At 38.7% G+C, this 121,896-nt stretch overlaps 6 protein-coding genes, 1 long non-coding RNA gene and 3 pseudogenes across 10 annotated transcripts in view; 4 read left to right on the top strand and 6 right to left on the bottom strand.

Annotated features, from left to right (window-relative positions):
- Positions 1-6,462: 6,462 nt before the first annotated feature.
- On the top strand, positions 6,463-9,304 carry LOC116264279 (pyrophosphate-energized vacuolar membrane proton pump-like; annotated as a pseudogene).
- LOC116263750 (actin-depolymerizing factor 2-like) lies at positions 9,063-11,192 on the top strand (annotated as a pseudogene).
- A 2,002-nt stretch (positions 11,193-13,194) lies between these two features.
- On the bottom strand, positions 13,195-19,033 carry LOC116264754 (uncharacterized). Its single transcript, XM_031645130.2, has 17 exons — positions 18,871-19,033; positions 18,419-18,537; positions 18,163-18,271; positions 17,479-17,543; positions 17,260-17,298; positions 16,995-17,091; positions 16,809-16,905; positions 16,674-16,724; positions 16,500-16,563; positions 16,338-16,414; positions 16,103-16,184; positions 15,669-15,748; positions 15,344-15,428; positions 15,183-15,251; positions 14,847-14,914; positions 14,721-14,769; positions 13,195-14,583 (listed from the first exon to the last, which is right to left on the bottom strand). The coding sequence occupies exons 1-17, from the start codon at positions 18,953-18,955 to the stop codon at positions 14,389-14,391; spliced, it is 1,431 nt and encodes a 476-aa protein (XP_031500990.1). The 5' UTR covers positions 18,956-19,033; the 3' UTR covers positions 13,195-14,388.
- An 8,521-nt stretch (positions 19,034-27,554) lies between these two features.
- On the top strand, positions 27,555-29,429 carry LOC116264278 (uncharacterized). Its single transcript, XM_031644413.1, has 2 exons — positions 27,555-28,547; positions 28,920-29,429. The coding sequence occupies exons 1-2, from the start codon at positions 27,555-27,557 to the stop codon at positions 29,427-29,429; spliced, it is 1,503 nt and encodes a 500-aa protein (XP_031500273.1).
- A 5,206-nt stretch (positions 29,430-34,635) lies between these two features.
- Positions 34,636-44,843, bottom strand: LOC116264277 (probable aspartic proteinase GIP2). Its single transcript, XM_031644412.2, is given in 4 exon segments — positions 34,636-35,295; positions 35,298-35,385; positions 35,388-35,923; positions 43,284-44,843. Coding segments are annotated over 4 exon segments (2,418 nt in total). The 5' UTR covers positions 44,611-44,843; the 3' UTR covers positions 34,636-34,828.
- Positions 44,844-46,500: 1,657 nt separating this feature from the next.
- LOC116264398 (putative clathrin assembly protein At5g57200) lies at positions 46,501-53,475 on the bottom strand. Its single transcript, XM_031644590.2, has 15 exons — positions 53,254-53,475; positions 52,986-53,055; positions 52,645-52,742; positions 52,255-52,393; positions 52,023-52,150; positions 51,745-51,837; positions 51,567-51,617; positions 50,885-50,950; positions 50,731-50,796; positions 50,504-50,584; positions 49,555-49,635; positions 47,931-48,104; positions 47,783-47,858; positions 47,542-47,666; positions 46,501-47,073 (listed from the first exon to the last, which is right to left on the bottom strand). The coding sequence occupies exons 1-15, from the start codon at positions 53,341-53,343 to the stop codon at positions 46,753-46,755; spliced, it is 1,659 nt and encodes a 552-aa protein (XP_031500450.1). The 5' UTR covers positions 53,344-53,475; the 3' UTR covers positions 46,501-46,752.
- A 3,935-nt stretch (positions 53,476-57,410) lies between these two features.
- Positions 57,411-61,587, bottom strand: LOC116264786 (protein CHLOROPLAST IMPORT APPARATUS 2-like). Of its 4 annotated transcripts, none has more exons than XM_031645173.2 (3): positions 59,921-61,586; positions 58,903-59,088; positions 57,411-57,995 (listed from the first exon to the last, which is right to left on the bottom strand). In XM_031645173.2, the coding sequence occupies exons 1-3, from the start codon at positions 61,304-61,306 to the stop codon at positions 57,852-57,854; spliced, it is 1,716 nt and encodes a 571-aa protein (XP_031501033.1). In that variant the 5' UTR covers positions 61,307-61,586; the 3' UTR covers positions 57,411-57,851. The 4 variants fall into 4 exon arrangements, 2 of the variants coding, with proteins under 2 accessions (XP_031501033.1, XP_031501034.1); XM_031645174.2 differs by having other exon boundaries at positions 57,411-57,985; XR_004174922.2 differs by having other exon boundaries at positions 57,847-57,985; positions 58,903-59,083.
- Positions 61,588-94,873: 33,286 nt separating this feature from the next.
- LOC116264276 (uncharacterized) lies at positions 94,874-96,326 on the bottom strand (annotated as a pseudogene).
- A 17,392-nt stretch (positions 96,327-113,718) lies between these two features.
- Positions 113,719-117,445, bottom strand: LOC116264842 (uncharacterized). Its single transcript, XR_004174932.2, has 3 exons — positions 117,066-117,445; positions 116,898-116,954; positions 113,719-114,033 (listed from the first exon to the last, which is right to left on the bottom strand). It is a non-coding gene; the product is annotated as an uncharacterized LOC116264842 (long non-coding RNA).
- A 3,925-nt stretch (positions 117,446-121,370) lies between these two features.
- The window catches only part of LOC116263735 (laccase-14-like), a 5,282-nt gene continuing 4,756 nt past the window's right edge, over positions 121,371-121,896 (top strand). The window contains exon 1 of the mRNA XM_031643485.2: positions 121,371-121,530. Coding sequence (XP_031499345.1) covers positions 121,426-121,530 — 105 coding nt within the window. The 5' untranslated portion in view covers positions 121,371-121,425. The remainder of the gene's footprint in view (positions 121,531-121,896) is intronic.

The raw sequence follows: 121,896 nt of genomic DNA, 5'->3' as shown, positions 1-121,896 counted from the left end.
TCCATGTTACCCTTGACTTATCATCAATAAATGTCACACAATATCGAAATCCAGATATAGAATCGAGCGGAGCGGGACCCCACACGTCAGAATGAACAAGATCAAACTACGATCGACAACATTATTAAAAGGCAAACGAGTAGACTTTGCGAATTCACAAGTATCACAAGATTTTGTAGAAATAAATAACTGAGGGAATAATGTTCAAACAATTTTATGAGAAGCGTGGCCTAATCTAGAATGCCACAAACCAAATTGTTCAGTAGAGGAAGCAAAAGTTTTAGAATCTAAAAAATATAAGCCACCGCCTTGAACGCTTCTACCAATCACCTTCTTTGATTCCTTGTCCTCAAAAACAACATCCTTAGCCGAGAAAATTGTAATGCAATTATGAGCATGAGTAATCTTGCTTACAGATAGAAGACTAGTAAAAAGATTAGGAACATGAAGAACTTCATAGTCCTTTCTATCACAAAGCAATTTCATGCGACTTGAGCCAACAACCCACCTTGCTGAGCCATCAGCAGTAAAAACATGTTTAAAATTTTTAAATTTTTTTAAGATGGTTGGCTGGTTGGTCATGTGTTCACTGGCACCGGAGTCCACTACCCAATTTATGATAGGAGAATGTAAAGAGAAAGCAAAAGATGTACCTGAATCGTCAGTGTTGACTGCATCAGAGATTGGTTGAGGTGATACCAAATTTGTCTTTGTCATTTGAGAAAAAAAATTTATCATCTCTTCTTTAGTGACAAAGTGGGTTGTCGTGTCCTCTTTGTTTGGCTTTTGAGAAACTCCTTTGTCATGTGGAAGCTTGCCAACGAGGCTCCAACATTTGCCTCGTGTGTGGCGAAGTTTATGACAATAAGTGCACTTGAAGCGAGATCGATTTTTAAGCCGATCATGAGATGTAGACCCAGTCGATGATTTGTTTCTTGATGGACCTTGCCCTTTAGAAAGATATGTAACTTTGTCTAGATGCTCAATAGGTTTGTCATTGAATATAATAGGGTTGGAAATCATCAATTTTCTACGAGTTTCCTCACGTTGGATCATAGCACAAACAGAATTAAATGATGGAAGGGGGGTCGTCATAAGAACTTGGCTACAAAGATGTTCATAATCTTGACTAAGCCCACCAAGAAGTTTAAAAATTTTGTCTTTTTCATGACGTTGATGTTGGATCTTGAGATCAACAGGGGGCGGTCAATACATAAGCATTTAATCAAACATCCCTCGAAGAGTAACCACATACACATTAAATGGTTTATCTTGACGTATAAACCTAGTGATTTCATTTTGCAATTTATAGATACGGGTGGTGTTGTTTTGCTCACCGTAGACTTCTTTAACGGCATCCCACATTTCTTTGACTGTTTCCATGAACATAAACCCCTTACTGATTTGAGACTCCATGAAATTGTATAACCAAGACATAACCATATCGTTTTCTGCATACTTAGGATCGATAGGTTTAGGTTCAGGTGATATAGCCGACTTTTCCTTTACCACTTAAAAAGAGCTTTGCTGCCTTGAAAACCAGCTGATGTAGTCCATGTCTAAAAAAAGAGTTGTTGTGATCTTAAGCGGCTGATTTTCTTGGATGATTACTCTGGCTGGATCCACCGTCATATGATTTGATGGGAAGGAAGGCGGATGCGCTTCTGTGTTGAAAACAAAGATGAAATGCCCCTTGCTTCTTGGATAAAAGAACGACTGGCCCACGTCTTCAATGTCCAGTGAGGTCGCGTGCTTCAGATCTGCGGTGTGATGAGCAAGGAAAAAAGAAAGGTCGCTTGCTTCCCTCTTCTCTGAAATTTCTTGGCTTTCCCTTTCTGCAAAGGCAAGCAGGACGAAGGAAGGAGCACGAGATCTTTGTTTTCTTTTGGTGTCTGCTGTCCGTATCCACCCGAGCAGGTGGAGTAGAGGTTAACAAGAAAAAATGCAGACGGTGCTGTGACTAGCGATGCTAAAAAATCAGCAATGCTCGCAGAAATTTATAAAATCACCAAGAACTCCAATCGCTATGAAAAATGGTCAGATGATAACCAAGATGCTGAGGAATAATCGCCCCAAATATCAGCTCTAGATCTGTCTCCAGTCAAAAACGCGTGAGGAGAGAAGTTGCGCCTGATTTCCTCTTCCAATAATTGCAGTCGGTGGTTCTCCAGGCCACCGGTCCTCTGATTTCTGGCAGAACACCTTTCACAGACTGGAAAAGACGAACACTTCGTTTGCTGAAGCAGATGGTAATAGGCGAAGAGGAAAAAAAAACGACGATTTGGGCGTTCGCTGCACCCAATAGGGATTGAGGCGGAAGAGTATAATCCTTGAACGATGGTTGATCCCTTCAGCAGAATTTAGGAATTTCCAAATCTGAGAGGAACTAGTCGATGATTCTCCAAGCCGCTGGTCCTCTGTTTTCGGCAGAACACCTAATCCCCTCAATTCTTCGTTTGGGTCATTGAGTCATCAATTAGAATGCACAATGAACGAACGGGATGATTGAATCAAGAATAGGCCATCGTAACGCTGCTCTGATACCATGTCACCAGAGAACAAAACCAGACCTCTTTTTTTCTTTTCATTTTTTTTTTTTTTTTGGTGGTTCACCTTACAAACATATAATGGAGGGAACGGATGAGACCAACAAAGGAAAGAAGCAACAAAGGAAAAATTGCTCCACAAGAGAAAGGTCTGTCAACTTCCCTCTCGCCGCAGAGTAACCGTTGCGTCAACAAGATTCATAAATTCAAGAAATGGTGGTTTTCTTTTTCCTTGAGGATTTAGCTACGTTGTGTTTCTGGTAACATGTTTGGATACGATTTTCAAGTTTTACTTTTCAAACTCCAAACAAATATCACTTCTATTATTAAGGCTTTTTGGTACCCTGATCTTATCTCTGATTTTTACTCATCATTTCTGATACATGTCAGGAAGCAAACAGTGTTTTTGTGAACGATTCTGCAGCTAATTGTAGTGAAACTTCTTTCGACACAAACAACAAGACAACCACTCGACCAGATGGAAGAAACTCAGAGTGCATGATTTTTGTCTGTATATTCAAATTGTCTTAGAATCGGCGACGATTGGTTACTAAATCATTTGGCATCGGGTGTGGTTGGCGTGTTGACTATTGAACAGGAGAATACGGCTCCTTGATTTTGCCAAATAAGTCAGACAGGTATAAGAGCTAATGAAAAATTTCTTGATGGAACGTAATACTCATTAAGGAAGTTATCAGAAACGGCTTGCAGCCGCATGGGCTACTGGAAGAAAATGAAAAAGCTTTTGGCAGACGTTGACTGGACTTGGTGATGTTTTGCAGGATTTCCTGTAGGTGTAAAGCGATGGGCTCCCAAAACCGCTTATATATGCTCTGTTCATGGCTTCTCTAATCTCTCTCTCTCTCTCTCTCTCTCTCTCTCTCTCTCTCTCTCTCTCTATATATATATATATATATATATATATATATATATATATATATATATATATATATATATATATATATTATATATATATATATATATATATATATATATAGAGAGAGAGAGAGAGAGAGAGAGAGAGAGAGAGAGAGAGAAAGAAGGAGTCTTGATTTTTGCATCCCTTTGAATTGGGTGGCGCTAAGTGTTAAAAAAAGGTAAAGCTGATTTTCTTCACTAATTGGAGGCAGATGTCATTCTCAAGTGCTTCTTCACCAAGAATTTGTTTCCAACAAAATTTTAGTGGAACCCGGCCATTGAATTTTCACGTCTAAAAAACTCACGTACATGAGCGCGTGCACACACACACATCCTACAACCTTGCTTCTTCTTAGTGGTGCAAATGGTTTGGATGCGGATTGCCTGATAGGTTCAGTTCGATTGCTAGTAGGCAGCCCGTTCCTGGTTCGAGTGATATAGATACTCTTCCTTTGTGTTAATGGGGAGAATGCGATGCACAAGGTGAAGTGCAACATGAACCTTAACCTAGCAGTGATGCAGCCTTGAATCTCATGAGCAGTGGGGTGGGGGAAGGGTTTTGACCCGCACTCAAATGCACCCGATTGGGCAACTGCCCACACGGGCCCATATGTGGTTATGCTTATGACTGGCCAGCTTTGCTTCAACCCAGCAACTATAAATCTATGTCACACGGATGCGGCTAAAGAGGCCGCATACCCGTGTCGACTCGCCGACACGGGACTCGGCTAGGACACGGCAAAAAATAAAAAATAAAAATTTAATGTTTTTTTTTTCATTTTATCAATTTTTTGTGATGCATCCAATTATTTCCATGAACAATCCTTTCAAATATTCAGTACTTTTGTGATAAAACACATTTTCTCACAAGATTGTAAGAGTGAACTATTAATTTAATGTTTTTTTTAATTTTATCATTTTTTAGAATATTTAATGTAGTCGTGTCCGCGTATCCGAAAATTTTGAAATTGCCGTATCCGCACCCGTATCGCATCCGCACCCGTGTGACATAGCTATAAATGAAAGCACCTAATAGTAAATTAATGAAGCAGTTTGCAGCAAAATCCTTTTGTTGGTATGATGTTTAGATCTAATTCATAGAGTTTATTGTTAAATTCATTCTTCATTAAATATGAGAAAACCAAGTTTTCGGTCACGCCGGAACCAGGTTTTACAAGAACCTTGGTTTTCATAAAACTCAGTTTTCAGGAAGTGAGCCGATCAGGTGATCTAATTAACCTTCTAGAACAGAAGTCACTGGAAAACTTGATAAATTAGTAGATTTTTTATGTAAGATATTGGAAAACCCGATATAATTTATAGAAAACACAATAAGATCTAGTAGGTGGTAAAAGATAGAGCCTGGAAAGAACGCAATAAACTGGAGTATGTATATATATATATATATATATATATATGAATGATGATCCTTATCTTAAGGAGCTGCTTGAAATCCAATGTTTGCTTTAAGAATGCTTAATGTTGGGTGCTGCCCATATGAATACTGGGTGCTTAAAAAGTTTTCTGCAGGCATGTTTCAGTTTAACAACTTGAAACACGGTTTCATGACATGACCAAACCAAGTTAGGTGAGGTGTCCGTGTGGCACAATCTTCACGGAGATATTTTGAAACTTTAAATTTTATATTTTGATTTAGGTTAACTTGGGTCCAGTTGTATGGAGCAGCCTTACGGGCACAAGTTACTGCCTGATGAACTTAGGTAGATTTGATTGTTAACTATATATTTAGTGTCTCATAAAAAAAAATTATAGTTTGACTTCTGAACCAAACCACCTTACTTGTATCATACAAGACGGAGAACAAAGCTCCGAGGTAGTTTGAGAAATTCAGAAGCAGAATCATGTGCACCAAATCAAAATTGTAGTTTCCATATATAGTTATCTTGGAAATATAAATTCTTCCAGGTAGTGGTGTTGGTTACTAAGACTTGAATCTTTATGCTTTTGTATCCTTGCTATGAAAAATTTACGTTTGTCTTGAGATTTTCTCTGGTTTAAATTTTGAACATATCATTACTTACATAATTAATATTTGATGATTGGACTAATATGGACACATTAATTAATGGAGGAAATTTTTTATTAGAAGACAGATTTTCTTCCTTTAGTCTAAAAAGATCTGTGTTTTTAAGAGTTTTTCCAGGTGAGCCAGAAAAACCTACGGCTCAACTAAAGGCTATTTAATGATACAAAATATAAAAATGACTATCCAACTATAGAGGTAGTATTTCAATTTCCCTCTCTCCCTCTCTCTCTCTCTCTCTAGATATATATATATATATATATATATATATATATATATATATATTACTTGAGAGAAAACTATGGAAGACCAAAAAATTTAGTTATGAGCTGCTAGGTTCACTTCTAAGACTCCAGGGTGAAGCTCGATCAAGGCCTTTGCCTCTCCTAACCAAGGTTCAGTGGGCCTAGACCCGGTTCGCATCACAGGGCAGTAAGAAAAATTTCCTCCCCAATTGTTTTAGTTTTTTCAATGAAATTGTGTAGTTCAAACTTTTAATTTCTTATTCATTTTTCTTGCATATGATAAAGGGAGAAATGTTTTGGCTAGGATCAAGTGCAGTAAGAGAGAAATGCCTTGTCTTTTTATTTTTTATTAGGAACCTATAAAGTTTGTACATTTCAAAATTGCTGTACCAAATGTTAATAAAAAAATTAATGTGCATAATTGAAATAAAAGAAATAAGAACTGATTTGCCTACCAGATGATCTGTTAATTGTTGACCATAGGGAGTAAAATAACTATGGCCACTTTTAACTTTCAACCCTTAACGCATGGTATGTTGGTATGTATAAATAAAAGAGGACAAAATTACAAAATTGTGACGCATGTGGCTTATATTAGAATATTTTAAAAATCTAGGGATTATTCCGTAATGACGTTGCTTACTTTCCCGGCCTTTTGAACCGGGCGCGGGGATTCGCCGCCTCCTTCTTCCTTCCTGCTATGAGGTCAATGGGTTCTGCTCGAGTTGGCGAACTCTTTGCGTATATCTTCATTCCGGTGATTGCGGTTATCGGAATCGTGTTTGCTCTGTACCAATGGTTTCTGGTGTCCCGAATCAGGCTTTCTCTGGACCGCCAACCATCGGAAGGAAGGATTGCAGAGGCGTTGTTGGGACACGAAGAGGAAGAGGGTGTCGAGGCCAACGTGGTCGTGACTAAGTGCTGTGAGATTCAGAATGCCATATCCATATGTATGAGTAATTTAGCGCGCTTTTATGGTTGGGTTCGTGAGGGGCATTACTGTTCATCGTGTCAATGATTTGCAAGTTCTTTGTTTTTATGTCCTTGAATTGGGGTCGGTTTCATGAGCCAATTAGAGGCGGAACTCATATAGTCGATCACACATTTGATATGTTTAAATCACGTGTTTGCGTTGTTTAATTTAATTTTATACATAAATAAAACAAAGCCGTTGTCTTCAACTTTTTTCTAGTTCATGGTCTCTGAATTTCTTATTTTTACTTGCAGTACACTGATTAATCTTTTTCCTTTACTATGCAATGACAACAAGGTTTGGTGATCGCTGCTAGATTTCCAAGGAAATTTTATAGAATTATGCATAAAGCAGGCAAAAGAGTGAACACAAACCTCAGTTTCGTGTTTAGATGCTCTTCTTTAACTCAGAGTCTCAGACCAACTTTTACTTGGTCTCCTGCTAAGTACCATTATAGAGTTCAATCTGGCCACCGTGTTGGTGGTGTATGACACGAAGATAATGATGACCTATTATGCCATATGCTAATTGTATAAGGAATAAGGTACTTGATTTTCCTTTATGCCATGTTCATACATGAAGTCCTTGTGAAGGGTACATCACCAGGATCAACTTTACAGAATCTATTTAGGTGAGATCGTTCCTGTTTCTTGATTGGGATATTAAATGTTTGTTGAAGAGTAAGTTAGTTCTTTTGATCATTATTCCCCTGGTATCTCCATAACTGGTATAATGTGAAGCACTTCTGAGATAGCTTAAATTACCTCTTCCTGTGAGGCTGAGACTGGCTCTTCTCTATTCTCTGCAGGAGCAACGTCCTTCTTGTTCACCCAATACAAGTATCTCGGTGTTTTCATGGTTGTTTTTGGCGCATTTATATTCTTGTTCCTGGGTTCAGTGAAAGGCTTTAGCACACATCCAGAACCGTGTGCTCTATGATGAACAGAAGCTGTGCAAACCTGCACAGGCTGCACTTGCAAATGCTGTATTCAGCACCATTGCATTCCTTCTCGGGGCCTTAACCTCTGTATTTTCTGGTTTTCTTGGCATGAAGATTGCAACATATGCAAATGCAAGAACTACACTAGAAGCAAGAAAGGGGGGTTAACAGAGCTTTTTGTTGTGGCCTTCAGGTCTGGTTCTGTCATGGGTTTCCTGCTTGCTGCCAATGGACTATTGGTACTCTTTGTTGTAATTTATCTGTTTAAATTGTATTACGTGGATGACTGGGAGGGCCTTTATGAAGCAATTACTGGCTATGGCCTTGGTGGTTCTTCAATGGCCCTATTTGGTAGAGTAGGTGGTGGGATATATACTAAAGCTGCAGATGTTGGTGCTGACCTTGTTGGCAAGGTGGAGAAAAATATTCCTGAAGACGATCCGTGTAACCCAGCTGTAAGTTCTTCTGTGGAATTTTTAGTTTTGCGAACCTGTAACTAAACAGAGCTTGATGGTTGATGGAAGCCTGTCAATTTTTGGCATTCTTCTTTAGCTGTAAAAGGTTTCTCAGCTTTTTTGGGTTATGAGTCCACTCCTCTTTTTGCACTTAGTTTTTTATGAAAAGACAGGATCTCTCAGTTTCTGGTTAGCACCCATTTGGTTTCTTATGGAAGCATTTTGTTGCTACACAGCTTCGTTGTGCTTTACGTTACTTTGAGCTGTGGACCTGCATCTAACGGACTTTCTTTGCTATTGATATGCAGGTTATTGCAGACAATGTTAGTCACAATGTTGGAGAGATCGCAGGGATGGGTTCAGATCTGTTTGGCCCTTATGCAGAATCGTCTTGTGCAGCGCTTTTTGCTGCCTCAATATCATCATTTGGTGTTGACCATGACTTGCCACGGTCCTTTCCATTGCTTATCAGTTCTATGGGTATCCTGGTTTGCATGATCCTACAAGGTCATCCCTTTCCCACGCTCTCTGATTTGAAATCAATCTCACGCCGTGCCATTGTTTCTTATATTTATGTTACTTCTTTTGCTGATTTAATGCATATAATTATGTTTGAACTGCCATGTTTTTTTGGCTTCATTTATATTCACCTGTTTCGCTAGTTTCATTTATATTTTGCTGGCTAAAAGTACCCGCTTCCCCGTACTTGTACCAGCACCCATACCGTAGCTATGTGACATGGGTCTACACTTTGCTCTTTGTCTTGATCTCAAAAAGTAACACAAGCAGCATGACTCTCAAGTATTTAGATAGGCACATTTCATAACCAGAACATGTAAACATGATAAACATAAGTTGATCAGTTCTCAACATTAGTAGAGCTTGTGGATCATGAGATTGTGACGTGCAAACATATATATATATAAAGTCAAAAGTCCACAACTACCGTAAAGTAAGAGAAAAACAAGAGCCTGAGAAATATTTTTTTGGAAACATGTTTCCACCGCGAGGTGGCAATATGTTTCCGGTTTTTTTCTTTTCTGCCTGTTAGACTCATCGCGGGTCGGGCTCTGCTCGTCTTCCTCCTTCGCGTCGGGCTCCGCTCGTCTTCATCTTGTCGTCTTCGTCCTCCGCTGTTGCTTCAACCCTCACCGTTGCTTTGCGGTGGCTGAGCGAATCTTAGCGAATGAGTCCTCAAACCCACAGAGAAGTTCCGTTGTTTGGTCCATTGTTGATCTTATCCCTCTTCTTCTTCTTCGCTTGCGCTTCGTCTATCTCTGTCTTTATTTCTATTTCTCTCTCTATCGCTCGCTCGGCTTGGAAGGATGTTGGCAGTGCTTGAGGAATCGGTGGCGAAGAGCCCAGTCTGCACCTGCCTGAAGAACGACAGGGCTCTGATCGACTACCTCGCTTCCAACACAACCAGAAGCGTCGCCATTAATCTCGGCAACTCTGGCTCTCTGGTCTACAGCACCGATCGGCAGAAGCCTCTTCTCCCCAGGTCCGATTTTCTGAGTGGAGCGAATCTCAGACGCTTTTCCCTCTTTGCTTTTTCCGTTTCTTCTTTTTTTAAATGTGATTTACACATGTTTTCGTTTCTGATTAATCGATCGGGGTTTATATGAGATATAGCTTATGAAGTTTTGATGGGAGTGACTGAAGGCTGTCGGGAGGTTGATCTTAGGAATTGCATGGCGATCTGCTCTTAGGGTTTGGTTTGGCTTGTGTTAATGCTTCTTTTTTTTTTTCCTTTTTGGGGTGTGGCTCCTGGCTTTGGCGGGAGGTTGATCAAAAGGGTTTGGTTTTATGCTTTTAATTCCGTCATTTCTGCTTTTTTTTTCTTTTATTTTGATCAGTTCCCTTTTGCCTGGTTATATGGCTCCTGGCTTACATGTTTCGCCGTCGAACATTGTGTATGTTATGGTGCTGCTTAAGGTTGAATAGGAGATTTGTGCGTTTTTTTTTTTTTTTTTTGGTAAGAACCCTCTGTACGGAGATAAAATTGCTTCAACTTTTGCACTTCGCTTGAAATTCAGGCACCTTCTGGTGATTGGATTTTGCACTTCTGTTTATACATATGGTTATGGATAGGTATACCTTTCGGAAACAATACCTGAATCGTGAAGTCGTGATCCCTTAGCATGTATACCTCACATGGGTTTGAACTTTGAGCATAGTCGCCCTGTTTTTACCATTTACAAACATTCGAATTTTTATTTGTTTTTTGAGAATGTCTATGAAAACTTGTTCTTGATTATACTCATTAACTACACTACTTCTTCTTCATAAGCAAACAGAAAGATTCTCAATGTTGAACAATTTTCTTTTTGGCGATGTAGGCCAATGCTGCATCAGGCATGGCAGTCAATGATGACTGCAAACTGAAATTCTTAGAGTTGAAGGCAAAACGGACTTACCGCTTCATAGTTTTCAAGATTGAGGAGAAGCTCAAGCAGGTCATTCTTGAGAAACTTGGGGAGCCAAACCAAAGCTATGAGGATTTCACTGCAAACCTGCCAACAGATGAGTGCTGATATGCTGTTTATGATTTAGCAAGATGCTGTATGCTAGTTCGAAGGACAGGTTCAAGAGAGAACTTGATGGAATCTAGGTTGAACTGCAAGCAACTGACCCTACTGAAATGGGCCTTGATGTTATTAGAGATCGTGCCAATTAGACCTTGTTGCAGTTGTATGTATGAGATCAAGGCTTGAATTTGTGTATATACTGTAAACGCATAGAATTTTATTTTTCTGTGTTTTTTGTCTGTATACAAGTGTCTGGTACTGTTGCTAAATGCTAAGCTTTTAACTTGATTTTTTTTGTTCTAGTTGGTGTTTAAAAGTTATCAGCATTTTAGGTTAACAAGTGTTCTAGAAAAATAGATTGTCTTCCTCTGTTCGCCCGTAACATTGTATTGAGACAATTTCTGACAAATTTGTAGCAGTCCTGAGTTAGCTGACTAATGGCTATGTAGTTTGCTTATTGTCAATATTAATTTGTTGTTGAATTGAGAGAATTTGTCATCATGTGAACATAATGAAAAGGTAGCTTCCAATTTCCTGAGTTTAGTTAGTTGTTACATAATTGTAACTCTTGTTCTTTGTGCAATTTCACAAGCTTTTCATCAAGAGGTATTAGTTGTTGTGCGTGTGAGCTACCGAAGATGCTCCTATTTATTCAGCTGAAGCTGTTTCTTATTTCTATGGTGAATATATTCATCTATGTTTTAACTTGTTTTATCTCCATTTGTTGTAGTGCCACATGCAAATTCTTCTTCCTCACCGTCATCTTCATCTCCATCATTGGGATCAGAATCCATTGAGGGTTATTTATCTATTTGGTGTGGTTATTTATCTAATTGTTGTAAATCTGGAAAAATGTTTCCTTATTATCAAACTAAGAATTAATTTTCTAGAAATCTAGAAATATATTTCTATACCATCAAACTCAGAAATATATTTTTGAAAATATATTTCTCAGTCATCACACACACCAAAATTGAAATCGGAAAGATTTTTCTCATTCATTTTTTTCAAAAAATTTATTTCCAGAAATTTATTTCCAATTCTACATTTCTATGCCATCAAACCGCTCGTAAAGAATCTATTGAATGTGAAGTCACAAAGGAAGGACACCAATGCCAAGACATATAATAAACGAAGGTTTGGCAGAAATATCAGACGACTCCGAAAACAAAAGGAAAAAAAACCAAACTTGCAACAATGAGAGGACCCAGAGTACACGTCCAGTATCCAAATGATGACAAATTGAGAACAAGAATAATTAAAAGCATATGAAGAAGTGTAGCATGAGCTCTTAATTCTAGTGCAAGAACGACACGCACGCACCCCCACTGGCTATCTCCACACACATAGAGCAAGAGAGAGTCAGCCAGTCATGGCAAGAGAGAACGAGAGGGTGGCCATGGACAAAGAGAGATGACCACTTGTGTCCGGTGCTAGACATGGCGTGCGCGAGAGATAGAAATGCAACATTAAAGTGTGTCTCTATTGCAAGAAAGGCAACCGCTCCTAGTTGTGCACATGGATCCTTATCACATCCCACAAAGGAAACCACGGATGAGGATTGGTGTAGAACATTCTTCAAGAATCTGAAGTTTTTCATAAGTCATGATGTGGTAAATTCATTTGAGTTTGATAACTTGCCCTTGTCATTACTTTTTTGCTAAGAAAATTTGTCTAGCACTTCATGAATTTTACAAAGTTGTAGGACATTAATTTAGAGTTGCCTTTGTTGATGAAATTTTGTGTCGCCAAATTATACTTCTATGTTGCTAACTTATATATTTTGAATTTCTAGGTACCTAAAGAGTCATTGATTTTTACAATTATCTCCTTTACAAGTTTTAGCTGCGTCGATTTCCCTGTTTTAGGTGGATAATTTTTCAAATGTATATGTTCATTCAGCTGGTAGTCTTTGAGTATATTTCGTACTCTTTTTCTCGATTATGTGTTGGAAGAGGATCTTGTTCAAGCAGAGGAATTGGCGATCCTATTTTCATGTAGCATTACAAAAAATGCATTTGTGACTTGTTTGAAGAATGCTGCACCTATTACTTATGAAATGATCCTCTTCGTCCCTAATCTTTGTTAACCGATTGATTCCCTCTTGAACCTTCCTCAGACCATACATTGACCTCAAACAATTTACTTAAATTCAATACATGCACTAGTCGCGAAAGTTTGAAGCTTTCACTTATGTTAGACACACAAAAAGGTAAAATCACCATGAGATATGTTTCTGCTGTTCAAGGATTTCCTCCAAGCTAAAAATCTCCACTAACACAAGCGGCATAGCAGGTGCATTTCTGCTTTGTGTACTATGTTAGAAGGCTGTAATGCAAGCACTACATCCGGTATATTAGCTTTAGACCTGAATGACCGGAGATACGTGGCGGGTGATACCCTTCAAGCAACAATTACGCGATTCCAAACTGGTAGAGATTCAAAAAACTACTCACTTTTTCAAGCTTCTGCTGCAGAACATGGTTATCCATACAAGCTTAGCATATAAATGTTCCATGAGACTTCCATCTGTAAAGTGGAATCGTAAGGCATGCTGAATCATAAAACTTTCTATTCCAACTTTGAATCATAAAATGTTGGCTTATACATAACGCCAAAGCATTCATGAAAAAATTTATTTTTGCATTCATCTGAAAACAATTGCTGATTTAAGTAATATGGTCACAAAGCCGGAAAATAGCATCAAGAAAAGCTTCTCCAGGTGGATACAGAAAGTACGGCCAACAGAGAAGGCCATCAACCACTAAGGTGAACTATAAAGACAAGTGCTTTCCAAGAAGGGTGGGCACCCGGCCCGTTTAAAAATAAAAAATAATTTTTAATCATAAAATACATTTTTAAATATAAAATATATTTGTTAATAATAAATATATATTATTAAAATAAAAAAATTAATATATATATATATATATTTTACACTTAAACGGGCTCAGGACTGGCATATGGGGCCCGTAAAATGCTGGCCCAAGCCTGAGCCCAACCGGGCCGGGCCGGCCCACCGGCGGCCCGGCCCGACACCCACCCTTATTTTCAAGTGACTCCGGTAAACAAATAGTTGTTTATAAAATATTTACTTGTATAAATTTATTCTCACAGTTATAGCATGTACGCGTGTATGAAAGAGAGAGCTGACGCTCTCTTAGAGCATTGTGATAGTTTGAGTACTCTACTCTTGTTCAATATCTCCCTCAGTATTTGACATGCCTTCCTGCATCTACAGCCACAGCACGTGAGAATTTTGCGCTTGCATGCGCATATACCCTTTTCTTCACCCTCTGGCACCAAGGAGGTTATCCTCCGCTTGGAACATAACCATCACCTTTTCCTCGTGAAGACTGAACAGAAAATTGTCGAGTTGTAGCCTGTAAAGGAATGCTTGCGGCAGCAAAGGTGAACACTTTTTCACCCTCTGGCACCAAGGAGCTTATCCTCTGGTTGGAACATCCATCACCTTTTACTGGTGAAGACTGAATAGAAAACTTGTCAAGTTGTATCCTGCAAAAGAACGCTTTAGGTGAGCCACTTTCCTCTGAAACTGGACGAATGGCCCAATTTTCAGGAAGCGGCAACAAAATAATCTCTAATGGTCCTCCTTTTCAAGGAGGAAGGTGGGTTCAAAACAGAGGACGGGCTCGTCATATTGTCTTCTGAGGTCTTCTGCAACCGTCTCTTCCATAAAAGATTGAAAAGAGCTCATCTTTACTGTTGCTTCTGGAGTTTACGCCTGAAGGTTGGTAGAGTCAGGTGGAGAGAAATGGGCAGGTGAAGTTTGCGGTGATTCTGTTTGCTCATTTGAGGGGACATCACCACACAGTTGTCCATATTCAAGGCTAGAACATGTAGCATCTGTTCGAGTGACAGAAGCCGAGTTATGATTCAAATAACTGCCAGTCTTACTCCTCCAGATTCGAACCTGTCAATGAAAACTAACATTAGTCTTAGGCCAAGTGGTTCCAGGTTTGTGCCTGTTGACACGATCGACTGGTAAACAATCCTTCGCCAGCAAAGGACCGACCAACCATAACTTCAGGTGCATGCTTGAGCACATACCGTGTAATCATCAGCAGCAGTAGCAATTTTCCCAATCTCCGAGGGACACCTGCACATATGTGTAAATCGAGATTTAGAAGACGTCTATCAACGGGGCATTTTCAACGGACATGGTGAAGCATGTACCAATCTACAGCCGTGACTTCTGCTTCGTGGCCTTCCAGCATCACAGGTGCAGCCTCAGGCTCATCCACCTGAAATTATTTTAGATGTGATTATCCAAGTAGTATTCAAGAGATGCTTGTCGTGTATATTAAGTTATAACAGTAAAACTTAGCGTATTAAAAGATTTATCAAAGAGTATCCTTCAGCATCACTGCCAGTTGCCAAAATGCCAAGAAAAAACTCCAAGCAAATTATGCTTGCTAACACGATCCAGGAACATAGGGAGTTGATATAGCACCCCGGCAGCGCCTGCTAGCAAAGTCACTACTTTAAAAACGTAAGCAGAAGCAAGCCTACCTGCCACACATAGGCATGACCATCTGTGGAACCGCTGAGCAAGTGAGCACCGTCATGACTTATAGCAGACTGCAGTTGCACGATGAAATGCTGAGAATGAAGAATTTAGAAAAGAAATATATTACATATGCTATTCGTGGATGACAACATCCTAAATGTACCTTTACATAGAACGACTCTATCAGGTGGCCTGAAAAAGTTTTTACTGGTCCTTTATCTGGTTGAACCACATTGTACAAGTAAATCCTGTTGCAGTGAACAAGAACGATTAGCGGGTGTAGGAAAATTTGATATTTCACAAAAGTACAGATGCCATATCAGCAAAACTTGAGAAATAACATTGGGGGAACCAAATACGTAAAGCTGAACAGAGGAGCAAAGAAAGCTCTTCTTGCAACGGTGACATCAGCCGATTACTCTCTTGTATGTGTGCTGGGATTTGCAATTACTCGAATGGGAGCATAAAAACCGAGACAAGGCTCCTACCTACTATCCATGCAGGAAGCCGCAAGAGAGCTGCCATCTAGGACTTGAGACAAGCACGTAACTCCATGCGCTCTTTTCTTCTGAAAGCAGAAAAGGAAATTCAAACTTGTCAAGCTATGAATAAAAAAAAGACGTCCAACTTGTCTCAAACATTCATATATATGGCTTTGTACATGAAAAGAATGAGGTCTTGCAGGCAGGAAAACATGCTCAGTCATGAGATAGCACACTGAGAATGTAGGCCACTATAACATGAATTCAAGTGGCTAACCAAGTGCGCTAAATTGTATAGCCTAATTGGCCTCCATGCTTGGAAGTCCTCGTAGGCAACCATCTAATTCCAATGGCTCACTTCAGGCAGAGATAGGTAACCTAGCTTGTCGCAATTCACAAACATGAAACAACACAACCAGAATTGCAAGTTTGAGGCTGACCTTTACGCTATATGTCTCGATATGGGGTTGAGCTTGAGCTGTGTTGGTCTTCAGATTACGAGAATCCCAGAATTTTATGACACTGAAGGAAGACGGGAGGAGGGGAAAATAAGTTAGAGCTGGGTATTGCGATATTTCATATAAAGCTTTACAGAAGTTTCAAATAGAACTCGAGAGCAAGAACAGCTTCATTTCAAGTAAATTCGATGCTTTATAATAGATGAAGTAATCTTGCCTGTCCACAGCCCCTCCGCTAGCGATTGATAATCCATCTTTAAGATAAAGAACCGACGTTATGCTTTTGGATACTGTCTGGAGAAACAAAAAAGAAGCCTCTTCATTCAGGATCACTAATATACTTAAAGGAGAGACATGACACTGACTACACCGTTCGTACCTTGGCTTGCTTGCTAGATTTTCTTGTGGTGCAAGTATTTGGATTATTGAACATGACAGTTGGCCTAAAGCAGACACAATTGTGATGGTAAGCTTATCGATGCCATTGCAAAACTAAAAGACGACCGCACACGGAGAGCAACTGAAAAAAAAAAAAGGAAAATGCTTCCCATACCTTGTATGGTAGTCTTTAGGAGGATGCGCATTGTGGATCACGGCAATTGGCCTGAAAAGGGGGATACACGTTTTAGATGTGCGGAATATCATCACTAAGAAGATGAACGCTAAATGTGTTGATATGGAAATTTACAGCAAACAGGGTTTGCCGAGGACTTTTCTCGAAATTGAGTTACAACGTCTGTCCCAAAGCACAACGCATCCATCTCTTGAACCAGATACCAGAAGGTCTGCATGAATCAATCAATTTTAGAATTAGACTGCCTATCAACGTAACAGTCAGATTTACAAACAAAGAGGATAGATATAAAGGTCCTACCAGGATTCAGTGGGTGCGAGCACAGCGTCTTTATACTGCCCGAATGGCCCCACATTACATCAAGAAGTTGCGTTGTCTCCACATTCCATGCCCTTATCTGACAAAAAGAGAAACAATTTCAGCTACAGAAGATAACTCATCAATTGTTGATCCAAAACCTAGTACCAGTAAACAAACGTGGCTTTAAGACTTTTTGATTTTCAGAGGGAATAATAACTGGACATATTTTTCGTAAACAATAATTTGCCAAAATAATTGGCCATACCGTTTGATCTCCTGAAGCTGTCATGAGCACAGAATCCTCCTGCATGATGTTTTTGGTACACAATAAATCACTGAGCAAACTATCAATTATAGCTAAGCCCAAAGATCCTCAAACTAGTGGCAAGCAAGCACACGAAAATAAATTTATTCGACTTGGCCATGGTTCGAAACGAACACTTGCCATCAGACAACTGATCATAACTATAAGATGCATGCTTACCTTTGCCCAGCAAGTATTGAAAACAGCACTAGAATGAGCCAACCACTCGGACACCTTTGCTTCAACTGCAATTAACCCAAGAGAGAAATCAAAATGTGAACTCCCCCTGTCGGATTTTAGGAGTAACTTCTCATTTAGAATCGTAATTTGGTGCACTCCTCAATAACAGGGCCCTACAGGCAAAGAGAAGATCTCTCAACACTTGCCGATGTGCGCGAGCACTATTCTAATGCTTGTGGTGCGCTATGGATTTAGCGCTGCAAATCTATCCACAATACTACATTTAACAGTAAACACCATCGGGATAAGTAGTCATTGTCAGCAAAATATTTGCAACTTCACTGCTTTCTAAAAAGCTAGCAGAAATAGCAGCAGGCTCCATCTTTCCCTTTGCATATTTCTTTCCTCTCATTTTTCTCCGTACTATAGCCTTAAATTCTACAGACCAGATACCATATTTGCATCATTTGGAGCGTCTTATTCCTCTTAGTACAAATCGACCACCTCCCCCAAGACCTTACTACTAGCTTACATGCTTTCTTGTGATTCCCTACAGCTGGGGCATGACGGCAAAGCATATCCATGGATTTTTAGCATTCTCGACTTCGATTGTCTGTATGACCAATTCCTACCAAACCAAGAAAGAGCAACCAAAAAAAAAAAGAAAAAAATTGTAAGCCGGACCTGGTTGTTCACTGGGAAAGCGGGATGAAGGAAGCGGACGCCGAGTATCATACAAAGCGATGAATCCATCTTCATCAGCCACAGCAAGGAGGTGCCCACTTCTCAGAGTCTGAAACCAATAAGGGGGGGGGGGGTTATATCACAAATTGTGGTGGTGGTCATCCCCACGATATGAAATCCTGAAAAACTTTTGGACCTTCCAAATGGATGAACGATAGGGAAATCTGATAGCACAGAAAATTTAAGGGATTGATACCTTGCCAAAGGAAAGGGCTAGGGGCGGACTGGGCGCATCGTCGTGGTCGATTGCCAATATCCCTGCACCTCTGCCACCAGAATCCGATTCTCCCCCCTGCACATACGGCCTCTTCCGCACTATAACATGGCAACAGAGAAATCACTAACGCATGCAAGCAATCGATACGACATTGTGCAACCTATTTCAAACACGCATCGAAACAGAAACAGATGCAGATAAATGAGTAAAAGTTTGAGAGGGAGAACGGTCACAACACTGATCAGATTCTTCAAACCAAACGCAGAGATCGACTAAACGCAAAGAGACAGACGAGATGAGTAAGCAGAAACAAACTACGGCAGTTCAATTTCGCACTAGAGGAAAAACCATCAACACGCGTTTAAAGAGGGAGAGAGAGAGAGAGAGAGAGAGAGAGAGAGAGAGCAAATGAAAAGACGACGTGGGTGCACCTCTGAAACCATTGATCTCTCTGCTCCTGATCTCGCTGTGAAGGGAACGGGAAGAAGAACAGCAATAACGGTTCGACCACGCCATCCCACTCTCTCAACGTGTGTGTCTCTCTCCAGGCGACGATTGTGAGCGTTGGATTCCTCTGCATTAACGAGGAGAAGAAACAAAAAGTGGGAGACAGAAAATGGAGCGAAAACGCGAACTTTCTTTGTTATCTTCAAAAACTCAAATTGCCTTTCGCGCCAAGCAACGAAAGAAAAGGCGGGAGTCCACATTTCGGTCACTTGCCGCAGCCCGCACGTCTCCCCGCTGAGTCGTCCGGCCCGGCCCAGCCTAGTTCGGACTTAGCCTGGTCGACCAATTCGGCCCGCGCGGCTCGGTTTTGGCGCGTCTCCAACTGAATGGGAAAAGGATCCAGTCCATGCAATTTAATTAACTATATTTTTATAAAATTATATATTTAATTAATATGTATTTTTTTTTATTGTTTAACGGATAAGTTATAAGCTTGAGTAGTAGGGAAGATGCAAATCTATTTTTGTCTTCGCTATATTGTTAGTAGGGAAGATGCAAATCTATTTTTGTCTTCACTATATTGTATGTTTTTAATAGTGATAAAGATCTTTTTCAAATTATTAGTTTCACAAACATATGTCTTTCGTTCAGCACGGTCATTGAATGACATAGAAAAACAGAGTTTGATGCACTTAAGCAGTAAATATTATTTTTCTATGTTTGTGTGTGCCTGTGTGTTTGTTCTTCTCTTCTTCTTCGGTTTCTCAGTTCTTTTTTATCAACTTAGGATCACATGATTCACATCTAAATCCAATTATCGTTCTTTAGATAAACATTTTGTTTTTGTTTTTATTCTAAGTTAAGCAATTATATGTCACGAAAAAAACAGTATAGAAAAGAAACCTGGATCTCGATGAACGTATCACTTGAGGCTTTTTGGAATGGAAGTGAATGAGCACAAATGGGAGACCCTCAAAGACTTCTTCGAGTGAATGAACTGAGAGCAAAAGGAAAAACGGTAGCACGGGAAGGAAGAGAGTGTCTTATTTTTTTATCAAACTTCTACTTGGGTACAGAGCGTTTAATCATTAGGGTGCATATAACTAACTTAGTCGAAACGCTTCTTGTGGAGCTCCCATTGTAAGGATAAAAAGGCTGATATCTGACACGTATATGTAAACGTATGTGTCAATTATTAAAACTTTATATTCATGAGGACAAAAAATAATTACCTGATATTGTATGCATTCAATAGTGATAAAGATCTTTTTTAAATTATTAGTTTCACAAACATATGTCTGACATTCATGATTCAACCTAAACAAAAAATAAAAAGACATATTTCAGAAATGACCAATAGGTAAATAAGGTATATCTTTGTCCAAAATTCTAGAAGAGTACAATAATGTCACTAAAAAGTATTATCTACAAAAAAGAAAAAAACATAAACTTTCGTGAAATTATCTTGAAAGCCTAAGTAGTAGGCAATAGAAAACGAATAGTTGGAGAAATAATCTTCGACATGTATGTATATATTATTCATCAAAGTATTGACTCAGAGGTTGTGCAGCAAAATAGAACACCGAATACAGACAATCGTCCAATAAGTACAATGCATCAGAGAACTTTAGACATTTGCACAGAAAGGATTTGACATAGAATCCATGTTATTGAAATAAAAAGTAAACATTTAAGAACTATTGGACGCATGCTTGGGACTTATTAGAATGGAAGCAGGGAGTGAACGGCAGACCGTGGAAGATTTCAAGTGAAAGTGAACGAAAGGAAGGATGAGAGTTTCTTGATTTTTGATTGAGCTCACGAAAGGGAGAAACATAGCCCTAGAAGGACGAGAATTTCTTAATTTTTGATCGAGCTCACGAAAGGGAGAAACGTAGCCCAAAAAGGATGAGAGTTTCTTGGTTTTTGATCAAGCTCACGAAAGAAAGAAACATAGCACAGAAAGGACGAGAGTTTCTTGATTTTTGATTAAGCTGCTAGTGCAAAACTAACTTTGTCTTACTAACACGTCGGCTATTGGAGTCCGTTGAGTTGAGTTGGCGACTCAGTTTGGTATCAAAATTCTTTAAGGTGGGCACAGCGGCTGAGGACAAATGTGAATACAGCTGTCATTTCTCCTCTAATAAGATCCACTCAATTATGAAGCCACTATATTGTAAATTTGTAATTCTTTCAACTCACGTACATACTTAAATGAATGATGTTGTTGGTCATGGTGCTTGCCGGCATTCATATAATATGGGGCAAAATGGATGGGGGTGTAAGTGAGCCCCATCCCCCTTTATAAGAAAACAAGATTCAAGCAATTGGTAAGAAACCTCACACTTTAACACACCGACGTGTACGTATATATTATTTATCAAAGTATTGACTCGAAATTTGTGCAGCAAAAAAGAACACTAAATCCATACAATTGTCCAATATGTACAATGCATCAGAGAACTTTGGACATCTGCACATAAAGGATTTAACATAGAATCCATGTTATTGAAATAAAAAGTAAACATCTGAGAACTATTGGACGCATGCTTGAGACTTCTTAGAATGAAGCAGGGAGCGAACATGAAACCATGAAAGACTTCGAGTGAAAGTGAACGAAAGGAAGGACGAGAGTTTCTTGATTTTTGATTGAGCTCACAAAAGGGAGAAACGTAGCCCTGGAAGGATGAGAATTTCTTGATTTTTGATCAAGCTCACGAAAGGGAGAAACGTATCCCGGAAAGGACGAGAGTTTCTTGGTTTTTGATCAAGCTCACGAAAGAAAGAAACGTAGCGTGGGAAGGACCAGAGTTTCTTGATTTTTGATCGAGCTGCCAGCATATAACTAACTTCGCCTTACTAACACGTCGGTTATTGGAGTCCGCTGAGTTGAGTTGGTGAGTTGGTGACTTGGTTTGGCATCAAAATTCTTTAAGACAGGGGTAGCGACTGAGGACAAATGTGAATACAGTTGTCATTTCTCTTGTAATAAGATCCACTCAAGTATGAAGCCACTGCATTGTAAATTTGTAATTCTTTCAACTCACATACATACTTGAATGAATGATGTTGTTGGTTATGGTGCTTGCCGACATTCATATAATATGGGGCAAAATGGATGAGGGTATAAATAAGCTTCATCCCCCCTTTATAAGAAAATAAGATTCGAACAATTCGTAAGAATCCTCACACTTTAACACACCAACGTGTACGTATATATTATTTATCAAAGTATTGACTCGGAAGTTGTGTAGCAAAAAAGAAAACTGAATCCAAACAGTCGTCCAACATTTACAATGCATCAAAGAACTCTAGACATCTGCACAGAAAGGATATGACATATAATCCATGTTATTGAAATAAAAAGTAAACATATCATAACTATAAAAAGCAAAAATAAAGGAAAATCATCGCATATTCTTTAAAAAAATGTCAAAGGGTTCCTTATTTTTTGAGTGTTCTAAAAGCATATCAACAAGGGTCTTACCTTCTACCTTGATTCGCCTGCAATATAGATAAAACAAGTTCTTATTTACACAAATAAGGAGGGGGAAGAACACAAAACGGTCGTTCAATGAACGTCGAAATACAGAGTCTGATGCACTGAAACACGTAAATGTTTATTTTTGTGTTTATGTGTGTGTGTGTTTGTTCTTCTCTTCTTCGGTTTTTCAGTTTTTTTTATCAACTTAGGATCGTCGGATTCACATCTAAATCCAATTACCATTTTTTAGATAAGCATTTTGTTTCTATTTTTATTCTAAATTAAGCAATTGCATGTCACGAATAGAACAAAAAAGAGAAGAAACCTTGATAACGATGGACGCATCGTTATAGACTTCTTAGAATGGAAGTGAATGAACACGAACGGGAGATCCTGGCGACTTCTTCAAATGAAGTAACTGAGAGCAAAAGGGAGAAAGGTATCACAGAAAGGAGGAGAGTATCTTATTTTTTGATCAAATTTCCACTTAGGTACGAAGTGTTTAATCGTTAGGGAGCGTATAACTAACTTGGCTGATATGCTTCTTGTGGAGCTCCTAGTATAAAGATAAAAAGGCCGATATTTACAATTAAATGTCTTATATGTATATGCAAACATATATGCAAATTATTAAAACATTATATTTATGAGGACGAAAAATAATTACCTGATATTGTATGCCTTCAGTAGTGACAAAGATCTTTCTTAAATTATTAGTTTCACAAACATATGTATGCCATTCATGACTCAACCGAAACAAAAATAAAATGTCATATTTCAAAAATGGCCTGTAGATAAATAAGGAATATCTTTTTCCAAAATTTTGGAAGATACAATAATATCACTAAAAAGCACTACCTACAAAAAATAAAAAAATATAAATCTTCGCAAAATTATCTTCAAAGCCTAAATAGTAGACAACAGTTAATGAAAAGGTAGATAAGTAACCTTCAACATGTACATATATATTATTTATCAAAATATTGACTGAGACATTGTGTAGTAAAAAAGAACTCTGAATACATACAGTCATCCAACAGGTATAATGCATCAAAGAACTCTGGATATATGCACAAAAAACATAGAATACATGTTACTAAAATAAAAAGTAAATATATAAGAATTATAAAAAGCAAAATTAAGGAAAATCATCACATGTTCTTTAAGAAAATGTCAAAAGGTTTCCTGGTTTTCGAGCATTCTAAAAGCAGATCAACAAAAGACTTAGCTTCTGCCGTGATTCGCCTACAATATTGATAAAACAAGTCGTTATCTACACAAAGAAGAAGGGAGAGGGGAGGGGGGGAGGAGAACATAGCACGATCCTTGAATGAACGTAAAAAAATAGAGCCTGATGCACTGAATCACGTAAATGCTTATTTTTGTGTGCGTGTGGTGTGCGTGTTTGTTCTTCTCTTATTCGGTTTTTTAGTTTCATTTTTATCAACTTAGGATCGCCGGATTTACATCTAAATCCAATTACCATTTTTTGGATAAACATTTTGTTTCTGTTTTTATTCTAAATTAAGCAATTGCATGTCACGAAGAGAACAAGATAGAGAAAAAAACCTAGATCTCAACTTGGATTGGATGTGAATGAGCACGAACGGAAAACCCTGAAAAACTTCTTCGAATGAAGTAAATTGAGAGCAAAATGGTGAAAGGCAGCACGGAAAAGGATGAAAATGTCTTATTTTTTTTATCAAACTCCTGCTTAGGTACGGAGCGTTTAATCGTTAGGAAGCGTATAACTAACTTGGCTGATACGCTTCCCGTGGAACTCTGAATGCAAGGATAAAAGAACTGATATTTACATGTAAATGTCTGACACGTATATGCAAATGTATATGTCAATTATTAAAACATTATATTCATGAGAACGAAAAATAATTACCTGATATTCTATGTCTTCAGTAGTGACAGAGATATTTCTTAAACTATTAGTTTCACAAACATATGTCTGCCATTCAAGACTCAACCTTAACAAAAATAAAATGTCATATTTCAGAAATGGCTAGTAGGTAAATAAAAAATTTCTTTCTCCAAAATTCTAGAAGAGTACAATAATATCACTAAAAAACATTATCTACAAAAAATAAAAAAAATGTAAACATTCCCAGAATTATATTCAAAGCCTAAATAGTAGGCAACAGAAAACGAAAAGATAAAGAAGTGACCTTCGACATGTACGTGTATATTATTTATCAAATTATGGACCCAGAGGTTGTGCAGCAAAAAAGAACACTGAATACAGACAGTCGTCCAACAAGTAAAATGCATCAGAGAACTCTGAACATCTGCACATAAAGGATATGACATAAAATTCATGTTATTGAAATAAAAAGTAATCATCTCAGAATTATAAAAAGTAAAATGAAGGAAAATCATCACATGTTCTTTAAGAAAATGTCAAAGGTTTCTCGTTCTTCGAGTGTTCTAAAAGCATATCAAAAAGGGTCTTAACTTCTGATGTGATTCGTCTGCAATATAGATAAAACAAAACATTATCTAAACAAACAAGAAGGAGGGGGAAGAACACAATATAATCGTTGAATGAACGTAGAAACCAGAGCCTGATGCATTGAAGCACGTAAATGTTCTTTTTGTGTTTGTGTGTGTGTGCATGTTTGTACTTCTCTTCTTCGGTTTTTCAATTTTGTTTATCAACTTCGTCGGATTCACATCTGAATCCAATTACCGTTGTCTGGATAAACATTTTGTTTCTGTTTTTATTTTAAATTAAGCAATTGCATGTCACGAAGAGAACGGGATAAAGAAGAAACCTAGATTTCGATGGAAGCAACGCCTTGAGACTTCTTGGATTTGATGTGAATGAGCACGAGCGATAAACCCTTAAAGACTTCTTCGAGTGAAGTGGACTGAGAGCAAAAGGGAGAAAGGTAGCACGGGAAGGATGAGAGTGTTATTTTTTTATTGAACTACCGCTTAGATACGGAGCGTTTAATCATTATGGAGTGTATAACTAACTTGGCAGAAACACTTCTTGAATTATCTTTGAAGAAAAAAAAACATAAACCTTTGCAAAATTATCTTCAAAGCTTAAGTAGTAGGCAATAGAAAACGAAAAGCTAGAGAAGTGACCTTCGACATGTACGTATATATTATTTATCAAAGTATGGACTCGGAGGTTGTGCAACAAAAAAGAACACTGAATCCAGACAGTTGTACAACATGTACAATGCATTAGAGAACTTTGGATATCTACACATAAAGGATATGACATAGAATCTATGTTACTGAAATAAAAAGTAAACATCTCAGAATTATAAAAAGCAAAATAAAGAAAAATCATCACATGTTCATTATGAAAATGTCTAAAGGTTCCCGTTCTTCGACAATTATAAAAGCATATCAACAAAGGACTTAGCTTTTGTTGTGATTCACCTGCAATATAGATAAAACAAGTCCTTATCTACACCAAAAGGATGAGCAAGAACATAGCATGCTCGTTGAACGAACGTATAACAATAGAGCTTGATGCACTGAATCACGTAAATGCTTATTTTGTTTTTGTGTGCGTGTGTGTGTTTGTTCTTCTCTTATTCGGTTTTTCAGTTCATTTTTATCAACTTAGGATCGCCAGATTCACATCTCAATCCAATTACCATTTTTTGGATAAGCATTTTTGTTTATGTTTTTATTCTAAATTAAGCAATTGCATGTCACGAAGAGAATATGATAGAGAAGAAACCTAAATCTCGATGGACGCATCGCTCGAGACTTCTTGGAATAGAAGTGAATGAGCACAAATGGGAAACAATGAAAGACTTCTTCGAATGAAGTGAACTTGAAGCAAAAGGGAGAAAGGTAGCACGAGAAGGAGAGTGTCTTATTTTTTATTGAACTCATGCTTAGGTACGGGCCGTTTAATTGTTGGGGAGCATATAACTAACTTGACCGAGACACTTCCTATGGAACTCCCAATGTAAGGATAAAAAGACTGATATTTACAAGTAAATGTCTCATACGTATACGCAAACGTATATGTCAATTATTAAAACATTATATTCATGAGGACGAAAAATAATTACCTGATATTGTATGTCTTCAGTAGTGACAGAGATCTTTCTTAAACTATTAATTTCACAAACATATGTCTACCATTAGACTCAACCTTTACAAAAATAAAATGTCATATTTCAGAAATGACCAGTAGGTAAATAAGGAATATATTTCTCCAAAATTTTGGAAGAGTACAATAATATTACTAAAAAGCACTGTCTGCAAAAAAGAAAAAAACATAAACCTTCACGGAATTATCTTCAAAACCTAAGTAGTAGGCAATAGAAAATGAAAAGCTAGAGAAGTGTCATTCGACATGTATGTATATATTCTTCATCAAATTATTGACTCGAAGGTTGTGCAGCAAAAAAGAACACTGATATTTGCAAGTAAATGTTTAACACATCGGTTATTGGAGTCCACTGAGTTGAGTTGGTGGTTCGGTTCGGCATCAAAATTCTTTAAGGCAGGAGCAGCTGTTGATGGCAAATGTGAATACAATGTCATATCAAGTCCTAAAACAATAATCAGTATGTAAAGCATGTTATAAGTAATGTGGATTATTCTTTTTCAAAGAGGTCTCTAGTGATCCGGGAACAAGACCCGGTCTTGCAGTTGGCAACTAATGTGCACCGTGTCAACCCGTATGCGCATGACTTGCCCAACAAGTCGGAGACGTTGGAGAACATGGCAGCAGTTTGATTGTGGGGAGAGCACGTGGTTGGTGGTTAGAGAAAGTGTAGCCCATGAGACCCCGATGGTTGTGGGAGTCCTTGGAGACGTGTGTGATGGGTTGTTGTACACCCAGCTATAAGCCTTGTAGGGAGAGCATATGTAAAAAGGGGAAAAAAAAAGAGAAGAGGAAAAGGAAAAGTTGGCCTCTCCATTTTTGGAAGAGAGAGAAATTTGTGTGTCTTGTGTTTCTTTTTGAGTGAGAGACTAATTCGAGGTCCCATACGGATCAACTGGTATCAGAGCACGGTTCTGTGCATGGTGGGGACCCGATCGACACACGACGCCACTGGTGAGCTGCTGCAAGTTCTCACACGACATCAACGGCGACCACAATCGGACGAGGGTGACATGTCTACGCCCAGAGAAAAAGAAATGACCGTTGGGTTGGTTGCTGCTCTTCAAACCATGCAATCCACCCTTGAAAACATGGCTTTACGGATGGAACAACTTGAGCATGTTCAACAACAAATGGTCAAGATACAAAGGGAGGACACTGATGTAAATCAAGAAGAGGCGAAGGGACCCGAACAACCTCTCCCAAGGGAATGCCCAAGACCATTCAAGGTGGAGGCCAAGATCGACATCCCTGTGTTTGATGGTTCCATTGACGCTGAGAAGTTGGATTCTTGGTTGGCTCAAATGGAAACATATTTTATTCTTTACGAGTTTCCAGGTACGGAACGAGTAGCCTTTGCTAGATTAAAACTCACCAACCATGCATTGGCATGGTGGAATGGTATACTGGCATCTCAAGAAGGACATGGCATCACTTGGGAGGAATTTAAAAGACTCCTGAGGCTGGAGTTCTATCCAATGGGATATTTACAAGATCGTTGGACAAGGTGGTATATGTTACGACAGTACAACATGCAATCGGTACAAGAATATACGGCTGAGTTTCGACGGCTTGCAGTTGCTCTTGGCGTATCGCTCAACACTGAGGAAGCTGTACAAAAATTTGTGGCAGGTCTACACTATTCGATTCGTCAAGAGTTGCAGCTTTTTCGAGTGTTGGATGTCTCGAGCGCCAGTACTACAGCAATGGCTATTGAAGTAAAGAACAGGGGAAGCAATCACAAAAATTTTGCAAAATCCAAACAGAGGACATTGAAAGATGAAAAAAATCGCACTCAGAAGGACTCCAAGTCATCTTCTTCCAAGTTTGATTTCTACTGCAATCATTGCAAAATTTCTGGCCACATCAAAGATAAATGCTGGAAGGTGCATCCAAATTTAAGACCCAAGTGGTTCAGAGATCCAAATAAAGGGAAACAAATTAACACAGTGGTGGCTAGAGAAAATGAGCTTGGCTCAATAGAGCATGCGGACACAACCCTATCCTTGATGGCAAGACTGGACACTGTTATCTCGACCGCAAAGGAGGAACATGCTGAGGAACTTTTCACCATCTCTATCCAGGTGAAAAATGAGGTTATCAGAGCGATCTTCGACACTGGAAGCCAAAAAAGTTTAATCTCGTCAAGTCTAGTGGAACAACTCGGTTCCGCGCCCATATCCCTTGGAATGGATCATAAAGGATGTTGGACAACGAGTGGACTGCTAGTGCAAGGTGAAATTCGCCATCACTTCTCGTTTTATTGATGAAGTCATTTGATATGTTGTTCCACTTGATGTTTGCCAAGTGGTTCTCGGAAGTCCATATCTGTGGCTTCTTGATGGTCACTACCACCGACGAGCACAACACCTACAGACTTGATGACGGCTGGACAAGTTAAAAGAGTGGTGAATGCATGCCAAAGATTTGTCTTATTGCTTGTACGTTTAGTGCAGCCATGTGAAGGAAATGCAATATGCCATCTCATGCATGCACGTGAAAAAGAAGAAGGTATGCTCACAAAATTACTCAACTCTTATACTGATTTGTTTGAAGATCCGCAAGGGCTACCACCACGGCATCTTATCGAGCATGAGATTCAATTGCAGACTGATGCTTCTCTGCCCAACCTTTCCATGTATCGTAATTCAGTACTTGAGAATGAAGAAATTAAAAGACAAGTGGCGGATCTGCTGGAGTGGGGAGTAGTACAGCACAACAGTTCACCTTGTGGATCTCCAGTGGTCTTAGTGCCTAAGAAAGACGGAGGATGGCACATGTGTATTGATTATCGAGCACTCAACAAGATCACCATCAAGGATCGCTACCCGCTTCCTCGCATCGACGACCTGCTGGACCAACTCAAAAATGCTCGATTCTTCACCAAACTTGACTTAGAATCAGGATATCGTCAAGTTTGCATCCGAGAAGAGGACACATGGAAGATGGCATTTAAGACGCGATAAGGACTTTTTGAGTGGAGGGTGATGCTGTTCAGCCTATGCAATGCCCCAGCCACTTTTATGTGTCTTATGAACGACGTTCTATGTCTGTTTTTGGATAAATTTGTATTAGTTTATCTCGATGATATTCTGATATACAGTGAGTCATGGGAAGATCACGAGCAACATATTCATCAAGTTTTTGAGGTATTACGACAGCATCAACTGCGGCTTAATGGGAAAAAATGTGAATTTGCCAAAACCTCCCTCATCTATCTTGGCTTCATAGTCAGTGGTGGAACCCTCCGCATCGATCCAGATAAAGTTGATGTCATTCGTAAGTGGCCGATGCCACGAAATATCACTGAGGTACGCAGCTTTGTCGGTGCTTGTCAATATCTTCAAAAATTTATTAAACATTTTTCAGTATTGGCCGCACCTCTTCATGCCTTGACTAAGGCAAATAGCAAGTTTGAATGGACAGAAAAATGTGAAGCCGCTTTCAATATTTTGAAGCGAAAAATAAGTGAAGCTCCACTCCTTGCGTTGCCAAATTTGCACAAGCCATTTGAATTAGAAACCGATGCTTCAGGTTACGCTATGGGGGCAGTCCTCATGCAAGAACAGCGACCGGTGGCCTACTATTCCAAGCTATTCCAGGGAGCACAACTCAATTATTCAACGTATGATAAGGAACTTCGTGCATTACATCAGGCCATTAAACACTGGTGCTGCTATTTGCTAGGAAAAGAAACAGTGGTGCACACCGACCACCGGCCATTGCAATATCTACAAGCACAGTCCAAACTGCAGCAAGCGCGCCATATGAAATGGATGTCTTACCTCCAACAATTCAATATTGTCATCAAGTACAAGCAAGGGAGTCTAAACAAATTAGCAAAACTGCTTTCTCGACCACCACAGGCATTTGTTTGCTTGACTGGATTCATGCAAGTCCAACCCAACATGCGTGATGATTACATCCATCTATATATGCATGATCCAGATTTCTATGAGCATTACAAAGCTGCAAAAAAAGGTGTAAAGTTTGAATATATCATCAAGCATCACTTGCTGGAAAAGGATGGAAGACTGTGCATCCCACAAGGAGCAGATCGTACCATGTGGTTGAGAGAAGCTCATACTTCTAAGGTGGCTGGACATTTTGGAATCAACAAAACAATTCAAAACTTACAGAGGTATGTCTATTGGCCCAATCTACACCAAGACGTTAGTCGGTTCGTGCGAGGGTGCACACTATGTAGCGTTTCAAAGCCTAGCAACCGTAAGATAGGCTTGTACCAACCTCTGCCGGTACCAACATGTCCGTGGGAAAGTGTATCTATGGATTTTGTGGGTGGTCTACCAACTACTCGACGAGGACATGATTATCTCTACGTGGTCGTGGATCGTTTCTCCAAAATGGTTATTCTCGTTCCATGTAAGAAGACTATAACTGGAGTTCAGACGGCTCACTTATATTTCCATCATGTTTGGGTACACTTTGGGTTGCCCAGCTCTATTATCTCGGATCGTGATAGTCGATTTTTAAGTGCTTTCTAGAAAACGCTGTGGGCACTGATGGATACCAAGCTTCAAATGAGTACTCCTTACCATCCACAAACGGCAAATAGAGGTAGTGAACCGCACCATGGTGCACTTGTTACGAGGGTATAATGCTCAACATCCAAAAACGTGGGATGATAGCTTGTCGTATCTACAGTTTGCCTTCAATAGAGCAATGCATGGGTCGACACAAAAATCACCATTTGAAGCTTGTCTTGGTTTCCTCCCATCTAGTCCATTTGACTTGGAATTCACGATCACAACAAATGAAGCAGCTCAAGATGCTGCACCAGAACCAGCCAAGGCTCGCCACTTCCTTGAACATATTAAAAAAATTCGTCAAGAGGTGGAGCAAAATCTGCAGCGTGCTCAACAATGGTATAAGGCATGCCATGATCAACATCGAGTTCATGGCAATTTTGAAGTGAACGATCTTGTGTGGCTGCATCTTGGAGCTGAACGGCTCAAGGGTAAAGCACAAAAATTAATGCCACTTCATTATGGTCCATTTCGTATAGTCCGAATGGTGGGAGAAAATGCATGCCAACTGGAACTACCCGATTACATGTCCATTTATTCAGTGGTGAACGTCAACAACCTCAGACTTTTCGAGCCATCTATGTTGGATGACGAACAACAAGAGGTCCCGCTGTCAATTGATGATCTTTTGATTGCAAAAGCTACTGTACTCTCATCCGACACCATTCTGGAGGTCAAAACAACAGATACGCGACGAGGGCAACGTATTTTATATCGTATCGGACGAAAAGGTGAACGCCCGCAGACCGCAAAATGGTACAATCGGGAAGTCTGTGAGACCGAATTCCCTCACCTTGAATTTTGACTTCGCAGGAGCTTTGTCCTCTCCTTGTGGGGGGGAACGAATGATCTGGGAACAAGACCTGGTCTTGCAGCTGGCAGATGTGCACCGTGTCAACCCGTATGCGCATGACTTGCCCAACAAGTCGGAGACGTTGGAGAACATGGCAGCAGTTTGGTTGTGGGGAGTGCACGTGCTTGGTGGTTAGAGAAAGTGTAGCCCATGAGACCCCGATGGTTGTGGGAGTCCTTGGAGACGTGTGTGATGGGTGGTTGTACACCCAGCTATAAGCCTTGCAGGGAGAGCACCTGTAAAAAGGGGAAAAAAAAGAGAAGAGGAAAAGGAAAAGTTGGCCTCTCCATTTTTGGAAGAGACAGAAATTTGTGTGTCTTGTGTTTCTTTTTTAGTGAGAGACTGATTCGAGGTCCCATACGGATCATCTAGCCCATTGACCTAATCATACAAGACCAAAGCCAATGGCTGGTAGCTTTGAGGTTCCTTGATGTCAAGTTTGCAGTCATGTATTTTTTAATTGCGCCATGAATTTTTTGGATTTGAATTCAATTTGACCCTACCTATATCTAGAGGTTGGACTGTCGGCCCGCCCCTGAAGAAAATCCTGGCTCCGTCCGCCACTGGATACATTCATTGCTCTTGGTTAGGAGGAAGATTGTTTGTATGTATAGTGGACTCCATTGGGGGCGAGCGAATATGCTTGCTGGTCTATCGTTTGTCAGTATTCTGTTATGGCATGCATAAGTAAATCTATATGTTTCCTTACCATTTATTTATCAAAGGGACCGGCCGACTTATCTGTAAAGATGTCTTCCAGCCAAGCAGCACGTCGTTAAACATTCTAATGGATGCTTGCCGCCCATTCCACCATTATTGATCACATTATACCTCCTACCTTCTTTGTCTATTAAGTTGATTCAATCGCAAACAAATTATATAACGAATATTGGTTATAGATTCATGGAAACTTCTTAAGGTTGCGTTTGATTCTCCATCGATCGTAGATCTAAGAAGATTTGAATCCAAGATAGCTGAAATTGTTTGATTCTCCATGGATCTCAGATTCGAAATTTGTGGATTTCTGCATTCACTTTTAGCGTGGATCTCAAATCCATCAGCGTGGATCTCAAATCCATGATGTAGTGTAAAAATCATGGATTTGAGTTCCTATTTTTGGGGAGGGTTTTTTTTTTCTAAACCATGGATCTAATGATAACCATACGTGGCCAAAAATATTACTAAAGAAGAAGAAAGGAGTCTCACCATGCCTTGCATCAATCTCCATGTATCTCCGCCATTACAACACACAGTGTCATCAAATTATGCAGGCTGCATGTGTCATCAAATTGTGCAGTTGCAGCTAAGCCTGGGCATCAGTCGGCCTCCGGCTGACATCCAAAACCTAGGTCCGAGCCTTAAAAATATTTTTTTAAATAAAAATTATGTAAATATAATTAATTGTAATAAAATATTATATATATATATATATATATATATGGATATTAATAAAAAAAATTAAAAACTCATTATCGAGCCCACCCGAACTTATCGGACCGGCTCAGGTTCCTTTTTTATGGGCCCAGGCCCGAGTCGGGCTAGGTACTGGATACCCGGCCCGGTTGTGCAGGCTTAGGCCTTAGCAAATGCTATGGCAACGATAAGTTAAAACTTATGTTTTGATTCTTCCTCGTAGTTAGGTGTTCACAAAGAATGGATTTGGTGTGGATTATGTGAAATGCGAATTAGAATTGAAGAGACTGAGAAGTAATCCTGTAACTGGATCAATGTTTAGGAATTTGAACTCAATAAAACTCGTATAGACACAAGGGTTTTGCATAGTTGGCCAGTGGTTCATTGGATAATCATTGTTGGTTTCATATTTGTAAATTCATAGGCCATGGGAGCAGGGGCAAAACTAAAAATTTCGTTTGACGGTGTCGATTTATATTTGTCTAAATTTTTTAATTTTACGAGGGTCTTTTTTTTTTTAGTTCTGTGACCAGGTGCAGCTTTTCTTTAGTACCCATGAAAAAAAAGCCCATAAAATAAGAACCTAATTAATAACAAATTGCACTTTGAGTTCTTACTTTAAAATCCACAATGATAAGGTTACAGTGAGTCTGACTTTTTGAGAATTTGTCATTTTTGCATAAGGATGTTCATGGATCAGATTTGGACTGGATATCCACCGACTTCCAAAAAGACAGATATGAAAAAAAAAATATGCCATATCCAATTAAGAAATCAGATCAGATTCAGATCTAAGAAATGACATCTAAAGAATTTCAAATTCAGATTTAGTTTTAAATAAACATGCAATTAGATAACAAACATTAACATGGCCAATTAAATTTTCTTATATCAAATATCCATACATTTTGAAAGTCAACGTCCTTAAAATCATAATGTGGTTCTTGAGTGGTTATGAATAATTCAAAAGTTGAATTAGACTTCCAATGTGAATTTATAAGTTGGATTTGATTGGACTGGAATTTCAAAGTTGGATTCAGATATTGCATATATAGACTTTTCTTCATTTTCATTTGAATTGAATGTGTGAACATTCGATAATGTACAATCGTAACCAAACTGAACCCGATCCATTAATTCTGTGCAAGAAAGAGGCTGATTTGATTTACTGCTTTTGGTACTTGGGATTATGACTGATTGTTAATTAGATATTAATTACTTTACTCTTTCCCAACTTTATTGAAAGTTGGTGATGACTACCGATGTCAAAATTTCATGACAATTTAGCGAATCTTCTCCAAATTTTCACAAGTTTTTCTTAGTAAATCTTTTTAGGAATTTAAACTTCAACGCTTCAACTTAATTAATTCCAAGCCAATTTTCATATCAAACAAACAATCAGGACACGAGGGATTCACCGATCTGGAAAGAGAAAACGAAAGACATTCGGATAAACCAGACAGAACCTGCGGAAGGGGCAAGGCTCAGTTATTTAAAAGATAGCAGAAAGGCACAAGGCGAAAGTTATGGCGGAAAGAGTCATGGCTGCTCTCTAATTAGCAGAGGAGGTGAAATTGAAGTTGGAGCAGGTGGTCTGCCGGAGCAGAAGAGAAGAGCTGAAACCCATCTTTGAGTTCTGCAGATCGAACTGCAGGAGATTGTTCTCCAACTGGTACCCGCCGATGACGATGGTCGTCTCGGGGTTCTCCCCTCCATCGACGAACCCCAAGCACATCACCTCACTCTTCATGAACACCATGGAGTTGGAGTCGAAGACCTTCCACCTTGCCCGAGCCCCCGCGAAAGACAACTCAATCTCCGGTACAACCACTCCCACGCGGGTGCTCCCCACATTTCTGGTGCTGAAGCACGCCCCGAATGGCTTCACCACCGCCACTCTTTTGATGCCCATGGCCGCCGCTTCCCTCGTAAACGCCGCCTCCACTGCCTTGTACACCGAGCTCTCGAGCTTCGTGTAAGCGTTCACCGTGCTGATTTTCGTACCGCCTTTCCCCTGTGTATGTCGAGCAGCGTCGCATTCACGGGAACCACTTTTCCGTTCACTTTAATGGCGGTCATCTTCACGAAGTACTCTACTGATTGCTGCCCCAAGAAATAAAAGACCCGGCGGTGCTAATCGGATTGATCCGGAGCTTTGTGTACGCGACCGGCTCTGACACGTCCACGCCCGGGAGCAAGACGTAGGGACTGTCCCCGAAGAATATGACGACCGGATTAGACGACTCCGACGACAGCAAACAGACGACGAACTTCTTCGTGAAGCGGAACGCAGTCGCCAATTGTGTCGGCGCGGCGACCCCGGTGCGGCCCAGTCCGAGCATGCCGCGGCTGCCAGCAGCAAGGCCGGAGACAAGCTCTGAAGGGGCGCACATGAAAACAAAATGGGGCACGGTGGCCAGCTGCCTGGTGCTCCTGCCGTCTGTGGACCGGAGAACGAGCACGTCGTCGGAAAGGTTGCCGCTCATGGAGAGCCTGGTGAAGGGGAAGCCGCTGCAGGTGCTGTTGCAGCCGGGTCTGCGAGGGTCAAGGCATTCGGTGGCGCAACCAAACTCGCCGGCGGTAGCGCAGGCCGGGGCACCGTAGGGGACGCGGCAAAAGGTGGTGGAAGAGTAGCCGCACGTATAGTCTCATGGTTGGGTAATCAACCTGCGCCTATCAGAAGCAAACCCTAAAACAAATCTCTTTTGCTTCTTCTCTTTCTTCTCAATGTTTGTCACAGGTGTTGCCTATTGACGCTGCTGCTGAGACGTCGCTGGTGAAACGCTACTACAATTTTCCGCTACTGCTTCGATTCTCTGTTTCCATCAGTGGTATCAAAGCCATGGTTCTTACAAGTAAGTTCGTCAACAGAAAACAAAATAGCGTCTCTTGAATGAAAGCATGCTAGAATAAACAGTTCATGCTAGACTAACAATCTATCTTGGATGTATGAAGCATGCTAGTATATATAGATTGCAGTCATGATAGGATTACAACCTACAATTCTCTGTTTCCATCAGTGGTATGATGGAAACAGTAAAGGCGGCTGAGTTCCGACCCTAGCAATGCCTGTGATGCTTACTCTGTCTGCACGGCAAGAGTTCACAATTATGTTAACATGCTTTTTTTTTTTCAAATTGTAACTCTGGAGCATGCTAGAATCTACGAATGGAGCATGCTAGTTAGAAATTTTGCATAAAGTTCCAGAGATATGATATATCATGTTACGCTTTATGCTATGGTTGCTTCTGTTCCCTGTACCCCCAGTCCCAAGGAGACAGAGGACAGAAACAAACACTGACCTAAGCATGTGCAAAGGTTAAGTCACTTTGTAACCGGTCTTTCGAAAACGTAGTCGACCCTCATCGAAGGTCTGGCCAGGGAACACACACAGGAGAAGAAGTTTGTTGTTTTGAAAATACTGGAAATATTAAGAAAGCAGATAGTATTACCTTGAAGTTGTCCTCTGTGATTTGAAGACTGTGCAAATTTTTTTTTTTTAACTGGACTCTCTGAAACTCAACAAATCCTCTGCTACTCTCGAATCTAGCAGACGCGCAAAAGCGCGGATTACCCAAGAACACCTTCACCAATACCCCTGTTCTGTCATCCTTTCCCGTGGAGACCCAAACCCACGACTCCCTTGCTTCTGTCACAGACGGCGTCCCTCTGTCGCCTACTCGCCGACGGAGCAAGGACAAGGTTGGCCCCTTTTTGGATGGTTCGTAAATCGAATCGCCTCTACACCCGTTTTTTCCTCTTCTGTCACTCGCTCCCTCTCGTTTCCCTGATTTCCACCATTCTTTTCCCCCTTCTACCTCTCCTGTTGACGAAGAGCTGAGAGAGAGGGGAGAGTGAGAAGAAGGGAATAAGGAAAGAGACCAGACGCCATCGACCAGTCAAATTGCTATTTCCGGCGGAACCTCCCGACGGGAAAAGAGCAGCGGCGGTGGCGTGGCGGAAGAAATCCAGCGGAGCTCTCTCGAGAGGAAAGAGAAGCTCCCGAGAGGAGAGAGAAGGAAGACGGTGAAATGAGGAAAAAACTTGTTCGGAGGGGTATTTATACACAAAACTTGACAATTACGAAAACAGTCCATATTTTCGTTATTTTTTCAAAAAAACGTCATATTTCCTTAAAATTAAAGTCACAACGCTTTTGCTGAAAACTTTTTTTTTTGGAAAGTTAATTTCAGCAAAAACCAGGAATTTTATACGAAATTACACGGTGTACCCTCCAAGTTCTTAGAAATTATAAAAAGAGGGTTATTAATTTTTGTTTGCAATTTTCTACAAAAAAAAACTGGGATGTGATGTACATTTGCCTATTGGTACTCTTAGTCTAGTTTAGAATTGCAGATAAAGGGTTCTGAATATACATTTGAAAAAAAAATGAAAGAGGAAATTCACATTGTGCTGCTTCCTGACATGCCTTAGAATTTTATTGGGGATTTCTTGACATGATATTCATTGTTTGTTTACTGTTTATTATATTTTACTTGTCATTATAAATTAATTTAGAAATGACTTCAAGAGTGGGAGCCTCTGAACTGGTCAAGACTGAAAAACTCAGTGGAAATAATTTTAATGCATGGAAACGTAGGATCATGTTGGCCTTAACTCTAAAAAAACTGATTTATGTGATCAACAAGCCCTTTTCCACTTTAGGAGACAAGCCTACTGATGAGGAAAAGAAGGAATATGAGGCTTTTGAGAATGATGACTTGATGGCCAAAATCATGTTAACATTCGTGGAAGATGACATGATCAGAGTGTTTGAAGACTGCGCAACAGCCAAAGATATGTTAGAAAGCATTTCATCCAAATTCAACACCACTACTACTATGCATGTTCAATTATTGTTAAAACAGTATCCCTCGTATAAAATGAAGGAATCAGATAGAGTTTTTGACCATATTAACAAAATGTTGGTCATGGTTAAGGACCTAGCAGTAGTGGGAAATGTAATATCTGATAACATGCAAATATGCACCATTCTGAATAGCTTACCACCTTTTTGGGATATGGCTGTCACAGGTTTGAGCCTTCAGTTTGACACTTTGACTCTAGATAAACTCCATATATAATTAGCTATTCAACAAGAATGTTTGACCAAAAGAAAATGCAGAACTTATGAATGTTCAAGAAAAACCAACAAATCTTGCGTCTATAAGGTCTAAAGATTTTAAAAAGAAAAGTGATGGCAAGTTCAAAGGCAATTTTGCAGGAACTCCAAGAACTCAATGAACTGTAGTGAAATGCTGCAAATGTAGGAAGCCTGGACACATCAAGAAGAACTACAAGATAAAATTCCCGAACAAGAAAGACAACAAAAGTCAGAACAACAAAAACAAAGAAAAAGATCATGAGGACTACAATGAAGAAGTCAGTTGTGTTGTGTCAGAGTGCTTGTTTGCAGATGGAAATCTAACCAGTTGGTGGGTCGATTTGGGAGTTACATGTCACATTGCAAAAACAAAAGAAGACATGATTCGTATGGAAAATCTGAGTCCAGGAATGCAAAAAGTTTATATGGGTAACAACTCATACTGTGATGTAATGGAAGTTGGAACATATCGACTGAATGTTGGGGGTATAAACGTCATTCTTACCGAGGTCTTGTTTGTTCCCTTTATGCGGACGAACTTAGTGTCAGTCTCGGCTTTGATTGGAAAATGTTTTGAAGTTTATTTTGTCCCAGGGAAAGTTACAATAGGAAAACATGGGAGGACCATGTTCGATGAAAAATATGTTAAGGAACATGGTATGTTCAAACTCAATGAAATGAATAAATCTTTCCGTTCTGCTTATATTGATTGTGCAATGAATGTGAATACAAATCTATGGCTTTAAAGATTAGGCCATGTAAACATCAATAAGATGAAGACTCTAGCACAACAAAGTATTATATCTGACGTAAATATAAATGATTTCACGAAATGTGAGGCGTGTCTCTATGAAAAGATGGCAAGAAAACTCTTTCCATCTGAAGTAATTCGGGTCACTGATCTATTGGAAATAATCCATACCGACACTTGTCGACTTTTTAGAGTCCAAACACATAGTGACAAGTTATACTTCATAACTTTTATTGATGACTTTTCAAGATTTGGTTATATTTATCTTATTAAATATAAGTCAGAAGCGCTTGAAAAAATCAAGGAATATAAATCTGAAGTCATGAGACAACTTGGGAAAAATATCAAGGTTATAAGGTCTCATTGAGGAGGTGAATATACATCAAATGAATTCTTCGAACACTACAAAGACCTTGGAATTAATAGGCAAAGAACAATGCCTATGACACCGCAGCAGAATGGTGTTGTTGAGAGGTATAACAGAACCCTCTTAAACATGGTGAGATCCATGTTAGCAGGTGCACAATTACCCAAAGTTTTTTGGGGAGAGGTTGTGTTAACAACCATGTATACTATAAATTGAGTGCTCTGCAAGGCAGTCCCAACAACTCCTTATCGGAGATGGACTGATGTGAAACCAGACTTAAGACATCTCAAGAGATGGGGATTTGTAGCACATGTAAAAGTTTTAGATCCAAAACTGGATAAACTGGATAAACTGGATAGCAGATCAGTAAGATGTATATTTATTGGATATCCAAGAGGATCCAAAGGCTACAGACTATATCACTCTACTATGTGGCTTATAGAAAGTAGAGATGTAGAGTTCCTTGAAGAACTCAATAACAAAGATAATAATCCAGTGAAAGATCATAACAATCTACTAGAGGATCTGATTTATTCAGATGATAAGTCTGACAATGAACCGACTGGAGAACAGTCTGGCAATGAACTGACTGTGGATCAGTTTGACAATAAACCAACTGAGCATGAATTGCATGGAGTACAGTCTGGTAATGAACCGACTAAGGATCAGTTTGGTAATGAACCAACTGAGCATGAATTGTCTGAGGAACAGTCTGGTAATGAACCGATTGGGGAACAATTAGGTAATGAACCAATTGATTCCAACACCTTATCAACTCAGACTTTGTTAGGTTGCAAAAGACCTAGAGCTCCACCTTCGTATTTGAGTGATTATTATGTATATCTTGCAGAGGAGCTATGCTGTTTAGTAGATATTGACGAAATGTCTAACAATCTGACATATGACGATGTGATAAACTCGCATGAATCATCAAATTGGATGAACACTATGGATGAGGAAATCGAATCCATAGAAAGGAAAAAAGTTTGGGAATTAGTAGATCTTCCTAAGGATAGAAGACCCATTGGGTGCAAATGGGTGCTAAAGAAAAAATATAAAGCCGACGGAACAGTTGAAAAGTTTAAAGCAAGGTTGGTGGCGAAAGGTTTTTCTCAAAAGGAAGGAATTGATTACATAGAAACTTATTCTCCGGTAGCAAAGTTTACATCAATCAAAATAATTTTGGCTATCGCAGCCTTCTATGACCTGGATGTTCATCAGATGGATGTGAAAACTGCGTTCTTGAACGATGAACTAAAGGAAACCATATATATGACTCAATCGCATAGATATATCGTCAGAGAAAACGAAGACAAAGTGTACAAGCTACATAAATCATTGTATTGATTGAAGCAGTCTCCAAGACAGTGGTATTTTGCTTTTCATAAGGCAATTACAAAGCTTGGATACATAGCAAATCAACTAGACCAGTGAGCATATGTCTGAAAAAGTGGGAGTCTCTTTTGTATCCTATCTTTATATGTCGATGATATTCTGTTGACTGGAAACGATAACAGTATGATATCCAAAACAAAGACTTGGTTGAATGAGAACTTCGAAATGAAGGACATGAGTGAAGCTTCCTACATATTAGGAATAAAGATCACTCGAGATAGAGACTCGAGAATTCTGAATTTGAGCCAAGAACGATATATTGATTATATCTTAAAGAAATTTTGAATGCAGACAAATCAATTGGAATTCCGATAGCTAAAGGAGCAAATCTAAGCAAGAGCGATTGTCCTGGAGAAGAACAACAGAAATTGCATGTTCCTTATGCACAGACTGTTGGTAGTTTAATGTATCTAATCCTTTGTACAAGACCAGACATAAGTTTTTCTATTGGTCTTGTGAGTCATTATTGAAGTAATCCTGGTTGGATTAAAAGAATTTTTCGGTATATAAAAGGAACTAAAGGACTGAAATTGTCTTATCAAGCGAATGAGCTTACTTTAGTTGACTTTACCGATGTAAATTTTGCTGGTTGTAAAGTTGACAGCAAATTTACATCTGGATATGTATTTCTCTTTGGATGTGGAGCAATAGCCTGATTCTGTAAGAAACAATGATGTGTTGCTCAACACACACAAGAAGCAGAATATGTAGCATGTAATGTTGCTACCACATTTGCTGTCTGGATAAATCGGTTCTTGAAAGACTTGAAATTAGATCTTCATCATGAACCAGTTCAACTATATTGTGATAATCAGGCAGCGATATCACTTATGAAAAATGGAGCTGTGAGCTTAAAGAGTAAACATATAATGGTGAAATACCATTATGTCCATGAAATAATTGAGAAAAATGAAATCTCAGTTGAATATATGCCTACCAATGACATGGTAGCAGATCCCCTTACCAAAGGAATATCAGAAGACTTGTTTATTAAGCATGTAGCCCATATGAGGCTGAGATATATTTGAGAGGTTGTGATGGAAAAACCTTTAATGGAAAACCTCGCTACAAACTAAATTCAAGTTATGATGAACAAACCAATTATGGAAAACCTCGTAACTTAGAAACAAAAAACCCATATAAAGTGGAAGCAAATTGATGGTTTCATGGCCAAGTGGGCCCAACCATCAACAATTAGATGAATAGATGCTGGGTTTTATAGACCGCCTCTCAGGATTTCCTAAATCCCAACTACGGTTATGACATGGAGATTTATGGTAAGAATTAAAATGACAAACATTAATATTGTGATTTATTTTCTGTTTTAATTCCGTAACTGTGGAATCTCCTTTGCAATTACAAAGAAAAGGATATGGCTCAGGGCCACTACCCAACACAGTTGGCCTAGAAGGCCTAGAAGACGGCGGAGCCGAGGTCGAGGACGAATTTTTCAGATTTGAGGGGCGTCTTTTGCTGAAGTGTGGTGACATACTGTTGGGCAGCGACGTCTTTTACGACAGGAAGGACAAGAGCCCTTGGTTGGGAGGACGCGGCAGCGGCAAAATTGACGAAGGCTACATGAAAGAAGACAGCAGAAAGAAAAGAGAAAGCAGATGGTGGCCGGAGACGGACGAGCCATGGCGGAAGGTGCTGCTGGTTGGTGCCAGTGATCAATCAACATGAGACCTCGGGGTGATATATTGACGACGATCTAGGAGACAGGGGGCCAGTCCGAACGTGAGCACGCCCTAATCTCTTGACTTGACTTCAGGATTCGAGAAAGGACAGAAGGCGATAGATACAAGAAGAAGAAGGCAAGGACGAAGCACAGGGACTCCGACCGAATCTGCTTATATCGACAATTTAGTATACTTTGCTACAGATATAGTTATTTTTAATTAAAAATAATAACAATTATATTTAATATTATAAATTTTTAAGATGAATGATTGTAAGCAGTATAGATACCGGCGGCGCCATATGGTACGGCCACATCAGCAGATGCGATCATCTTGCATCCGCATGTATTGGTTTCATTTTTTAAATTAAAAAACAATTTTATTTTGGACTGGTTACTTAAAAGGATGTTCTTTTTAAGGGCTTTTGGGCTCCGATAGCATTAATGAACTAAAATATAGACTTGCATGTACATGTTCATTCTTCGATTGAGAGCCGAATCCCTCGCGCAGTCATTTTTTTGGAACAAGCACCGTTTTACTTGATGGCTTGCTTTAACCATCCTTTTGTACAGAGAGACATGAAGGATTCACTCAGAAAGAAAAGAAATTACATGGTCAACAATGTCAGATAAACAGAAAAGAAGAGTCGTCTGAAAGCTGTGGGACGCAAAGCTTGAGCTATGGTGGAAAGAGCAATGGCTGCTCCCTAGCTAGCAGAGGAGGAAGTGAAATTGAAGTTGGAGCAAGTGGTCTGCCAGAACAGAAGAGAAGAGCTGAACCCCATTTTCGAATTCTGTAGATCGAACTGTAGGAGGCTGTTCTCCAACTGGTACCCGCCGATGACGATGGTCGTCCTGGCGTCCTTCCCTCCATCGACGAACCCCAAGCACATCACCGCTTTCTTCACGATCACCATGGAGTTGGCGCCAAAGACCTTCCACCCTGCCGAAGCCCCCGCAAGAGACAGCTCAATCTCCGGCACAGCCACGCCCACGCGTGTGCTTCCCACGTTACTGGTGCTGAAGCACGCTCCGAACGGCTTCACCGCTGCCACTCTCTTGATGCCCATGGCCGCCGCTTCCCTCACAAACGCAGCCTCAACCTCCCTATACACCGAACTCTCGAGCTTTGTGTACGCATCCACCGTGCTGATTTTCGTCCCGCCATTTCCCTTGTGTATGTCGAGCAGTGTCGCGTTCACCGGAACCACGTTTCCGTTCACTTTAATGGAGGTCACTTTCACGAAGTACTCGACGGATCGCTGCCCTGAGAAGTAAGACCCAGCGGTGCTAACTGGATTGATCAGGAGCTTAGTGTAACCGATCGGCTTCGACACGTCCACTCCCGGGAGCAAGACGTACGGACCGTCGCCGAAGAATATGACGCCCGGAGACGACCCCGACGACGACAAACAGAGAGCGAACTTCTTCCTGAAGTGGAACGCAGTCGCCAATTGTGTCGGCGCGACGACCCCGGTGCGGCCCAGTCCGAGCATGCCGCGGCTGCCAGCAGCGAGGCCGGAGACGAGCTCTGAAGGGGCGCACATGAAAACAAAATGGGGCACGGTGGCCAGCCGCCCGGCGCTCCTGCCGTCCGTGGAACGGAGAACGAGCACGTCGTCGGAAAGGTCGCCGCTCATGGAGAGTCTGGTGAAGGGGTTGAAGGGGATGCCGCTGCAAGTGTTGTTGTTACAGCCGGGTTTGCGGGGTCCGAAGCATTCGGTGCAACCAAGCGCGCCAGCAGCAGCGCAGGCCCGGGCGCCGCAGCGGATGGGGCGGAAGGTGGTCGAAGTGTAGTCCGTCTGACAGTCTACCCAAAGGAAGGCGGAGCCGAGGTCGACGACGAATTTTTCAGATTTGAGGGGCCTTTTGTGCTGCAATGTGGTGACGTACTGTTGGCTGGCGCCGTCTTTTACGACGGGAAGGACAAAAGCCCTCGGCCGGCCGGAGGACGCCGCAGCAGCAAGAGCGACGAAGGATACATAGAAGAAGACGGCATAAAAGAGAAAGAAGCGGGTGGCCCTAGACCAACGAGCCATGGCCAAATGCGGTGGTTGGTATTGAGTGGTCAGTCAACAGGACATCTGGAGATGATATGGCGAAGATGATCTTATGGGAGAGAAAGGGGTAAAGGCAGAAACAGGGTGCTGGAAGGCTGGTTGTTGAGGAGGACGAAGGTGGAGGAGATCATCTTCTCATGAGTTGACTTTGAAATCTGTGAAAGAATAAGATGACAAGGATACAACGAGGAGGCAAGAAACGAAGCACGCACACGCAGCACGAAGTTGCATATAGTTTGGCGAACTCGATATATTTATATACTTTGTTATATATTTGGTTGTTTTAAAAAATAAGGCCAACTCTACTTGAACTTTCATAATTTGTTGATGATTATCATAATTAAGTACGTATTATATATTCATCCCGTACTTTTTCAGCAATCCATAAAGGGGATGTATCAGTTGTATTTCGACTTTCTAAACAGTTGACAAAATAAAAATACGAATTACACTTTAAGCAAGGAACACTGCTGTCGTAAATTTGGGCAGGAATTCTTATGAAAATATTTTACATCAAAATTAAATATATGCTATCTTTCTATTAGATCATCCGCCTGTGTTAAGTTGAACCGGCTGATTTGACCGAATTAAATGACATGCCAACCAATCTTTGGGTTCTGATATATAAAATAGTTTTGACTTCCGATTATCTTACATATCTATTATAATAATAATGCGAAGTCAAACTATATATAATATATGTGATATATTCAAAGTCAAAATATTATTTATATAGATTAAGACTTGACCTAAAATCGAAACTATATTTGAACGAAGACATGCTAGAACCTAGACGGCGGATTCCACCATCCAAAACGTATGGATGTGCGAACAATTCCTACAAATTGGACTACATAGACATGTGTAGTTTGATTATCCAAAATCAGATGTTAAGCAAATCATTGACGTCAGGTGTAAACAGGGTTTCATTTCATTGTCATCTATCAAAATCCATACTTTTTTTAACATATGGCTTTCAACAATTCAACTGCATATATATATATATATATATATATATATATATATAGATATATAGAGAGAGAGAGAGATAGAGAGAGAGAGAGAGAGAAAAAAACTTCTCTAAGAACTGAAAGCAGACAATTTGACAAGAAGACAGCCAACTTTTTATGGTATGACAAAAGTGCACTCAAGTTTGAAATTTTGAACTTCTTCCACTTAACCACACAATTTTATGTGTAATTCAGATGGCTGAATGAAAGAAATAGAAATTGAAACCTGTCTTGTTTGCGGCTTCAAAAAGTCGAGGCTGTTACTGTAAAAATTTCCACAGCAAATCACTTAGAGGATAGCGTGATCTCAAAAAGTCCTATTTGACCAGGATCTGTCGTTCAATGGACTTAGGACAACCGGTTCCATGTTTGACTTCAACTTTCTACCTACACGAGAACGTATTACTTACCATTTCAAATAAACCACTGCTCCTCCTCTGCTTACTGTAAGTTTAATCAGAAGATCACCAAGCCGCGTGCTTATGAACTTGGAACGAGTGGCCTACCAAACGGGCAAAATCTTTGAATTGCAATCTATCTTCGTGTTCTTGACAGACCAATTAAGAAATACTATTTCAAGCATGGTCACTCCCTGTGATGGCTTCTAAGCCTCGTCCTAATTGACATGCAAAGTGAGACGGCGGAATCAACTGACAGGCAAGAAGAGAGTAATGGAGAGAGAATTACCTCTCATTTACTTGAGAAAATGTCTCACTTGTGTTTGATGACTTTATCAGCAGCAAATTTGAAGTCATGCACGACACAGTTTCTCCATATATGATTTTCTTGAAGGTTGCACACCTCAGATTATTGTATTGGATGATTGCATCTGTTAGCTTATAAAGCACATGAACAAATTAATCGTGGAAAAAAGAGATATACAACAGGAGAAATGAGCCAAAACTATTACAGTGTAAATAGAGCAATTGGTATAAGATGGATTTATGGTACAGTTGGATTATCCTGGGCAACCAATAAGACTGACATTTCCCTTTCTCATTTATTCCCTTCTCACGACCATTCAAAGAATAATATAATAAAACCATAAATTTACAAGGCAGCCAGGCAACAAATAATAAAATGTAATAAAAGAGAAAAAGAAACCAAAAATCTACAGCAAACTAGAATTCCCATGTGCATATGATGCATTTGAATAACCAATAAATGGATCACCAAAAGGATTGGCAGGCATTCCCTGCTGTGGTGGATTGAAAGAATAAGGACTTTGCATCAGCATCATTTGCTGCTGCTGCTGAGCCATTAAAGCCATCTGCACATTGGGTGGGGGAGCTATTCCCTGCGACATGGCAAAAGGATCACGTGCATCAAACGGGTTAGGCCCAAGACTAACTCCATATGCTGGTTGCTGCTGTTTCCGTGCTTCAGCATCCTCATAAAGGCTATCTAACAAAAGCCTGTCGAACCCACCAGCCTGTTGACAAGCAAATGACATCAGATAAAGTAAGAAGTAGGAGTAGCTAGTATGCATAATTGCCTAAACCTCAAGCATTCGGAGTTGAACATAGGAATAACAAGGATACAGTTATGTCCTCTTGTCCTTCATGCACTCTCATACGCCTCCAAGAAACCACTGACGCTTTTTAAGATGTACAGAGTATTGGGATGGATACTATTTGATGGTAAGCTACTTTCAGCAGCCATTTCTCTATATGGCATATTGTCTTCCAATTAGTCAAATTGAGTTGCTCACAGTGGATCCACTCATTTTGTGGGTGGTGACTTATGTAAACCCCTAAAATAATGGGGTCAAAATGAAGTTCCAGAAATTGCTTTACCATCTGTCTGGAGCTCAGATTGAAATAGTTCATTTGATAATGATGATCATCTATCCCATGTCAGTTCTTGTAAAGTTAAAAACAAAAGGAAAGAGGAAACTGACCATTTTACTTTCAGTCAAGGTGTTAGTGCTACTGGTATCTGTGGTAACTAGCGCTAGTTCCCAGCCTGAAGGATCGGAAGCACTTCCTAAGAATCCATCTGAAGTTGAAGTCATTGTAGCATCACCTGCAATAGTTTCAAAGAAAAAACTTACATACGTATAATATGCACACCTATGAAGCATATGACAATGCTCCAGTTGGTGTTGCCCATGTAATGAAGAGGCTCTAAGGATAGCAAACCAGATGGCACAATCGCAAGAGCCAAAGCATTGCTTTCTTCTATCAGTGATGCTTCAGCGCTAATCTCGTTTAGACCCTGTCAAAGGAAAGGATCAGTTAAGTTGTGAAAAAAATAAGAGACAAAATCTTTGAAGAACCCAATACTTACCAATAAATCGCCGGTATCAGGAACTTGAACTGGTGGAGGAATATCCTCGTTGCTAGTTTGTTGAGCCTCCTGTACTTCAACTATTGGACTTTCCTCAGCTTTTACAGCTGGCTTGGGACTTTCAGGGGTCACGACTTCTGGTTTGTAAGTCAGCAACTTCCTCTCCTGATATTCCTGGCATTAGAAGACATTTGTAATATTAGAATGAAGCACAGAGAAAACCAACACGAAGAGTACAGTTGTGAATGGTATCTCTTGGTCACATAGCACAGAAATTATGATCATTGAGTAAACATCTGAGCCAATAACCATAAGAATTATTATTACTATCATTCTTTCAACATAAAATGTTTGAGTCATTTTCTCATACAAGCTGTCAGTTATCTATCATTTGTGGAGTCAATAGTGTGATTTGGAAGAAGCACGATGTGATACAGATTTACCTAGGTGGGAATGCTTAAAATTTGCAACTAGAATAACGTGACTTATCCTTATCAATGTCTATATATATATAGGAGAATCAAAGCTGCAGCATGCTGGATGTTGCCGGATGGGTAAAAATAAAAAATCTATCATTAAAAGCACCATAAACCATTGCTAAAAATAGCATAAACCATTGCTAATGCCCCAGTAATGACGGTTTCTTAGTGGCAGATTTTTAAGTTTTAGCCATCTAATAACATCCAACAGATTTGAATCCCCTGTATATATATATATATATATATATATATATATATATATATATATATATATATATATATAAAACATTAAATGTCATGCAAAAACTATAGCTAAATTATAAATTCGAAAATGAGATTAAGATGCACACGCACTGATAGAAGCATCATTTTGTGAAAGTAAACACTATGTCCCATCTTCACTCAAAAACTACATCCTCATCTAATCTTGAAATCTCAAATACAAATAAATGGTAAAAAAGTGAAAAACAAAGGATGGTTCAACTAACAATCCGGAGAAAGCAACCAAAAAAAAAAAAGACTGCAACGTGCATATGGGCAGAAGTAGAATGCTTTAATAAGACACCAAGTAGAATGCTTTAATAAGACACCAATGGACACAGGCACATGCATTTTTATGTGCACATAGATGTCAATAGAATTGCTCAGTACCAGGCATGCATTCACATATTTATTCCAAATTCATGTCTAAAATTATGTACATTCATGTGAATGTAAAGCTTAAATTTTCGATTCTCATTTTGCGACCCAGGTACACATCCAAAATGCATCCTTTTCTTGGGGCATTCATCCCTCTGTAATATTTAATCACCACAATCACAATAACAGTTTGTCTTTGCCTTTTTGCATATACTAAAAGTAAAAAAAAAAAAAGGTATAAAAGACCAAAACACCACATTTTCCTCAGACCAACACCAGCTCAGTTACAACAGCATTTGGCATCAGTCCAGACAACCGGAATGGCAATGCAAATAAGGAATAGTATGTAAGTTCAGCGACATCTGGAAACAGCACAATTGCCTGTTCATTGACTTAGTATGGTTCTCCCTTACTAAATTATGGTCATTAAGTACTACAATATTGAGATGTATATGAATGTCAAGGCATCAGGGTAAGCACGTAAGTGTAGATAAAACCATACTGACCAGTTGTTTACTTGAACCGTAGACCGACCTAGGTGCTTCTCTTATATATTCTTCCATTGTCGCAAGAAAAGAAGGTGGTGGCTGGAAAAGTGAGAATTGAAAGAGAAAATAATTAATGTTTATCCTAGGAAGATTCATACATATGCACAACATACTCATAAAAAATACATATTTAGATGTCGGGTTGTATTTAATGCATATGAATGCAGATAAATGTATAAAATGATGCACAATTTCATGAATACAAGCAGATCTAAAACATGTTAACGTGCATCTTTGAAGCAGATGGATTGCCTTTTAAAATTTTCTGCAAGAGTGATTGCATGTTATTCAGTTTGTAATTTTAAAAAGACAACTCACCAAGAAATTTGGAAAATGCTACTTGCTCCTTGGTAAAAGTGAAAATATAAGGAAAACAAGACATCATGCTGCTGATCTATTAGAAGTAGTGAATGCTAAAACAATTAATTCAGAATCGATTTCATGCAATGAGTACTGTTGCAAGTGGGTCCAGAGTATTTGGCTCAAACTTGATCCTGCAGAAACATTTTTTCCTAAGCGTAGAAACGATTGTGAAGAGACAACTTCTTATGGTGCCAATGGCTCACTTCTGATCCAGTTTGAAGAAAATTGAAGAACGTTATATTTTACAGCTCCTTCAAATTTTAATCATTGTCATGACTTTCTGATAGTAAATAAATTAACAAGAGACAAATCTATGATGATATGCCACCAGGAATCAGTATGGTGAAAGTTTATTCACTTGAACAGGTTCCATTGCCCACAAACATGTTGAGCAAGCATTTGCAGTACATCTAACATGATCATCGTTTCATTTTTCTACAATTTTCACCGAATGAGGCACATTCACATTTGGTTGGTTTTTACTTGCTTCTGGCTGAGAAAAATGGAAAATAAATCATATAGGCCAACAAAAAATTAAAAAAACCTGTCTCAAAATTGGAAACTGAAAGTTCCTTGCAAGCTCCAAGCCCTTGCAAAGCTCATAGAAGTCGGAAAGATTCTCAGCCTACGAAAAAGAAAAGCACAATTAGCAGCCTAACTAACAGATCTAGTTCATGCAATTCATGCATAAGCTTTACATTTACATGTGAACAAGCAATTTGAAACACGTGGCTACGGGCTATGAACAGCAAGTGTAAAGGATATACAGACCTGTTGTCCAGCTCTTTTATAAATATCAAGCGCTTTAACAGCCTCATGCCTAGACATCTCAAAGAACTGCAGTCAAGGCAAATAATCAATGTTTTGAAGAAAAAGATACGACCTATGAAAATGACTAGAAAAGGCAAAAGAAAGATAACCATACCACATCAACCAAATTAATGATGCCATCATTGATGGCACAATAGATTTTAAAGCTCTCTTTTAGTACCTGTAACCAGAGAATAAATTCTTAGTGTATACACACACACACACACACACACACACACACACACATTATTGTGAATATAAATGGTTTGAATTCATCAGGTTCAACTGAATTTGGTACAGCAAGATGGAAGATAACATATCCTAACTAATCCTTATTTCTTACTGGAATAATCATAATCGCTTTTAAGTGTTTCTATGCTAAACCAGAAAAGAAAAACCCAATCTCCACTAGAGCAACCTAATCAAGCAGAAGACTACAAAACTTGGGAACACGTGGCTCCCTGTCAAACCCTCAAGCATGTAACTGTTCATTACAAGGTTCTTTAAAGATAAAGCACAACCAAATCAATAAGGCCTACATCGCTCGTCAAAAAATGTGCCTCTTAAACTGTGTAAACCAAGAATGTGTCTGATGTCACCACCAATGCCAGATGATTAACAAATAATGCCTCTCGACACCATGATGGATAGAACACAAATCCATTAGAGGAAAAGTGTAGCAGCAAAATCTGTAGAAGCTGATACACAAGCTACAGTTTTACTTCAACAGAAAGCAAGACCTGTGAAATTGTTTACTTCAAGAAATTGAACAAAGAAGGAGCTTAAGCTTAACATACCAGGGCCAATGCATACTGTATCAGGTAATTGCCAAAAGCAGCTCCTTCAGGCTGGAAAGATTACTGAAAAATTAGAGGCTTGAACAGTAGAATGATAATCAAGATAACAAGAGTTACGTGTGCCAAGAATTTCTGGATTCATCTTATGAATGTGGCACCCATGACACAACTGAGCTACCTGGCAGCCTACAAGGCGGTGAAGTAGCTGCTGTAGAGCAGGCATTTGCTCCAAAAGATGCTCGCTGCTCAAATCCCTTGTTCTGCTATGGTTCTGTTCTTATACATATAGGAGAGAAATCATCATTGTCAGCCTAGACGAGGTTAAACATTGCATGCAGGAACAAGAAAACTGTATTATCTATCTGGGGGGTCTCAGGTTCACAAGCATCAGAAAAAACCCTCAGCTAGAGCATCATAGTAAGAGGGAATAATCATTCGTCTAGTGAATGTGCCTACCTTTGTTGGTCCTGGACCAGATTTTGTTAACCTCTCAGCCTCAATGTCATACTTCAGCACTCTAAAACATTCCAACCTCTCCTCTAGGAAGAGAGCATATGTGCGAACCCAAGCTGAGCAATCCCAAGCTGCAAAAAAAAGTTTAATCCTTATGATTAAGAAGGAAGTGGAGAAACATGAACTGGCTAACATAAACGCACGAGTCATGTAAAATCCAACATGAAAATCTTACCAAGAGGGCTAGAGTCATCCTTAAAATTGGATAGCTGAAGTATGTGCCCCCGTTGTGAATAGTTAAGCAGTTCTTCTCTAAAGGTAGGATCACCTTCTCTGAGTGTTCTATGGATAACTATTAATGTTTTCAAAGCAACCTGTTCCACCACGACGAACTAAAATTCAGGAACAAAAAGAAAAAGTGCGTTTAGCAAGCTTGATAACCACAGGAAAGATCTTCTCAAATACGTAGATGTTAGTGTTTCTTCTGGTTCCGGCAGACGTGCTCGTGCCTAAACTCAACTGCTTGAGGTCATAAGGCCAGGAAGATTCTCTATGTAACAAATGGAAGTAAAAACAAGAAAGATAGCTCAACATAACAAAACATAGAAGAAAAGAAAAAGCATACGGTCCAATTATGGGTCTTGGCTAATCGTCTGGCAAGTGCATGGATACAATATGCGACATCTGCACGTGGCCGAGATATAGAGGTGGCAGCAAATATTTCTGTAGAAGGAAAAGCAATGAAGAGATATCATACGTCACATTGGTGATGGACAGCAACCAACAAGGAATCTAAACATAAAAAAGAAAAAGCGCCTTCGAATTTTCCAAATGGACTAAATTATCGACGTAACATCCAAAGTAAACGAAAAAACAATTCTCAAACAGAACGACAGAGTCAAGTACCCAAATACGTACAAAATTCAATTGAAAATGGTGAGATATAAACAGATAATTAGTACTCACTCCGAACATGGCGTTCTTTCGGCGGGCATTCAACGTGATTCGTTGCCTTGACGATGGCAACGTCCAAATCCTTCAATTTATATTCAAAAGAGACAAAATCAACGAAACAATAGCATAAAATGGAAACCAATGAACCCCATCAATCCAAACAACAAAAAAAAATGACGATTGGTCCATGAAACGCGTCAGAACTGGGATCCTAACAGCGAACAAAATGGTAATCCAAAAATCTATCTATTAAGGAAGAAGGCACCAATGCACCACCCACCTTGAATTCGCTATTGACCTTGGCGAGGCCTACTTTGGTTGAATCCTTGAGCGCTCCATAGGCCTTCCTCCAGCTCTGCAGGGTGCCCATTTCCACCTTCAGAGGAGAGACCCTGTTCTTCCTCTCCGGTGGATTGATGGGCGAGAGAGAGAGAGAGAGAGAAAGAGAGAGAGAGAGAGAGAAGGGGTGCGTAACGGTTCGAGATTCAACCAACGAACTTTCGGTCCATCTTTAGACTTCTCTCTCTCTCTCTCTCTCTCTCTCTATAGAATAGTCCTATTAATCCTTGCATGTTTATTCAAGTGACGAACGATCTGCTTCTAATTAATTATTTTTGGGGCATCCATCGTTAAATTTAGTAAATCTAGATCAAAGAAATATGTGAAGAACTTCTACAGTCCTTTCCCTTCTAAAACACGGCATGCATTACGTCAATATATGCCTTCCCTCAGGCCAAAAGGGTCGATTATTAGAGTCGGCAAATCTAGCATTCAAAGAGAAAATACTATAATTTCATGAATGAAATGTAACGAAATTAATTAAGCCAACTAACTTTATATACAAATCAGTTCAAGTAGGTTGAGACAACTAATTCCTCTACACCACCTCCTCTCCAGGTTCAAAGGCGGCACATATTCCTTTATAAAAAGAATTTTTATATTTTTTTCGAACAAGATTAGGTGAGATGCCTTTTGGTAGAGCTGGTAGAGATGCCCTTGATTGGAAATCTTGGTCATCAAATCTCAATTTCGCAAGAATTCAACTAAACCTTCCCCACAGATTAAGATGTCAATGGATCCAATTCTGATCAGATATCCAACCGGACTACTTCATAAAAGTCGGATTGGAAAAAGTTTTAAGAAACGAGATCACATTCCGAATTTGAAAAATAAAATCCTATCGAATTTGAATTCGCTTTGGGTTTTAAATAAATATCCGCTGGGATTTATTCAGATTCAATTTCGAATAAATGTCCCATATTCAATGTTTTTACATTTTGAAAGTTGGTTGTTAACATATCAACGGATTTGATTATGTAATTAAAAGCCGAATTTGCAAGTATGAAAATAATGTTCTGATTCAATTTTGAATTTAAAAATCAACATTAAGAGTAGATATTTTTCTTCACTCTTACTTGAATCTGAATTGCATATGAATGTGTAAGCATCTGATTTCTCTGATTAATGGAAGGGGATCACCTCAGCCCGTTTTGGGAATGTGTAAGCATCTGATTCACCGATATGGTAAAGGGATATGATAAAGGGTACATCTGATTCAAATCTGACCAATTGACATCCTAAAAATTGGGAGAGATATATGTCTGCCAGTCTACCTTTTTGCCATCTTAGAAGAGGGACAAACTTAAATTTTATTCACTAAAATGCAGAACTTTTCCACAAATCAAACAAAGACAACTTTCTCTTTACATTTTTCATATGTGGATCTTGTGATTCCAATATATACATCCCACGCAGTGGACTAAACAAGGAGAAATTGTCTCTGGGATACATCTGGACGTCAAACAAAGGCATTTCCATGAAACTAGTCGCGGGGCTTGTTTTGTGAAAGCGCCGGTACTGATAGCACCCCCTTCGATATTTAGCAGTTCATCATGCTTCCTACTGGTCTCATTTGAGGACTCAGCCCGATGCCATGATAGCCCCTAGATGGCCCATCTCCCATTCTTGGGGCTGCACAATGAGCGGAGCCAGCTTGAGCTCGACTCAAACTCACTCGTCAAAACTCAATTAAAATTCAAATGTTAAACAAGCTCGATTCAAGTTCAAATGTAGGCTCGAAATGTTAAATGAGTTGATTTCGAGCTGTAAGAACTCCACTCCTTTAAACTCAAGTCGGATCAACTACATAATGAATGTTGAGTTATAATGAGAAAACAATTAAATGAGTAACAACTAAATGAGTTAAGTCAAAAGAAACGAGTTAATGAGCGAGTTCAAGGTCGATGTTATATCCTCTAGTTGAGGTCAACTTGGAGCTCGAGTTTTATAAGTTAAGGTGAGCTCGAGCTGGCCCAACTCAAGCTCATATGCAGCCCTACCCATTCCTTGGGTAGTGTTTGATAGGGGCACTCTTTCCCCATTTTAAGGATGGAATTTTAGGGACAAGTTATCCTCGCCTTCAAACATGCCCTTAAGATAATGACAGTATGGGCATCGTGCAACATCCATAACCAATAATAGTTTAACAGCTTTTCTTTATCGACATTGCTGGTTTCTCACAACTGGGAGCACATGCATTTGTTCTTCATAATTCATTCGTACCAAGATACGTATTTTGGAATTTGGTGCTTCGACATTCCTATATATTTCTCAAAATATGAAAAACCAGCCGTCGATTTTCGTGTTAGAAATGAAGAGATATATAGATAGGAAAAAATCATACTATCATGCGTATTGTTTTTTAAATATTGATTATACAATTCAATATTTTGTGATTAGATTCGGACTGCACATGATATTGTATTAGATTTATCTTCATCCATTGGCTTGATTTGGTTGGTTAAAAGTTAAAACGAGACTTGCACTTTATTGGGTAAAAGAAAGGCCCTTTCTGCCAAGCATCTATGTAGCTTCCAAATTTGTCAGATCTTCATGTCAGACTCAGATCTGGTTCATATCGTCTGGAACAATGTCCATTTCTGGTAACTAGTCAATCGCAGATCTAACTCGCTTATACAGTTAGAGTTGTACTAACGAGTCTATACTTTTTACTATTGGACCAATATTCAATCCGGTCAGGTTAATCCGTGGCAGAGTCAAGATTTTTTGGTTGATGGGCATTTTGAGTCACTAACCCGGGTCTGATCTAGGTAGACCATAACCAGGTATAACTTCACTGCAATGGGATTTTTGTAGGTCTGCCCACACAGCCACACTGTAGCTCCATCACTGTGGTTAACCTGTGCTGCTGGAAAAAGAGTCCGAGTCAATGGTGGGGCCACATATAGGCTGGTGTGGGCAGTTGCTCACACCAACTTCTCAAATTTTGTTCATTTTTACATTAAGATCATTTGATATTTACTTTGTTATACCTGTAAGTACCCCTTGAGGTATAAAAAAACCTATGAATAAGTGCCCCTACAAAAAAATTGTCCAGCTCTACCACTGGTCTAAGTTATTGAGGCTTGACTTGTTTGTTAAATCTAAGCTCGACTAGGCTCAATAGAAGAGAATATCTTATATTTTGATGTCGTGTTATACTTGACGCCCTGTGCTCCTCGGTTGGACGACAATGGGTTGTCAACAAAGAGCTTTTCTTTTCTAGCAAACAGTTTGGCTAATCTCTTGGCTCGACCTTTAGCTGATCTGAGCTCAGAATGGTGTACATGAGCTCGACCCCAAGTTCGAAAGAAGAAGCCATGGCTCATGTTCCCTGTTACTCTTGCTACAGGGTCTTGGGCTGCGTCGGGAGGGGGGGGGGGGGGGGGGGCTTGAGGCGAACAAAGTTCATGATTTACATAGATTTACATAATGAATGAAACAAAACAAAACAAAACTGAGGCTGCTGAGTAGCGTTTCATATGACCCAAACAATTGGCTTTTAACATCTCAAATGAATGAATACAAGGCTGAGGCACAGGCAATGAGGATCAATAAACCTTTTGCTTGGGGCTTTAAAGTTTCAGTTATCCAGACTCTCCTTTTTGGAGAGTCGACTTCCCAACAAAAGAAGGATGAAGAGGGACCAAGCAAAAGCTTTCCACTTTTCTAAAGATTGGAAACACGAGTGGGCGGCCTCTCCCCACTAAACTCAAAAGCCCTTCACTTTACTTTCTACCTCTGAGTTGCTTTTAACTTTTCACGGGGAAAAAAATTCAACGAGGGCTTCCAATTTCTTTACTTGTAAAGCTCCCAAGACATTGGCATACTCTTTTTTTTTTTTTAAATCAAGATGAAAAGAAAGCACATATGAAGGATGGGGCGTGCTAAAATATTAGCCTCAATCTTTAGTTTATCGTTTTTCCATTGCTCCTGGATGTGTTTCATTGAAATGAATTCGTTTTCAGCTCTCTCTCTCTTCATATATATATATATATATATATATATATATATATAGAGAGAGAGAGAGAGAGAGAGAGAGAGAGATCCTTCTCTCAGGTGGAGGAAACAACAGTTCCATCCATGGTCCAACTGAGAGGCAGATAAAAGTGGCTGCATTTGCATACACTACCAAACAAAGCGTATAAAAGTAAGAGTAAGTGTACATGCGGGATGCTTTTTATCGATCAAACAATGTCCACAAAGAGAAAGAGAAAGAGAAGAAAAGAGAAAAAAAGCTTGAGGCCAAGTAATGGCCACCATCCTCATTGTTTGTTGGTTTCAACCTTCCCAACAAAGAAAAAAAAAATCCCAAATGCCAAAAAAAAAAAAAAAAAGAGTCGGCCCACCTGCCCCACATCAATCAGTGTGCAATATTTCCACATCTGAGCGACGTTGTTTTCTCTTTTATTCCCATGGCTTCATCCCTACCGCTAGTCTGATCCCTTTATCTAATTAACCCCCAAAATTCAAAAAGAAAAAAAGAAGAAAAAACAAAAAAAAAACCCCACAAAATACCAAAAATATGGCTCCAGGAAATTAAAGACAATGGGGAAGGAGGAAGGAGCGTCCAGTTGCAGTAGGCCCGTGACTTGCTGACCGGGTCTGGACCCAAGGACCCGTTTTCCCTCTGGTCATGAGTGCAGCAGAGAAGGCCTCCTCACAAACCGACCCTGCAAAAGACTTCACAAACATTAATTTGGCCATACCCTTTCAGAAGAACATTTTGAAATTTTTCAAAGGAACGAGACAAAGCAATTCATTGGTGTCATCGCAAGTGGGACATTTGGATGAGTTACTACATTTATTTTACTGGTGAATGCTTCGGTAAGCTCGGTACGAACCATAACCGGGTCCCTCGGTGCCCACCGGCTTTCTACTTCTCTAAGCGAATATCAAAGGGCTGGGTCTGTATTTGAGCTAACCGGGTGGGCTCGGTCAGCTTCTTTTGGACCAGACCCTTCTAAATATACGTTGGACTGAAACTATTGAGATGTGACAAAGTTTGTGAATGCACATATATACTTTTGCCACCCACGATTTCAGAAGAGCCAATTTTAGGGAATCATGGACTTGGGTATGTCTCATTCGATGCTGAGAACAGGTGGAAGGACTTACAGTAGTACACTCGATGCGAGGACACCAAAGATGCGCAGGAGTAGGTGGCCATGTAAAAGGCATGTCATTTGTTCGATTCGTGTGGGTGCTACTTCCCTACATCATAAAAAGTAGAGACACGACACTCAAGTTGATAATCGTACCATACCCCACCTAGGTGTTCCATGACCTTAAGGGCAGGGTATGGAGCTTGGTGGATTGTTAACCTTTTGCTCACTCGAAAAAGCCAAATTAAGTTACCACAAGAAAAGATAATCCAAAATAGCTCCAGTAAATCTCAGTAGATAGTTTCAAAAAAAAAAGTACACAAAGATTCGAGGTGCTCAAGAGCAGGACCAGAAATTTGGGGTTTGTGATGGTTTTGCTGTTTCCACCGCCAAGAAAAACAGCCACCAATCTAAGTTGGTCTTTAGAGTTTTAGAACAGTGGAGGATGAAGGAACAGAGTTGCAAGGGAAGTGTTCTCTTTTTACCTTCATTCTGGGTCGTTTGTCAGCATTCACTTTCCTGACTTCGTAGCGTATTTTCTTGGAGAAAAGCCTGGTCCTCCTTTTCTCTTTGTACCTCAACACGCTAGCCTCCCTGAGGCCTGCACCATCTTCTCCTACTTGCCTCCACAACCCCATGTCCGGAAACACATCGTATTGCATGAGCCTGGCCTGCCAAAGGTTCCTTCGTCGGTTTAAAAACAACTTATGTATATATATGCACACACACACACATGAGCATGGGTCTACCAACACATATAGACCTGTCCATGACGTGATAACTAAATGGTTAAAGTATTGCATAGTAAATGCCTTTTGAAAAGGATGCTTCCATGTCACAAACTTAGTTCTTGAAGTTTTGCCATCATCATTTAAGTCATGAAAAACAAGACAATAAATGCAGCATTATTCTGAAATGAACAAATTTTGCTTCTACCATTCTGTGCAGATTTGTTAAGAATGCACACAATGGGACACATGTTCGTTGCAGGGCCCAAAGAAGCGCCCCTATTTGCATGAACAGGCCGATGTACTGGATGGGTGTGTAGACGTGCGCGCACACGCACACACACATAAGGGCAGTCTTTATTCAGCATAGATTGTTCATCTTAAACTAAGCAAATCCCACTTCAGATCCAGTTATCTTCATAGATTTATGTGTATTATATCGCATATTCAGGTCAACTATTTTGAACCAAACAGGTCTAGGACTAATTTGGTCTCTCTTTTTCAACAAGCTGCTTTTTCTCCAACTAATGTAACAGTGGGGATAAATCCTTTGCCGGAATTTCCTCCTGTCCTGCCAAAGAGATGGGAATTAGAATTTCCGGCATAAAGGGTGCCGGAAACTCCTAATCGACCAAGCATTGAGTAAAGGAGGGAAATTGAGGAAACCCATTGTTGGCATTCCTGGGTGAGCTTTCAAATGACACAAAATGCGGGAGCAAATGAACAATCCTAAGTATGAAGAAATTAATCTCTAGAAGTACCAAGAACTACGTACAAATGAATCAGGCGATGAGGACGACGGCAAGCATTCTTCAGCCCCCTGGTTCGCGCCGGCGGCAGCATAAGCCGGACCTCGATCCGACCACTCATTCAAAACCTTGTCGTAGTTGAGTTTAAGGCTCAAACCAGATTGAGAATTTTCCTCCTTCTTGACCCACTCGAAGGAGCAGAATGCCATCGAACTCTGCTCCTCCTGAGCCATGATTTTGTCCACCAACCTCAACCTTGGCATGAATTCGAGCACCTCCATGGCCGGAGCCCGGTCACGGTCCCGGCGGAGTGCCCACTGGTCCATCCCTATTGTCGGCAATCCTGTGTTCACTACTGAGCTGTAACTGTAATCCTGTTGATTCGGATTTCGATCGTAATTGTCATCAGATGTTTTACTGCCAAGAATGCTATCGATCCCTTTGTCGACCTCACCATGAAGGAGAGACCCTGCTTCAAATTCCTCATCGAATGGTTCATTACTTTCCCGGGATTCGACGTCATGACTGGGAACTGGGCTGCCGGAAATTACATACTCCTCTTCTGAAAATTCGTCAATCCGGGATTGATTTTCGATGGCGGAGTCACTCTTGTTGTAGCTTCCGGACTGATTCGCGTCACCGGAAACAGGTGGCTGCTGAAATACGTGCTCCGTGTCGTCCATTCCCGATTGGTATCCGGCACCCAAATGAACTCCGTTCTCAGAAACAGAGTGTTCTGTTTCCTTTCCGCATCCAACAGGGGAAGCCAACACTTCCGAGTCCGACAAGTCATCTCTCCGAGACTGGATTTCAATCCCCAATCGGGTTTCGTCATCAGAACCAGAAGGCTCACAGCCTGGCCGGCATCCTTCGCTGTCGCTGGACACCGGCGGACGAAGAACTGAAACCTCCGAATCAGAGAATTCCTCGTTATGGGACCGGATTTCGACGGTGGAATTGGTTTTGTCGTCGATGCACAAAGACCCCGTGGCGGGCAGAAGCCCAGCCTCATGTCCCGAGATGGGCGGCCGGAAAATGAGCACCTGAGTCTCCGCAGACATGAACCTGAGCGGCTCCTCCATTAATTCCGGCGTTTCATCCTCGAAATTCTGCGATTTAGCCCGCTGCGGCGGCCTCTTCAGATTATGACCAGAAAAAACATGTGGGTAGACGGTGGAGAGCAGCGCCGTCGCCTCCGCATAGACCTGGTTCGGCCGCTTCCTCGGCGCCCTCTGCTTCTTGCTGGTGATGGTGAGAGTGGTCGTTGTACTTGCATCTGAGAATGCAGTTGACGACGAGGAAGAAGAAGCAGGCGACCGTATGGACGAAGAAATTGACGGCGATTTCGAGAGAACCGTGCTTTCGAGCCCGTAAGTACGGGTTCCTCCCCCTCTCGGAAAGCAAGACGACATTCGTCAATGCCGAAGAAGCAGAAGGGCAAACCCCTATACCTTAAACCCCCTGAAAAGCTCTCAACCAGAAGCGCTCAACCATAAGAGAGCAAAATAAAGCAAGTAGAGGTGGTGGAAGAAGGTGCTGCAAAATTTGGAAACAGCCGAGGGAAGAAAATGGTGGGATTTTGTTGAATTATTGGAGGGAAGGAGAGGTGAATAAAAGGAGAAAGGATACAGTGTAAGGGACAATAGTGGCTGGGTATTGTGTTGGTCTCTCTGCAGCGGCTGGACCACTGACAGGGCCTCTGGTCTTTTGTGAAAGCTCCATATATAGTCGCTTTCTGCTCTGGAATTCTCGAACTGCCCTTCCCCTCGCCATGAAGTCACCGCAGGTGCCTTGTCCTTCGTGAAAACCTCTGCAGATTTCCGCTTCTGCTCTTCAACCTTCCTTCGAATAACTTTGCTGCCTTCTTCACCATTCCAAGTGGGAAATAAGTTCCTATTTCTCTTCGACTCATACATACTGACTGAATACCTGTTCTTACATTCCTTCTCAAATTTTGATTGCTTCAAATATTAGATTCATGGCATATGATGTGATCAAGCAGAAATCCATATTTCCTGAAATCCATACCTGAATCTTCAACATATGATACATTTAACAACGTTATGTTTTATTTCAAAAAAGCATGATATCACTATGTATTGTTACTTGATTTAATAACACAATATTCTTGCCTCTAAAATGTGTCTCACCTAGTCGGAATATGCCCGACATAAGTGTATAACCACTAGGCTCAGCTCAGTGGGCTCATGCCCATTTGCAGCCACACTCCTTGCACAAAAGGACATTTTGGTCATTGACAAAAAAAACTCACAGGGGCTGCAACTTTGTTCAGGTGTACTACGGTCATTTTACGCAAGCAAACAATTCCCCAACTACCCCAACATCAATTTACCATAATACCCCCAAGCAATAAATGAAATCACATGACAGATGCAACCAAAGACCCCAATGCCAGGGATGTTTTGGAGAACTCGAGGGCCTAAGGAAGAGATGGCAGCCCTCGTAAATTCGTCGTCCTTGAGGGCCAGTTTCTCAAACGACGGGAATGAACTGAGCGGTAGTGCCACGTTGCAGGAAGTTGGTATGGCTAAGTTTGCTTATCTGCTTACGTGGGGACCTCTGATTGGGTGGCCTAGATTTTTTGGGCCTACGTGGCGTGCGCTTTATTGGCTTCACGAGTTCATTTTAAAAAAAATTATATTCAAGTGACGTAATCTATTTTTTTATTCTTAAAAAAAAAAAGGAAACAAAGGAGTTAATGATCGTTTGGTGTTTTCTCGGGCTCCTGTGGGTGTCGTGTGGCAGCGCGGAGTAATACGTTGTGCCTTTTGGAATCAGTCGCTCATGATTAAGGAAAGCCTCGGATAAGGAAAAGGATAAAGCAGGGAGACCCACACGGATCCAAAATAAATAAGTTTTTGATAAAAATTCAGAACAAAAAAAAAACTGAGAAAGTGGTTGTGTTCTTACTTCAGCAGTCTGGCATGCTTGGCTTGATGCGTGCATGCATCGAAAAGCCAGATATTTTAAGTTAATATCTAGATGAACCCTTGGGCTACAGGAAGCATTTTGGTTTTCCATGAATAACTTTTCATAAGTCTTTGTCATTGTTCATAGGAGACAGGTAAAATTATGTACAAAAGTTTAAAACTTCAAAGGAGGATTAAAAAATATGCGGTTAATTTCTCTGCACTAGTTCACTTTAGATCCAGTTCATGAGCGAACAGTCGTCGTGATGTAGCCAACAAAGCTAAGAAGAAGTTCAAGAGTTTATTACTGCTGCCGCTCAACTGCTCCTGTATTTCAGTCTGAGCAACAAATAGTTGGTCTTATCTTCTTCTGTGGGCTTGCATCATTTTCCATGAGAAAACAGCTCAAAATTTTTCTTGTTTTCTATTATTATTTGGCAGAAGATATAAACTCCTAACTCACCCGCATATCATTAATTTCCTGCATCCATTGTTTATAATCCATATGGTTGCCTGCTTTGATGAACCAAGATTAAGCTGGAATGGGTAAATGAAGAAATCGATACCCATTGCTCATCTTTTGGCTTATTAAAAACCCTACTTAACTTTTAACAAGTTTTCTCTGCCAAAATAACAAACCAAGACTTGCACAAGGGCAGACTAATGTCAAAATAAAGCTTACTGAACCTAAATATATATATATATATATATATATATATATATATATATATATATATATATATATATATATATATATATATATATATTAACAGGAGGAGGAAAATCACAGTAGAAATGGAATCAGTGGGGCGGATGAGGGGATGATGGGGGAAATCATATCTTATCCTGTATTGGGGTGAGAAGAGTTGGAGTTGGAGGGAATGATGGCCCCACGCTGTGGATAAAAAAAGAGAGGCCCAGAAGTTCCCCACCTCAAAGGCAGGCTACCGAGAGTCTGAGAGAGAAGAAGAGAAGGAGAAAAGGACATGGTTGTATGTCGATTAATTGTAGCTGTATATATCATACGTTTATTTTGCCCTCCACGATGCATCCCTTCCCGCCACCCCCACTACTTCTTCTTCTTCTTCTTCTTCTTCTAAGAGAAGAAAAGATCTAAGAAGAAAGGAAAAGTGCACTACTGGTTGCTAAGAAAGAGTAAGAGACAGAGGGAATTAGAGTGCTAGATTTTCACGGCCCCCACCATCCTGCCAACGTTATCTCTTCTTTTTCTCCAAAGATTGCCCGACGTTTCATCTTAAAAACTGAAAATTATGAGATAAAAATTAATGAGGAATCGGGCGGGGCACACTCACATGGGCGGGGCTTCCCTTAATAATTTTTCCAGCATTTTCTGCACTGCCGGATTAATATGGCAGTAAGGCTCAGACGTGAGAGACGCTGAAGTTGACGGCCCCCTCTGGCGTGCGCCCATGCACCGTCTCCAACTTCATCCTCCGTATGTGCGTGTAGGAGAGAGAAAGAGAGAGATCTGGGGGACCAGCAGCAGCCATATACGATATCTAACTATCAAACAAACAGCATCTCTCTCTTTCTCTCTCAACATTCATGTGTCTCGACACTCGACTGCAAAAAGGTGGAAAAAGGTGGAGTTGAAAGAGTTTTTCTCCTGGAACTTTAACGGTCTGAAATTCCTAAGTTCTCACTTCAGGTTCAGACTGCTTACTAAGTTCTCACTTCAGGTTCAGACTGCTTAACCGACGAGTAAATGCATTATGTCTAAGATAACCAAATGAAGAGGCGCATTCAAGGGGTTGGAAGTTAGAATCTCATAATTGCTGTCATGTTTTGGTATGTTACTCTTCTAAGTTACAAACACTGTAAATTTTCAGTTAAAGAAAAGTTAAAGAATGTAAAATAGATTTCCTTAAGCACTCAAACGAGCCAATACAACTTTAAAGGTTTTGCGCTGAAAGTTGTTTCCTCTAACTAAATGTTAAAAACATATCGGTGGGCCTCCAAATCTTTTAGATTGTCCATGCATCTATGGATCCCACATATCCATTTAAAATTTAAAATTGGCTATCGGTCCAGTTAGATTTCCTGAAGCTGAACCTGTTTGCATATAATTAATTTCCGTTATGGTCGTCTCTCCATAATTCCTAAGCCCAAGTTAAATATATCAGAAACATCTTAAAATGTAAAACTAAAAAGAAAACCAAAATTTTATGGTCTACTAGCAGGAAATTTTCAATCCTAATTCTTAAAACCTTATAAAATCTTATTTATACTCTATTTTGAATGAACTTTTCCCATTCATAGAAATAAAATTAAACTTATGCAATTCCCTGTGTTGTTGAAATACTGAGAGCTAAATTGGGAAGCATGATTGCGTATATAGTTTTTTTTAAAAAATATGTGAATTAAATAACTATGAAAATTACATGAATTGATTTGCCTTCAATATTATTGATATAGTCTACAAGATGCCTTTCCAATATATATATATATATATATATATATATATATATATATATAGAGAGAGAGAGAGAGAGAGAGAGAGAGAAATAAAGAGAGAGAGAAAGAGAGAGAGAGAGAGAGACACAATCAAATGAAAATATATAACAAAATTTAGAGACAAGAAGTCTCCTAACTACAAGAACAAACGGCAAAAACAAAATAGAAAAATGAAATATAAGAGAGGGAGAGAGAGAGACACATTCTATCATGATTTCTACGTTTCCCAACTGTTTTCTGGATTATCTTATCATTACAATATTGAGCATTCAATAAACACAAAGTTTGAGAAAAAAAAGTGAGTGATTGGTAGATACAAGACCACTTAAGTAAGGGATAGAACCCATACCTATTAAACTCATGTTAAAGGGTGTTTTAAACTAACTGGTTAACCCTAATTTAATATAATTTGCTTTAGTTCAAATCATTTTAGTAAAAATAAAAAGGTTGATCTTTCTCCTAGCAAAATTTTGAAGTGTTGTTCATCCTTTTTTTATTAAAAAAATATTATTGAAATAAAAAATAGCTTATTTAATAAATGTTTCCAACCAAATCACTCTTAAGATCATATGTATAAGGTTAAATTTTCAAAAAGAAATATTTTAATAATTAATTTTAATAGGTGTTATTGTCTGTATCCAAGTAGTCTAGTTTTCACCAACTTCTCTCTCTCTCTCTGTCTCTCTTTCTCTCTCTCTCTCTCTCTCTCTATATATATATATATATATATATATGAGAGAGAAAGAGAGAAGAAAAAGAAGGTGCCATACCTGTTAACAACTTGCCATATAAGGAAGTTTCAAATTAAGCATGGAGGCAACGCTGGCCTGCTTTCAGAAAAGGGATGGAGAAATAAGAGACAAATTAATGGCAACGAAAATCATAAAAAAAAAAAAAGAGGGAGCCACTACAGCTTCATTTTGTGAAAAGATTAACTATAATATATGCAACAACTACAAAGGCCGTACATTTGACATTTACTTCACTGCACTTGATGGTCCCCTCGGCTCCCCACTAGGTACGTACCATTTTAGTTTTACCAAGTTTTCTATAAATTCTTTTAACTTTCTGTTTTAAACCTAGATGAATCATGTCATCCGATCTGAATAATTTGTTTAATAGAAATTAACCTGTTATTAGACGAAAGGATTCAACAATATATATGAGAATTACAACTGATATAATCTGCAGATCTGCATCATTTAATACCTTTCTTTGATGATCAACTTCATGCTGCGACCCATACTTGATATTTTTAGGTCCTTGAATTTGATTAACCTATATTTCCTCTACTTTACTGCTTTTTGCATCCGTTGATGATGTCATATTTTTCACAATCTCTTCCTGATTGTGAGAACTGAAAGACCGATAGGAAAGCTTACTCACAGGTTGTTGGCAGTTTAATGTAATTAATACTTTGCATAAGACCTGACATAAGTTTTCCTACTAGTCTTGTGAGTCATTACCAAAGTAATGGTGATTGACCTTACTAGCAAGCAGTTAAAATAATCTTTCAATATATTAAAGGAATTAAATTGTCCTCCCAAGCTGATGAGCTAACTTTAGTGGGCTATTCCAATGCAGATTTTGCTGTCTGTAACGATGATTGTAAATCCACATCTGGATACATTTTTCTTTTTGGAGGTGGTGCAATAAACTGATCGTATAAGAAACAGGGATGACTCAACAAAGATGATAAACCAGCAACATCCACCGGTTGAGATGGTTGGGCTGCTCTGCCTCTTGTTGGTTTGATTTTGACCTGCCAGTGGCATATCCAACCTGCATATTTTAATCCATGTCGAATTTATTTGTCTATAGTATACTTGAATTTCAAATAAAAGTTGAAGATGTGTGGCGCATAAAAAGAAGGATATGAACAACACTTGAATTTCAATAGAAGTTGATGATATAAGGAACCATATGAAGAATTTAATGGTAAAAAAGAAAGAATCGTGTATGTGGATTAATTTGATAATCATGACATGATAGCATGATTTACAACCAAGGTTGTTAACATAGGTATAACTAATAAGCTGAATAATGCCTTTTCCCCAAAACATCGTTTTGGATGACAAAAAGAACCCAAGAGTCTCATGAAAACATGACAGCAAACACTGTTTTGAAGAAAATGAGTTTTGGAAAACGCAGTTTGGAGATAATCCACACACCCACCCTCAAACCTCATTTTACTTCTCAAACGTCGTCGTTTTGAACGGTGCACTCATGTGCACCCACAGGTTGTGGTTCATTTGGGTTTGAATTCACCCCTTTATCAAATCTACCTATTTGTGTCTTCCAATCGGATTGGGACCAGAATTCAGCTTCCAATTTTGAAACCGAATTTCCACCTACCGGACTTGAGGCCTAACTGTGGTCTTCGATTTTGAATTCAAATTACCTAACCCATGAGCCGAGTCGAAGCTGGACTAGAGTTTAGATCCATTTCTATTACCTGGACCGACTGAATTTTCTAGACCCAGGGTGAGGTAGATCGGTTATTCAAACCTCCCTCCTGTTTACATCCCGAGTTTCTTCAAACAGATCGGGCATCATAGTTTTTCCTTTTTCCATTAAAATGAATATTTACAGAAACTTGGAAAGATGGGTTGGAAAAAGCTATTCAAGGTGGAATTGAAAAGTCTGGGCCTTTTTTTTGTAGAAGGAGAGTAAACTAAATAGGTTAAAAATTCTTCATCAACAGCCTTCTGTAGAGGTGTATGCAAACATTGTCTTTTTGGTAATGTAATCGACCCATTAAGGGTTTTGATTTTTTTGATGTAAATATCCCACTTTTTTTAAAATAACTAAGGATAGTGCCTATCTTTCAGCAGGTTTTCACTTGAAACACAACACTACCCATGTACGAGGATATGCTAACAAACCATGTGTTTCCTGTAATGATCAAGTAATGGTGACAAACACCAAATGAGTAGGATGCATTTAGGCTAAGCATGGTTTGACTCACCACCCGAAGAAATTGGTCACCTGCCAGCTCCCACTCTATCCCTGTTGTGCTAATCCCTTTGGAGATGAGTATGATGTAATTCAGTTCTTCACACACACACACACACATACACTTTTACAACCGCAAAATCATCATACTTAAAACAACTCAAGCAAATGTGGGAACATCCATATATGAACTTGTTCTATTAATAACTTTCATACACAAATATTTTTAGTCAAAGCACAACAACAAATCGTTCCTTTATAAGGAATTGGTTCCTAGTAACAGTTTGCAACCGACTCCTAAATCTTGCTTATTATTCTCTCTCTCTCTCTCTCTCTCTCTTGCCCTTAGCATTCCAATGCAACCCTGCCGAGGTAGGACCCCAATTTTGTTATAATGAAATGAACAGAATCTGTATAGAGATATCCCAAGGATAAAAGAAAGCTGCACAGGCACAACAAGAAACCCTGTCCCACAACAAAGAACTCAAGTTAAAGGTACTCACATAAAATCAACAAGATCAAAATACCCCAAAATGAGCCTAGTTAGTTCTTAAGTGCAGTTGCATGACCGTATCAAAATCAGGTTTACAATTCAGAATGCCAATGTAATCTTTCCTGGTGCTAATCACAGGATAGCACCACAAGAAGTTGGATTGAGAGAGGGTTTTTAAGCGCAGTTGCTGACTTATCAAAATTGAGAGAAGGTTGTCAATTTGTTCAAAGTATGCCCACCTCCTCCCTCTTATTTGGTACCCTTACTGACATTTCAACAAATGCATCAGTAAGTCTTCATCCTTACTAACATTCAACAAATGGGTCAGTAAGTCTTCATCCTTACTGAAATTCAACAAATACATCAGTAAGTATTCATCCTTATTGACATTAAGCAAATACGTCAGTAAAGACTCTGGTGTTAGTGCAGGCCATCCATAGCATGACAATACAAGCAGAGACCACTTAGACCCTTCAATCTCAAGGAGACCAGACAGTGATCATGATTAGTCTTGGAAAAGCAAAACCACAAATTTTTTAAAACGACTACCTTGCCTACATTATAATGTGTTATAGCAATAGTGTAATAACAAATTATAATATAGTGTTATAGTGTGATAACCCTATAACACTATTATAGTAATGTAATGTTATAGTGTCATTACACTTAGTGTTATAGTGTCAAAACATTATAACAGATGTGATAACACTATAGTGTTATAACATTAAATTACTGTAATAGTGTAACACTATAGTGTTATAATATTATAACACTATAGTGTTATAGTGTTATGACACATAGTTATGATATTATATGTGTTATAATATTATAACATTATAGTGTTATAATATTGTGTTATAACAATAGTGTTATGACGCAATAGTATTATAACACTATTGTAATAATACTATATTGTTATGATATTATCACATTACATGTTATAATAGTGTAATACATTACTGTTTTAATAGTATAACATGTTATAACAGTACATGTTATGACACTATTGTTATAAGAGTACAAGTTATAACACTATTGTAATAACACTATAGTGTATACTAACACTACAATATATACATAGTACATGTATTACACTAACAACATATACCGACTTGTATATATTGCATATACATGTTATAACAATATATAATAAGATGTATATATTGTATAAACATGTTTTATCAATATATACTAACATGTATATATTGTAAATACATGTTACATGCTGTTATCATAACATGTTCTTGTAACATGTTAGCGTAATATTATAATATGTCTATACTGTTATTACACTATTATATAACATGTATATGCTGTTACATGTGTAACACTACCATGTAATATTGTTATTGTAACAATATATAATAATATTGTTACAATAACAAGTATATATTGTCATAATAACACATAATAATACGTGTAATAATATATGCTACACTTACATGTATATACCATTAGTGTTGTACATGTTACAATAACACATATATACTGTTATAACACTATTATATTATTGCACGTATAAATATGTATTACACGTGTAATAGTGTTATATAGTGTATAACACTACTATTATAATATATAACACTATAACATATACGTACTATGAAATATACTATATAAGACTATATAACAGTATATTGTTATATATATATATGAAGTAGAGTATATTATATAGTGTTATATAGTATACTATTATAATATAAACATCTCGTATACTATATATATTAGTGCAATTATTCATCGACCAAAATTTTTTTTGTACGGATTTTTTGGGGTAAATGACAGGAACCATGACTACAGGATGAGTCATTGTCATGGTCTGCATGACCATGTCTATGCTCAGTTTCGTTGTCGCTGTCTAGCACAATATGTTCCACAAGATGTACACTTTAACATATAATATACATACTATTGATATTATATGTCATAATATCAATATTATATATATTATGGTTATATTTATAACATATATGTATACGCATATGTTATATAACATATACATATGTGTATAAGTATAAGTACATAATGTTAATATATATATATATATTATATGCATATATAATATGCACATATATTGTATAACATGCAATATAACCTACAACGTATACGTCATATACTATATAGCGTGCAACGTATATGTATATGCCTATGTTGCACGTTATATAGTATATGACATATACACATATAACATATGTCATATATTATACAACGTATAGTATATAACATATGTTACACTTATAACATATACATATATACTATATTATGCATGTACATAATGTGCAATATAACATATATTCACATATAACATATATAACGTATATGTAATGTATTATATTATGTACAATATATTATATAATATGCGTATATATATTATAATATACATATATTACATACATGTATTATACATATATATCATATATATATATTATATCATATTTAGTACATGTAATACACATATATACATAGTGTGTATAATACGTATATACGTAAACTACGTAATATGTATATTTTATATGTTATAACATGCATAGTTGTACCTACGTACACTATATATGTTTATACATGCATATACATATAGATACGTGTCTACAATTATATACACATTTATCCGTATATAAATGTTATAACAACATGATAATATATATATATATATTTCTTCCTGCGGCTGTATAGTAAAAATCTAGATTTGGATAGCGACCTTCTGCTGTATCTGCAAATTCTGGATAAAGTTTTCTGACTTTTTGACATACCTTCCATCTTTGCTCCGGTGTGTCTACTAGCCAGTCTTCCCACTGCCTGCCAGTTGATCTCATCATCTTGCAGAACAGAAGAAAAATTTCAACTGGCCAAACGAGAAATTGAGTTTCTCAGAATCAAGCTCAAAGAAGGGAAAATAACCATGCAAGACCATGTGTTGAACAAAATCGAGCAATTTCTAAATCAGTTCGAAAACAAGCTACAATGCCAAAGGTTCCTTGGATGCTTCAATTACGTCGAGAACTATATTCAAAATTTATCACAAAAAACAAAGGCAATCCACAAGGTAATGATGCATCATGAGCCGTACGAATGGAATAAAGCAGCCACAGAAGCAGTGGTTTCATTAAAAGAAGACTGCCAGTGCTCGAACCCGCCTTTGTCAGGCCATATGTCCTCTCCACAGATGCATCCAATGACACATGGGCAGCCGTTCTGTTAAAGAAAAATAGCAACCAAGAAAAGGTTTGCTTTTATACTAGTGGGCAGTTTAAAACTAATGAAATCAATTATTGGCCTGCAGAGAAGGAAATCCTTGCTGCAATCAGAGGGTTATAAAAGTTTCACCCTTATTTGATTGGCAAAAAATTCATACTGAGAACAGATTCACAAAACCTATCTGTTTTGCTCAAAAGAAAAATCACTATTAGTCCAAAATTACAAAGATTTGCTTGGTGGCACTATTCCTTCTTAGTTGTGGAGTAGCTACATATATCCATCAATTAGTCATTTCTAAAGCAATTTGATTACCTTTTCTTTGGTTCTTCAAGTTGATTATTTTATTGGTGAAGTTACGCTTCTTCCTCTTGGTTGTTGTAGGGAGCATGATCTACGATTTATGGAATTTTCTGCCATTGTATAAATCTGTATTTTTGTTTTTTCATAAAAAAAATCTAAAAGTAACTAGTGGGGAAAGCACCAGTATAAACTGGATTACCATCTAATATATCGGTGACTTAAATTGCCAATTTAGAACGTGGGCAGATCTGTATTTGTTACTTGGCTTACACTAAAAGTTGTAAACAACTTTGGCTTGTTTTCGAGAAACAAAGAGAACATAAGCAATATTGAAAGAGGCATAAGTGCATGTCTTCACAAAAACATGTGCTTTTTCTTGGGCATTTTGTTCAAAGGGAACATGTATATCTGCCCTCTCAAGGTGCAGGAAGTAGTGCCATGGCCAGTAACAACCAATGTTATTGAACTATTGTCACACCCCAACCCTTTTGACCCTCAGATTTTTTTTTTTCTAAACATAAAACATTGAGGTGTGACCACACAACATTTCAAAATGAGATGAGCCAACCAATTCAAACAATGAGGCAAACTTTCATTTATATAACAATTTCAGTTGATACAAAAATTGCATCAATGTATATGACCAAAAATTGCTCCAAACCATACGATTGATGCCTAACAACAACAAGCCATCAATATAACCCAAAACACGACGCGCCGGCACTACAAACGACCCAAAACCTCTCCAGTAAGATGTGAGTGAAGCCATCTGCTCAACCCGCTGCCCCGGGTCTGCCAAAACTAGAAAAAAGAAAAATAACTGAAGGCTTAGCCTTCACAGTATGGTAACAAGCTAGAAAAATCCCTAAACTTTAAGGTAGGGGCTCATGTATGAACTAATCATAAATAACATACAACTCTGCATAACATATCATTCTCATTTTTATCATTTACATTAACTTTAGTGAATTGACAGTTCTTGTGGGTGCAAAACAAAGGCACGTGCACACCGCGGGCGGCCTACAGTCGAGAGACAACCCACGTGGTGGCCCGAATCGATATGGATTCATTCACGCTGTAGCGGTAGAGCACTTATCCATGGATGTATGAATTCCAAGGAGAGATACTCAGCCTTCTCTAGGACACCCAGTTTGGGAAGACAGGAGCCCAACGCTCCAAGCACAACACACAACAGTACCCTACGGCCTTGCACCACTTGCGCTCCGAACATGCGAGACCAGTGGCAAAAACGGGACGTCTCCCAAACACATTGCCACAACCCACTGGCCTCTCATCTCTTATTATTTCTTATTTAACATTATGAAAACACAATCACAAGATGACCAGCTAGCTCATGAGGTTGGTTCACTCCACGAGTGCACCCATACCTCCAAATGCCTCCACACAAGGGCTACATATATAATTAACATTCTTAGCTAGCCGTCATAGCAATACGGATACAACTACCCTGCAATTCCATTCATTTGTATCATGCTCAAGGCAAAACATACAAAACATTACAACATTCACATCACTTATCACATCAATCATATCTTTCAAAACTTAGCCAAACCACAGAGAGTAGTCTCGATCCGTGATTGGCTCGTAGCTGTCCTATGCAGTTATCATTCTAGGATGCTTTCTAATGCACATTTGGGGTCGAGGAGACACTCGACTCGATACCCCACCTCATCTATCCTAAGCAGTTATCAATTCTAGCATGCACATGCCATTAAGTAGTAATTTTCAAAACAAAACTTATCACATGAACATTCAATTCTCATGTATACAATCATTCATTTACATCATGGTCATAGGATCCAATGATCCTTAAAACACACATTCTAGTTGGCCCCAGGCCTGAATTTGCTTGGAATGCCACCATACCTGTCACACATCGCCAAGATATCCAAAATTCCTCAAGCTTCAACCTAGTCACTCAAGGTCTACTGGACGTGTCCGGTGTACCTGCAAATACAATGAAAAGGTAAGTTCTATACTCGTTTCGCTTTACAATTCATACAAGTGCAAAATATAATCATTAAGGCATGTCATCACCTCAAAAGGGTGTCGACCAGTAGTATCGACTCACAAAACCCTCCAATAGGCCACTTTACAATCCTTTGAGGTTGTGACCAGACATCTAAACTAAAGGCTTCGATCAATCCATCACTAACACACTTCTCAAAAGCTTTCTTTAGTTGAGGTGCCTACCCAAATAATACACCCAATTTACATGCTCTTCTCCAACTAACAAAGAAATATGCCCATCAACAATAGTATGAACCGCAAGTTGTAGTAACAGTCCTATATCTTCTCAACCACGTCCAACCTCTACCATGTTTTCCAATAGCTTCAAAAATCAACAACTCATGCTAAAGAGATAGATATACACATGGATTCTTGTTCTTCTCACAAATAGTCATAAACTTCCCCCAAAATAGCAACATCGCTAAAAAGCTATCCAAAACATCAAAACATGAGTCTAGCATGCTTAAACAATAATTATACATGCTCTAATAAATATTACTCAACAATATAAGCTCGATTAGGTCTTGCTCACCCCAATTCAAGAGCCCAAACTACTGCAATGCTTCCGGCAGCCACCTCACGAGTCCAAGTGGTCTCCAAGTAGCTAAAATCCTTCAATGCCGCCACCACCAAGGCCTTCAAGTCGCTGTTATGAGAAGGAAGACCAGTCCCCCAAGCTGAAATCCAATCAAACAATCGTAAATAGGGTGAGATTTAGTGAAAAAGAGGTCAAAAGAAGGGTCTGCCGTTTGAGTAGGACCTCCAGTAGCTACGAGGGAGGAGGCAAAAGTCAAATGAGAGAAAGAGGGCACGAGAGGATGGGAGTGAGGCTGCACACGTGAGGGAGACAGTGAGAGAGGAGAAACCCAGGGTTCGGGTGAGGGAGAGAGACTGCATGAGCAGGAGAGGGGAAACGTGGCAAGAGAGAGAGAACATGGGCAGAGAGGGTTCAAATAGAGAGGAGAGACAGACGGAGAGGGTGAGATGGCGTGAGAGTGGCGGAAGAGGGAGATAGCACGAGAGAGTGAAGGCTGGGCAAGGGGGAGGCCGTGCGAGGGGGAAAGGGTGTGGGCAGAGGGTCGAGAATGCAGCGAAGGAGGGAGAACGAGAAAGAAGAGGAAAGAAGAAAGATGAAAACAAAGAGGGTTCAAGAGGTCTTACCCGAGCATCGCCCTCCACCTCTGTCGTCGCTGCCTGCTTCTCTGTTGCAAGAAATGGTGAGAGATGAGAGAACAAAGAAGAGGGAGGTTCTGCGGAAGGTAAGGGAGAAGAGACGGAGAGGAAGAGAGAGCCAGCGTCGGGCTCCCCTTCACGCTTGGACTTCGGGTCCGGGTCCGGACTCGCTCCAATCCAAACCTGAATTAAAAGAATGTGCGTTACAACTATGGTCATTTTTGGGCTTGGTGAACTACTAAAAGAAATTTATCTAGAAATACTCGGATGGCATTGCCCCTAACAGACTTGTTCAAGAAGGATTGCTCATGAAAATAGATGATCTGCTGTGATGATGCCTTCAATTGGTTGAAGAATGCTTTGGCTGAGGAACTTGTACTCTGACTCTTGATCTCACCTAGCCTTTTAAGATAGAAATAGATGCTTTAGACACAACTCTTGCCGGATTACTTTCGTAAGGTGGTCACCTTGTTTCTTACAAGAGCCAAAAGCTTAGTGACATCAAGCGACATTACTCAGTGCATGAGAAGGAGATGACTGTCGTGATACACTGCCTTCATCTTTGGTGGCATTACCTGTTGGGGAAGTTTAGCATCATTAGGACAAACAAAGTAGCATCAATTACTTCACCTCTTAGAAAAGACTGTCACCCAAGCAACCTAGGTGACAGGACTTTTTAGCCGAGTTCGACTGCACTATTGTGCATCAGACTGACAAGTCGAATGCTATTGTAGATGCATTGAGTCGGGTAGAGTATGTGGTTGTGATTGTCAATGTAACAAGTAATCTTCTGGAACACTTTAAACAGGCCATCTCTGCCAACCTAGTGATGAAATAGATGGTAGAATGTGCATAGGCAAGGACGTGAAAGTGCTTTCAGTTCCAAGATGGAGCCTTATACGCGGATGGGACATAGGCCTATGTCCCAGCTATTGAGGATTTGAGGGGTACCATATAAGAGTTGCATGTCACCAAGTAGGCCAGACATCTAAGGTAGGATAGAACTTATGCTTTGGTTGCCCATTCTTACTTTTAGTTAAGGTTGATGGGTGATGTATGTCACTTTGAGTGTATTTGACTCATGTGCCAGCAGGATAAGGTGGATTGGTAGGAGCAAGCAGGACTATTGAACTCATTGCCCTTGTCGAAATGTCCGTCGCAAAATGTGTCTAGGATTTTATCGCTGGCCTATCGAAGGTGGATGGTACGTCTTCAATTTTGGTGGTGGTTGAAATACCCTTGTGTATGATTTTTGGTTGAAATGGATTGTATGATTTTTAATTTAAATGGATTCAAATAAACTGGCTCAAACTAAGGTTCTAGAATAAAAAGAAATCATAAACCAATATGTACGTGACCTATAACCCTATGTTTCTGCAGAAGAATGTAGCTCAAAAAAAGAAAATAACCATTTGCCCTTATGTGTATTTTTAGAGTTCTAGATGAATTTTCTCGGTCTAATTAAATTAGCCAATGACTAAGTTCTTAAATAGGATCTAGTTAAAATATTGTTAAAAAGTATTCTCGGATTGCTTTAAAAAATCAAAAATAAATTTTCACCAAGTCGAATGCAGCACATTTATAAAGGGAAATTAAAGAAGGCCCTAAAAATCATTTTCTATTTTTAAAATTTTGATAGGTGGAGAAAAGGATACTTGGAAAAGCTACTTACCTATATGGACATGCTGAAAGATTAGAAAAATTCACTTTAATTTTGAAAAATTAAACTCCATAGCAATTAACAAAGTGTAGCAAGTACTAAGAATGAGCTCCACAGCTTTTATAACTGAGTTGAACTCAAAAAAGAATGAATAAATTCAAACTGAACTAAGGAAGTATTGAATTACACATGATAAACATAATTCCAACTTGGTTTCAGATCTCTCTACCAAGTTGAGCTCAAATTTAGCTCAATTCCTCAAAACAAGAGAGAGAAAGCACTCAAAACTAAATTAAACTCAAATTGAAATGAATGAACTCAAACCAAACTAAGGGAAACTTGATTTATACGTGATAATCATGGTTCTAGTTTGCGTTTAGCCAATCTTTTGAGTTAAGCTCAAATTCAGCTCAAGCCCTTGAAAACAGGAAAAAGAAAGATCCAATAGAAATATGAAAGTTAGAATATGATTGAAATTTGGGCAGGGTGACTCAAAATTAGTGAAATCAAAGTTTTTCTCCATTAACATAGGCTTGTTTTGACTTGGTTGAGCTAAATATTGCAGTTTTAAGTTCGAAGAATTGTTTTGAGCTACAAGGGAGCTAGCTTCAGACTAGGATAACCTTAATGAGTTAACTCTAGCAACTGTTGGGGTCATGCAAAATTGAGAAATTACTTAATTGCTCAAATGTTAGACAATTTTCAGAAATTTGATGAAAAATTCCTACTTTATGAGCACAATACTGGGATGTAGGGGTACAAGGGTAATTTTCAGCTTGGATGACCTAGGTGGTCTGGGTTTAGGTGTTCAATGTTGGCGTGAATAGTGATTATTTGGTTTAGAAATGACCCATTGTTCTTGAAATTTGGTCATAGAAAATCCATTTGTAAATTTCATGTTCAAGAATAAAATGGCCATTTGAACTTATGAAAAGTCTAGGTGTTCACACATGTCTTCTCCATATGAGAGTAATGCTTCTCATATTGTACGAATGTCATATTGAAATAGTAGATTATATGCTCTATTTTGCATCTTTCCAAATATTGTGCCAGAAAACCATCGTAGGCTGAATTGTTGACTAGAATGTAAAACAATAATGGTTTTCCCAAAACTAGGGGTTTTAGCATCGGAGGATTGAAAAGGTATTTCTTGATTTTTTTTTAGGGCAGTTAGCATTTAGGTCTTCATTCAAATACAACTCTTTTTCTCAAGAGTTGATCAAGCGATTCACATCTTAGAGCCATGTTCGAGATAAATCTTCTAAATGCTTGAATTTGGCTTCGCAAACTACACAACTATCTCAAATTGGTAGGTGGAAGCATTTTTATGATTGTTTTGCTTTAGCTGGATTCATTTCGATCTCCCTTTTTGTTGACCGTGAACCCTAATAGCTTACCAGATTCTACTCTGAACATGCACTTTTATGGATTCAGTCTGAGTTAATGTTACAAAAATCTATCAAATACTTGAGAAAGAGTGTCGATGTGATTCTCTTTTGTCTTTGACTTGATTAGTCAATTATCAATATAAGTATGTATGATTTTATGTATTTGATCATGGAATTTGGCTGTCATGGCTTGTTGGTAAGTTTCCATGCATTTTTTAAACCGGAAGACATTACTGTGTAGCAAAAGATACCCCAAGGGGTTGTGAAAGATGTTTTGGATTGATCTTGAGCAGGCAACTTAATGTGGTTATATCCAAAATATCCATCTATGAAAGAGAACATTGCATGGCCCGTTGTACTATCAACCAACAAATCAATAGCCGGTAATGGATAATCATCCTTTGCAGTGGCCTTGTTCAGATCTTTGAAATCGATGTAGAGAAGAATTTTACCATTTTTTGTTAGGGACTACTATGATGTTTGATAACCATAAGGGATAGTCAATTGTTCAGACAAATCTAACATTCAAAAGGGTCTTGGAGACCTTCCTTGATTTGCCCGTTCAGCCAAATGGCTAATTTTCTTAGCTTTTCCTCAATTAGTTTTCATTCTGGTTTTAAGGATAAATGATGTTTGACCAATTTGGTATTAAGTCTTAGCATGTCCTCATAGGTCCATGCAAAAGCCTTTTGATGTTTTGTGAAGAACTCGACCAATTTCATTTTTTCTCTATAGAGAGTTTGGTTTCAATTTAAAGTATCCTCAAATTGTCTATTCTGCCAATGTTAATTACCTCGATTGGATCATTAACCAGAACAATGGTTGATCTTATTTTTCTGTTTGAGTGTAATCCAAGCATTTTGTTTCTACGAGTTACAGATTCACTTCTACTAGTAACTTCAATGACTAGTGACTTTAATTATTGATCTTCAGATGCCATCCTCTATGACAAAATAGGATTGTTAGACTTTGATTAAAACATAAATCAAAATAGATTTGCATTGATTACAATTATTATAATTATATATCAATGATATTTCAAAATGTGACACTGGGTCAACAAATGAGTACGATGATTTTTCTTGGAAAAGAAACAAGAGAGGTGAAAGGACTTGAGTGACTAGTTTTAGGCTAACGGTGAACATCCACGCATGGTGGTTCCCATGACAAATGACACCGCCTTGAACTCTTCCTCTTCTGCTCCTTCATTGTTGTGACATTGAACTCTTCAACTGCTGCTCCTTAATTGTTGTGACACCTCAAAGCACAAATGCCTCTTTGTCCTGATATCATAACCAATTCTAGACTTTCATTTGCGTTCTTACCGAGGCCAGTGAATGGTTGATACCCTTGGCATATGAGGAGCTTGAATTTTTTTTATTTCAAAAAACTTGTTTCAATGGAGAATGATCCCCATAAGTTGATTCATATGAAATGGAACTGCTGCCCTTGACCACCCATATTTGTTTGTTTGTTTTACAAAGAGATATCCTGCTGAAATTTTCGAATAGCTCATCCCCTTTGTAGACATGCATGCTAAGACGTATGTAAGTACATGAAGCATTGGATGAGGATGTTGTTCATAACAATTTTCTATGTATGTCATGATTATCTGTATTCCTCTAGCCCAACAGATGCATTGGTGCAGAGTTAATGGAACTCCATTGGCCAAATGGATCCATGGTCGAGTAAATAACACATTAAAAAATGGTTCTATATCGACTACTTGGAATAAAATTTTAAATTTGGTTTATATGATGTCTACTTTCAACTTACCAATGCATACTAGGAAAGGTTGGCCCTATCCATCATATCCATGAATGATAATTGATGTTGAGAATAATCTGACTCTCATATTCCCATTGCTTGTGTCATCTATAATGGACAAATATTCAAACTTTCCCCACCACCGACCAATATATGAGTAATAGTGGTGCCTAGTGTCTTTATTATGATGTGGAGAGCATAATTGTGCATGGCACCCCCATTAGGGAGATCTTTGTTAGTGAAGAATATTGGACTTTTTTGTTCCAGTCTATTTGTCCGCTTATTTCCTCTTTGGGGCTGAAATTTTCAGTTTTCAACTAACTAGAAAAATCAGACTAATTAAAAAGCACTTCTAAGAGTTCTAAGTCGAATACTTCCTCTAACGATAGTGTCTCCACCTTGGGAGTGGAGTTGGTGGAAGACATTTCCTTGGGTCCAGGGGCGAAGGGAAAAAGGGGGGGGGCTGCCTGGAACATGGCCGCACCCTAGGCAATTGAAAAAAAAATTACATTGAAAAAATAAAAACTTTTTGGTTGCACCATGTATTATTTGAATTTAGATTCAGTTTGGCCCCACTTGAATCTAGAGGTTTGACTGTTTGGCCCGCCCCTGAGAAAACATCCTAACTCTGCCCCTGCTTGGGTCTTGCCGCCCCCAATCTTTGTTTGACCAATAGTTCAAAGAAATCCACAAGGGATTCTCTCTTTTCTTTATGGGTCATCATAACCTCATGTTTTGATAGAACTTGGGCAGAAATTTACCTAACCATTGACACTATTTTCTTGTAGTGCTTTGGAAAGAGATTAGTGATTGTCTTTTGTTGTCCTGGAGTTACTTTAATCAACGTTTGGTCCACCGCATCTTAAATTATACTTTCTAGTACAAGTAGTTTTCAATGTCATGACCTGACACTTGGTAAAATTTGTAGAGCTGATTTTTATTTCTACCAATTACAGGAGGAGGGTTGAAAACTTTTGGCAATAACAACATATCTATCTTCTTGTTCCCTGTTCAATTTTAGATAAACTTGCAAAATCTTTTATATTTTTTTGGATCTGGTTCAATAGTTTTTGAAGTTGTGTTGGAACTCGAAGATGATTCATCAACTTTGTTCTTATATGAAGTTGTGGTTCAGATTCCATTACTATTATTCTCTTTATTTGGTTTCTACTTTCCAGCATAAGTTGGATGTTCACTTGGTTAGAAAAGAGGACAAGGAGTTAAGTTTTTTTGAAAAATGAAATGATGATAGATATGTAGTGATGATGGACAAAATATTTGATTTAATATTGCAAATATTAAATGAGACAGCATTGTTTTGATGACTCGATTGATGACAACGTTTTGGGCTGGACTCTAACACCAAACTAACAGTAATAGATGGGTGGATGTCTCTCCATCATTTGGCATAGTCTGGACCTATGGAAGAACCAACAACAAGATAGCTGTGATCAAATGGCCCCCATCATTGTAGGGCTAGGATGTATGTTCTAAACCACTCAGGAGTATCCAGCTCATACTTCACATTGACCTCTTTAGATTTGCTCTTATGAATATGCCTTTGTTGTTGTGAAGACTGACGGAGACAATGTTTGGATGGTATTGCACTATAAAATATGGCCACCGAGGTAGGCAACCCTTTTTGGGTTGTAGGTGTATCTTGACTTGATGATTTTTCTATCAAAGAAATCCTATATAATGCTTCCTTCATCGACATATTTTCTCTTTCGCTGATAATGCTCTACGTTGAGAACCTTCTTGTTAGAATTGTGGAGATGACTTGATTGCGACCACACATGCTTGCATAACAAAGATGGAAGGGTGAAGGCACATCCTTCGACATAGTCTATGTCCCTGATTGAAAATCTGAAAAATTCCTTGCAAAGGGAAGCTAATGTTGCCATCACTATTGTTCGGGAGTGGATTTTGATGTAGGCCTGGGCATCGGGCTGGCTCGGCTTGGCCTGATAAGAGTGGGGCTTGGGCTGGCCTGACACCCAAAACCTGAGCCTAGGCCCAGCCTGATTAAAATAAAAAATATTTTTTTAAATATAGCATATATTTTTAATGATAAAATATATATCATTATTAAAATAAAAATAATATTAAATAACATGCTGGACCGAATGGGGCTCCATCAGGCTGATCCTGTATGTTATCGGGTTGACTCGGGCTGGTTTTTTTCAGGCTGGGCACCGGATACCCAGCACAATGCCCAACCCTACTTTGATGTGCCCCCATTTTCTGAAGAGGTGGACAATTTAGATGTTTATATTCTATCCCTTGTTGTAAAAGAAAATGAGACCGGCCGGGCAAGTCATCATTGAGTTCTTGTACTTGTTCACGGTGTTGCCAAATAGGGTGGTTGGATCAACATAGTAAGAAGGCTCCTTGCTATGACCTTTCTAGCTTAATGTATTGGTGTCCTTCTTATTCTAGAAGCGTAGTGAGTCTCCAAATTACTTTTAGGATCTTGACTTGTTCATTACTAACGAGGAACTAATTCTCAATTGTCCATATAGGATCACTTTCTGGCTCAGCGAGTCTCATAATGTTGAAAAAATCATCCGCGTAATGGCCATTTCACCCCATACAAACCAAAATGTATGGATACAAAAGAATGTCTCAAGTCTTCGTTGCAATATGACTTGGTCATAGTAGCATTTCTGAGTTGGTTTGCTTAGATCTACATGGTTAGTGGATTGTGTGCTTGTGTACTGAGTGGATGCATGCTTTATTAAAGCAATTTAAATGTTCGGGCTTCACTTTTTTATCTCTTCATTCATATTTTACTTGGATTGCATAGTGCTGATGGTTTGTAGAATGTTGGACAGCTTTTAAGCCCTCTCTTGGAATCAAGAGCGCATCTTCATGTAGAGTTCTTGAGCTTGGTTTGATTTTAACCAAGATTTTGGAATTTTGGTTTGAAAATAATTTGTAGAATTTTGAAAATCCTGTGGATTAAGTTGATGAAATCTCATTAATTTATAAAAGTTCTTTTCAGTTTTTGACCTCAAATAGGAATGTTTTTTATTGAAATCTTGCTTAGAAACCACATTTTGTGATTTTTAAAGAATTGCAACACTTGTGCTTTGCCCTTAAATGTTTTTGAAAATTTAATTTGAATACTTGGCTCTATAATTTTGAAATCCATTTGGTTTGATGAGTTTTAAAAATTTGATTTTAGCTTTTAAAGTTGCAATATGGAGGATTCCTAACTAAAATATATTTGATTTTGAATATTCGGATTTCTTGAAGCTGCAACTTGAGAATTCTAGGCATTTTTGGAATGCTCAGAATTTGCTCCCAGATGATTTTCTTTTCTTTTTTTTTGGGCTTGAACATTATATTTGAGATCCGGATTTTGTGGGTTTGAGAAATGAGCCGATCATCCAACACGTTGCATTGGTTCCAGCAGCCTTCTCATTTCTTTTACAACGACCAATTGTTTTTTGAAATATAATTTTGAACATGTTGTTTTGGAAACTTTGCTTTTGCAAAATTGTAGTAATTTCTGAAAATTTCAGAAATAATAAAATTTGACGCAAGCTCGTCTGAATTAGTCGAGTACAAGATGGATTGAACTTCTTGTTTGAGCCAATCCAATCTTGGATTGACTAGAATTAGATGATTTGACATTTTATTGGGCTTACCACGCCACTGGGGCAAGATAATCATCATTTTATCCCCCCCCCCCACACGTGCCACATCATTATAAAATTGAAGATAACATATAAAATTGAAGATAAAATATCTATATTTACACAAATGTGCTGAGTACTTAACAAATGAGCTGAGTATCCTCTCTTGATTTAGGGATTCCCTCACTGTAGTTTCGCACAATTTAGAACTTCTCAGAAATTGGGTTTTTTGGTCCATAGGTGGGTTAATTTAGGAAACATTGTTTTTCTTGTTTCAAAAACGAGTTTTGATTGGGTATTTGCCAAAGTGCATGCATTCATAGATGCTTTTAACATGTACATTTTTATGTACGGCAACCTGGCTGGACATAATTCCTACCTGGTCATAGTTCCTCGCCTTAATAGAATGAGTGAAAATCTCCACCCGATACGTTGTCTCTTCTATCGCACAAGGCAACGAAAATAACACCGCATGGAATACTTACCTTGCTCCGACAAAATGAGGTTGGGTAAACTCACCATTGATCATGACTATTATGTTTGGTTTTAAGTTTGAGGAAATTAGGCTGTTACTGGTTTGGAGGCAGGGGAAGCTACAACTTGCTGGCAGCAAGATTGCAAGTCTAAGCTTAAAGACAACAAAGGAAATTACCAGTTTGTAAGCCAAGGTCAAGCTTTACCAGGTTGGAATGAGAGCGTCTGGGTTGACTGCGACCGGCTTCAATGTGGGTAAGTTCTTATGAGTAGGGCTGTTCAACAAGTTGAGGTAACTCAAGCATGACTAGAACTCGCTTGGTAAACTTGACTCAAACTCAACCACCTAAATGAGTTGAGCTCGAGTTAAGTGGGCTCGGCTCGGTTAAACTTGGTAAAGCTTGAATTTCTATAGAATACATCTTATAAAGTTGTCAAAAAAAGTAAATTGTTCAAATGGTTATACACATGACTGGTATGTGGGAGGTTCTATATTCAAGTCTATATGCCGCATCTTCATTTAAAAAAAAAATAACTTTTTAATGAAATGCTTGGCAGGCTCAAGCCAATCTTCGGTTTGAGCCAAATCAAGCTGAGTTTGAGTTTTAAGAACTCGAGCTGAGTCGAGCTCAAGCTCGAGCTAATGAAATCAAACTTGAGCCGAGTTCAAGTTTCTTTCAAGACACACGAGCTGAGTTTGAGCTAGCTCAACTCGGCTCAAACTCGCTCATGAACCGCCCTAGTTATGAGTAATTGGATTGGAACAGCCGAGCTGACTGTGGGTGAACACGGGTGGAATAGAAAATCATGACTGAACTTAAGATTGTTGGGTCGGGTCCAGCCTCAAGACCCGACCCGGCCCGTCACTTAAGTGACGGGTGGGTGAAAGGGAGGGCACCCGATGGTGCCCTTCTCTCTTACGGCTTTACGCCTCTCTCTCTCGTGGCTTCTCTTTTGGGGAAAAAGAGAAGGGACCTCTTGTGGCTGCATACGGGAGGAGAAGGAGAAGGAGAGGAAGGCAAGGAAGAGAAGAGGAGAAGCAAAGCGCGTGGGTCGATTGGCACGCCAAGAAGAAAGAGGAAAGACAAAGAAGGAAAAATGAAGGGAGTCTTCATTGGGTGATTTCTTTCTTGAATCTTTGGGGCTCTTTCTTTCATTCGCATAAGAGAGTGTTATTGTTCTCTTGAGTTCACTGTTTTTCTTAAAACAGTAGGGATATTGTTGCTCATGTATTTGGCTCCCTTTCTTGATATATAGAAAGTCTCTCTTGCCCGTGGTTTTTTACTCCATTATTGGAGGTTTTTCCACGTAAATTGGTCTCCTATTTTTCTGCATTATTTAGCATATATTTTGACGTATATTGTTGCAATAGTGGTGTTGGAAACTCGTTCTTTTGCTCGCTGCCCTGTGATTTCGTTTTTAGCAGTTTTGTGGTGGATTGCCCTCTTTTATTGTTGTTGAACATTCTTTTGGGGGACACGACTATAACAAAGTGGTATCAGAGATAAATTAGCACCAAGTTAGCACCAGGGTGGTTGTGTGCATTCTTATTAAAGGATGGAGTCGACCCCTACTAGAATGGTCTCTTTAAATGGGAACAATTGGACTATATGGAAAGCAAAAATGAAAGTTTTGCTGTATTGTAAAGACTTATATGCACCCATTGAGAACCAGAAGCCAGCGAATATGACAGATGAAAAATGGAAGTTATTGGATAGGAAAATCATTGGCACTATCAGACAATGGTTAGATGACTGTGTTTTTCATTTGGTATCCGCAGAGACGAGCGCGAAGTCGTTATGGCAGAAGTTGCATGATCTTTACGAGAGGAAAACAGCTGGGAACAAGTCTTTCTTGATTAGGCAATTGGTAAATCTGAAACTTAGAGAGGGAAAACCAGTGTCAGAGCATTTGAATGAAGTGCAGAGCATAATCAATCAGTTGTCAGCCATGAAAATGATATTAGATGATGAGTTACAGGCACTCTTGTTGCTTAGTTCTCTTCCCGACAGTTGGAAGACTTTAGTTGTTTCTTTGAGCAACTCCGCTCCAGATGGTGTGCTTACGATGAAGCATGTAACTAGCAACATTCTAAATGAAGAAACAAGGAGAAAATCTCTTGGTACTAGTAGCTCGCAAATGCTAGTGATGGGAGACAGGGGCAGACAGAAGAACCGTAACAAATGGCATGATAGGTCAAACTCTAGGTCCAAATCAAGACCCAAGATGACAAGTAAATGTTTTCACTGTGGTATTCCAGGGTACAAGAAGATTGATTGCAGGAAATTGAAAGAAGAAAAAGAGCAGAAAAAGAAGACTCAAGAGAATGTGAAGCCAAAAGAGTACACTGCAGTCGCTTCAGATGATGAGGTAGTGTTATTTTTATCTGAAGAAAATGATTGTCTTACAGTTCAGAATGGTGATTCTACATGGATTTTAGATACAGGAGCATCATATCGTGCCACACCATGTACAGAGTTATTCTTATCCTACAAAGCAGGTGATTTTGGAGTAGTTCACATGGGCAACAGTGACACTTCGAAGATTGTTGGGATATGAGATGTTTGCATTCAGACGAGCATATGATGCAAGTTGACTTTGAGAGATGTGAGACATGTTCCAGACTTGAGAATGAATTTAATTTCTGCATGAAGACTAAGTGAAGATGGATATTGTACTTCGTTTAGTCAGACAGGTTGGAAACTTACCAAGGAGGCACTAGTGTTGGCTAGAGGTGACAGATTTGGCTCTTTGTATGGGATGAAGTCTCGAATCAGTAGTGTGGATGTCAATGCAGTTACTGGTGGTACTTCGTCAGATTTGTGGCATAAGAGGTTAGGTCACATGAGTCAAAGAGGAATCGACTTGCTCACCAAGAAGAATTTGTTACCAAAGGCAGATGGTGCACAAATATCACCATGTGATCATTGTTTGGTTGGTAAGTTGCATCGAGTTTCCTTTCAGAAAAAGCGCTCTTCAAAAACTAAACATGTTTTAGATTTAGTTTATTCAGATGTATGTGGACCTATAAATGTGACATCTAAAGGTGGAGCATCTTATTTTGTTACATTTATTGATGATGCATCTAGGAAGGTGTGAGCCTTTACAATGAAAAGCAAAAGTGAAGTAAGTAGTATCTTCATGACTTTTCATGCAGCGGTTGAGCGCGAGACTGGTAAGAAGATGAAGAGACTGCGTATAGATAATGGTGATGAGTACATAACATCTTTTTTATGAAATTATTGTCTAAAGCATGGTATTAGACATGGAAAGACAGTTCCTTATACTCCACAGCATAAAGGAGTTGCAGAAAGGATGAATAGAACAATAATCGAGAGAGTTAGAAGTTTGTTATCTAGCTCTAAGTTGCCTAAGTATTTTTGGGCAGAGGCAATACATACTGCAGTTTATTTAATAAATAGGTCTCCTTCAGTGCCTCTAGATGGAGACATTCCACAGAGAGTTTGGTCAGATGAAGATGTTAAGTATGATCACCTCAGAGTTTTTTGGTTGCAAAGCGTTTATGCATGTACCTAAAGAACATAGGACCAAATTAGATGATAAAGCTATTCCTCTAATATTTCTTGGTTATGCAGATGATGAATTTGGTTACAAGTTATGGGATCCAAAGAATGACAAAATCTACAGGAGTCGTGATGTTGTCTTCAGAGAGGATCAGACTATTGAAGTTGTCATGGGAGACACGAAGTCATATGTGAATACTAGTGGTGTTCATGAGCTAACCTATGCAGAACCTGAAGAACTTTCATCTGAGCATGGTGAGACTGATGAAGATGTAGAGGAAGAGGAAAGAGAGACAGATGAGCAGTATACAGATGGCAGCCCTATGGAGACTCAAATTGATTATGAGCATGAGTTGGAGGGGGAGCTTCCTTTGCATTCAGAGCCAATTGAGGAGCAATTGGGTAGAGGTAAAAGAACACGTATACCATCTACTAGATATTCTACTAATGAATATATTATGTTTACAGATAGTGGAGAGCCAAAATGCTACGCAGAGGTGCTAGATGATGTGCATAAAGATGAATGGATTAAAGCTATGAAGGATGAAATGAATTCTTTATACAAGAATCACACTTTTGATTTGGTAGAGCTACCAAAAGGTAAGAAAGTGTTGCAGAACAAGTGGGTCTACAAGCTTAAAAATGAAGGTCAAGGCAAGTTGAGATACAAAGCTCGGTTAGTGGTGAAAGGTTTCAAGCAGGAAAGAGGTATTGATTTTGATGAAATTTTTTCTCCTGTTGTTAAAATGTCATCTATTAGGGTAATACTTGGTTTGGTGGCTTGTCTAGACTTGGAGTTGGAGCAGTTAGATGTAAAGAAGAAATCTACATGACACAACCAGAAGGTTTTGTGGCTGCCAGGAAGAAACACATGGTTTGTAAGTTGAAGAAGAGCTTGTATGGACTTAAACAAGCACCTAGACAGTGGTACAAGAAATTTGATGCATTTATAATAAATCAAAAGTATCGCAGGTCAGCCGTAGATGATTGTGTCTACATCAGAGAGTTCTCATCAGGTAGCTTCATTATCTTGTTGTTATATGTAGATGACATGCTTATTGTTGGACAGGATTGTCAATTGATTAGCCAATTGAAGATCGATATGGACAAGTTCTTTGATATGAAAGACTTGGGGCTAGCACAACAATTGTTAGGCATGAGGATTGTTCGTGACAGGAAGGCCAAGAAGTTGTGGTTATCACAAGAGAAATACATTGAGAAGGTGCTTAGCAAGTTCAACATGAAAGATGTCAAAACTGTAAGTACAGCTTTAACAACACATTTTAAATTGGGAAATAAGCAATGTCCTTCTTCAGCAGATGAGAAAGAAAGAATGGAGAATGTTCCATATGCCTCCGCAGTAGGGAGTCTCATGTATGCTATGGTTTGCACATGCCCAGACTTGGCTTATGCAGTTGGTGTAGTTAGCAGGTTCTTGTCAAATCCAGGCAAGGAGCGTTGGGCAGCAGTGAAGTGGATCCTAAGGTATCTGAAAAGTACTTCCACTTACTGTTTATGTTTTGGTGAATCTAATCCAGAGATACAAGGATTTGTTGATGCAGACATGGCAGGTGATTTGAACTCTAGGAAGTCTCTTTCTGGTTATGTTTTTACTTTTGCAGGGGGAGCTGTATCATGGCAGTCCAGGTTGCAGAAGTGTGTTGCTCTTTCCACTATAGAGGCAGAATATATTACAGCAACTGAAGCTTGTAAAGAGTTGTTGTGGATGAAAAATTTTCTTCATGATATAGGCCTTAGTCAGAAGACCTATGTGTTGCATTGTGATAGCCAAAGCGCTATACACTTGGTGAAGAATTCAGCGTTCCACTCAAGGACTAAGCACATTGATGTCAGATATCATTGGATTCGTGATATGCTTGAGCAGAAATTGATTCAGTTAGAGAAGATACAGACAGAGAAGAATCCTGCAGATATGATGACGAAGTCTCTACCTAAAGAGAAACATGACGTGTAGAGACCTAGTTGGGATGACTGCCTTTAAGGCAGTGTATTAATTTTGTTTTTTTTGCAGGTATGTTCCCTCTCTTGAGGCTGGAGGGGGAGTTTGTTGGGTCGGGTCCAGCCTCAAGACCCAACCCGGCCCGTCACTTAAGTGACGGGCGGGTGAAAGGGAGGGCACCCGATGGTGCCCTTCTCTCTTACGGCTTTACGCCTCTCTCTCTCGTGGCTTCTCTTTTGGGGAAAAAGAGAAGGGACCTCTTGTGGCTGCATACGGGAGGAGAAGGAGAAGGAGAAGAAGAAGAGGAAGGCAAGGAAGAGAAGAGGAGAAGCAAAGCGCGTGGGTCGATTGGCACGCCAAGAAGAAAGAGGAAAGACAAAGAAGGAAAAATGAAGGGAGTCTTCATTGGGTGATTTCTTTCTTGAATCTTTGGGGCTCTTTCTTTCATTCGCATAAGAGAGTGTTATTGTTCTCTTGACTTCACTGTTTTTCTTAAAACAGTAGGGATATTGTTGCTCATGTATTTGGCTCCCTTTCTTGATATATAGAAAGTCTCTCTTGCCCGTGGTTTTTTACTCCATTATTGGGGGTTTTTCCACGTAAATTGGTCTCCTATTTTTCTGCATTATTTAGCATATATTTTGACGTATATTGCTGCAATAGTGGTGTTGGAAACTCGTTCTTTTGCTCGCTGCCCTGTGATTCCGTTTTTAGCAGTTTTGTGGTGGATTGCCCTCTTTTATTGTTGTTGAGCATTCTTTTGGGGGACACGACTATAACAAAGAAAACAATGCGATTGCCATTCAGAGCCTTGGGACAACAAATGAAATTGTTGTCTTGAGTGGGAGCAAGAGGAGCAGGATTGTTGCAAATTGGAGTTGGCTCAATGGTAGCTACTGTTTCGAGCAGCCTGACTGCCGTAGACTAGGAATAGCTAGTCAGCTATGGCATTAGATGCTACTCAAGTTACCGCTTATAAGGGAGATAAACTTGATTTTGGTTAGTTGGAGGGCAATATAATTGGAATCAACTTGATGGCCATGGGCATTGTTGTAGAATGAATAACTTGTTGATCTGGACTTGGTGACAGTAGCAAGTCAATGATTAGGATTCGTCTAGACTATGGTTTTGACATAATGAACAGTAAAAGAATCAACGAGCTGCCATTCAGAAATGCAAGAAGGCCATTTAGTTGAAGCGAACCTTACTTGGTCCGATCTAGAACAATGACGATGCTGCTATGACCATCGGCGGTTAAGCTGTGGATGAGAAAGAGCCAGGCCGCTGTGATTGTAAGTAGTTAAACTACCGATGGCTAGCAGTGAAGCTGCTAACTAAAATCTGTCAAGCAGCCTAGGCTGCTTCTATAAGTATTTACACTACTGTTTTGAACACTGACATTGCTAGTTCGAATTCAAAGTAGCAAAATTCGAGCAATTTGATAAACTAGGGACTAATTGAAGTAAGTATTGCAATTGGGCAAGTTGACCTTAGCAGAGAAGTGACTGAACCAGGCACAAGTTGTTGCAGGACCGTGGATTAGGAACGGATTTGATTGGAGATAGTTGATGCAGTAAACTAATCGAACTGTAGCCGACGTCTAACCTACTAGCTGAACCAAGGGGCTCTGGAACTGTTATAGGCGAGCTTGGAGTCTGTTGTCCAAGCTGCTGAAACTGAAGAGGCCTGCGCTGATGTAGAAAAGGCTTGTCATGCGGAGCCTGAAGAAGAGCAGCTGATCACCTTAGAAAATCTGCTGGAAATGGGAGTTGCCCTACTGGATCAGGTTGCAGTAGAACAAACAGCTGCTAGGGAAGCTACTGAGATGAAAAGCTCTAACCGATCGAGAGCTAAAGACATCTGACTGCTCAGCTGCTAAAATAAGCTGGACTGCTAAGCATCCAAGTGAAGACGTTAGCTGAAGACGACAATGGCAGGAGTAGGTCGTAGGGAAAACAATAGGGAAGCTTTTAGTGATGCCGGCTGGAAGAGAAGGCGTCAGCTGAACGTCTAAGATGGGGGGAGACCACCCTACATGAGCTCAAGTGCAACTTGCTGAAGACGTCTGAGATAGGTGACCTCCCTTGAGCTGGTCAGTTCTCCATTCATAGAGCTTTAGCTGTGCATTGACAGAGATTGTTTTGGAACTTGGTCCCTTCAGCTTAGGGAGGAAGTGAGATCTATTGAGGGATGGTCTTCCTTTTTTTTTTTATTTAACCGCTTGACTTTAAAGAAAGAAGAGAAGAAGGGAAGGAGGGCACACGAAGAGAAGAAGGGAAGGAGGGCACGCCTTCCCCTCCAATGGATCTTGAAAAAGAGATAAGCCTTAATTGGGCTGACCTACTTCTCAGAATTGAAAATTTCCCAAGAAGAGTTAAAGAAGCACGCACCCTATATGGCTGCTCCGTTGCTTTTTTTTTTTGGAAATATATCAGCGTTAATTCAGCTGATCACTGCTTAAGTTTGATATATTTTTCCTTAATCAAGAAGAGATTTGAAAAAGAAAAGAGCACAACCTTTGGGTGGTTCTTTGTTTAGGTCTTGAAAGATGTTTAGCTCTAATTGAGTTGTTCTATTTTCCAAAATATTTTCTAAAAATAAGTATTGGAGCATGCCAAAACGGGTGGCTCTAACTAAGTTTCTCTTTTCAGATATTAATAACTAACATAGTTAGCATTTAAGCTCCCAACCCATGGAGGGCAGGCCTACTGAAGGCTGTCTCCCCAATTGGCCTTGGAAGTATAATAACTTTGATGAAGCTGATCTACCAAAATCTTTCTACAAGATCTGAACTGAGAGAGAGAGAGGGCACGCCCAAAGGCAGCTCAACTTGAGCTGGTTTTGTTTTCACCTTAAAATAATTTCACAAGAGAATATTTTCTTAAACAGAAGAGGTGCATCCCACCACTTGGGTGGCTCCTTATTTATTTACTTTTTTTAAAGGGGGAGATAAGCTTAATTGAGGTTGATCTCATTCTTTAACTTTAAGTTCTTTTTCAAAACAAAGAAAATTTTGGAAAGAAGAAAAGAACATGCACCATTTAGGAGGCTCTTTAATCAAGAGTTGGAAATGAAGCCAGCCTTAATTAAGCTTATATGCTCTTGTTCAAAATCTTGAGATTCTTCAAAAGAGCATGGAAGTTTATGTAGAGTACGTCCACTTGAGCAACTCTTTGATTTGAAGATATTCCAGCTTTTACGAGCTGTTTTTAGAATTTTCGAAGTTGAAGACTAGCACCTCTTTCTGGAACACATCAACTTTAAAGTAGGCTTTAAAAGTGGAGAGGACCTCACCCCAAGCAAGCTATTCCCAAATTGTTTTGATTCAAATTATTTTCTTATTGATTAGAATTACTTGAGATAATTCTAAGGAAGAAGAAGAAGAGAGAGAGAGAGAGAGAGGCCCAAATAGTTCTCTATAATTGATTTGGTTTCATTTTTTTATTAAAACCAATTTTGGGAAAGAAAATTAATTAAAATTCTCTTTAATCTTAGTTGGATTTTTAATCCCACTAAGGGGAATTTTAAATTTGAAATTTTGTGAATTAGATGACATCAAAAAAAGAATAAATTCTCTTTGAAAATTTGAATTTCATGGGACCTACCTAGCCACACACATGGGGTAGATGAGTCCAGACTTAGTCATCAAGACTTCGACTAGTCTTCAATTTTGACAATTTGTTATTTTTAATTGTATAGATTTTATCAACATCTAGTTTGAATCATGTTTTGGACACTCTTTTTGGCGAGTGAGCGCTAGATTGGTTGAATTTTGTTGAATGAAATTTGATTGCTTAGCAAATCAAATTCTTTCAATTTGCTTGAGTTGGATCTTGTGATTGCATACTCCATATTCTGTAGATCGACTTGGATAACCTTGAATTATGGTTTCCATGATCCGGAATTAATATAGACATTTTAGTCCATAATTCCAGTAGTGGAGAAATTGACTAAGCTAAAATTTTAAATTATCTTAGGTTAGACTCAAACCCAAGTTGAAATTGAATTTTTAGTTCTGAACTTAATTAGCTCCTTGGGTCTGGGATGATGTTTGAACTTTATTTTAATTCTAATTGAATTTGGATTTTAACTCTTTTTTCAAATTCAACAAGAGATTTTGATTTTGGAATTCACAGTTCTAAGCAGGTTGAGGGCTAAAATTATGATTGATTCCTAGACTCGGTCTAGCTAGAACTGGATTAGATGGGGCCTCAAGGTGGGTTACTTCAAATTTTGCTCTAAATACTTCGTAAAATTTTCAGAATTGCCTTTAAGAAATTTGGGGTGTTAACATGAACAATTACAAAACTCAAATAGAGAAGACGAACACCAAAACTAAATTGATATCTAAAAGAAGACAAACCCTAGAAATCTCTAATTTGGACTCAAAATCAGAAAATGATCTAAGACTGATTTTTCTACTAATAATCTAACTAGTGGTCAGATTCATACTCTGAACCACCTAAGAAGACAAAAAAATGCATGATGTTAAGGAAAAGGCTGGAAATGGCAGATGAGAAACAGCCAAGTACAGGTTGGCCACCCAGATGTTGGCAGTAGCCTTGTTTGATATCTTCTTCAATTTTGATCTTCAAAACTGCAAACATCCAATATTCTACTTTCAAAACATGATTTGGGTTGATAAAGAAGCTGCTGAAGCATGCAATCAATCAACCAGAATACAGAAAGTTCAATCTACAACCTACAACAAAGTGAAGAAAATTCTTGGGTAGATGAAGCACAAAGGAGGGCATATGATCTTGCTTATAGATTTCCAGCTTAGCCCAGCTGCAGCAAAACCTCTATGAGTTTCTTTATGACATAACCTCCATCAAATCATAAACTTGTGAACTATGCAACAACATGTAAAGGTTAAGCTAGAATACCAGTAAAAAACTTAGTCACGGCAATAAAGGATTCCAAAATTAATCTTTAGTGCAAGTCCAGCATAAACCCAAGTTTTGATTGAAAAATCAGGAGCTCAGCAGTGAACAGACACTAAACACAATACTGTTATCCCTAAAAGTCCGAAAAACAGGAGTTAAAGACAAAAATACAGTACTTTTCATGAAACACCCGACCAAACAATGGCCAGGTACTTTAAAAGGCAACAGCGATCCTATACTATAACATGTATGACCTCATGAAATATACACAATCTGAAAGTAGAAAAATAGTTGAAACAATTAACCCAAATTCACCTACTTTATATGCAACCCTACAACTAAATGCGTCAACATTCAATTCCTATTAAAAGAGAGGCATTTTTGCTAAGAAATCAAAGAAAAATGGCGTTCTTCTCACCATTGCAATTTTTACTTAGTCCAAACAACAACTTGAAACTTTCCTCCATCCTTCACATGTTGGGGTTTGTTAAGAATGTGGTGGGGTCATCGGAAGATCAAGATACCAAAGTCATGTTGAATATGGGATATTCATAAAGAGAAAACCCAATTTCCATATTTCCTAGAATTTTGATAACATCACTTAAGAAAAGCTATTTACATTGTGTCTCAACAACAAAAACAATTGAAATCTGTGGTTCACGCCAACAAGGACTTTTTATAAGGTACTTAGGCTTGAAGTCACAATAGGTTGGAGTTTGGCTCGAAAGCAATGTTTGGATCCAAGAAAAATTTACCATTTTACTCCTAAAATCTTGAATACATTGTTTTTGCTCTAAATCACCCAATTTTGATAAAATTCAAACAAAATCTCCATGATACTTATTTCAATATAAATGTGGGTTTGAAGAATAAAAGATAGATAAATACGTGAGAAATATGATAAGAACATAATACCGCATTTCATGCATTGTCATTCACAAAGTCAATCAAATATTATAGGTGAGAAACAAACATTGGATTTCCAAAGACATACAAGAAAAACCAACACCAAGGAGAAGTTCACCACCAACAATAAGATATGCTACACAACAGAAGTCACCTTTCCACCAAGCCAACTAGTTGTACAAGGTACAAGATTCTTATTGCGGCCAAAACTATATGTGTCAACATCTATCATGTTACGTTCACTGAGATCAGCATTTGCCTTCTCATACAATTGCTAAAGGTTCAAAATTTTGTTGTTTGCATCCAAACAACATGGTCGTCTTGCTTTCTCAATTGCATCTGTAACACAAATATCATCAGAGATTAAGCTTTCTGCAGTCCCCATAATCTAGCAAGTTATAGGAAAACAAGAGTTGCACCATTAAAAAAAATGGAGAACACATACATGATGTTTTCATTAATATTTGCACCATCAGATAGACCTCCATCGTGGCAATTCTTCAGATAAGCATCCTTTCCAAATTTATGGCCATGCTTCATTTTTCCAAGCTACATCTTTTTTGTTATGGTTTTGCTATTGGTTGAAAACCCATACGTACCATTGAACAACTCCAAGCTATGAGACCACAAGGAGTGATAGAAAGGCTATTTGAACCGATAACTTGATGTTGCATTTAAATAGTAGTACTTGTATGGTGCTAACTGGTTAGTTGTTTGTCATTTATGTTCTTAACATAAGTGAACAACAATGAATCTGGAAGTCAATAGATAACTGAAAGAAATAATGAATAAATCCATTATTTCACTAAAGTCATGATATGCAAACAAGAAAATTAACCGCTTTTTTCTTGTTTTGGAGCCTCAATATTGTCATTCATTATCATATGATGGAAAATAATGGATATTGAAATAACTTATATTGAGGAACATTGACACTAAATGTTTGTACTAGAATCATTCTATCTCTCAATTAAAGTCATTTACATGATTATACATATTAAATTTTATGATATACAAAGTATTGTTCCAAGTAATCAAAGTGTGTCTAAGCATAAAGTAGTGTATGACAAGATCCAAGAGATTAAACTTAACCACAAAAATCACATGTATATCAGAACATCATGCAATTATACAGCCAAAAATTTACAACATATAGAATAATGACATGGTTTGCTTAGGTAACTTCCCCGAACTTATACAAGTCTTAGTCATCATGTCACAAAATTCTCTCCATAAGCAATGATTTTGAGGAAGTTCAATGACTGAACGAACCTACTGGAACTGGGTATTGGCACTCCCCTTACCACATATTAAGACAATGGTCTCATATATTAGTAAGTAACCAAGGAAAAAAAGTGGCACTTGAACTCTCGAACCTACAAGGATAATCTATGCCATGTACATTGGGTTTTGTCTGTATATATAGGTACACCATGTTATGGTACTACTGATGATTTAAAAAATCCCAAGTAAAATCCAAGTTGTCTTCCAAAGTTGCATGATAGAACCATGACTCAGAGGGTTATGTTGTTTGAGCATTTCTGTGTGAACTATGCTTGATTATTGTTTACTTTGTATGCATATTATTTTTTGTGTTTAACTGAACGAGATTTTCTAACTATCCCTTGTTTTCACAATCAAAACCATCTAGAATTTCATGATCAAATCCTTAGGACGGTCCCCTAGGATGTCTATTCAATTGAAGGGCCCGGTAAATAGGAACAATGCACCCTCACTGCTATGTTAAAATCATGTATTAGGATGTCTCAGCCCCTATGGGTTAACCTAAGTAGGCATAGTTTCTCCACAAAGTCTATCCACTTTCTTATATTGTTTTGATTTCCTATATATTTGTACTCCTCCATTCTATCATTAAGTAAAGCCTTGTTGCTATGAACAATAATCACCATGTTTCATGTTACCTCCTTTACAACGGGTTCAATCATCATAATGTTCTCACAAGCATGTTCATTTTGGAACTTATCGACATGCCACAATGTAGAGCAGTAACAAGTTGTTATAATGTCTCTCTTACCACGTGTTTTCTCTTTTTTTTAGTCTCAACCTATGTAATCACCCCAAAGTTTTCTAAAAGACTATGTTATTTTACCCAAGCACGAAATCCAAATTTAGATGCAAGATTCAAATCCAAGATCCAAATTTAGATTCGAATCGAGCCTTTGAAACTCAAAATCCAAAATCGAGTTCAAAACGGCAAAGTCTGGTGCTATAAGCGTCGCACGCGCGTGCACAGACCTCTCCCTGTTTTATACTTCGTCCTCGCACCAAAATACGTTTTTGAAACTTAAAACGAAGCCGACCATTCTTTTATAATGAAAAAAAAAAGTTTTCTACATATTTTATGTAAAAAAAGGATTTTTAGGGTGGTTTTACCATATTTTATGCACTTTAAATGTCATTCTATTTATTTTTATTTTTTCTTTTAAACAGAAGGTACCGCACGATGCGCTGCCATGCGTGCAATTTACCGAGGCGCCAGGGCGCTGTTGCGCCTGGCACGCAACAGCACCCGGGCTGGTGCCCGCGACGATGCATGCCCCCTCCTCCTTTTCTTTGCAAAAAAGACCCTTGAGGTTGGTTTTCGAAAATTTTGGGTTGGTATAGCTCTGCGCGTACATCAAATGGGTGTTTGTAGGGCCAGTGGCCAATCCCACTCACTTGAAGATTTAGAGTTTCTTTTGAGCTCTCTCTCTCTCTCTCCCTATTCCTCTTTACATTTCTCTTCTTACTCTCTAACTTGGAGCAAGCTACAAAGCTCTTGGATGCATCATCTTGGAGCTTCAATAAAGGGGATCTTCAAGTGAGGTGTTCATCTTCCCTAAGTCATTTGTTATTAGAGGTATGTAATCATATGTAATCATCATCCCTCTCATTGCTCTCTTCATTTTCCTCTCTTCCTCATCTCCCCATGGCCAAAGGAGATAGCACTCAACCTCTTTTTAGAGACAAGAGGCTATGCTCAAGTGCACCGGGAGAATGGAAAAATGAGTTGATCTTTCATTTTATGATTGAATCATGTTTTCTCTTTTATTGAATATAGCATTGTCTTTCTTTCTTCATTTTCTTCTAATCTTCATCTCTCCATGGCCAAAGGAGATAACACTCAACCTATTTTTAGACACAAGAGGCTATGCTCAAGTGCACCGGGAGCATGGAAAGATGGGATGATCTTTCATTTCATGATTGAATCATGTTTTCTCTTTTATTGAATATAACATTGTGTTTCTTTCTTCATTTTCTTCTCATCTTCGTCTCCCCATGGCCAAAGGAGAGAGCACTCAACCTCTTTTTAGAGACAAAAGGCTATGCTCAAGTGCACGAGGAGCATGGAAAGATGAGATGATCTTTTATTTCACGATTGAATCATGTTTTTCTTTTATTGAATATAGCATTGTTTTTATCTCTTCATTTTCTTCTTATCTTCGTCTCCCCATGGTCAAAGGAGATAACCCTCAATCTCATTTTTGGAGACAAGAGGATATGCTCGAGTGGACCGGGAGCATGAGAAGACGAGATGGTATTTCTTTTCATAGTTGAATCATGCTATCCCTCTTAGTTGAATCTCTTTCTCATATTGTTTATATATTATCCATGCATAGTTGCTTGGTTTTCTATTTATATGTGAATGTATGGCGAGAATGAGAGTATGGTTTGAGAATTTTTACCTTTATATTAATTTTTGAGGTTGAGGCTTGTTCAACCCGGGAAAAACCCTCACAAAATATGTACATTTTAATATGCATTTGCATGCCATTTTGCTCGATAGTTTTCTTTTTAATCATCTGATTAGGAACCCTAATGAACACCTTATCGTGTGCTTTGAGCTTCTTCCATACCCAATGGTGGAAGAAACATATTCTCTTGCAACCAATGGAATAATAACATTCTATATTCATATAAATCATATTTTGCAAAACATTTTTAAAAGAATACCCTCTCTAATGCGGCCTTGGAGATTTAACTTAGGTTCTTGCATGAGCCCAAGTTCCCCTCTGGCTTATATCAAAAATTGAAGTCGACTATTTTCAAGGCATTTCAAGATTTTAATACTCATGAAGACATATACATATATAAATGTTATATATGTGTACATGCACATGAATGTCTTTCTTTGTCTTTCTCTTTTTATGATTTAACATACTTCTACAAACTCTCATATACGTATATATGAATATGTATACGTGTATTCAATTTTAAGATCTCTCTCTCTCTCTCTTTCTAAAGTGATATTCTTTTCTCTACTTGATTTAAACCTCATTTTCATAAGCTTTCATATACATATCTATACGTATAAATATATATATACATATGTATATGTAAATACGTATATGAATATGTATCTCTCTTTCTTTTAAATCTTTGATCTTGTGATTTTCAAGATCTCTTTCTCACTCTTCTTTTCTATATTTTCTTATGATCAAATATCTCATCTTGTGCATCATTTGGACATTTTTCTTTCCAAGATCATTTTTATTTACTGACTTCACTAAGAGCATAAATCAAGTAATGACCCAATATTGGATTCATGTTTGATGGTCTACAACCCCAATTCATTTTCAAAAACTTTTCATTCTTATATATGATATTCATTAAAACAAAAATCTTAGATGTATGTTGTGGTAGGAATGATTTATATGAATGTTGTGGTAGGAATGCTTTAGACAAATGTTGTGGTAGGAATGAGTCATTTTTCTTCCAATCATATAGGATCAATGAATCCATGCATTCACCTCCACTTAATTTCACTTATGATCACAAGCACCTCTCCAAGAACTTAAACAAGATGAGATAGAGCTCCAACTAGGTGGTATCCGAATTAGAGCAAAATCTTAAACCTACTTAAAGTCTTAAGAGAAAACTAAAGTGATTTCAAAATGATTTCTCAAACATTTCAAATGATATTTACTAATTCTACTTTTTCCTCAAAATGTTTCACATTCTCAAGCAATTCTTTAAGAACCTTTTCAAAAGTTTGAAACATCAAACTTTCAATATTCTTCCACACCACATATATAAAAGATGCTTAAGCCGAAAGTGAAATGCATCAATAATAAGCATAACCCTTGGATCAATTACCCCCGGTAAAGGCGCCGGGAATGGTCGATCCTCGTACTGACGGGCGAGTCCATTTCTTTCTCATTTTAAAAATAAAACTCATTTTTCTGAAGCATTTCAAAACCACTGAAAATTTTGGGGATGCGAATAGATGGCGGTCATGATGGGACCCGTCATCATTTGGCTATGATTATAATTGATGCATTTCCACAAACTTGAACATCTCATATATTGCCAATGAGAAAGCATGTCTTCTATTTTGCCCTTGACCCATTGACATTTCATTGCATTGATTGGTGATTAAGTTTACTTTCTTGCACATAAACTAATTGAGGAGGATCAATCATGTTCACTTAGATCTAGTATCAAACATAACCCTCCTCTATTTAAGAGTTGTTTGAAGACAATGTTTGCTCTTCTATTTATTTTAATCATTATCTTAGGCAACATTGCATTAGAGACAACTCATTTTACATGTTTTCTCATATTTCAAAAATTTTCATACCTATTTGTCCTGGTCATCATGTTGTCGGGCTTGGTCTTTGGCAGTAGCACAAGATTAAGCCTTACAACTAGACCACACCTTGGGCGGGAAAGCCCCGCCATTAGTACTATGAGTGGTAATTTGTGCTATATCGACAAGTGATCAAGAAGAAGTTGATGAACCTTACCCTTAGTTGCCTAAGGAAGCATCTGTGCTCGTACTAAGCCATTTGGCTAAAGTATATAAGCATAACTTGACATTGAATTATCGAGACACAAAAGTATCTCAATTAGGTCACCATACCAATTTTTCTACAAAAATTATTTCAAATGACATATGGATGTGCATAAAACCTTGTATGATGTTTCTCAACCTCATTATGTACTTCTACTTCATATTATCTTTGTCAACCTAGTCAATCTTTTCCACTAATTAAATCTTTGTCTTTTAGAGCCATCATTCAAGATGTATTCCTTCCAACATGGGGTCACATTCCCTTATGATCATATCCTCTTCGGGGAGGGACCCGAGCGGTCTACGTCCCATATTCTTTGAATCTCGACTTTCCATGTACCCATAACATGGCGAAATATAAAGCCCTCATTGAAGGACTTCGTTCATTATTGAGTTTTCAAGCGTGCATTCCTTCAGTGACTCTCAGCTTATTATAAACCAAGTGAATGGAGAATGGCAAGTCAAAGACGAAAAGTTAGTGACATATCAAGAGATCCCTGCCTCCTTAATCCGTCAATTTGAAAAAGTGCAACTGGCTCACATAAAGAGAGAAGGTAACCTTATTGCGGATGGCCTCACAAGTTTAGGATCCACCATCACTTTTCAAACCAATGAAGCAATCCGTTATTTTGAGATTGGAAGATTGGAACACCCTGCTTTTGAAGCAGTGACACATGTTCATCATATTTAAGAGGAGAATATGCCTTGGTACCATGACATCAAAATGTACATTGAAAGTGGAGAATTCTCGACTGGAATGTCCAAAAATAAATAAAAAGCAATTCAACATATGTCAGCAAGGTACTTTATCCTTGCACGGGTGCAATACAGACGTGAGTTTAGTATTGAATACTCTCAGTGCCTTGATGAGGATGAGGCGAAGGAAGTCATTGAAGAATCACATAGAGGAGACTATGGGGGCCACGTCAGTTACCAAACCCTCACTAAATAGATAATTCGAGTAGGGTATTATTGGCCTACTATGCAAAAAGATTGTCACCAATTCGTCAAAAGATGCAAAGAATGTCAATTGCATGCTCCAGTGATCCATGCACTAGCCTCTCACTTGCATTCGGTGATATCTCATTGGCCATTTTCAATGTGGGCATTTGACATGGTCGGACTAATATCCCTTACAGCTTCTAATGGTCATAAGTATTTTTTTGTTGCAATAGACTATTTTACCAAACAGGTAGAAGTCGTCACACTCAGAACTGTGGAAGGATGTCATGTAGTGTCTTTCATTCACAAAAATATTCTTTGCAGATTTGGAGTTTCTCATGAAATAGCATCTGACAACGGGACTCATTTTAAAAATGAAAAGATGAGACAGTTATGCAGCAAATACCATATCATGCATCACTTTTCAGCTCCTTATTACCCCCAAGAAAACGGACAAGCGGAGGCCACCAATAAGATTCTGATCCGCATCCTGGAATGGACAGTGGAAACGGGAAGAGACTGGCATGAAAAGATGCACAACGCTCTGTGGGTATATTGCACTACTATGAGAACTCCAACAAATGCTACTCCAGCAGAGCTAGTCTAAGAAACATGAGCTTCTCTCATAAAACTTCTTTTAAATCAATATCAGTAGAAAAGACTAATGCAGCTTCATTTGCAAGATGAAAAGAGGCTAAAAGCGGCCGAGCATGCTGAAGCTTATCGCCAAAGGGTGGCTAGACAATTTTCCAACTCAGTTATCAAGAGATAGTTCAAAGTGAATGACTTAGTCCTGCGATTGGTGGTATACCTCAGAGGATGACCACGTGGTGAGTGGACACCAAACTGGGAAGACCCATATGTTATTAAAAGAGCCTTGCCCCAAAATTCATACCGACTGATTAATGTTGATGGGGTGGTACTTGCCGATCCTGTTAATGACCTTCACCTCAAGAAATTCTACGCTTAGTCCTCTTGTATTCACTTTCCAATCAATGACAAATATTTATGTTTTCACATCTAGTCTACCATTCAATCTAAATTCTTCCCAATTGTAAAACATGATAATTATACTAGGGCATTTTTTTTATTATTATCAATCATAACTTAAGGGGGACTCATGCAGTAAAGGGATAAACCTGCAATGTAAGAGCAACTCATGCAGGTAAGGGGACAAACCTGCAATGCAAGCCAAGGCAACCCATTTTAGTGGGGTTAAACCTAAATTCAATATTGACAAACCCATGCAAGCAAGAAGTTAAACCTGTAATATAAGCTCAAACAACCCACTCAGGTGAGAGGTTAAGCCTGAAACATCTATCATAACATGTTTTCTTTGAAAAATTTGTGATGTTTATCTTTGTCACTAAGCACGGCTAACACCGACTTAGTAACAAAGAGGGACATCTGTAATCACCCCAATTTTTTTAAAAAGACTATGTTATTTTACCCAAGCACGAAATCCAAATTTAGTCGCAAGATTCAAATCCAAGATCCAATTTTCAGATCCAAATTAGATCCAAAACTCAAATTTAGATCCAAATCGAGCATTTGGAACTCAAAATCCAAAATCGAGTTCAAAACAACAAAGTCTGGTGCTATAACAGTCGCGTGCACGTGCACAGACCTCTCCCTATTTTATGCTTCATCATCGCACCAAAATACATTTTTGAAACTTAAAACGAAGCCAACCACTCTTTTATAACGAAAAAAAAAGTTTTCTACATATTTTAAGTAAAAAAAGAGGGTTTTTTGGGTGATATTATCTTATTTTATGCACTTTAAATTTCAATATTTTTTTTTAAAAAAAGAAGGTATCGCACGATGCGCAGTCACGTGACCGCGCGTCACGCGATCGCCCCTACGCATGGCAGTGCATCGCGTGCGCAGTTTACCGAGGTGCAAGGGCGTTGTTGCTCCTGGTGTGCAACAGTTCCTGGGTAGGGGCCTGCGACGATGCAGGCCCCCTCCCACCTCCTTTTCTTTGCAACAAAGACCCTTGGGGTCGGTTTTCGAAAATTCTGGGTGGGCATAGTCCCGCCCATACCTCAAATGGGTGTTTGCAGGGCTAGTGGCCAATCCCACTTAGTCAAAACCTATTTTTCTAAAAAAAATTTGAAAATAATTCAAAATTCTTTGAAATTCGGATGAAAATGTTGAGATATTCAAATTTTGAGTTTTGGCTCCAAAACTCTCTATAAATACCCCCACAATCCCCCTCTTGGGCGAGAGTGGCCCTTGGGAGAAACCCTAGAGTATTCTTACTTGAAGACTTAGAGTTTTTTTTTTTTCTCTCTCTCTCTCTCTCTCATCCTCTTTACATTTCTCCTCTTCCTCTCCTACATGGAGCAGACTATAAACTCTCTTGGAGTTTCACTCAAGGGATCTTCAAGTGATGGTGTTCATCTTTCCTATTATATTTCTCATTAGAGGCATGTAATCATCATCTCTCTCATTTCTCTCTTCATTTTTCTCATCACCCCATGGCTAAAGGAGATAGCACTCAACCTCTTTTTCGAGACTAGAGGCTATGCTCAAGTGCACCGTGAGCATGAAAAGATGAAATGATCTTTCATTTTATGATTGAATCATGTTTTCTCTTTTATTGAATATAACATTGTCTTTCTTTCTTCATTTTCTTCTCATCTTCATCTCTCCATGGCTATAAGAGATAGCACTCAACCTCTTTTTAGAGGCAAGAGGTATGCTCAAGTGCACCGGGAGCATGGAAAGATGAGATGATCTTTCATTTCATGATTGAATCATGTTTTCTCTTTTATTGAATATAGTATTGTCTTTCTTTTTCATTTTCTTCTCATCTTCGTCTCCCCATGGCCAAAGGAGATAACACTCAACCTCTTTTTAGAGACAAGATGCTATGTTCAAGTGCACCGGGAGCATGGAAAGATGAGACAATCTTTTGTTTCATTATTGAATCATGTTTTCTCTTTTATAGAATATAACATTGTCTTTCTCTTTTTATTTTCTTCTCGTCTTCATCTCCCCATGGCCAAAGGAGATAGCTCTCAATCTCTATTCTACAGACAAGAGGTTATGCTCGAGTGCACTGAGAGTATGAGAGGATGAGATATTATTTCTTTTCATAGTTGAATCATGCTCTCCCTCTTAGTTGAATCTCTTTCTCATATTGTCTATATATTATTCATGCATAGTTGCTTGGTTTTCTATTTATATGTGAATGTATGATGAGAATGAGAGTATGGTTTGAGAATTTTTACCTTTATATTAATTTTTGAGGTTGGGACTTGTCCAACCCAGGGAAAACCCTCACGAAATATGTACATTTTAATATGCATTTGCATGTCATTTTGCTCCATAGTTTTCTTTCTAATCATCTGATTAGGAACCCGGCTGTTGTAGACGAGCCTGCGGGCGAGCAGCCAAGACGAGTGCTTGAGCTGCCGCGCGTGAGTCCTAAGGCAAGGGAGACGGGTTGGCCCGCCTAAAGCCGCGCTATGCCTTAGCGCCTAGGCAATCTCACCTCGCTCTCGGCCGGGCTTCAAAAGCCTAAATCGTCACACCCGCCTGGTGTCTCGACGACTAACCTCGAGCTTAGCTGCCCTTGGGTGTACGATGTGTACAACCCTACACTTGCTAAAATTGAGCAAGTGAAGCCTAGAACTTACGCAATATAAAGCTGGAAGTCGTGGTGCCTACACTCTACGACGACACTGAAAAACCAGAATACCTTGACAAGAAGACCCGAAACTAATACCACTGCAAACCTGTCTCTGATACCAATTGTTAGGACTCGTCCCGATTAGGCCAGAATTTCCTAACCAAGACGATCCTACTGCCAAGACCGACTTGAGTACTTCCTAAAAACCAAAAATTCCTAATTAAGATTATACAAAATAATCTACCCGGCCGAACAAACCTCGGCGCAAATTTCCTAAGACAGAGTTACAAAGGGTTAAGTCTCCCAACCTAACTACGGAATAACCTACTACAAACAACTACAGGGGTTACAGGCTAGTACAATCGCGAGCGATACAGTAGAACACTCTTAACTCACTCACAAACCACACCAAACCATGCAAACCACTCTAACGGACAAACCACACCCAACAAAAGCAAATGGGTAGGTCTGCTCCTTGCGACCGTGTCTCGGGCAAAGGCTCTTGAGGTGCCACAGAGAAGAGCTAGGCCGGAGCCTTGGGCTAAAGCAACAAATTAAATAAACTAGATGAAAATCCTAATGCAGAAGCAAATTCACCCTCCCCGATACTACAAGTGGGTTGAGAGGGTTACCGGCCAAGGAGCTGCCTTGGCTGTGCCGAGAGACCACGGGGCAAATTGCCTAGGCCCCGGGTATTGCAGCTCACGGGCCGGCGTGAAGCGCGCGGCCTGGACAGCCTCCTGCTGTCGGACGAATGTGGGCCGAGACAGTCGCCTACTGTCGGGCGCGGACTGGCTGCACGCAGTCAGGAACAGCCGCCGGCTGTTGTAGACGAGCCTGTGGACGAGCAGCCAAGACGAGTGCTTGCTGTCGCGCGGGTCTGCGGCTCACTATCGTCTTCAGTCGGGCGGGCGGCGCGGCAAAGCGCGGACGGGGCAGCCTCCTGCTGCCGGGCGTCGAGCGGAATGCGCGACCTCCTGTCGCCTGTGTTGCGCCTGCGGGATGCGGCGCGGTCGAGGGGGGCGAAAGCCTTACGGTAGTGCCTACCTACCTGGCGCTGGAATTGGCTCGGCCACGAGTGACGGCAGAGGGTGCCTACGACGGCGCGGGTGGCCGAGGTGCTGACCGGGAACGACTAGCGAGCGGCTAGCGTCGCCGGCTGTACCTAGTCCCTAGCTAAGGCCGGGTTAGCTTGGACGGGCGGGGCTCTACGGGTAGGCCAGTTAAGTGAAGTGAGGTTAAGGGCTCGGGTAGGCTAGAGGGAGCAGAGCTTAGGTGCGGGAGAGGGTTAACCTAGCTACTAGGTGGGCTAAGCCGAGAGTTAGAAGAGGAAGCAAGAGAGGCTAAGACGAGGCTCGGGCTATGGGCTTAGCGAGCTGGCTGGAGAAGGAGAGAGGTCACGAAGTGAGCTCGGGTGGGTCTGGTCAATGAGTCACTCGAGGTAAGCTCGAGTCAATTGGGTTCAACCTAAGATGGCTCAGGTTTGACCGAGATACTACTAGGCTAGGTAAGGTTAGGTTTAGTCAACTTGGGTCAAGACCACAAGTGACCCAAGCACCCTATTGAGCACCTTATCGTGTGGTTTGAGTTTCTTTCATAGCAAACAGTGGAAAAAACATATTCCCTTGCAACCAATGGAATAATGACATTTATATTTATATAAATCATAGTTTCCAAAACATTTTCAAAAGGATACATTCTCTAATGCGGCCTTGGAAACTTAACTTAGGTTCTTGCATGAGCCCAAGTTTCCCTCCGGCCTATATCAAAAATTGAAGTCGGTTAATTTCAAGTCATTTCTTGACTTTAATACTCATGAAGACATATATGTATTTACATGCTATATACGTGTACGTGCACATGAATGTCTTTCTTTGTCTTTCTCTTTTTATGATGGAACATACTTCTACAGACTCTCATATACATATATATGGATATATATACGTGTATTCAATTTTAAAATCTCTCTCTCTCTTTTTCTAAAGTGATTTTCTTTTCTCTACTTGATTTAAACCTCATTTTCATAAGCTTTCATATACGTATTTATATATATATATATATATATATATACACACACACATATATATATATATATATATATATATATATATATATATATATATATATATGAATATGTATCTCTTTTTCTTTTAAATCTTTGATCTTGTGATTTTCAAGATCTCTTTCTCTTTCTTCTTCTCTATATTTTCTTATGATCAAATATCTCATCTTGTGCATTCTTTTGGACATTTTTCTTTTCCAAGATCATTTTCATTTGCCGACTTCACTAAAACCATAAATCAAGTAAAGACCCAATATTGGATTCATGTTTGATGGTCTTCAACTCCAATCCATTTTCAAAAACTTTTTCTTCTTATATATGATATTCATTAAAATAAAAATCTTAGATGTATGTTGTGGTATGAATGATTTAGATGAATGTTGTGGAAGGAATGCTTTAGATGAATATTGTAGTAGGAATGAGTCATTTTTCTTCCAATCATATAGGATCAATGCATCCATGCATTCACCTCCACTTAATTTCACTTATGATCACAAGCACATCTCCAAAAGAACTTAAGCAAGATGAGATTGACTCCAACTAAGTGGTAACCGAATTAGAGCAAAATCTCAAACCTACTTAAAGTCTTAAAAGAACATTAAAGTGATTTCAAAATGATTTTTCAAACTTTTTAAATGATATTTACTAATTCTACTTTTCCTCAAAATGTTTCACATTCTCAAGCAATTCTTTAAGAACCTTTTCAAAAGTTTGAAACATCAAACTTTCAATATTCTTCCACACTACATATAGAAAAGATGTTTAAGCCCAATGTGAAATGCATCAATAATAAACATAGCCCTTGGATCGATTACCCCCGGTAAAGGCACCGGGAACGGTCGATCCTTGTACTGACAGGCGAGTCCCTTTCTTTTTCATTTTTAAAATAAAACTCATTTTTCTTGAGCACTCCAAAACCAATGAAAATTTTGGAGATGCGAACAACCTATAGTCAATCTGGCTTGAATTAGTCTGATCTATTTCTTTATCTTCTAAGTCCTATGAATGTTTTAACTTTAATGGTCTTTCATAAACTAAATGATAGTAGCTAAGTCACGGTGTGCCTCCAATCTAGTTCCCCCTCCTCCAAATGAAAAAGGGCATGTAAAGAGATGAAGTTAACAACATATTTGGTAAAACAATATGCCAACAGGAAAGAAGATCTAGCAACTTATAAAGTCTTTCAATAGTTTAAGGTCAAGCTGGTGCATAAGTGCACGACCTATAAAAGTTTCAAAAGAATTCCCCTACAGAAATTAGACAAGAAGAAAATGGAGGAGCACCAATGGAAGGAACTCCATCCTGACAAAGTCGAAAGAACTCAATTTTAAGAAGCAGCCTTCTCACATCTCCTCAAATATGATCACAATACCAATGTTCAATGAACAAGGGAATGAGCTTGAATATGAAGCTAGAATTGAAGCTCTAAGCAATGTAGAACAAAAAAAACTCAACCAAGAAAGAATCCAAGGACAAGCATCTCAAGTGGGTTGAACCCTTGGAGATGATATTCAAGAACATGCTATCTTGAAGGATGGAGCTGCCCAAAGTTCCAAATCCACCACTGGTGAATGGAAAGTATGTGGACAAGTTTTGTAAATTTCATAGAAAATGAAGGCACAACATTGAAGATTGCTTTGTGTAGAAGCACATTATTGAGGATTACATTGATGAGAGATTTCAAGCTGAAAAATTATGGAGGGTCTGTAGGAAATATGAAGATGTTTGCTTTTTGCTTTAGCTTTTATCATAACTATAACTCTATAAGCACTATCAAGACAAACTTTGATGTCTTTTATTCTATAAACTCTTATTCAACAAATGATTATTTTTTTGTGTGGCTAGACTAACTATCTCATCCTCTCTTTCACTTTCTCTTGCATGACATCACCCTTGTTGTCACCCTATATTAAGACACTAGGTTCGATGATGCAAGATAAAAGGCCATAAAAATTTTGAAAAGCCTTTCTGAAATGCTTATTTGGAAAAAGAGGTTGACCTCTAGTAAAGCCTTGAAGCATTGAAGCAAATGATCTTGAGTTTTTTTAACCTTTAAGTAATCTACAAGAACTTTAAAACAATGGAAGTTCTGGAATCTTATAACTTTAAAACCTTGAAACTTTTGGAGCTTTTGGAACTAATGATTTTTTGAATCATTAGAACTTTTAAAAATCTGAAACTTTCAAGCATTAAGAACTTTCAGAAGTTTCAAAATTTGGAATTCTTGAACTTTTCAAACTTTTAAAAGCATTCCCCAGCAAATGGAACTCCTCATAACTTTATAAGAACTTTTAAACTTGTGTTGTGTACAAAAACTTTTGTGCATGATAAATTTTTGGACTTGTGCTTTCGACATACGTAACTTTTGAACTTTGTGGAATAGAGCTCGCTCATTTGTGCACTAAACTGACTTGTGCTTTCCACATACGTAACTTTTGAACTTTGTGGAACAGAGCTCGCTCATTTGTGCACTAAACTGGAGCTTTGGCATACCCTATACTTCACCACACATGGTGCTTCAGCATACCCTATACTTCATCACACAAACTCACACTTTAGCATGCAGAATCAGTCATTTTGTTTTCAAGTTTGTACTGCTGCACAACAAACTCCCTTTGCAATGCACCAACCTTGTGCTTTGGCACATCTTGTACTTAGGTGCATGAACTTGCAATTTTGTGCATAAAATTCGCATTGCATTGGACCAAACTTCTACATGTAGATATCATGCTTCAAGACATAAAACTTGTACTTAGAAAAATACATGAATTTTGCCTCAGTACTCCCCACGCACTTTAGTGCATAGATCTCATGATTCAACACACCGAACTTGTACCTAGTACATAGATCTTGTATTTAAGTGCACGGTTCTCATGCTTCAGCAAACCTTCATGTTTCAGCACACGAACTTGTGCCTAGGTGCAGAAAACCCTGTACATACACAGACGTTATAAGCACACATGGTCCGATGCATGAATTACACACTTCGGTACACATAGACACACATGCCTACATAGGCACATTATGTGAATTTCACACTTTGGCATACATAGGCACACACAATTTGGTGAATAAATTTTGTACTTTGGTGCATACATGTGTTTGTATTTTGATACAAGTATATAAGAACTTGTGCAAAGGGCACACAAAATTTTCAAGTTTTTCAAAATCTGGCTTTGCTAACCTCTTACATTTTGTATCTTGGTTGAAAAAATGTTAATGTGAACTAAATATCTTTTAAGGGAAGAACCCTTCTAATTAATGATTGATGGCAATCAAACAATGGAAATCTTAAGGGTGACCATAATGTAAGGTATGCAGAGCTATTCAATAAAATTGAGGGAGTCAAGGTTTAGGAGATGCCCCTAATTTTGATGGTCATGTAGATATATAGATCTAGCAAAATCTGTTTGAGAATAAAGATCTATATTCACCCAAGTAAAACAGGTAAGGCATTGCAAAATTAGTGGTAAGAGATGGGCTTAAAGCAATGTAGTAGCTCCTTTAAACCACCAATCCAAAGTACTAGGTCAGCATAAAGATGATTTATGTTCATTCCATAAAGGTTGATACGTATGAAGATTTTATCTAAGGGAAACCTATGAGCTGAAATAGGTTGAAAGCTCAATAAAGATAACAAAACTACCGAAGCGATGTGAGGTTGGTGAGGTATTTCCCCCGCATAGTGAAGGACTGCCTGATAAAAGAAAGCAAAACAAAAGAAAACATAAGTAAAAAATCAATAGCCAAATCAGCAAATTAAAAAAAAAAACAAAAGAAAGAATGTGTTTGGAAAACAAGGGTCATTTGGATTGAAGTTCTCACGTGAAGATTGCAAAATCATCTGTGGCTAAGAAGCAACCAAGATAGTCTCTGCTCCTCTATGAGATTTTCCAAAACATTGAAAATGACTCTTCTAAGTTTATATTTAGAAATAAAGAGAACTTGATTATCAAAATCTTGATAACATTAAATAGGAAAGATCCTAACTATTGAGATGAATTAAATCATATTGATGTCTCTATAGGATGCAAAATTAGAAGTTACTACCTTTAATCAAATGATAAAGTTTATAAGATCTCTCATAAAATTTTCCAAGTTATAGGCATCTTTTGAATAATGTTTTGAGAAGCATTTCTTATAATGTTGCACCATTTTTAAGACTGTGGTATCATTTATTTTGAACAAGTCATTGAACAAGCATTTCAAAATAATCACATTTCATAATGCCACATCAATGTTCACACTCGGGCATCTTTTATTTTTTTAAACATTAGAAGTCTTGTTCTTGTGTGTCATGCTCTAAACATCACATGCAAAAATTGGTGTGCTTTATATTTGCCACTAAGCACGGTTATCACTAGCATAGTATGAAAGAGGAGCATTTTATAAACAACTCAAAATTTTCACAATGACCAAATGATCATTTTACCCATCATAGTGAGATTTGTGAACTGATTTTCGTAAAGTGCTTCAAATGTAGGGGCTGTTGACAAGAATCAAAGCTAAAGTCATTTGACTTGGACACCTGACAAGGATCACGTAAGTTGCTGCTGCTCTGCCAAATGAATGACCGCCGTGACCCTAAATCTTACCATTTTTGCCCCTGAAATTTTACAAAAATCATTGAAACTTTTTGAATTGCCTAAGCTAGTTCAATCAGGATCATTCTCACCCTCACAAGTCTTTAAGAGCCATTAGAGTGAGCCTGCCATCCTTTGCTTAGCTCAGAACCAGCTCAATCTAACCCGAACAACTCACTAACCTAAGTTGTTTGCCATTTATAGATCACCAGCACCATGTAAGATCTATCTGAGCTCAACATAGATTCACCTAAATGCAATTTGAGCATTTTTAGAGTTACTTACGGTTCTATGATCCAGATAGGATTTCTAGTGTGGTTGTCCTAATAGCACAGAACCACTCTCTCCCTTGTTTGGCAGGTTCCACGATCAATTTCTTGACCAAAAGTCATCAACTTGCACCAAGTTGACATCATATTCTTTAGTTTTCTAGCTCAGTTCAAGTTAACTATTCTTAGACTGAGTTCATTTCCAGTTTTATGAATAAGTTAAGGCTTGTCTAGTCCAGATATGTCACTCAGAGGTCGCGTTTGATTGTTGTCCACTGGGACAGAACAGACAGGACGTCCTGTACATTACACCACTGTCCTGTCCTCGTGGACAATGGTGTTTCTTGTCCACCGTTTGATGATTTTAGGAACAGAACACTATGTTCTTCTTGTTCGGCGTTTGTTTCGTGTGTGTCTGTTCTGTCCGTCTTGTCTGATGTTTGTTTTTGTCTTGCCTGATCTATCCATTCTGTCTGATGTTTAATCATGTCTGACGTTTGTGCTGAAAAAAACCTTCAGTTTCAATATCTCTTGTATTTATTTCCATAGAATATTTTGTTTACAAGTACAACTTCATCAACAATAAATAAAAAAAAAACTTGGAAGCCTTTTATCAAAAAGCAATACAAAACATCAAGAAGCAATACAAAACACCAGTAAACAAAGGAGGAAGCATTCACATCACATTGGAAGGAACACGTTCAAATAATGTAAGAGCGTGCGCCCTTTACCTCGGTTCTGAAAGTATTTCAAATGAACTCTTCTTGTAAGGAGAAAAAACATACATTTAATCAAATACATAGGATTTTCACAATTTTCCCTATCAATGTTAACAAGTATTAACAGAGAGGCACCTAGCCACCATCCAAAGGATCATGTCAGGGCAGAATCATGCCCAGGCAACACCTTCACCACCACGGATGAACTAAAACACCATGGTCCTGTACAAATTGTTTAAAATATTCAATTGTTGTAAACCATAAAACAAAAACAACTATGACAACTTGCTAGATAACTAGTCTTCTGTCCTGCAGACTACTCTTTTCATCAAAGTCATGCAATACTTGAGAAGATGCATCATCGTCTGGTTCCTGCATTTCAGAAATTAAAAAGACATACAAATAATTCGGTTATCACCATAAAGTATTAAAATAATCAAGTATAATTAAAACAATATTTCTTTTCAATCCGACGATAATGGTATTAAATTTTTTTTTGTTTTATTGGGATAGGAATTTCAATCTGAACAATATGAATATATGAAAAAAACATATTAAAGAGTACATCTAATTCAAATCTGGTTCATTGACATCTCCAATGGCAAGTTAAATAGACGGCATTTGGACGACAAAGATTTCTTTTCCCCAAAATATCGGCGATATTTTGTTCCTGACATTTGCTCTGATCTAAACTGAGTCAGCTCTAATCTATGAAGTCCACAGAAAACATGTGAAGGTGATAAGACAATGGATGGGCGCTTCTCTTTGCAACATTACAATCAGAAAACTCTCTTTCTGTAACATTACAATCAGAAAACTCTCTTTACACCTGTTCACTGCTAAACATAAAGACCTTCGGGACATATTTTCTGTGATCATATAAATGGTGCACAAGAAACAGAGACACATTACAGTTATATTTTTGGATATTTTTGTCGTCTATTTATCTCCTATTTCAAGTGCACATGAATTAAACATTTGTAGCTTTGTGCAGTTAGACAAAAGGAGTGTAATGGTTACAAGCCACTCTCAAGGTCACGAGACTTTACATGCTAGCAGCATGTAGAACTAAAACCTCCAAATGTTGATGGAAAGAAATTGCCAACCATCAATATTAGTTGACAAATGACATTGTGCTACCCAATCTTCAGGTCACTGAATTTCACATTATCAACGGTGTCTTTCCTTAATCAAATGTACTAATTTTCTCTACATTCAGCTCGAGATAAGTTAACATATATTACTAAAATTTGACACTTCCTTTATGATCAGTCAGAGCCACACAAGATTCACATGGAACCTCACACAACACCTACTCATCTAAGCAGCAAGATAATTTTTCCCTGCATCTTGACAACTGCCGCATGCTAAACAAACAGAAACAGGATGTGCTTTGAGATCTTGCAATATTTCTTCTTGTGATTGAAGTTGAATATCAGGTGCAAAACTGTGGCTGAGGCGAATGATAAGAGTGATAACAGAGATGTCCTTTGATTTACCTCTTCACAAAGCATTGCAACTATGACAGTGTATGGTCCTTTGTTGTAATCACATTATTCAAAATTCACTTTCTATTAAACAAATCATGTAGATTATAACAGTAAGGTTTATTAAAAAGTGAAAATATGAAAGGAATGGTGATTTTTAATTTTCTGCTAAACTGTTTCACACTATCATGCATGCACATGTACACATACACACCATCCAACGGTATGCAAATTTACAGACAAAAAGAATAAAATAAAAAAAATATGTGTATCATCTTAAATGACAAGAAAGTTTATTATAGTGACCATCTAACTCATATAACTATTTGAGTGCTTCACTTTCACATTTTCATTTCCATTGTTCAATGAGTCCTTCATTTCTATTAAGACAATTTTCCCATGTTTCTCCACTGCCTGATAAATTGTGATATTGCCTCATCAGGACCAAATAACAACTCATCTCCTACGTGGATTTTGCCTTCCCTTTAGGACTCAATGAGAAAGGTAACAAAGACACAAACATGGATTAAACAGAAACTCAGGAAACCAAAATATTGTTGATGAAATTTGCAAACACAAAGCTGAATGTCCAGCACAAATCATGGAAAACGTTGTGTGATAAACACTATTCATAGGACCTTACCTTTTATTAATATAAACAAAATATTGGCAAAGATTAATGGACCTTATTAAAAAATGGTGGCGTAGTCAGGAAAAAAAGTTCAGAAAATTCACTTACATTTTTTACAAGGAGAGGACCTAATTATATGCACAATAGAACTTGAGAGGAGCATCATATCTCAGAACCAAGCTGGTGATCTGATTTCCGAACTCCTGTGGAATCCATTGTTTAAAACTTCCAGCCATTAGTAGATTTTAGTGTATAATGAACTTCGTGAGGCTTACAGTTGAACACAAAAAACGGACCATTTGTGTGAAAAAACAGTCTGAATCAAAATCTGATTAAATAAGGTCTGATAAAATCCAATTCAGTAAAGAGTGTATCCAAGCCGTTGACATCCCTATTTAAAGGTACAGATTTGCCATTCCCTGTTTCAATTCTTTCTTGATAGTTAATATGAAGAAAATCCCTCAGTGCTTTAAACCATAAACTTAATTAAGAACTGTTTAGATTGGTTTATTTTTTACTTAAAGTGATCTTCTTAAGCAGTTCTTACTATGCCTAGAAAGGACCATATAAATATTTTTGTTTTGTCGTAAATAACAATAATGATTTGTTCACTGCCAAGGGCAGTCTAGAAAATTCATATAGAAGCTGTTATGGTTTTTTTTTTCTGCTCGTTGTTCTGCCCTCTTCACTTCAATGAGAGTTTTCTTTGGCCTTACTCATGTAGATTAGCCACATCCAAAGGAACAGCTTGTTACATGTCTCCTTTACCAGGCTTTTCAAAAGGATTAGGAGAATGAACTATCATCCTTCGCGAGGCTCAAACAGTTATTAGCCCCTAACCTGTTCAAGCAGATAATTGCTATTGCTATGTACAAGAACCAATTCAAGCAAGACAGACAAAGAATGAAATATATTTATAAGAAGTACAGCACAACACCATATCAATTCATATCAGTAGGTCAATTTATATCATTTCATTGAAGGCAAACAAGTTCCAACTAACAAATTTAACAATAGAAGTGTATCAATGTGAACCAACCGAACAAAAAAATCTCAATAGTCATGAAACCCTGTCTGTTATAGATTTATTTTTGTTGTAAAAAAGAGGACGCCCTTACCTCGACGAGAAGCTGCTGTGGGGCTGCAACGGAAGCTACGACTGGTCTGCTGGTGGCCTGCAAATGATAACCGGCAATGGAAAAAGGGCAAGAAAAAGGAGTAAGCCTGCGGTCAGGAAAAAGGAAAACAACAGAGAGAAAGAAAGAGAGAAGCAATCTGCGCCTAACCTCGACAGAGATGTGGAAGAGTCGCTGCTGCGGAGAGCTGTCGTTCCTGCTGAGGAGAGGAGAAGAGGAAGCTGATGAGCTGCTGGGCTGAGAGGTTGCAGATTGCTTGATTGGAAGGGCAAGGGGCAGCTTCAATCCACTGCACGTTTGAAGGAGGCGAGACGTTAAGCGTGAGGGGCAAGGAAGACAAGAAGGTGCTACAGGGTGAGGGCTAGGGCAGCTCGAGCGGCGGAGGAGAAGGAGAGAAACAGGAATAGGGCAGCTCGGGGGCGTAGACGAGGGCGGAGATGGAGGAGAAAGTAAGGTCGGGGGCGGAGAAGAGGAGAAAGGCAAAGGAGATGGGGGCGGAGGTGGAGGAGAAGGAGATGGGGGCAGAGGTCGAGGGCTCGGGGTTGGGGTCGGGGTCGTCATGGGTGGGAGATGAATTTCTATCTTGTCTGTTCCGAGGGTTAGCTCGGAATAGAACGAGACAAAAAAATTATTTATACCTTCGCTCAGTCGTTCGTTCTGTCCAGCCTGTCCTGTGTCCAACGTTTGATGAAAAAATTCACTAAACAGGACACGCGTGTCCTGTTCTGCCTGTCCTGTGGCCATCAAACGACCTCTCAATGAACACCTCAACTTACAAGTTCATTTCTAATCAATCTAAGAGTCAAATTTCAAAATCCGTCGCATCATTATGATCATATATTCTTCTACAAAGTACTCCTGGGCTTATTTTGGTTAGCACGTGCTAAATTCAATTATACCATTTTACCTTGGTTCTCACTGTAAAACAAGACATTTTGATACTTATTATTTTAGAAAAATGTGATTTTGGAAGATCAAATGAGGGAATTTAACATGAATATTGGCATGCCCCAAGACCTTGAGGCGACCGATGACCTATTGTCATCAACTTGCCTGCACGGCATACAGAATGTAGTTTCTGCACCTTGGAAACCATCCTTTTTCAGTACAACTATTATTTTTTCATAAACCTGGTTAGGAGCCATATGAAACCAAGTTAGAATTATACATATACTAAAACTGAGCCCAGTAGGTCCATGCCCAGCTGGACCTTTACATTAGGCCTAATTGAACTGAACTGAGCCAACTTAGCAAGTCTTAGATTTTAGGCCACAAAATTTAGTCATTGGTCTGATTATCCCTAGTAAATGCGTCAAGAATGGTTAGACCTTGTACCTACAAGACAAGCCCTCTTTCTTATGTGTTCCAGCATGGATAACTAGGGATGAGTACATGTAATATTTTTCTCATATTTAGGGTCAATATGCAAGTTTGAAAACTTTTGCATATAACAGTCGGCAGATTTCTAAAAGTAATCTTGACTGAAAAAGAAATACACGCAATCTGATTTGAAAAGAGTGGTTGCATGTGAAGTAATGCTGTGTTTTTTTTCAAAAAAAAAGAAAGAAAAAGGATCGATTTGCCATATGTATATGTGAAAATTGAAGTCCCACTGGGTCAGTTGATCATTCTGATCTCACTTTACGTTAGAAACCCATTTTTTTCTATAGTGAAAAAGGATATTTATAACATGTGCATACAGCTGTTGCATACAAAAGAAATTAATAACCGTGGCCTTCGTGGTCCTTCAGAAGCAAATGGCAGGTGTCATGCTCAGTGGGAAGACGAACTACTGGTTCTACCACTAACAAACAGGGACATTCACCAGCTGTCCAGAAAGGGGAAAAAAAGAAAAGATCATGTAATTAAACTTCCATGGAATCAAATATGGATGTAAAGTACACGAAAAATTTGTTCCAGCCCATCACGCACGAGGACTTTCTAGATTCTGGAATTTTATTTTCACCCCACCGCAGCACGAGCTTGCATTTTAATGCCAAGCATTCAAGCCCCAACACCTTAATTTCTAGGGTTCCTGTCCAAGAAATTTCATCCGGACAGCATTTGGAAGAAATTGCATTTGGCACCTTTTGTTTTTGTTTATAGACACAAAAGCAGACTTTCTTTTTTTCTATTTGTCTTACACATGTCCCCCATTAATCACCAGTCCTTTAACCCAAGTAAAACCTAAAACCAAAGGAATAATGAAAAGTGTTTGTTTCATACGAGTAAAAACATTCTTATAACAAAATCAAATGGTGATTTTGAATTTTTAGAGTTATAAAACCATTTAATTAGGGTCATCCAACTCAAAATGATGGCGGTTAAAAAAAACAAAGAAAAAAAGGCAATGAGTATAATATATAATATTAGTTTATATTTTTTTCTTATTATTTTTCTCTCAATTATCTTTATGTTTCTTGTTGAATGGTTGAGTGATTCTAGTGTATATATATATATATATATGAGAACAAATACCAATGTATTTCGTTTGATGTCAGGACCGAGGACAATTGGCAGATTCCAGCTACCATTCTTATTAAAAAAGAAACCGTGAGGCACGTCGGACTTCCTTGCTGTCTACCTTTCAACAGCATGCGCTTAATATGGAGACCAATTTGCCATGTTTGGTGGGATCAACAAGGAAGACTGATGGCGGGGAGGCGCGATCCTCAGCACTTCGTCATTTCCCCCGTGCGGCCGTGCCACGCCGTCCTGATCTTGCCAGCTACTTGAAGACGTTCCGTTGTGGGAATGCGTGGTCCACAAAAAATCCCTCGGCTCAGCCTAGTGTCGTGAGAGCATTTGAAGTTTTTTTTTTTTTTTTTTTTTTTTTTTGTTTCTTTTTGTTTTTCTTGTGCATGATCGACATTATTTTCGGCGTCAGTTTTAAAATCTCGCCCCAACAACCCAACAACATATTAGCATTGCGTGTTTCTACGTTGAGGGTTTTAACTTCTAAAATATTTTTCAAGAGCTTATATGGCATGTGTATCATTAGGCGAAACATTCAAATCATGACCTGGGGTTGTTAAGAGTTTTTTATGAGGATTAAATTATAGTTGAAACATTCAAATCATGACCTGGGGTTGTTAAGAGTTTTTTATGAGGATTAAATTATAGTTCCAAAATTTTATTAATGACCGAAATATAATTTTTTAAAATTCACATGTTTTTTTTTTTTTTTTAAATTTTGAGGTTGGGCCATGCCCCTACCCTACTGCCCCCCGCTCCATCCTATCACGTCCCAGCTGGAATGTATGATTAATTTACTTACAAAAAAATTGTGATTAGTTGTGCGTCATACATGTATGTGGATATATTAACTTTTTTTCTCAAAAAAATATATTAGTTCAATGCTGATTTATAATGATTATTGGTTTGTAAAACCATGCATTATGGTTAATAAAAACTTAATTAATTAGAAAACGATTGTGAACGATTTACTTCATGAAAATGACCTTAAAAGATAATTTTTTACTTGTTTAAATTTCATTATTAAAATCAGTTGGTGAACATATATTACTTCCCAGCTTAAATTTCCGCTTGATGCTGTCATTAGTTAGACGCTCAACGTCCTGTATAAATCGTCATTGTTGTCGACTATTAATTATTTATCTTTCACTTTTGTCTCCGACACTCAATTTATTTTTTCTCTTCACTCTCACTGGCCAGTCTCATTTAGCTTGAAACACAGAAGCTCCACCTAACAAGAAGAAATTAAAAGCCAGCGTGCGAGTACACACACACACACACATATATATATATATATATACAACTACTTGTCATGATACTGGTCGGTAACGGATTGAGTAGGCATTTAGAATATGAATGAAAAAAGGAAAAATTGGAGAGATAGATAGAAGGGCAAATTAAGGGACTGCATAACATTCAAAGTACCAAAGATTGATGTATTTTCTTAAAAAAATGGAAACTGGACCATAAATATATTATAATTAGAACAAGATCGATCACAATTGAACGAATTCAGATATTCAAATGCCATTATAATTTTTAATTAGACTGTCTTACTAATGGATAAATTCCTCGTAGAACTGAGTATAAATGGATTGGTAGTTACTATGAGTACCTTTTCTTGTTCCTTCTGAAGTTGCCAATCAGTTTTAAGACGTTAATAAAAGATCTTGACATAGTTCAACTTGAAAGCAAAACACCATTGACATAACCTCTTTTTTTATTTTTCTTGACCGACACCAAAAACAAGTGCATTCAAAGGGATCCCCTTCATGCACATGGCCCCAACAATAGGAAAGAGACAGCGACCAGCACTCAAGCTGCAGAAGTAGTCTCACCTAAAAGTCACCATGGGATGGAGCGGTAGAAGAACTTCAAAGCCTAACAGATAAGTGCAGCAAGGCCACCTAAATCAGTTACGAAACAATCTTTTAATCTAATGAGGTGAGATGCCCCCTGATCATATGTATATAAAAGAAAAGGGTCACTCGTTTGCCGAGCAGTTGGCTCCACCGCGCCTTTGCGAGCACCCGACATGAACCCTCACAAGGTCCTCATGCTTCTGCAGATTCTCGCCTGCCTTGCCGCTTGCTTCTTCCCACTGCAGGCCTTGTCCAAGATTCATTACCATGAGTTCGTGGTAAGCTACGTACCCCTCCCCATCATGTTATCTTTTTCATTACACAGCATTCTCAGCTTATGCGGCATCCGCTGCAACCGTAATGGGCCAAGCAAAGTAAAGTAGTTCTCCACATAGGCACAAATACCTCAAAGGTCATTCTTCAGAGGCACCGATGTATCTCTGAACCCCGGAGGAGGCAAGAGAAAGGGAGAGACCATCTGCTTAAACACAGGCAGTGGAGTAGCCAATACAAAAACATGGTTAATTTGATCTATTAATTTTGACTTCTTTTGGGTTTTTTTTTTAACATTTAAATTATTGTTTTTAGATTTTGAACAAAATTTTGTGGCAAAAATTCTTAATTAATTGCATATTTTCTGTTTT

This window comes from Nymphaea colorata, chromosome 11 (assembly GCF_008831285.2).
Source record: "Nymphaea colorata isolate Beijing-Zhang1983 chromosome 11, ASM883128v2, whole genome shotgun sequence".
NCBI lineage: Eukaryota > Viridiplantae > Streptophyta > Magnoliopsida > Nymphaeales > Nymphaeaceae > Nymphaea > Nymphaea colorata.
The sequence above is the reverse complement of the archived record's forward strand: the minus strand, read 5'-3'. Positions and strand labels throughout refer to the sequence as shown.

Excerpts from the sequence above, each read along its gene's own strand:
- LOC116264278 (XM_031644413.1), top strand. The coding sequence starts at position 27,555 with ATGGCTTTACGGATGGAACAACTTGAGCATGTTCAACAACAAATGGTC. Across the intron at positions 28,548-28,919 it reads TTTTCACCATCTCTATCCAG|CCATGTGAAGGAAATGCAAT; the intron begins GTGAAAAATGAG and ends CGTTTAGTGCAG.
- LOC116264398 (XM_031644590.2), bottom strand. The coding sequence starts at position 53,343 with ATGGGCACCCTGCAGAGCTGGAGGAAGGCCTATGGAGCGCTCAAGGAT. Across the intron at positions 51,838-52,022 it reads CTGGTCCAGGACCAACAAAG|AACCATAGCAGAACAAGGGA; the intron begins GTAGGCACATTC and ends GTATAAGAACAG. Across the intron at positions 47,667-47,782 it reads TCTTGCGATTGTGCCATCTG|GTGATGCTACAATGACTTCA; the intron begins GTTTGCTATCCT and ends AAACTATTGCAG.
- LOC116264754 (XM_031645130.2), bottom strand. The coding sequence starts at position 18,955 with ATGGCGTGGTCGAACCGTTATTGCTGTTCTTCTTCCCGTTCCCTTCAC. Across the intron at positions 16,906-16,994 it reads CTCGCACCCACTGAATCCTG|ACCTTCTGGTATCTGGTTCA; the intron begins GTAGGACCTTTA and ends TGATTCATGCAG. Across the intron at positions 16,564-16,673 it reads CCTAAAGACTACCATACAAG|GCCAACTGTCATGTTCAATA; the intron begins GTATGGGAAGCA and ends TGTCTGCTTTAG.
- LOC116264786 (XM_031645173.2), bottom strand. The coding sequence starts at position 61,306 with ATGTCGTCTTGCTTTCCGAGAGGGGGAGGAACCCGTACTTACGGGCTC. Across the intron at positions 59,089-59,920 it reads CCTCATCGCCTGATTCATTT|GCCAGGCTCATGCAATACGA; the intron begins GTACGTAGTTCT and ends AACCTTTGGCAG. Across the intron at positions 57,996-58,902 it reads ACAAACGACCCAGAATGAAG|TCTTTTGCAGGGTCGGTTTG; the intron begins GTAAAAAGAGAA and ends ATGTTTGTGAAG.